Source organism: Polypterus senegalus, chromosome 12, assembly GCF_016835505.1.
Source record: "Polypterus senegalus isolate Bchr_013 chromosome 12, ASM1683550v1, whole genome shotgun sequence".
NCBI classification, from domain to species: domain Eukaryota; kingdom Metazoa; phylum Chordata; class Cladistia; order Polypteriformes; family Polypteridae; genus Polypterus; species Polypterus senegalus.
This window is the reverse complement of record NC_053165.1, coordinates 51,111,952-51,256,130: the sequence shown is the minus strand read 5'-3', so window position 1 is coordinate 51,256,130 and position 144,179 is coordinate 51,111,952. Positions and strand designations below refer to the sequence as shown.

General features: G+C 39.4%; 1 protein-coding gene and 1 long non-coding RNA gene across 2 annotated transcripts; one reads left to right on the top strand and one right to left on the bottom strand.

Annotated features, from left to right (window-relative positions):
* Window positions 1-25,942: 25,942 nt before the first annotated feature.
* rft1 (RFT1 homolog) lies at window positions 25,943-76,976 on the bottom strand. Its single transcript, XM_039771839.1, has 13 exons — window positions 76,884-76,976; window positions 59,948-60,033; window positions 47,384-47,500; window positions 46,837-47,026; window positions 46,394-46,495; window positions 44,282-44,416; window positions 37,260-37,338; window positions 36,856-36,906; window positions 36,190-36,320; window positions 33,676-33,820; window positions 33,383-33,488; window positions 27,566-27,815; window positions 25,943-26,756 (listed from the first exon to the last, which is right to left on the bottom strand). Exons 1-13 carry the CDS (start codon window positions 76,944-76,946, stop codon window positions 26,592-26,594), a joined length of 1,620 nt encoding a protein of 539 aa, XP_039627773.1. The 5' UTR covers window positions 76,947-76,976; the 3' UTR covers window positions 25,943-26,591.
* Window positions 76,977-77,251: 275 nt separating this feature from the next.
* On the top strand, window positions 77,252-78,029 carry LOC120540781. The gene is made up of 2 exons (XR_005635862.1): window positions 77,252-77,684; window positions 77,772-78,029. It is a non-coding gene; the product is annotated as an uncharacterized LOC120540781 (long non-coding RNA).
* The last annotated feature ends 66,150 nt before the right edge of the window (window positions 78,030-144,179 follow it).

Here is a 144,179-nt window from a genome sequence, read left to right as displayed (position 1 = left end):
TACTCCTCAAATATCCATCCCCATTTCTGAGTATACGACAAAGTCTAAGGAAGACCACTCCTGATTTTTTATTTTAATATTTAATGATTTGCTTTCTTTACTCTGTACACTGTTTTTGGATTTTAAATTTTGAAATCTTTGTGCTTGATTTTTTTCTCGCTAGTTTTGTAATTTTTTTTTTATTTTGTTTCTTTTTGGAATTCATAAATTATTGAGCATAAGTACTTTAATTAGAATAAGAATGTGTTTGTTTGGGTAGAGTTTTGGTACAATGCTGTTGTCATGTTTCAGCCAGGGTTCCTAACCAGTCCGGGGGTCAAAGTCTTGTTTTAGGTCTTTCTTATTAATGTTTGGACCATTTATGTATTTTAATGTTGCATTTGGTGATTATGTGCATTGTCCTTTGTTTTTGAGCTTGTCTTTAAGCTACCTGTGTTATGTCCCATGTGTTTTGTGGATGGTTCCCCAAGAGCTGAGGCCACCTGACAATCACCGCCAGGAACTACCCTATGCCCTATAAATTTAGAGGCTCTTCCTGGTGGTACATTTCCAATGCACTATGCCATTTTTTCATGAGTTTTTGCTACACCTCGTACTTTTTGTAAATTATTGCATTTTGACATTTTGCTGTTTTTGAAGATTCTTTGATTTGCTGTATTGGGACTTGTTTGCTTTGGATTGCCTGGGTCTCAGGCAATTCTATTTTCCTTTGTGCTCCATGGAGCTTCATTGCTTTTCAAATGCTGTTTTGTGAAGATTAAATCTTTAATTTTATAAAGATCCTGTATTTGCCCAATCAGGTGGTTGATTTTTCTATTGACATAATCTAAAAAAATGAAAGTATCAATACCTTCCAACATAACCAATGTATTAGTTTAACAGGATTTTGTCTCCAGTTTCAATTCAGTGCTAAAAATGTAATCCAAATATGATAATAACTCCGGAGGTAATGAATCAAAAAAAATGTTAACTCAAAGTGTGGATTATTGCCATTGGCAGACAGCACACAACTCAACGCACGTCAGCTAACTGACACATGTAGTCATGTGAGAAGGCTAAACAAACTAAGAATTTAGGAGATTCATCACTTTTATAAGGCCATCAAAACTTAGGATGTTTCTTTATGGCCTCAATCAAGCCAAAAATAATAATGATGTGATTGAGAGAACGCAACAGATGATCAATCAATCAATCAACATTTATTTATATAGCACATATTCATACAAAAAAATGTAGCTCAAAGTGCTTAATGAATGATGATGATGATGAACCTATGGTGGCCTGGATGATGGACTATGTGTTTGTGAGGCTCAAGGACTGTGTTTCTGATACGGATGTGAGAACCACTGGAGCACGACAAAGAACAATCCTGTCTGCTTTTCTCTTCACTCTGTACACCTTAGACTATAAATATAAAAGGTCATGTCATTTTCAGAAATTGTCAGATGATTCTGTTCTTATGGAGTATATTGATAATGGGTTTGAGACAGGGGAGAGGAGTCAGGTGGAGAACTTTAATTCTTGGTGCAGAAAGAATTGTCTGCAGCTTAACATCAGCAATATCATGGAACTGGTGATTGACTTTTGCAGCACCAACCAGCCTCTATTTCTAGTAATTTTTCACTCTGGATCCCCTGGGGGTCGTAGCAAAACAAAACGGAGTGCCATTAAGAACAATGCTGCACATCCTCTCTCTGAGGGCCATCTTAACAGCATCAGAGGCTGCCGGGTAAAGTGGTGCACTGGGGCCCCTGTTTTGAGCACAAAACAGAAACATACATAGGCATCAGAAATATCATTGGCCCCTGTGCTCCTGGAGCCCCTGACTAGTGCCCATTGAGCCCATATGTTAAGACGGCTCTGACCCTGAGGACATTCAGCCAATTAATTATTCAGCAACATGAGTTAAGAAACAGCAGGGGGGCTTCTTTATACCAACAGCAATACCTCTGCCAAACTGTGACTGTGTCAGCCAAGTAAAAAGTTTTCTTTCTTTTTAAATTTTCTTTATTTTTAGTCATTCTGGTGTTCAGTATATACTAGCTGTGTGTGATATTCAGGACAAAAAACAACCCAAAGACTCCCTAGCAGTTTTACTATATCGGTGACCTTGCAGAGGTGTCAGCTAAGTGGGACGGGACAGTTTATATCTTGTCCGAAATGGACGTGTATTCGAGTGCAGCTGTGGCACAAATTGAGTGAGAAAGGCTGGAACCTGTCTCAGACAAACATATGGTAGCTCGCTGTGTGAACCTACAACTTGCATGTACAGTAATCCCTCCTCGATCGCGGGGGTTGCGTTCCAGAACCCCCAGCGATAGATGAAAATCCGTGAAGTAGAAACCATATGTTTGTGTAGTTATTTTTATATATTTTAAGCCCTTATGAACTCTCCCACACTGTTAACATTATTAGAGCCCTCTAGACATGAAATAACATCCTTTAGTCAAACGTTTAAACTGTGCTCCATGACAAGACAGAGATGACAGTTCTTTCTCACAATTAAAAGAATGCAAACATATCTTATCTTCAAAAGAGCGCCGTCAGGAGCAGAAAATGTCAGAGAGAGCGCTCGCTAAGAAAAGCAAACAATCAAAAAATCAATACGTGCTTTTAAGTATACAGAAGCACCGCGATAAAGCGGCATTTTGTAGAGGAGCCTCCGTGTCCTCTGTGCAAACAGCCCCTCTGCTCACACCCCCTCCGTCAGGCAGACAGAGTGAGAGAGATAGAGAGAAGCAAACAAGTACCGCGCGGGAAGCATATCTTATAGCATTGAGGAGTTTTAGTTAATATGTAATACATGCTCTGATTGGGTATCTTCTAAGCCATCCGCCAATAGTGTCCCTTGTATGAAATCAATTGGGCAATCAAACTGAGGAAGCATGTACCATAAATTAAAAGACCCATTGTCCGCAGAAAGCGGCGAACCAGCGAAAAATCCATGATATATATTTAGATGTGCTTACATTTAAAATCCGCAATAGAGTGAATCCGCGAAAGTCGAAGCGCGATATAGCGAGGGATTACTGTACAACAAAGGTGAGTGTGTCTGCTTGGGTTGAAGGAGAAGTGAGGTGCATGCAAGTGGCAAAAAAATCTAAAAGTACATGCATGCGGCATCTCACCAAGTGCAAGTCACACTTGTATATGCTTCTATATCTTCAGTAGAATTCACACCAACTCTTGAGGCTGTGGTTGGGCGTGAGCAGAGCAGACTACTCCATACACACACACACACACACACACATAGAGGTCTTTGTTTATATATGCCCAATTAATATATAACTCTCTATTATGTTAAAAAATTCTGGGACAAGACAAGACTTTTTTCAAGTCACGCGAGATAAGACTTTGGCCATGAGATTTTTTCAAGTCATGCCCTCCTCTCAACCAAATTCAACCACACACACGGTCCTCTCACCTCTCATTCGTGTGAATGCTTTTGTCAGACACAGTTCCTGCACTCTCAGCTCTTATAAACTTTAACGTATTCCACACTTTAAATCCCCAATTAAAGAAGACGCATTATTTCCAAATCTTATTGAAGAATTTTGTCTCGAAGGGTTATCAACAGAAAAAATGAGTACACGGGCAATCCTAGCACCGAGAAAAGATGAAGTCAAACGAATTAACACCAAAAATGTCCATCGGTTACACAGCAAATTAGTTAAATGCATATCAATGGACTAAGCTGAAACAGTTGGTGGTGATCGTGCAGAAGATGAAAACATCAACTTACAATATCCTGTAGAATATCTACAACCGTTAACACCATATGGTCTTCCACTGCCCGAATTACTGTAGAAAGAAGAATGTGTCCAAGAAAGTAATGTAGTACATCTGCTACAGATAACATTAGACACCAAAGGAGATCTTGATATGCCACTCTTATTAAAACGTTTACAGTTTCCCGTTAGAATTGCTTTTGCAAATACAATTAACAAATCTCAGAGCCAAACATTCAAAAAAGTCATTTTATTTACTAGAGAGAAATAAACGAAATTCAATCATGTGCAATTATATGTTGCGTTGTCACGATGAAAGTCCAATCACAGAATCAAAAATCAATGCGATATTGATAAAAATTTTATTCAAAAAATAGTTTTTACTGAAGTTTTACAGTAAAAATGTAAGTTTAAAAAGTATTTGCATGTTAATTTCAAATCCAAACAGAACAAAATCGTATTACGAAACGAATGCCTCTAACGCAACATGAAACATAATTTACTTTCAAATTATTATGTTTTACTATTTTTGTAAATGGTTAATTACTCGCTGTAATGTAAAATAGTTAGTTCTATTATACAAATGTAACAGTTCCCAGGAGAATAAAAATCTGTTTAAATTGTACATCCGCGTCCCCTTACGTGAGCAGCAGAACCACAAATTGGCTAACGTGTACCACAGGCTCAGAGGTTGGAGAGTGGGGGCAAAGCCCCCTAGTTATCTTTATTTATCTATCTAAATGTATTTAGAGAGCTTCTGTAAAAAGCTAAACCTCCTCATGGGAACAAATAAAATTCTATCAGAAAATTCTATCAACAGAGTGAGGGAATTACAGGCCAACATCATTGAGGTGACACCTTTGGCATCACAGGCTTCAAAGGCCATATCAAGAGGACCCCTAGAAAAACTTTCCAGTTGCTTTTTAATATAATTCAAAATTAGCGTATTGTCAAGTTGCAGCATACATTGTATCCTTCCTAATAAGTCACATTATTGTGTGCAGTTTCCTTATAAACAGGCAGAGTTCTTTGCCAGGCCATAGCCTTCTGGACTGGAAGACAGTCATGCCACAATAGCACGGCTGCTATTTTATGTTTCTTCAAGGGAATTCAAGTCCACCCTTGATATGTCTGAATATAAGGCAGGAATTTCACAATGAATCGTATGTCAAACACAGCAATATTGCTTTTTCTGACTACAATCAAAGATTTTAAAAAAGCAACTGCTAAATATGCCTACAATTAAGAGACATTAATCAGTAAAGAAAACAAAATCTTTGTAATGATGACAAAGATGGACTGGACTGCTGTGAATTTAGACAGGTTTATAATACAGCCATCTATCTGTCAAGCTGCCACAGACTGATATCTTTTGCTGTTCTTTCTCAGGCCCATACAGTTGACATGTTGTCTCCAGCCTCCAGTCAAAACAACCCATTGAAGATTACGTGCTGAAGTCTCATTAGACGCTATTGTCAGACAGAGATAACTCAGGGCCCATGCTGAAAATGTGGGACAGAGGTAATCTGTGGAATCAGCGTCCATATCTACAGCAAAAAGTTTGTTATTAACTCAAGAGCCAGCTGGACTAGCAGGCATCTTCTGCTGCCATGGCCTCATGTGGCTCTCACCCTGGGCTGCTGCGCTTTCTATTTTTGTGTGCTTTGTATTTCTTTTCATTGTTTTATAACTATTAATCATCGAGTTTTGGTTCTCACCATTCATTTTATTTAATGTTTGAAAATTATGTTAATTACAGGTATGTCAATTTGTGACTTGCTAAATTGTGGGGTGAGAATCCAGATTAGGTAACTCCCTTCGGGTGCTTAATAGCAGTACCTGGAAATAATGATAGAGCAATGTTTGCTAATACTTTTGGGCTCACTGACTTAGAGTCTCCATAACTTACAGTATATTCTTGACCTGACTTATATGATTTAAACAGGTATTGTACATTGTCAGACAGGCCAGCCCACTCTCTAAGGGCGATTATTAAGAATACTGTGATCGGTGGCAACAAATGTGTGAAGGCTAGGGGGTGCCACTGAGCCCCAAACACAAATGCACAAACAGCCCTGGGTTCAAATAAAAGAGGTGTACCCGTGTAACAAGTAAATACTGTACAGTGATCCCTTGCTATATCACGCTTCGACTTTCGTGGCTTCACTCCATTGCGGATTTTAAATGTAAGCATATCTAAATATATATCACAAATTTTTCGCTGGTTCGCAGATTTCTGCAGACAACGGGTCTTTTAATTTACGGTACATGCTTCCTCATTTTGTTTGCCCAGTTGATTTCATACAAAGGACGCTATTGGCGGATGGCTGAGAAGCTGCCCAATCAGAGCACGTATTACGTATTAAATAAAACTCCTCAATGATATACGATATGCTTCTCTCGCGGTGCTTCACACACTTCAAGCTCCAACAGCCCGTATTGATTTTTGATTGTTTGCTTTTCTCTGTCTCTCTCACTCTCTCTGACATTCTCTGCGCCTGACGGGGAGGGTGTGAGCAGAGGGGCTGTTTGCTTAGAAGATACAGATGCTCCTCTAAAAAATGCTGAAAGACTACCTTCACATTGATCCCTTCCTTGCGGCCGCTTTATTGCGGTGCTTCCACTTAAAAGCCCAACAGCACTATTAATTTTTGATTGTTTACTTTTCTCTCTCTGTCTCTCTCTGACATTCTCTGCTCCTGACACGTGCACTCCTTTGAAGAGAAGATATGTTTAATTGTGTGAAAGAACTGCCATCTCTGTCTTGTCATGGAGCACAGTTTAAACTTTTGACTAAAGGGTGTTATTTCATGTCTAGAGGGCTCTAATAATGTTAAAAAACGTACTTAGAAGGCCGTAAACAGGTTTTCTATGCTCTAACTGTGAAAATATTAGATTTATAAATAAAGAATCCTACTTCGCGGAAATTCATTTATCGTGGTAGAGTCTAGAACGGATTAACCGTGATAAACAAGGGTTTACTGTATTTCTTCTTCTTTCTCTCTCTCTCTCCACACTGCTCTTCAGTTTCTCCAAGTCGAGTGTTGCCCCATCTCTGCTCCTCATCTGTGTCTTGTGTGAAGAAGGCGGCATGGTCTCTTTTATTGAGGACCTGGGAGTACTTCTGGTGACATGACGTAGCCGGTTCAAAGCACTTCCAGGTTATGAGATCCTCCCCTGGCAGCGCCCGCTACTGTCCACCAGGGACCCCTACAGGACTGCTCCTTTGGACTCGTATTCCGATGCAGCTCTGTAGGTGTTCAAACTGGGACTTTCCATGAGGGACACTGCCACCTGTTGAAATGGGGGATGAACTGCTCCCTGCTGTCCTCTCCTGCTAGTTCGTTTGTTTGTCAGGCATCCCACCCAGGACAAGGATCATTAGGTGTCCCAACTGGGTATTGCCCTCATTTAGTCCATCCTTCTATTATGGCATCCCGGCCAGGAAAGGACTCCACTTCCATCCTGGGCAGGACACCCAACCGTCCTCTGGAGCATCTACAAAAGCTGCACTTGGATTTAACAGGACAAGAACAAAGGTGTTGGTATCTGCATTACGGCGTAGATCATTGATAGTTTCAGTACTAGGATTGTATCTAAAACATGAGTGAAACTTATCAAGGATGATGTGTTTGCTTTAAGTTGTCACTAAACTGGTGAAAAACAACTTGCTGTATAATTTTACTCAAAAAAGGTAGGTTGGAGATTGGTCTCAAATTGAGCATATCAGAGGAGTCTAAGTTGTTCTTTTTAAGCAAACGTTGAACTATTGCAGAAGCTGAAATAACACCAGTGCCTAAGGAGTAGTTACCAATACTCGGTACACTGTCAATTAATACCTCAGAGACTTCTTTAAAGAATCTTATTGAAATTGGATCAGGCACACACGTGGACAACTTAAGCTGCATAATTATATTCTGCAGTTCTGACAAATTTATTAACACAATGGTGTTTAACTGATTGCAATAAAAAGGCAGTGTTTCCAAAAGGTTTATTGTTTCACTGTTTGCATTAAATTACTTAATAGCTGTGCTAGCCGTCTAAGACAGACAGAACTTTATTTGCCCTCTGGGGGATATTTAGCTTCTTACAGAAGCTCTTTAAATAAATAAATACATAGTTAAACTTATATAAACACACACACGCACCAGAATAACTCAAATGGAGGAAAATTTACATTTGTAAAAAGAAAGAAGAGAAAAACTTCTGAAAAACTCTGTGTTAACATTTGCAGTTCACTATGCAATGCACATGTCTTTGCTATATGCCGCTTGGTATGGGGTTCACTAAAGCAGTGTTGATGTTTGACAACTGCAGTGCACTTTATTACCAAAACTGTTTGCAATGTGCCATGTTTGGAATAACAGACACATCGCAACAGGATGGGCACACAGACATTTATCTTTTTATTAAGGCGGATATATATTTTTTTCCTTAAAAACACTGCTTAAGCATAACAATTGGCTTTTGTTTTGTTTAAAGTGGGTTCCATTGCAGGAGCTGGGTTAGTAGAAAATAACACTCTTTCATTGCTTGAATTTTCATTTATGAGTTTAGAGAAATGCTGTGAACCTTATTAGTATCAATTGAAGAATGCTTTCATAAAGAGCGAATTTAAAATAGTACTAAGTAATACAATGCACTGCTGGTTTCTTCAAGCATCTCCTTCCTGTTCTAATCTACAATCTTATATGTGTGTCCTGGGATTATTTAGGATTTGGAATCAGCATGGATTAGTTTCTGTTGTCCGCTTAATAATATAATAAGTACTGAAAATTTTACTTTAATGTAACATCTTGCTTTCTTTAGTCATGTCATCAAGGGGTTGGGGTTGTCACCGGCATGACATATGAATAAGGCTGTGAGTTCAATTTTCTTTCATCCTTCAGTGGATAATCAACAACCAGCTCTCTTTAGAGTAGACAGTTTGAATTCTTAGGATGTCAAAGTGCTAGGATTGTTCTGTGGTTTATGACTTCTCTCTTAACTGAAAAAACGTTTTGTCTTGATTGTACAGTTTTACACATTTGTCTGCCCCTGACCAAGTCTTGCTTTGCATTCATGATCTTCTGGTTATTTTGAGCCACAAAAACAATCCTCAGACATTTCTCAGGGTCCTTAATAACTACACAAGAGACTTTTTCCTGTATTAAGGAGAAATGAAAATGATCATAATGAGTGATTTTAAAAAGTGACCTTTTATATCACCATGTTGATTTTACTTCTGAAGATAACATTGAAATGTTTACATTGTCACGCACGTGCGTATAGAGGACAGCTGAAGAGCTCAAGTGACTGTAATTCTACAGCCGCTCAAGTAGTTGGCGCTGTGTCCTAATGCCTTTATCTCTTCCTCTCTCTGCCAACTGGATGATTGACGACTGTAACGCCAATGATGTCACTTCTGGTGTCTGTCCATCTGGACCCACCTCTTCATAACAGGAGGACTTGAAACTGGAAGCTCAGCCATCTTTGTTAGTTCTGTTGTCAGCACGTGTCTGTAAAGATGTTTCTGCAATTATTGCGTTTTTTCTTAGTTTTTTTTAAAACCGATTATACAGGGTGCCCAAACTCTTATCGTTGTCTTTTCATTCTCTTACAATATATACATGTATACAGTATAACCACCTGTCAGTTTACATGAAATTAGTTTATACGTTTTTGAAATCATGGGATGGAGGAATCAGTTACCAACCCAAACCAGAATGTGGCCCTGGTTTGGATGAAGCAGGTTAGAAAATGACATGACATTTTGAATAAATGTGGAAAAATATCTGAAGTCCTGTTTTCACGTTGTCATTCTGGGTTATTGAGTGCTGCTTAATAAGGGGAAAAAAATAAATATTAAATGATTTCAGCACAAGGCTGCAACCATGGCAAAATGGAAAAAGAGTGAAGGGGTCTCAATACTTTCTCAAGACACTGTAACCCACCCCAAGAGAAGGAGAAAGTGAAAATTAAACACAGACATCCTACGGGTTAAGTCCTCTTCACTCCACTAAACACTATGCCACCATGTCCCCCTCTAATAAGATTTAGTGCTACAATCATGAATATTAACATGTATAGTCTTTGATTTTGTAACATTTTCAAAAACAGATATTTCAAAATCTGCTTAACTAGCTTCCTTTATTAATGACATTTGTAATGAATTATCTATAAGCAGATTATTGTTACACAGTTTTAGTCTTTACAAACTTGCTGATATTACCCATTATTGTAATAAAAATAGTTTTAGATAAGGTAACTTTTAATGAAAGTATTTTAAAATGTACAGATAGGAAGGGCAGTTGATTTATTAATAAGCTAATATTATATGAGTAGGAACGTTACTTCATAAAGTACTTACTTTATTGAAGGCTAATGAAAAATAACAATTTCCTCCACTTGTCTACCTGTTCTATTCATCCTTTTGAAAGAGGAAAGGTCTGGAGCTAGAAGAAAATGAAGCATGAGCATTTTTTGGAAAAATATGCATATATGCTACTCACGGAGTCTGAGCTATAGATATTAGGCTGCAGATTTCCAATTATTTTCAATATGCAATACTTGGAGCTGCTGTACTAAGTGGCATTACAGGAGAATGACTCAAATATATTACATTCACTTGAACTGAGCAAGACTTTCACTGGGGGAGTGGTCTTAAAGGAGCTCATTAGCATATTTCTAGGTTGCACTGCCTGTTGGCTGTTAAGATAGCCAATGAGCAGTCCGGCTGTGTGCACCTGCTTTTGTCAGCCAGCTTCGTCTTAGCTCTGTTTCCCACATGACAGCTGAAACACCCTCGGGAAATCACAGCAAAATATTTGTCCCTCGCAGCTCACTCCACTGTGACAAGTGAATGTGCCTGTCACCAGAGCCCATTCCAGAGCTTAGAGGGAAAGTAACGAATGAGGTACTGAAAACAGCCTAGGTGTCTTTGGATTAAAAGCATCCCACCTGTACTCTCTTCAGGGGGGATTGGGGGTTGAATGTACTCTGCATCTGATTAATGCACAAATAAAGCTAATCATTCCTTCTAATGCCATGCAGATTCACACATTTTTTTATTTGCCGCTTTATCTGCTTTAGAGGATTTGCAATGCTAATAACGATCATTAAACAAACGAGCACAATGTGCAGCAAAAAAAAATTACTGGTTATTCTAGTTTGCTATACTGGGTTTGGCTTTTCTCACACTATTTTATGCCAGCGGCAAAGTGCATCTGGTAAAGTTGAATGAAGCAAGAACATACATTTATGTAGTGTAAATAAAAAACTGATAGAATTGACTTGCTGGCTGTCATTACTGTGCTTCTCTTTGTTGCCCGCGCTGTTTTCATTGAAGAATCCGCAACCATGAACCTTGATCTGCTACACGGTTTAAAATTACAAATCAAACAATTCAGACGTGATTAAAGAGCACATTGCAGACTTTCATTTTGGGGGATCTGCACACATTTTATGACAACAATTTTTCTACATGGCCCAGACAGAGCAGAAGGTTGAAAATGAAGAAATCCAGTAAACCACAGAATAACAATGAACGCAAATAAACTCAACAACTCCCTAACACATTCACAAGGAACCACCAGGAACTTTGGGAGAATCTCAAAAAATGTATAGGGCGGAGAACAGTTCCTGGTGGTGACTGGCAGGTGGACCCACCACTGTAGGGACCACCCACAAAACGCATGGCACATAACACAGCCTTAGATACGGTTATAAAAAAAAAAAACCGTAAAGAATACTGCAAATCATTACACAAAACAAACAGTAACACATACAGATACTACATAAAAAATGTACAACCAAGACACAAAATAAGAATTTAAGACCAGTCAAGGGTGGAGCCCTGGCTGAGATATGACAGTCTGTTCAAGCCAGAGGTTGATGGTAATCCTCTCTCTTGAAAAGTATTTCATATATTTCAGAACTGTTTAAGGTATTTTGAACTTTTATAGTTAGTGTCCCATTTCTGTACCTGATAGATAGATCGAGACATAGATCGATAATGAAAGGCACTCTATTAGATAGATAAGTCCATTTGTGAAATTCCCTCGCTATTAAATATTCCACAGTCAACTGTTAGTGGTATTATAACAAAGTGGAAGCAACTGGGAACAACAGCAACTCAGCCATAAAGTGGTAGGCCACGTGAAATCACAGAGTGGGAGCAGCGCATGCTGAGGTGCACAGCGTGCAGATGTCGCCAGGAGCTAAAGAACAGTGTGTAGAGAGCTTCATGGAATGGGTTTCCATGGCCAAGCAGCTGCATCCAAGCCTTACATCACCAAGTGTAATGCAAAGCGTCAGATGCAGTGGTGTAAAGCCCACCACCACTGGACTCTAGAGCAGTGGAGACGTGTCCTTTATAGTGACGTGATCACGTGATCTGATGGACAAGTCTGGTTTTGGTGGTTGCCAGGAGAATGGTACTTGCCTGACTACATTGTACCAAGTGATAAGTTTGGTGGAAGGGGGGGATTATGATGTGAGGTTGTATTTCAGGGGTTGGGCTTGGCCCATTAGTGCCAGTGAAAGGAACTCAATGCTTCAGCATACAAAGCTATTTTGGACAATTTCATGCTCCCAACTTTGTGGGAACAGTTTGGAGATGGCAACATGACTGTGCCCCAGTGCACAAAGCAATGTCTATAAAGAAATGGATGAGTAAGTTTGGTGTGGAGGAACTTGACTGGCCTGCACAGAACCCTGACCTCAACCTGATTGAACACCTTTGGGATGAATTAGAGTGGAGACTGCGAGCGAGCCAGGCCTTCACATCCAACATCAATGCCTGACCACACAAATGCTCTCCAGGAAGAATGGTCAAAAGGTTCTATAAACACACTTCTACACCTTGTGGAAAGCCTTCCCAGAAGAGCTGAAGCTGTTTTAATTGCAAAGGGTGGGCCAACTCCATATTAAAGTCTATATATTAAGAATGGGATGTTATCAGTTCATGTGTGCGTAAAGGCAGGCGTCCCAATACTTCTGGCTAGACAGATAGATAATGAAAGGCACTATATTGGATAGATAGACAGACAGACAAACAGACAGCCAGACAATTTTATTTGTACCCAGAAGCTGAAAAAAACAAACAAATAAATGTTATTACAGGTCAAATTCTGCTAGAAGTACCTCTCTTTTAACAAAATTCTTAATTTAAGAAATTTCTTTTTGGTATGCCCCATTCTCTATAGAACACATGTTTAAAAAAATCTCATTACAGCGAATTCTATTTTATATGCAAATTTCATTACAATGAAGTGATTTTTCATGAAAAAAGCATCAAAGCACGTGTATTTCTTCTAGCCTTAGACCAAAACTGGAAGAAGGGTCTACCTTCTGCAGCTCCACAATTTAGGAGCTCCCCTGAACAGCCATTTGGATTGCATGTTTATGTCACTTGGTTTATTCCACAGTCTTCATTTTTTGAGTCAGACAACACTCCCACAACCCTAATTCTTACTGTCACGTAACATGAGTAACGTATAATGTAAAGAGACTGTCTCCTCAACAGAGCGGAGCTCTGCCGGTCCACAGCAAGACATTATTGGGCAAAAATCTGAGGTCATTTCCCTGTACTTTATTTCCGGGTTCTTTGAGGTACGGTCTGACCTCCTTCTGCATATCAGCCACATAAATGATTCATTTTTGGCTCACCCTTTAGTAAAAGTGCAGACTGTTGAACTTCCCTTGTGTTTATGCCCCTCAACCAGTTTGTAACACATTGCTATGCAGCAACCCTCAGAAGTACTGACGTCATCGCCAGAATGAGATAAAAGGTTGGCAATGTACACTTCCTAATCATCCGAGTTAAATCAAAACAAACCTCGGTGTATTGTTTGTTCTCATTATTGTTACTGACCCATGTTAAACTTTGCTTTTTGGTTTATTGATTAGGTTTGTCGAAAAACAGGACAGATTCTTGGCGTTTTTGACGTTTCACTGAGTCACCTCTATTATTCAGAACTTTGTCTTTTTTTCCACTGCAAACATAACATCAAGTTCATAGAACAACAACTATTTTTTTTACTCTACTAAAATACAGTTTTCAGCTATTTGCACCTTACTTGAGTACATTTAATTCAAATCAACATTCTGTTTAGGCATCTATCATTAAATGTTCATATGGTAAAAGTTCAGAGATACCAGTTAAAAGAAAACAGCACATTAACATTTTTGGAGATGCAGACCATGATCTTGGAGCTTAGGGTGTTTTAATATATAACCAAATGGTCGTGCAGCTCTCTCCAGCTGCGTGTGGGTGCATCTCAGTATGACGGCCCAGAGCATTTGCCAACAACTGAGTATGCACTGTTAAAGCTCTAGTGAGCAGCGACTGTACGGTATGTTTCTGAGATACCTGTGCCATGGAGGACGCAGCAGAAAGCTCTCGGTACAGTGTCGGCAGCAAAGCTAAAACTGAACATCCCTGGTTCAACTTAGAGCAGCCATTCACGGCTCTAAAACAAAGTTGCTTTATTATGTGGTGTAAACTCTCATTCCCAAAAACAGTGGAGAACAAGTCCTCAAACTTACAAAAACACCTGAAACAGAGCTGATTATTTTTTAAACTAGCAAGGTGTTCAAAATACAACATAAATATTAAAAATCATAATTGGTGGAATTGAAGGATACTACAGTAAAATTTGATGCTGCGACCAAATCAAGCCGGTTGATAAGCATTGATAACAGGCAGCTCATATATTACAGTCAGAGTTTATTTTTTGGTGTTTTTGTTATTTTTTAATTATTTGTGTAGTTTTTTTATGTACGTTCTATTAGGTTTGTCTCTGATTACTCTAATGACTTCCTGTCACTCAAAATGTGAGTCTATTCTTTGCGTTCTGTAGTTTGTACTTGATCTTGAGATCTTCTTCTGGCTATGTAAGACCCTGAGAAGAGGATTTCAGAAGAGGTGCATTGACGTTGCTGGAATCAGTCTAAGTATTGTTCTTCTATATTGGATTTACATGGTTTTGGGTCATTTTTTTTTAGGTTTATTGGATTTTTAGACAACTCCTTCTGCCCATTTTCAGCCTTTTGTTTTATACATGAGGATTCCTTTTCTGGACTGTTTCTCCAGACTATATTTTTTATGATTTCTATTTCCCTTGAAAGGCACTTTCAGATGCTGAAGCTGTTCTTCCCCTGGCTGACATTGTTGTTTAATGCCTTTTTTTGTTCATTTTTGAGTCTTTTGTGTCTGTTAATATTGTTCCAGGTATTTATGTATCGTGTTCCATACCATGTGTTTTGTGGGTGGTTCCCCAAGAAGTGGAGCTACCTGCCCATCACCGTAAGGGACTTTTCTTAGCCTTTTTTAAAAGCTGGGGAAAGCCGCAGTCCCTTGCAGTTCATAAGAATGCACTTGGGAGTTAGTGGGCATTTTTTTGTGATTTTGCTGTGCTTTTGTGATTTCTGGAATGCTCTGATCTTTCGACTTTGCAGTTGAATTACTGTATTGAGGCTTTGTTTCCTACTGGATTCCCTTTATTGCTACAGGCAAATCCTTTTGCCTTTGTGTTCCACTGAATTTTCTTTTGTACCTTTTTGTAAATAAACCTTTTATTGTAAAAAATTTTGTTTTGCAGTTGTTACTAGCTGGATTTTGATGGTTTCTCCCTCTAGGGGTCTATTTGAGCAATTCTCAAGTCCATATTAAGAGGCAAAAATCCTTTCCAGGACTGTGTGGACCAAAACACTCCAGCAGATTTTGGGGTCAAGCTGTCTGGGGTGAGGTAGACCAGAAACTTTCTAGCCTGGGGTTTGAGGCTTATTTTGGAGGCATCATTTTCACCATGTTTTGGACTCAACATCTCAACAGCAACATCATTTGAAAAACAACGCTGCCCTTCATTGTATAATGCATAAGTGAGGTGCATTCAACACATGATTATTTCTTAAATACGAGATGTGATAAAAAATACGGTGAATGTTTAAATAAAAAAATGTATTACATTAAAAGACACCTTGCCATTAATTCCCCTCAATATACTCAAGCTCACTTCGATCTCACTCATCCCATCGTTCTTGCATTGAAAGGTAAACGTTTTGAATCAACTCAGGACATCGACACAATTAAAGACACTAATGACTTCCGGAACGGCTTCAAACAATGGGATGAGTGTGTTCAAAGCAAGGATGGGAGTATTAATGGCATTGTGTCTTTAACTGTAATACATTTTTTTATTTAAACATTCGTCATATTTCTTCATCACACCTTATATTTGTACATTTTTTTTACAGGTACGTTTGGCCTATTTAGCAGATATTTTCCATAAAAGCATATGGGTTATTGGCCTTATGTTTTGAACAATGTATTTGTTCCCCTAACTGCAGCAAAGAAGTCCTCACTGAGAGTTGTGATGGCGAGTGCACACCACCTGTGAGCTCCTAACAACTGGTAACAGAGAGGGCTGCCGGTAACAGCTGCGTACTCTTACAAGTGAACTTACTGTGCATCGACACCCCACACAGCCTGCAGCTGACACCGTGCTCTGTTCATCTAAGCACATGTCTCAAGTGATGGCTGAGAAAGCATACACTGCAAGTGTGGCAATGATTTAAACTCCTGCTCCACCTGCACACATACTGTATTCATTTTTAAACACTTATGTATTTCAGGGAGAGTGGCACAAATAAGTGAATTTGCCTTTAAATTTGTCTCTTTATGTTGTGAATTTGGAGTTCTAAAACATGTTAGTCCCAAGAAGCATTTCCAATAATTCTTGCTAGCGGGGTACAAATATCAACACCTGGGCGGTATTAGGGCAAATGTAGGATCTTTATAAATAAAACATTTACTGTCCAAGAAGGTTTTGCAACAAGAATAAAGCTCTGTGGGGTACAAAGGCGAGGAAGAGTTGTCTACACAATAAGGCAATCCAAAGCAAACGCAGGCCCAAAATGAAATCCGCACAATAGTTAAGAAAAAAAGCAGTAGGTAGAAAAATCCAGAATTAAAAAAAAGTATAAAGCACAGAGACAAAAAAGAACTCACCAACTCCAGAGCACATTCACAGTGAAACATCAGGAACTATGGGAGACCCTCCAGATTTCATAGGGTGATGGGCAGTTCCAGGTAGTGACTGGCAGATAGCGCCGTCTCTTGGGGGACCACTCGTGACAACACAAGACATAGTACATAAAGCACATAATGCATGAAAATAACATTCAAATACGACTTTAAGGTTTAGAATTGTTTCTTTTTTTATCTAGTAAAGCTTCGCAAATAGTTTTAAATTGCATTCTGTTTGATTAATTGTTTTGTATTTAATTGAATGTTTAATGTTTTTTCCTTAAGGCTCTAGTGAGAAGTCAAGCAAAATGGCACCTTTTATTGGCTAACTAAAAAGAATATAATATGCAAGCTTTCGAGGCAACTCAGGCCTCTTATTCAGGCAAGATGTAAACTTCCTTAGGACTCTGGAATTAGTTACTAGTAAAACAACCTAATTTCTTATATTTCTATACTAGCAAAATACCCGCGTTTCACAGCGGAGAAGCAGTGTGTTAAAGAAGTTATGAAAAAGAAAAGGAAACATTTTAAAAGTAATGTAACATGATTGTCAATGTAATTGTTTTGTGACTGTTATGAGTGTTGCTGTCATCAAGGATTTGATTATCATTATTTCTTTCAATCAGGTTTGTATTTGGAGGATGTGTTGTGTTCAAGTTACATTCCGTGTTTGTCTAGTATATCCCTGACCATCTCATCTTCGTTGTCAACCGTTGTAAAGATAACAGGTTTCATTTATCGAAGTGTTCACTACCCAAATCGGTCCTTGTGAATCTAAGATGTTTAACTGGCATTCCCGGATTTGCCTGCAAATATTTAGTGGCAGCGTGTCTATGAATGTAGTTTAAACTTAAAATTTACACCTTGCTTTCCTATTGATATGTCTACAAAGGCTTGTTCAGCGTCAGAGGGTTGTTCCTTTCCTACTGCATCAATAAGCAGCTCGTCTTCTTCTTTATCTGAGACATCACACACTGCATGCATGGGTTTACCTTTCCCAGTCCTTAGCGAAGTGGTTCAATTTACCACATCTTTTACACTGTCTTCGTTTAGCTGGACATTGACTTTTTTCACCGTGCTTTGTTTCCGCAGTAGCTGCACTTATGAATATGCTTGTATGCGTCACTCACTTCATATTCTTTTGCTGCCTTCTTAATTGTCTAATGCGTTTTTTGTTCAGTGCTCTTTGGAGTTCTTGCTTGTTCTCTGCGTACTGCGTTTACAGTCAGTTCACGTGAGCCACTCGGAGTACATGCATCGAAGGTTCTCAGCTGTGCTTGTGCTCTCTCGTGTGATCTTGCGATGTCCACGGCTTTATTTAATGTTACCTAAGACCCGGCATTTAAAAATTTCTCTCGCACTTTTGCTGAGTTTGTGTCAAACACTAGTCTGTCCTTGACCATCTCATCTTCGTTTGCATAAGCGAATATTTAGCGGCAGTGTCTATTGGATTGCTGCTGACGGACGGCCTTATATGGGCAGGCACTCAATTACGTAGGAGGCGTGATGATGAGGGACGCAACTCCGCCTCACACAGCGACCGAGCTGCAGGCTATGGGCATATATATGTACGTAAGTAGGTTCCAGTTATGACGTTACATGCAGAATTTCGAAATGAAACCTGCTTAACTTTTGTAAGTAACTTGTAAGGAATGAACCTGCCAAATTTCAGCCTTCTGCCAACACGGCAAGTTGGAGAATTAGTTAGTTAGTTAGTGAGTGAGGGCTTTGCCTTTTATTAGTATACATTACTAACCGAAGGTTGTACACGGATGCCAGAGGCCAGAAGCAAGCCGTGCCAAAAGCACATGTGCACAGCGCCTTAGCACCCCAGAGTCAAACCCAGCGGCTTCCCACAGTCAGTAGGTGGTGCCCAAACAACACAACATAACCTGTAAACTAAACTAAACTTAAGGTAAAGCATGCACACCAACAAGTTGCCATCGTGACATATTTAACCTTGAAGTAGTGGTGACTACTGACAGTGCCAGCAGACAGCTACTCCACAGTGCCAGCAGTTCAGTGTTCTCCACTCCACAGTGCCAGCAGTCAGTGTGCTCTAATCCACTGTGCCAGCAGTCAGTATGGCAGCTGTCAGTGTGGCTTATTTGAATCACATTAGGGTAATTCAGTGTTAAAAGTAAGTTAAATTATGATTCCTAACATGAATTTCTTACTTCCAATTTACTTCATTTAAACCTTTGCACTTGAATATTTTTTTTTTTTACTTATGAATGCAGCACCTCAAACACATTTTGGACTTAAATGATATAACAATTAAATGTCAATTTTAGTTTTAATAAATTGGTTAATTTTTAGTACAAATATATTTCATTAAATAAAAACTTTCCCAGGATGCTCCCACCCTCCATGATTTTTCATCCCTCCAAAGATCGGAGGGAACAGAAAGTGATTGCCATTCTTGAATTTGTGATTCTTTAGAGAATCGGGGGTTTACTGGTAAATAATAATTTAAGGGAACTCGGGAAGCCCCTGTCAAAGAAGGTATTGAAAGGGTGCCACACTGATATTGTGCCACTAATGTGAAGAACATGGATAGCATGCTAGTGAGGTGTCCGCACACTAAATACATGAGAAACACATCTGGAACGCTATCTGTATCTCTCAACTATTGAACATCAAGAGATAAATATCGCACTTAGGCAATATCATAAAGCAATGTACTCTGCTTTAGAGTAACAAAAGTGAGGATTAAACAAATAATTTAACTAATAACTTACTGAGCAAGATTTTAAACATTTTTTGAAAAATTAGACCCCTGCAAATTGCAGCATCTACAGGGTTAGAACAAGAGAGCAGACAAACACCTCTGTCAGCCATCTACATTAGACTTTCCTAATCTACTGTATCTACTGTAAACAAAATTTTAATCATTTGTCTATTTGTTCAGCAATCACGAAAAAATGGATGATCCCGATTTTCATAACAATTAGCACCTGCATTGCTTTTGCTCCAACCTAAAATATAGGCTATTTGGCGAATCAGAAAGAGGGCTTATAATGGAGGGGGCACCTAAAACAAGTGGCAAACATGGGGACTACAATCCTATGAGACAGCAGGAGTGTGCCGAGGCTGATGGGAGGACACCTTTGTCAGCACAGACCGGCCAAAGCAGAGCCTCAATTAAGACCAGCATTTCTCTTCTCAGCTCATCTGGACAACAACTGCACTGTCTCGCTGGATTACAGTTTTTATCTAAAGGTTTGTCACATTGGCTCATCGTGGATCATGTTTAGCCATGTTGAATTTCTAAAATTACAGCTTTAGCCCATTTATTTCCATCTAAACTAGCGGTCTCCAAACTCTTTAGCCCTGTTTACCCCGTGGCAATTTTTTGCAAGTCAATTTACGCCCACCATGTTTTGTTCTGTAATTTGAGTTTATATTTCAACAAAGGGAAGAAAATTTTAAGATACTGTTTATAACATTTTTAAGTTCAAATAACACAAACAATAATAATATCACATAATAATGCTATTTCACTAATTAAAAGCAGCTAATGATGAGCTACTCACCAGAATATAACACACTGAGTGAATGAGAACTCATCCATCAGTGAGACAGACACTTGTTCTTACTGTATCTTTCACCTACAATTTTGGATTTTCTTGGCACAGTTGTTGAAAGGGCAAGTATTATGTTGTATTTGGGGACTAATCGAGATCTTTGCAACTTCTCATTTTTCTGAATACATTTACCCAAGCTGGGAACTCCTGATCTAAACTCTTTTGTGAGAATTAAATGGATCCAGAAGAACTGCATGATACTGCCAAACCCTTAAGAAGCAATGTTCCTTTCTTTCAACCCCTCAAAAAACTTCTAAAATCCCCAAAACATCCTTGCTAATTTTGCAAAACTGTGGGTGAAATAACACTCTATATTATCTTGTGGTTATATACTAAGTGGTCTGAATGAAAATGAAATGGATGGGTACATGCACATTATACATGACCAAAGGAGTGAGATTTGGTTGGCTGAACAAGGGCAGTGGCTGCCTGCTCTCTGTTGGTCAAATGTGCAGATAGGAATTGAATTTCACTGTGTACAGTACATGTGACAAAAACTCTGAAATAAGCCAATGACACTACATTTTTTATCAAAGTAAAACCTTACACTTTTGAAAAAGCCAATGCTATCATACACCTTCAAATCTGTACTAACTGTGATAGAGATAAGCCACAATGACATACAACAAAATGCAATTTTTAAGGATATACTGCATTGCTGTTCAGAATATGGTAGTGTGACCACCAGGGGGTGCCAGAAAGCCCCAAACCCAAAACACAATACAACACCACACATTATAAAAATACTAGCTGAATACCCAGTGGCTTCGCTCACTGAGTGCAAGGGAAAAAAATAAAATGTAGTATATAAATTATTAAACAGTAAAAAATTAACATGTAAGAAGTAAAGATACATTGAGCAGTACTGGAGTGCTTTTGGGTAAAGTACATTTTAAAGGCACTATAACACAACAGGTAAGTAGCACTAACAGCAGCTTAAATGTTATTTGGATCATCTCTCAGTAGCAGATCCCTTGTAAAAGGCGCAACACGACGCTGTGGTATAGAAATTACATTGTCTATGCGACCCTGCAAATTTCTGCCTGACAACCTTGCACTACGTGCCTGTGATTTAAGAGAAAAATTATTCTGAGAAATGTGGACGCTGCCCTACCATGCTTAATGGGCAGAAGGTCCAAGCAACTCCCAAGTCCAAAACTTAACATGAAGAGGTCAGTGCATCGTCTTAGATGTAAACCCTCCATCTTCTTAAAAGAATTCATCACAAAAGCAACCTTGAATGTTGCAGGGTTTTACTGACCTGAACTCACCTTAAGGGACAGTAAGTAGTCGTGCAGCACAATTTACAAATTAAGTTTTGCTTCGATGGCGCCGATCACACTCATTCGCAAAGATTTCCACTCTCACAGGAGCCGACGGGGCACTCAAAGTGTAACAAACAGTGCGAGAAGAGAGGACGCCGCCCGAAACTGCAAAGCTCTCGATCCGGCAGAGCAGCCCGACATTCTGCACCTCAAAGTGTCCACTTTGTTCTCACGACCCCTCACCGCTGAAGGCAGTGTCGTCTTCACATTATTTACAGCTCGGCGTAGTTAAAAGGTAGAAAGACGCAAAGCTGTTTTCCTCATCTCTTCTACTATCAAGTACTGCCAATTAAAAAAAAGTTATAATGTGGCAGTTTCCGTGACGTGGACGAATAAATAAAACTTCTCTGCCAGAACGCGCCTGGCAGCGAACGGCTCAGCGCAGGAGTCCAGAGAGTAGGGCTGGGAGAGGGTGACACGGGGCACACTTCTATGGGATAGATCGGCGTGTTTGTGTTTACTTCTTTTCAATATCAGTAAAGTAACTCACATACAAATAATAACAATTCATAAAGATGATATAAAAATGGTATCCACAAACAAGTGATTAGTTCTTGTATTATAATATGTTCTGTGGTCATACGTAATTTCCGTTTCGCGTGGTCATACATAACTTTTGTTTCAAATGCGAAAAGAATTTTATATATATAGATTTACTAGCAGAATACCCGCATCTTGCAGCGGAGAAGTAGTGTGTTAAAGAAGTAATGAAAAAGAAAAGGAAACCTTTTAATAATAACGTAACATGATTGACATTGTCATGAGTGTTGCTGTCATATATATTCCTGCCTAAATAAGTCACCCTCGCTTTGCTCTTACTTTTTTACCGTTCATTTAATCATGGCTAGTGGCGGAAAACTTAAAAGATGGAAGGAGGATGGCTTTACCAAAACAATTATTGATGGCGAATCGATTATTCATAAAGCTTGAATTGGTGATCTGTTTTTCTGTGTTAACCTCATATTTTTTCATACTTCTCAAACTAAGGTGGTGCGAGGGTAAAATGAATCGGGATGCGCTGATCAATGTAATCGGTGTACCAGGAAATCATTCATTGACAAAAGCTCCCCTTTGCTTGTAATGCAAAGTGTGATTAAATGCATTATTTTTTAACGCGTTATGGAGCACATGCATCGAAGCTTCTCAGCTGTGCTTGTGCTAAGAAAAGGAAAGATTTTAAAAATAACGTAACACGATTGTCAATGTAACCTTTTGTAAGTAGTGCCTGGAGGATTCAGTGTGGAGAAACTCTAGAGACAGCTTGTGTATTAACTTGTGGATTTTTCTGTGAGTATTTGGTGGCAGTCTGATGAAGTTGCTTCGGAAGACGGCGTTAGCCGCGGAGCTCAGCTCAGAGCGACATGAGATGAATGGGAGGGGAGATGATGACGTGACTCCCCCACCCGCCTTAACTGTCAGTCCCCCACAAACACAGTCTCTCGGAATTTGCATAAGCACACCCCTTCACCTACAATTTTAACTTAGTTACAAAGTGATCAAAACTCTCGTTTATATCCTGCGTCCTCTCATTAAACTTGTATCCCGCATTCCCGTGGGCATGTGAAACGCCAGCGGTAGCCTGTCTATGAACTTAATTTAAAGTTTAGGTTTACACCGTGCTTTCTTTCCGAGGTAGTAGCACTCATGAATATGGTAGTATAGGTCACTCGCTCGCTTCTTATTGTTTCGCTGCCTTCTCAATTATATAATGCATGTTTTCTTAAGCGCTTTTTGGAGGTCTTCCTGGTTTTCTACACACTGCGTTGACAGTCAGTTCACGTGATTACGTGGGAGGCATGATGATGTCACACAAAACTCCGCCCCCCACGTCTTTCCAGCTCATCTCCATTACAGTTAATGGAGAAAAATACCTTCCAGTTATGACCATTAGGCGTAGAATTTTGAAATGAAACCTGCCCAACTTTTGTAAGTAAGTTGTAAGGAATGAGCCTGCCAAATTTCAGCCTTCTACCTACACGGGAAGTTGGAGAATTAGTGATGAGTCAGTGAGTGAGTGAGTGAGTGAGTGAGTGAGTGAGTGAGTGAGTGAGTGAATGAGTGAGTGAGGGCTTTGCCTTTTATTAGTATAGATTCACTCCAGCTCCTTTAAACACAATCACCTCTCCAGTAATAAGCCACAATATACAGAAATCCAACAATACTAACAATTCTTCCTCCTCTCTACCTCCACTATCTGTTGCCTGCTGCCTCTGGACTCTGACTCAACAGAAGTGAGGCAACAGACCCCTTTTACATCGGACTCGAGAATGCAGGTTTTTCAGGAGGTACTCACAGGCCATAGAAAAGGTAGGGAGGTCCTCTCCCGACAGCTCCCTCTAACAGTAAGCAGGGACCCCGACAGGGATGTGCTTTCAGACTCCAAGTCCCAAGCATCCCTGCGGGTGTCTATCACCTGAAGACGACACACTAAATGAAACAAGATGGTTTAACATAACATTCTTTTCTATGATGACAGAATCATGTGCAAAGTAATTGTCCATGGGCAGGGTGGCAATTAATCTCACCCACCTACCCTTAGCAGTTTAAAATCCATGTCCAATAATAAGCTTTTATCCAGGAAAGTCCATCTGTGCTTTTTTTGAGGTCTTGTTTGTTAAGATAATTGCTGAAACCTTTTTATTTATAAAGATTCTTTGTTTGTCCTTTAATAACAAGTCAATGGTTTGTGGTCATCCTTCCACTTGTGGGTTTCTTTTTTTAACCATAAATATTGCTTTTGCTAGCTCTCCTTGATAAAGGCCTACTAGCTCAAAGCCTACTGTGAAGCTTTTGGCCTGCTAACTTCCTCCTTCTGGAGACCTCACCATATTTTGCTGTGGAGGAAACTCCATATCATGAGAAATTGGAGGTACTTTGGTGCTTATGTCTGCCGATTGGGCCCAGACCGCACTCCACATTGACTGTTGTGCAGGAGGTTCCGTCCACCACCAAAATTGAGAATACAACCAAACTGCACCCAAAAAAATTTGGATCAAGAGTGTACAGCAAGACTCGAAGAGCCAACACCTTGACCTCCATCAGGCAAGGACAGTTGCCATGGACGGTAAAGTACAGAAAGGCATCTTGAGCAACATCCGAAACCCTAAGGCACCTACAGTAGCGTATTGGTTGATTAGTCAACCATAACTTTCAGATGCCAGGTAAGGATCAGAAAGAGAGTTTGATGCTCATTAGTTGCCAAGAAAATTCTCACCAACACCCTAGAGTGCCTCCCATGCGATTTCCTCTGGATCCACGAACAGATCTTCATACTGCTTGTCATTCTTTTCTTCATTACATGACAGCCAAACAGAAATGAGACATGAAATGAGCTGACAGATGACCAGCTAAATTGTAGCTTCAAACTCCAACCAGTTTCTTAATAAGAAGCCGATTCTTGCTGTTAATTAAAGCCGTTATTGAATTCCACAGCTTACTGTTGCTCTCATTCTGCTATAGCAGACATTTCCAAAACTGTTGATTTTCTGTTTTTTCAAAGAGCACCGTCAAAATGTTTTGGCGACCTTGGAGATCACTCTTACTGAGACCTTCACCTTTCTTTATTTTCAGATATTGTGCGACGGACACAGATAAGTTGGTCATGTGTCGGCTCGTTTTGTGTCTCATTATTGTTTGGCTGCTCATTAAGGAAAAAGAAGCAATTAAGGGATCTGATGCACGTTAATTAAAACTAAGGCAAAACAAGTTAATCAGCAGAAAAACGGCTCACTAATTAAGAAGATAGTTAGAATGAAAACCTACAACCACTGTGGCCTCCAGGACTGGAGTTCGACACCCCTGCGAGTCTAATGTATAAAAAAGCTTTATAGTTCAATATTAGGAAAGGAAATACAGGGGGTCCTCGGGTTACGACACAGTTCTATTCCTACAAAAGTGATGTAACCCGAATTTTGGTGTAAGTCGAAACACACCCTAGTCACTTACCTATCCTAACAAATTGGCAAAATCAATAATCTAGAACATAAAAACACAACTAAGCCACAGAAAAAGGAAAAAGACATAAATATACTGTACTGTACACTGTACTGTAGTAACAGAAAAAATGAGTGTAACAAAAAATCCTTACCTTTATTCCTTCTCATGTCTCAATTTTGAGCATTGTAAACTCAAAACCTCGTATGTCGAGACGTTGTAACCTGAGGATCCCCTGTATTGGAAATGTGTCTCAACAATATCTGGTACATTATTTCATAAAAATAGCATACCTATACGCTATATACTGTAAGTTATAAAATATCTGATATTTATTATAAAATGATAGATTCTGAGACAAAATAACACTATCTAACCTTCTAATTAAAAGCCTTTAATTATAATATTTTCTTATATAATTGCAGCTCTTGCGGATGTATTTTCTTTGCTGATGTTGGTGTTCAGTAGTTAGTCTGGTAAAAAGTAGAAAATGATGTAATTTAAATAAAAGATAAACATAAGAAAATGAATCGCACGAGATGAGTGAGGTTTAAACACCATTGTAGACTGAGGCGAGGTAGCAGGTGTTACTTTAATCAGCAATTTGCTCTTAACTTTGGAAGAATTGCGTGTGTCCAGAGATTAAGGAGGGCTGCTAATTATTCTGCTTATGAAAAAAGACAGAAGCTAACCAGCTTGTTGTACGCTGTAAAGACCCTTTCCAAAATGGCAAGGAACAGCTAAAATGATGCATCTCCTGAGACTTGAGGAAGTCCCCACCACCGCTTTTCCGCCATTTTATCCTACTTCCATGACTCTGCAGTTTACCTCTTTGACATATCAGTCGCGGTTTAGTAGATGCATTGGTTTGCAAAGGATGAACCTGCTAAAATCATGCCTCAGCTGTCTGATGCTCACAATGAAGAAGTCTATACCGGTCTTCATCTCCTTGTTGTCTTGATAAACATTATTATCTCAAGTCACTGTTCAAATAAATACATCGACTCATTTAGGTTTCTTTCTTGGAGTACATGGATAAAAGCTGAGTCCTGATGAAATGAACAAGTTTGGTCTCTGTGAAAAATGTGCAAATGAGAACTGCCAGTAAACACACTGCTCCAACTGCAATGTGGACCAACCTGGGAAGCCAACCAGCATCACAGCAAAAGACCACCTGTGAAAGAAAAATGGAGCCTGTTATAAAGGAAGTAAAGTTAGAACCCTATCTAGAAGCATGCAGGGCAGCTCAAAATACAGCCAAGGAAGATGGCTGTGTTCCTTAAACAAAGTCCAAGTCAAGGAGGATATCTACGATTCTTCAATGTAGGCAGCAGACTACTTCTGCTCAGGCTGCAGTCAAGCAAGACAGTAAAGCAGCAAGCAGGAAGAATGGATAACAGTGCTTCTTAAGATTAGATTACAACTCCTTCATACTATATAGAAGGTGAGTAGAAGAGTGTGCATCAGAAGAAGACAAACATACATTTTTCATCTCAACTGGTTGCCAGGAAGATCAACAAGGCTCTAGTATTTCAGACTGTTGTCGAAAATGATGGCAGGTCTCTTTAATTTCCAATTATTTTTAAAGAGGACAACATGTCTCCATCATCTCAGAGAACAAACAAAGATATCAGCTCTTCTTTTACTGTCCAAGAAAGCTTGCTCATTTCAAATTATATTTAAGAAGAGTGACATCCCCTTCAGGTTACACTGTGGGTGACAAGAATGTCAACTCTAATTCATTGCAGTCCCTGGTCAAAGGAGATGGCATGGCACCTTTACATTATACTGTTGTTGAGAAGTCAAGCATGTCCGTTTTACTTCCTAATCCAACACCTCTACTAATAAGAAAAGAGCAAGTACATTGCACTAAGCAGCCCATTTTATTACCATAAACTGTATGTGGTACCATGCAAAACATGCAATTGTAAACTAACTTGAAATATTTTTTCTAGAGTGTTCATTTTTTTTAAAAGAGATTACCTCAGAAAAAGCAGTCAGTAAACCACCGGCAAGGAAAACCAAAACCAATATCGGTGAAAGACGTAAACCACTTAGAGGCCGCTGACTGCTGGGCGCAAAATAACGCTGAATAAAGTGAATGCTGTGTGCAATCCGAAGTGCCATGTTCAGGCAGTTGGCAAGGATAAAGCCGACGCTGCCATGCCACCAGGTCAGGAAATAAGAGAAGCAAAGGAAACAGATGGACAGGGCCAGCATCACAAAATTGTACCTGTCGAAAGAAAAGCATGTTAGAATGAGACTTACTCTGCCAACAGGCTTCCAAGAAGCAAATCTGCAAAAATAATTATTAGTAAACTTGGTGAAAGAAAAAAAAAAAAAATCAAGTGTACGATTCTATGCATTTTAAAAAGTTCCTGCACGCACATGTCAACTTCTTTTCATTCATAGCTTTTATCATTTTGGGATTTCTGGAGCACTGCATTATAATTTTATTTTCATTTTTTATTTTAACATGATTTTCAGTTATTAATAAAATAATTCTGCCATTTCTGTCTGTTTTATTTTTTAATGGGTGCTGCTGTGCGGAGTTGGTGCCGTTATAATGCACTGTTGGTTGCTAGTTTTATCTCCAGAAATACTTAATTAACATAATTGAAGCGACGATATAAAAAGTAGTGCATCAGACTGGGATGCCCAAGTTGCCCCCAACTGGCATATTCTCTCTTGAACTCGGGATATTTGTAACCTGAGATGAACTGGGCAATGATGAGACACAACAGCAAGAGTAGGTTCATCAAAAGTGCTCTGAGCTTTTATTAAAACAATTCAAAGCACAGTAATCAAAAATGCAGCACATATTTCTTCTTAAGTAATTAAATAAATAATCCCTAATAAAAAAGTGTCCATGTGGAGGTTAAAATCAACAAAGTAATCCAATAAATAAGATAAAAACTGAGGTTAAAAAGCCTTTCCTGAGTTCCGATGCTCCCTTCCACAATCTGATGTCTCGTCTTTAAACCCTTACTAAACAAGAAGAGCTGTCCACTGACAAGTGCAATCATCCTTTAAACTGGTCTGTGCCCTTGCTGCCATTCCTTGGCGTCTGAAAGGACCCTGCGAGCCCTGCTCCTTACAACTGTTGCCACAGGGTTGAGTTACTCTACCCTGTGAGTACCGTCTACTTGTTCAACCCAGGGCCACCCCTGACCACTTACCTCCAGGCTGCAACACCAGCTCTCTCACTACCCTACTCTTCTTTTTCTTTGGAATTAATCTCCCACTTTTCTTCACCTTTTCTCCCAATGTCTCCCCTTCTCTGTCCTGCTCAGGCTCCTTTTATGCTTCAGTGGGTGGAGGTGTTTAATAATGCACACCTGATCAATAATGAAGAACATGCTGGGTATCTCTGGCACTGCCCTCCAGTGGTTCAAGTCCTATCTGACTGATAGGCAAGAGTTTATTAGTCTTGGCAACAGCAGATCCAGCTCAGCGCCAGTCACACAAGGAGTTCCTCAGGGCTCTGTCCTCGGCCCTCTTCTCTTCTGTATTTATATGCTTCCCCTTGGCCATATTATTCGTAGCAATAGACTGGGCTATCATTTTTATACAGCTGATGCTCAACTGTACTTCAATGTCAAAAGTGGAACTTCATCAGAGCTTTCTCAGCTCACAACCTGCCTTAGTGAAATTAAAACCTGGATGGAGCAGAACTCTTTAAAATTAAATTGCAACAAAACTGAACTCCTGCAAATTGGGACTAAAATGTAACTTAATAAAATGAGCTCCTTCCCAGTCCATCTAGGCGGTGATCTCATCAGACCTGCGTCTACTGCAAAGAATCTTGGTGTCATTTTTGATTCCTCCCTTTCTTATTCCGCCCACATAAACCACATTAAGAAACTTTCACCTCCGTAACATATCCCATGTTTATTCCTTTCTCTCCTTTTCCAATGCTGAGAAACTTGTCCATGCCGTTATCACATCCCGCATGGATTATGTAACTCGCTGCTGGCAGGTGCCCCTTCTAATTTTATATCACAGCTCCAGCTTATTCAAAACTCTGCTGCAAGAGTCCTCACTCGAATCAGCAGCAGCGAGCACATCACAGCCATCCTGCTTCACCTTCACTGGCTCCCCGTGTCTTATAGAATCGAATATAAAATCCTACTAATAACCTACAAAGCCTTAAATAATGTCACACCAAACTACATCAGTGACCTTCTCCATCACTATGTGCCTGCCCGCCCACTAAGGTCCTCCGATTCTGGCAATGTTGTTGTGCCCCACACTAATCTACACTCCATGGGTGACAGCAGGGCCTCCAGCGGTATAGCGCCCAGACTCTGGAATGACCTACCGAAATTAATCCGGTCAGCTGACTCCATGAATTCTTTTAGAAAACAACTCAACACTCATCTGTTCAGGAAGGCTTTTAGCTCTACTTGACTTTATTACCCTTCTCTCAGTTTACCTCTCTGTCAAGATGCTCATGTAACCTGTGTGTGTGTGTGCGAGACCATCAATTATGTTGTCTGTTAGACTTTCTCTGAATTTACTGTCTTAATCTTCTTTATTTATTTATTTGATTTGTACAACTCTATATAGTGTATACCCTGCCGTTCTTTCTTAAACTCTGTAAGTGCCTTGAGCATGAGAAAGGCGCTATATAAATAAAATGTATTATTATTATTATTAATGACAAAATTGTCTGAACTGGGCACGTGTGCACGTGAATGCGGGCTGCTTTAATTCCACCTTCAACACCCCAGAGTTGCTTGTCCATGCTATACCCGTTCAGTGCACAGTGCGCTGTTTTTACTGAAAACCTGCACAATGCCATGGACCCCTAACTGGCATCACCACATTTCCACCCCCACATGATGCCAGTTGTGCGGGAGGGATACATCAACCCATGCCACTGCTGGCCAGGGTCCATGGTGTGGCCCCCATAGACATGCACTAAAAACACAAGCACATTAAAACCCCTTACTAAAACACACCCAAGACCCTCTTTTAAAACAAGACATTAAACTTTTAAAAACACTCCAGTAAAACACAAACACTAGTTAGATGTTGGTTATGGAGCATCTATGGCTAACTGTAGTTCATATTTCTTAAACATAATATTTTTTAAAAACAAGTGCCTAATGGAAAGTTAAAATCTACTGTATGCTGAAGTCCGTCACGTGCACAGAAGTAGCTCATGACGCCACGGTGTGGACCACACATGCGAGTCTGCTGGCATTTAATAACTTGTAATCAGACTCTGCTTTGCTATCAGAAGTAGCCATCGGACATGTAAAAGAGGGAAATATGCAGGATGAAACGACGGATCTCAAGGGAATTTTAAAAGAGCAAATTAAGCAGTAATGCACAGAATGTTTCACTGTTTTACAAGAGATGCTTTTTCAAAATTCACCAAAGCTTATCCCAACAAAAATTAAGCATATTTCCTTAAAAAACAAGTGTATTCAATCTCAAAGAAATTGTTACCCTGGGATCTGAGATGTTGTATACAGACATGACAATGGCAACAGATGCTTTCATATTTTATGGGAACACTCCTAAAAAGCGGGAGAAGAAATCAAATGTAAAATATGCCACTGTATAAAGATATGAGGACTCAGTGCCGCCTTTCAGAGCTCCTGTGTTAATAGTCTGTCTATGAAGAATTACTTTAAACGGGCATTTGGGTCGCTACAGTCACATGAAAAAAGTAAGTACACCCCATAAAATGTTTTTTTTCCCCTTTTTTAACATAAGCAGACATTTCAAGATTTCATCTTTATTTATACAGTATCTGCATATAAAGATGACATTGTATAACAAGCATCATGCCAAATTTACATTTTGTAGTCCATTGTAAAATTTAAACAAAATGTGGAAAAATTAAGTACACCACCTACATTTATAACTACCTCAAATACCTCGAAATAGAATCAGCCATACCACATCAGAGGCAAATGATTAGAAACTCATTAGGAGGATTCTGTCTGAACCCGTCTCTCATAGTTGGCTTGGTTCTTGCTCTTGTGTTATCACCAAGCCCAAACTGAAGGAGCTCACTGAGGCCTTCAAAAAGGTTACAGGTGCCTAGGAGTCTAAGTAGGAATTAAAAAAATAAATCCTCATGCTAATCGGAAAGTAACCATTTTGCAAGATTATCTACAAATAGAGATTTCAAAAAACTGCCAACTTCTCCAGAAAATGTGAATTCAGCAAGTTCAGTCTGAGAGCAGAACTCAGGAGACTTCTGAAAGAATTTCATTATGAGACCTCCAAGGAGCTCTTGCTCCTACCACTGTTAATGTCCAAGTGCACAAGTCTACCAATAGATAACAGGCTGCACAAATTAGATTGACGTGGGAGGTGTGTCAGCAGGAAAAATTTACTATCCAAAGAGAACATCAAGGCAAGACTAAAGTTTACCCATGAGCACTGTCACACACGTGCGCATGGGAGGCAGCTAGAGGGCTTCAATAATAGTAATACCATGCCAGACCAGGGAGTGGTGAGCTGCACTAATTCTCTCTCTCTCCGTCATCTGTAGACTATCCTCAGGAAATCCCACTAGGTGCTGGCACTTTTGATGACATCACTTCCAGCACTGGTGCTATTGATGATGTCATTTCTGGTACCGGCGCCATTGTTGTTGTCACTTCAGGTTCAGGTGCTCCAGATGACGTCACTTCCGGTTCCAGCAACATCACTTCTGATTCCAGTCCAGAGGATGTCACTTCCTGTCACAGCCTTTAAAGCCACCATTTTATCAAACCTGAGACAGTTCTGTTTTGGACTCATAAAAATTTACTTTTCGCAGTCATGGCTCAATATATGGGTGGTTGCCCTAAACCTTTTTGATGTAACTGTATCATTCTTATCACAGCACCTGGGCAAAGACCAGGGCTTCTGGAACAATGTGCTCTGGACAAATAAGGGAAAAATACAGTACTTTGGTCACAGTATAAGAAGGCATATCTGTCAAAAACCAAAGAGGGCATTTGACGAAAACCACGTGATACCAACTGTAAAGCATGTGAATGTAAAGGTTTGGCCTGGCATACAGTATCTGTTCATTTTTCTTTGATTAGATTATTGCAGAGTCAATTTTTGATTGTTTTTTCTAGTTGGATTCAGCTTAGTCTAAATGAAGACCAAATCTTAACATGTCCATGTACAGTATACATAATTAAAAAAAAAACATTTAATTTGGTATAATTTCTTTCTCACATGGCTGTAGATACTGTAGATGTTTTATACAATAAAAAAACATATTTTTGTTTCTTTTCCCTAAACAATAAAAATGCTACCTTCACAAATTACAAAATAAAATTTTTCAGTACAATTTACTAAATCTCAAAGATGTGTGATCATCTCCTCTATTGCCTAAAACAATTTATGGGCCTACAGTTTTTCACTATATCTTATATGTAAACGTCTATGTGTGGAAGTCTGTGTGTCTGTCTGTCCCAGAAGTGCAAGGCTACAGCATGAAGCTCAAAGAGCTGGCAAGACGGCCCCAAGTTAACGAATCAGAAGAAGAAAGAAGTAAGAGGCTACGGCATGAAGCTGAAAGAAAGCAACTCTGTCGCCAAAGTGAAATCACTGACGAAAGACAAATGAGAGAGAAACTCGCTTAGCTGCTGATAGACGGGGGCTTGAGGACGTCCACAAAACGAAACTGCTGACTCTGCATTTCAATTTCTTTTCTGATGATTTCAATGGTTTCTAGGAGCCCAAGCTTTTTTATATATATGGATTCATACAGTTTTACTTAATTCTGTAACCAGCAAACTAAAATTAAATTAAAGTTTCACATTTTACATAGGAACTCACCTATCAACTTCCTCTTTACTCATCGCTGCAAAGGTAAAACATTCAGTGACACCATTGACTGCCAGAAGAAGAACATACAAGCAATAGACTCGCAGAAGTCCAGGGCCTGGAGAGACAAATCAGCACAGAGCTATCGATTTTTACGAGTTTTGCACTTTCAAGTTTGCAACATCAGAAGACAGGCAAAACCTGAAATCTATGCTTTACATCCATTTATAGTTTTTACCATACAGCTTATAAAAATTGACAAATATTATCGTAAGACAGCAAATTAAAACAGGAACAGGTCAAACCTGATCCACTGCTTAGTAGAGATCCTCCATAAATATCCAACAGAAGGTGGGAGTAGGCATAGCCAAACACCATGATGGTCAAGCCTATGAGAAGAACCAGTTTGAGAAGGGATTCCAGGACAGATGATGCCATGGCCACTTCCTCCTACACAGTGGACACAAAGATGAGATGTTTAAACAGGAGGATACATCAGTTATCAAAAACAACAATGCATGAAGCTAAATTTTTCGCACAGCTGCTAATGATCCTGTAAAATAAATAGCGTATAGAAGCAAAGCAGAGCAGCTAATCAAAACAGGGCCAGGCTCTTACAGACATTATATTTGCCAATCTTATAAAAGGTTACTGTATAAATTAAAAAAAAATTAGAGACAGCAGGAAACAAATGTGCCAGAATGGTTCATAAGGAACTTCTCACCACACACAGTGCATACTAAGAACACTGTCAAAGCAGAATATGGAAATCATACATCATGAGCAGTGGAAAAAACATTAAGTGTAACATGGCTCAAGAATTATATGAACATGAATGTGTTTTGTCAATCAAAGTGTGGTAGCTTAGGTTCTTTTGCTACTCTTTCACTTCCTTCTTCTTCTTCTTCTTCAAAAAAACAAAACAAATTCCAGCTGCCTCCCATGGGTTGATCTGTAAATAGTTTTTTCACAAAAAGGAGCAAAACTTCATTTATGGTTTTATATAGGCTAAAAGAAGGCAATGAAGTGCACACATAATGCATCTTTTTGGAAGCTTTTATACATGACACTTGCTTGCATATGACAAAAGTTAAAAGTGTATTTTAATCTAGTCTTGTGTTTCACAATACTATGACCGTTTCACAAGTGCCATCTTTGTACCTTTGGTATTTGATTGTAGTGCTTGTTAGAAATAAACATGTTTGTTTAAACCAAACATGTTTTAAAGAGAATATATTCATATGTCCTTCGATTTTCTAACTTGCTTATATAAATCCGCATATATCTGTTCTCCAGTAAACTTGATGAATGTAATCTTCAGTGTAAAAGACACTGAAAGTATGAACCAGTCTAGCCAACAGAGTGCCCTGAAAGGAAACATCCTTTTAATACATTGTCTTTTATAAAAAAAAAAAACAACAAACTGTGAAACTTTAAATTACTTATGTTGAAATAAAATCGTAAGCACCAATCTAACCTATTTAGTGAAAAAAATGTAAAACATTAAAAAACATCAATACCGCTAAGAACTTAGCAGTCCTTTATTATTCTGCCACACTAGACACATTTTGAACACTGATAAGATTTGCCAGTTTAGTGTTGGAAGTGGCGAAACACTCACCTGGACCCTGTCATATTTCAGCCAGTGTGTGTTCTCTGGCTTATGTTTATTTTCCATTTCTGCGTTTTCATTGTTTATTTTAAAGTATTATTTTTGTGTTTATTATATTTATGTATTTTTGCAGCAATTGCTCTATTCGGTCATTATTCACTATCTATATACAGTATTAATTATTATTTTGCCTCTCTTGTGTTTTATGGGTGGTACCCCAAGAGGTATGGCCACCCTGACATCACAGCCTGTATATTGTGAGACTGTGGATCCTTCAGTGATCCATTTACCTGTTCTCTATTCTGCCTGAGGGCTTGGGTGCTTGCGAGTGTTCTTTAAGTGTTGAGAAGGAAAGATCATTTTGGAAGCATTGTTTGGATTTCTCATCTATAGGATTACAGACTGGCTCAATTTACTTTGAGTTGCCATTTTTTAGGCATAACATTTTTTTATTATTTTTGCTCTTTTTTGCCATTCCTTTTTTGATTATTTCAGTTAATTATATATATAGTCACATGTGTGTGCGTGGGGAACAACTTACAGTCTTGGAAAATGACAATATTACCCTGGGCCACCCAATGGCACTAGTAATACAATAATAGTGTCTCTACTTCTTCCCCTCTGGAGAAATAAAGATTGACGTACCAGCATCAATTATGTCACTTCCGGAGACAACTCACCTGTAACTGCCTCTTCCTCCCAGAAACCATTGTACCGGAACCACCGCCATCTTGGGGCAGACTCAACTGATTCACCAGGACTAGTCTTGAAGCGTTAACACGCACGTTCTTTGCACCTTTTGCACTGTTCACAATATATGAGGTTTGCCTACGGGTGCCCCAGAACCTTTATGAGTGTCTTTGTGTGTTATTATTCATTTTGAATTCATGAACTTATATTTTGTCCCTTTATATTCATCCCATGGTACGAGACATAGGAGTTGAGTAACTAAGCATTTTACTGTATATTGTATAAGGTATGTATAATTTGTATGTAGCAAATAAAATTTGATTTGCTCGATATAAAGATTAGGAACAAAAGATATCACTTGTCTGTTCTATGTATGGGACTCCCATTACATCTTTGATCTACCTTTACTACTGTGTAAACACTGCTCTGAAATCTTGATCTGTCTGGACCTCGAGAACTCTTGACATCCAGAAGTTGGTTGATCACAGATTTAGATGTTTTAAGATAATAAACCTGCCTGCTTTTGGTGGCCAATAGACTTTCCACGTTCCAAAACCTTAGCGAAGAAGATGTAAAAGCTTTCTTCAATAGGCAAGAAGACAAACCTTGCTACCAGGGAGCCCAGGTTGTTCACAATGTCATACACTCCTGTGAGAGAGACAGAGAGAGTCTTTACAAATTTGAACACAAATCACTCTTTTTAATAAACCATATTAATGAGTCACATCTTAGTACTGAAGAATTATATCAGTATTGTACTGTGTTATATTTTTCTTTAGCACTTGCCTTGGGACAAGACTAGTAAGCATTTCATTGAAAATTAAAAGGCCTCCAGTTTTTAATTTGTGTACTCTCTAGGGTCTTAGAGGTTATCACAGCTACCAATGTGTGACCTAACTTTATTTACTGTCTCAGAACCCAATTTGGAGAAACAAATCAATTAAAAAGGCTTAAAGGAACGATATAAGTGGAGTTTGTGGATCAAGAGTGCAGAAGCCTTGTTCCACTTGAGGAAAAAAAGGTGAATGCTAATACAAAAATACCTTAATCGTTTCAATAAACAGTTTCACAAAATTGAAGGGTGGACCTGAGTAAAGCCACATGGTCTACAAGGGTGGTAGCTGAATTAGCACACTGCCCTCACAAACTAGAAAAGGACAACAGACCAGTTGTTTCAACTTACCTTGGTCTCCAAAATTTAGGACGTTAAAGAAGGTCATAACATACCGCTCACCTAAAGAAAACAAATTTTTGCTGTAAGACACAGAGCTAAAATTTCTATACTATGTGCAACCTATATCTCAAGTGGTGGGTTTTGGAGAGTTTTATCCATTTCTGGGATAAGGTACAATGTGGCCACCACCATATTTATATCATCACATCCTGTGACGTAACCCATTTGATTGTTGTGGTCACATGATGTATTGTGTCGTGTAAACAAATAACCCTCTGTTAAATAGAAAAATATAACTTTTTCAAAACAAATCAAAATGATAAGAAAAGCTTCAAAACTGAATCTACACATTATAAAAACTATAGGATAACTTAAAATATATATGTAAAAATTGCAATAATTACTACACCTACCTTCTGTTAAGACCTGCTTCAAAAAGGACTGTTTGAAGAAGCTCCATGTAAGCCTGGCCAGCCTCCAGTTTACCAGCGCCTAAAGACACAAGCAGGCAGACAACAAATCAGAGTGGAAGAAGACATTCTCCTTTTTATCCCTTTAATCTATAATAAAATAATGATAACTGGAAATATCTTAACACAAGGGGGCTGGCATTCAATTGTCAAAGGAAGGGGTATAAATGGAAATACCGAATGGGGTTGGTAGATGTGGTTTGGGGCGGTCGCTAAACATACCCTGCTCGGTTTTAAACCATGCTGTAATCATCTCGTATCATAAAGATAATAATTCTGAAATTAGGAATGTAACTCCTCAGCATGAATTAACAGCAATGGAGTGAGAAACGGTTAACTCTTTGAGGCCTGAATATTTTTTCCAAAAAAATGATAATTTCACACAGCTATCAACATAAAGCATCTGTTGCTGCATGCTGTGGCTGCCAGTTTGTCAAGAATGAGCGGCAGGCTTTCTGCCAGGCTGTCTTTGTTCACCTGGGGCAGCAGCAGAGGCAGTGCATTACATTCTGATGGTTAAGTGGCAGTCCTCCCTGGTGAACACTGTCAGTACCACAACTATCTGGGGACCGATCAGCTGACGCTGGAACGTCACATTTGTTTTCGATCACTTGTATCAAAATCTGAGTCTGACAAATCATAGTCCAGTTCAGAGATAATAGGCAAGACGTCATCCATGGAGTATTTTGCTTTTCACGTTTGCTTTGATCTCTCGCCAGTCAGTGCCATTTTTGCCACTGTGTGTGCCTTGCTACTCACGTGAGCGCAGGGAATCTCGGTCAAACCAATGAAGCTAACTTTCCTTCTAGCAACAAGAGTCCAATGTAACGGTTGGTTTTGTCACGGTTTACAGTCGATTACCATCGTCAACTCCTCCTTTTGACAAAAGTCGACATCAGCCCTGAAACAGTTAAAGGTAGGCTCTATTACCTCATGAAATGTTATGCAATTCCAAAGCTCTCCACACAACTTGGTTGGTAATGTCTTCTCTTTTTATACTGCAGTCATCAAGCAATATTTTTGGCTTCTTTCAAATATTGTTTACTGGCAACTAAGATATTGGCAACTCTTTGGTTGTTTTCAATAAGCAGCACATTATCTTCATGTTCAAGCTGTGTGGTGTCTTGAAACAGGAGATCGGGGGAGTGGTTTAGAAAAATCCCGCTCAAGTAAAATAGTTTTGGAGTTTCTTCCCTCGTTTGTTACAATGCTATCAGACTACTCTTTATGTACTCTTTCCGGTGCCTGATCTCCAAACAATATGTGGCTTGTACATTATTCACAGTTATGGAGCGAGAGTTTTATTATAAATGACATTGTGTGTTTTATTTGTGATAGACACACTGAACTGCTGCTTGGGAAACAAATGTTGATATCTATAATAACATTCCACAACAATTGACACTGTCATTTTCCTCACATATTCTAAAATTACTGGAAGAAGAATTGGATGGGGATTTTTTTTAACTCTGTGGGGGTGAAAAGAGATAAAGAGCCCACCCCTAGGAAGGAAACAAAATACTTGTGACAATAGATTTATTTATTAGAAGAACCAACATGCAAATCTCTGTCAAAAACAGGGAGTGTCACATGCAGTGTTGTCTGTGTAGCACACAAGTAGGGGACCTCCCAGGGTGTGTGCCTCACCAGGGATGGGGTGGATGTCATAGTCCATATCTTACTTGCTGTGCTCTTTATCTCACTTACTTTTTTTTTCAGAGAAATACACTTATCAGTTCCATTGCAGAACTTACTGATAGATAATGTTATTTTGTTTTCTGGTTTCCATACAACAGATGGAATAAAGTGAATCTTCTTTATATCAGCTTTTTATTGAAACCAGCGCATACTAAAACTAACAGATAAGCTTATTTCCCCTAAAAACACTCTGATATGCCGTGTGAAAGAAATAGCTCTCCTAAACATTTTTTCTACCAACACTATCTACAAATACAGTGTGCTCATAATTAATTAAGTCACAATTAACAAAGTCAAGAAAAAAGAAACAGTAGTTAAGATACTTAAGTGTATGTTATGTGTAAAACAATGGGACAACTAAACATCTTTATTCCAATACAAGCATTTTAAAGCAGTCAGTCAGTCCTTTTCCAACCCACTATATCCTAACACAGGGTCACGGGGGTCTGCTGGAGCCAATCCCAGCCAGCACAGGGTGCAAGGCAGGAACAAATGTTTTCAAATTAATATTGCTATTTTCTCAAAATATAGGTGTCAAAATCATTGGACGCCCCAAAGAAAAATCAAACAAAATTATAATGGAAGGTCCACTTATTTCATTCAGAATACGAATAAATGTTTTAGACAACTTGTGCCACTAGAAAAGGAAACAGAATGAGAAAAGAGAGAACGTCTCCACATCTATGCCAAATGAATAACTACTGTGCTGCAAGATGGTTACTGAGCAGACTTGATCATTTCAACTGACCAGAAGATGAATTGCAAGTCTTAAAAGCCAGAAAAGAATCAAAATCAAGCAATCAAAATACTATCTAAAGGGAAATACTAAAAAGTTTTCAGGACTAAAAATGCCATTAACTAACTAACAAACAGTCTTTAGAAAATCCAGTCTCAGATGATGCTCATCAATGATGCTTATACTGTTGTGATCAGGATGCAATCACTGCACAACTTCTGAAGCCAAACCCCTAGCAACAAACCATTGTGCCTTGATGACACTCCGACAAAATGGTGCCGCTTACCAGAATCAAAATTATTATTATTTATTTAGCAGATTTATTTAAAATTATTTAGTAAAATGATAGTGCAGTAAATATTTAATCAAATGAAAATATAAACTTTGATAAATAAACATCCAAAAAAAAAAATAACAGAGACTTCCATCTCCTTAATCAAAAATCCCACAACCAGCTTCATAATTTCTTCATAGAACTTCATAAGTTGTGAGTAATGTTTGTCCACTCAGAAAAAACATTTCTACATGCCATAGATCATAAGATTTGGATGAAAGCCCTCTCTGTTGTGAAGTATCAGAAGTAAGCTCTTATATTCTTCTTTATATTGTTTTCAAGTTTTTTTGTGTTCTTTTACTGTTTGTATTTTTTCTTATGAGAAGTGACATTTTGTGGTTTAGGATGTGCCTGTTGATACACAATGTGTTGTGCATAAGCAGAGTACATGATGTTGGCATGGCTCCACCATGAAGAACAGCGGGGTGTGTAACAGACAGTTCAGAATTCAGAACTGAAAAGTTTAAAGCAATAACTTAAAAAAAGACTCCTCTTTACAACTAAAATTAATTAGGAAGGATTTTGGTTTGATGTTTGTTTCATTAGAACTTCAATATTACCCTAAGTCATGTATGTTTGGTGCACTATTTATTTTGAGGCCCCAAGTCTCACGAAGAGAAATGGCAAATGTTTGATAGCAACTAGAGAAGCACCATCTAATCATGACTGACAAACATCTTATTAAGTTTTTGATGAGCAACAAATTACTAAGCTTCTATTACAATAGTTTCTTTTCATGTTTTTATATGCTTTTCTGTATCAACTCTTGCAATCTCATTTTGAGATACATTTGAGTCAACGAGTTTGATTCTGACATCCACGTGTGGGCGATTCGCCTTCGCTTTGATTGTTAAATCATTTTTTCGGACCATTTTGTCAATCATGTTGGTTTTCAAGGTTGCCACTATTTTGGAGCTTCTGTCATTTGGGCAAATGTGCCCGTCATTAAGTGTGTGCCCTCTAAGGCTGTGAAACATAAGGGGTTAAAATGTCCTCCTGGATTTCACTTCTTCATAAGAGTTGCAGATTCAAAGCCCTTTCCTAATCGCTCCTTCAAACTCTTTTGCTAGTGAAATTTTGGCTAACAAATTTTTTAATCATGATTTTTGTCTCTCATTTTGGCTTTGACGTTCACACTTTTTGATCTCCCGGTACTAGCTCTTTTTTTTTCTTTTCGTCCATTTCTCCTGGCTCACTGTCAAACTTAGTTCTCTTGAAGACAGAATAGCGTCTTTCAGTCTGGGTTGAGTTCAGAGCAAAATGCAAGTTGTTGCTCTCCAGGCATCTGTCAGTAACAAAACATTAATTTGTTTATTATGTTCATTTTGTATCCACGTGTTATTAATTTTCATTTTACTTATTTTTTGCATTATGTGGGAAATAACACAAAATCTCTATTTGGTGTATTTATTTTTCAAGGATGCTGCCATTTTGCAGGCTCATCATTTGTACCGTCTGTACAAGGGGGGACCCAAAAATTCCTGGAATCGGTCATTAACCCAGGAATAAAGTGTAGTTATTGAATATATCACTAGGTATCATATGCCTACACTCGGGTAAATCAGGCCACTGGCAGGCCTTGTGCCGAGTCGATCGAGTACATATTTCTGGCATTTATTCTACAATTGTGCACACGACTTGGGTGATTTTTTTATTTCTCCAAGCCACCATGGCAGACTTTGAAGAGACAACGATGAGCATGGTTTTCAACACTAACATACATCATTAACAGGAAATACAAGTATCATGTGATTGACTTTTTGACGTGAAAATAAGACTGTTCACCAAAGGATGAAGGAGGAGAGGCGGAATATCATTCAAAAAGTTAATCCTGTGTTTCCTTTAATGATGTGCACTGGAAATATCTATTTAACAATTTTCTAGTAAAAATGCATCTGTGCATACAACTGGATAACTGTCACGTGGAGATGCAACACAAGCAACATGAGATCCCCCCCAAAGGACGGTTTTCAAATTGTTTACTGTTCCACAGTATTGGTCACCATTTACTTATATTCTGTTCTGTATGAAAACACAACAGTAATAGCAGGCAAACTATTGCCAAGATTGAAGAATCACGTAAAAGAGATGATGATGAGTATAATTAAGAAACAAAAAAAAGTTGAGATCAACAAAGGAGTAGGTTGGTCATATACTGTACATTAGAGAATTTAAAAACGATCCCCTTTAAAAATAAAAATAACCACCATCTTAGGAAGGCTATTGACATTACAATAAAAGGCTGGAAAGACAGAGACATTAATATGTGAAATGCTTTTAAATATCTAGTTGAAAAATGGAAGTCTAATTAAAAGCTTAAGAATATCAAGAGCAAATTAAGCTGTGGATGTAGCATAATGAAAGATTAAATTACAGACATATTAAATATACTAGCAATGTACAATGAATAGCATAACACATAAAAATACCTTTATAGGCATTATTGAGGATTTTCAACCCAGTATTTTAAAATACTAAGAAAAGAGGCTGTCTGATTTAGTATTAAGCAAGGTGAAGAAAGAATTGCTGATACTGTTGAATAGTTAAGGTCATAATATAGTACAAGGTGAGCCAAAATGAAGTACCACGTTTCCCAACGTCATTGCATGAGACAGAGGCAGCCAAGTGGGTTGGGGTTTGGGTCCTTTGAAAGGCAATCCCTTGTAGTTTTTCAGTCGACAACATGCTTTGGTCCGATTCACACCGTGCTTTCGCTGTCAAAGCATTCTTCAAAAATAACGAATCCATTATCACTATACAACGCAACCTTCCGAACGCAATTCAGCATTCCTCCTAACGGTGACGTCCCAAATCAGAAAACAATTCTTCAGTAGGTGGTCAAATTTAGACGGGTACAACATTGAACAGAAAATCTCCAGGCCATTCTTGGACTGTATGAATTTCTGAAAACATCCAAACTGTAAGGGCAACAATTTTGCTGTCTCCTAGACATTCAGCGCGCGAACCTGCTTCTGCCTTAGGCATTTCCAACACGTCTTTGAGGAGGATTTTGCATGAGGACCTTAATTTACATCCAAACAAAATAATGGTAGTCCAGGAACTGACTGAGAGAGCCGTACAGAGTTGTGCGCAGACATTCTGCAAACTGTTCATCAAGATGTCATCGTCATGTACAGCAACAAGGTACATTTCCATTTGAATGGTTGCGTAAATAAGCAAAACTTTTGCTACTGGGCTGAAACCAACCCTCGTGAACTTTATCAGAGACCCCTGCACAGTGAGCGTGTTAAAGCTTGGTGTGCTGTTGCAGAATTTGGCATTGTAGGCCCTTATGTTTTTGAGGAGGGGGGAGCAATGGTAACCATCACTTCAGAATGTTACATTGAAATGCTAAGAAAACTTTTTGTGGCCCCAACTGGAAGAAATGGATGTAGTGGATGCCTGGTTTCAACAGGATAGAGCAACAGCTCATACAGCATGAAGATCCATGCAAGTTTTTCCTGGAGATGTTTCCGGGGAAGCTGATCTCCCTGCGCGGAGATGTTGGGTGGCCTTCACGTTTGCTTGATCTCGATCCGTGCGATTTCATCTTGTGGGCTAGCTCAAGTCGAAGGTATACACACACCGGCCTCAAAACCTTTAAGTCCTCAAGGACGCTATTCACCACAAAATCACTGCTATTCCCCTTGAAATGGCCGAACAAGTCATACAAGCCTTCAGAAATCTTCATGAAGAGTGTATCACTAATGATGGCCACCACCTTGAAGACATCATTTTTAAAACACAGTGAAAAAAATCTATTTTGTAGACCCTTTCTTGTGTCATAATGAAATGTATTTTATCTTGTAGCGTTTTTGTAGAATAAATGTTTGAAATGTGGTACTTCTTTTTGGCTCACCCTGTACATTTTATAGGTTTTTGACAGTGGTTATTCCCCAGAAATTACAACAGTTAATGTGGGGATAATATACAAGCCATTTTTAGGCCGCCACCAACAACTACTATTGCTTTGTGTCAGGGCTTCACTGCCTATTGTGCGCTCCACTTTCCTCTTGCTCAAATTGTTATTATGTTCCTTTATCATTCAACTTGTAATAAACTGAAATTTTATTTATTTAAGTCTGAGTCAGTGAATGTTGGAGGATGTGAAACTGCAGCTAAATTGGTGTCATATATTATTCAAGTTGCAGGAAGTGTGTGAAGGGGCCCCAATGGTCAGTGTTAATGAAAAGTTACCTGGTGTGCAATTCTCTTAGGGAACAAATCTCGTACACACAACACTGGGAAAGATTTCTTCTCAGCCTCCTGGGTACCCAGGAACTTGATAAAGTACAGGAAATAGCAGATTAGCAAGACACTGGTGTAGAGGAGCTGTGGAGTTTAAAGAGAATATCAGAGTGATGAAATAGGCATATCACGACAGGCAAAGCTGTAGAAAACCACAAGGGAACTCACTTCACAAACTCTTGATATAAAAGTATTGTGTCCAGAAGTTACATTTTATTCAGAAAGTCATATACTCACTATCCTAATGAATGTTATATTTTTGCCATGATTAAAGTTGTCTGCAGCAAAATAGTGTTATCTGATAACTTTAAAAATGAAAGTGACCCCATGTTCTGCATTCTGCATGTGGACCAGGAATGGCACCAACTTCAAGGCTGATTCCTGGCTTCTAGCTGATGTCCCCAGAGGTGGGTAGAGTAGCCAAAAATTGTACTCAAGTAAGAGTAGCGTTACTTCAAAATAATATTACTCAAGCAGAAGTAAAAAGTAGTCATCCAAAAAATTACTCAAGTAAGAGTAAAAAGTATTTGGTGCAAAGACTACTCAAGTACTGAGTAACTGTTTGATCATAATAAATGATTTATTTTTTTAGAAATGTTGTAATAAGACAGACAAAAATATAAAATAATGTGCAAATCCTGCTAAATAATAAAAAAAATGAGTAAAAACTAAATTACATCTTTACAAAATGAACAAATAACACAAAGTTCCAAATCTGTTTTCAACAACAAAGCTTTTGAAGCCAAAACCTACAGTAGGTAACACGTATGTTTGAACAGCGCAAACTACTTACAGTGACGAGATATACTGACTGTACACTGACAGTATAATACTGCATATCCACTTGCCCTCCAAATAGCACAGCTGATAGAAAATAACATTAGAACAAGACAGCTTGTGCACATACAAGAAGTTTCACTATAACTTGACTGTCTGTGAATGTGCATGTTTGGTTAAAACATACTTGTTCTTCATTCAGTGAAGTGATGGTTAAGCTTCAGTAGGAGTTGGCTCTCATTTTTCATGTACAGTGGAACCTTGGATAGCGAGTAACTTGGTTTGTGAGCGTTTTGCAAGATGAGCTAAAATGTTTAATAAATTTGCAAGTCCTTTAAGTCTTGCAATACGAGTAGTCCGTGTACGCTTTGTCTACCGAGCGTCACGTGATCACAACTGAGCTGATGGTTCTTCTCTCTCTCACTGCGGGATTGTGGGTAATTGTCTCCCATTCTCGGGCTCAGTCGGCGTGCCTTGCTCATATAGTCAACATCCATACAAGTGTATACTGTTTACTACAGTATTGTGACCATGTGTGTGTGCTGTAACATGCGAGTCTCCATCTTGAACCCCAAAACACGAAGCTGGGTCTCAGTATTTTAGCAACACCATCTTTATTCAGCTTGAAACAGGAACAGTGCGGTTATTTATTGTAGCGGGATCTGCCACTCTCCTATACACAGACACAGCAGTCAGGAAGGGTCTATGCTGCGACAGTTTGTTTATGGTCATGTGACTGCATGGCTACGTCTGATTTGTGAAATGGAATCTTGTGATTATTATTGCATTGTCTGATTGTGAAAGAGTCATGCAGTAGATCCACTGGCGGCTTCTCTCTGGCAAAAATATAGCATATCTAATGGGAAAAATGTAACATTCAAGTGTTGTCCAATGTAGCGGAGTAACAGTAGCATTTCTTCTTCACAAATGTACTCAAGTAAAAGTAAAAGTATGGTGCAGTAAAACTACTCTTAGGAGTACAATTTTTTTAAAAAGTTACTCAAGTAAATATAACGGAGTAAATGTAACTCGTTACTACCCACCTCTGGATGTCCCTGGTGTAGGCTTTGATGTAAAATGCCCTTGAATTGGGGCATTCGTTATTCAATGTTGTTTAAATTTAGAATTTTTAACATTACTCTTCAATTTAACGTAGATGTACAATTCAAACAGTTAACACTCCGACTGATATGTAGCATATTGTAGCAGGTCATCTTTCCTACTATAAATCTCAACTGGGTGTAGGAGTCAAACAACAACCACTCTTTTTCAGAACACACTTACCTGAGCAAGAGAGAAAAGGTAGATACCCCAGTGAGGCGCAAATATGACCATAGTAACAGTGAAAAGGCATTTCATAATAATTGAGAAACTTTCCACAACCACCTGTAAAGAAAATAAGATACCCGATTTGTAACATCATCTTTGGCCTAAACTGAGAATTTCAACAGTCCAATGGTCTTAAACATTTTGCTAAGACACCCCAGAATCACAAAATGGCTTCTCTTAGATGCCTGATAAAGTATAAACTTAACCAGATTTGCATGAGTTGTCTGCAGCTCATAGTATTCCTTGTTCATTCTATTGTCTACATGCCCAAATGGTCTGCATCTCTACCATGTGCAGCTCTGTATGAATGAGAATGTTTAAGCTAACTAACCAAATATATAAATGTGGTAGTACTTGGAGTGCAGTGTGTATGATGAAGAACACACTCCAACTCTCACCTTAAGTTTAACAAACATGTGTGCTTGAGCCAGGATCCACAATGGTTCAGACAGGAGCTCCACCACTGCCGACAGTCCGAACACCAAAACTCCAAATTCATAGTGAGGAATGCTCAAAGGATCAGGGGTCTCAAGAAGCCTCAACCACACCCATCCAAGTAGCAAAGCCCATACAGTACCAAGGGGTACACTGCAGATAGAATTGTTTGGTTAATGTACATGGGAAACATCATACTCAAGTAAGTCCTTTAAGTTCTAAATTTACTTGTTCTAAGACAATACTGTGACATACCAGTACACTGTAATATGAAAAGAAGGCCAAGGCGAACAATGATTTACAGAAAAAAAAATGACAAGTACCAGACATAGACTTAATACACCTGAACATAAGGTGTCTCAATCTGTAGAAGCATCTACTTATTGGTTATATTTTAAAACTGAATGTCACATAATGTTAAAATAATTGAAATAGAAGCCAAATACATTCTGTATTAAATTCAAATTCAGCTACTTTAAAATTTTTTGTTTCACCAAATATAGAACTTACGTCATCCACAAAAGATTAATGATCTGCGTCCAGTTCTGCTCTGCACCTCCACTGAGACATGCTCTTCGGAAGGCTTCCCTGGCCAGAAACAATACTGTGGAATACAGTAGTGTCAATCTGGAATATAGACAATGAATATTAACAGAGATAAAGTCCAAAGCAAAAAGCACAACACTGAAAATACGCTGCAAAAACCTTTTCACACTCTAACTAAACTGAGAACATAAGAAAACAGTAAGCCTTAGTGCAGTCATTTCAACAAACACTCATTCAGCTTTGTGATGGCTGCTATCTGGACGTCTTTGCCAACATCTGGCAATGAACATCAATCATTGTTGAAATACTCATCTAACTTCATTTTACAATTAGAGTTCAGTGAAACAAGTTTACTTCCTTTTAGATTTGGTGGCATCTTTTATTACTGATGTGTGTTTACATAATGCTGGGCATCTTAGTGATGAATGCTGGATCTATTGTTAAGTGTGCTAAGCGATAAAAACCGTAGATAGATAGATAGATAGATAGATAGATAGATAGATAGATAGATAGATAGATTAGATAGATTAGATAGATTAGATAGATTAGATAGATAGGAGCACAACTGCCAAACAGGATTTTGTGTTCCCCAGCACAATAGGCAGCAGCATCCCTCCAGTGGATTTCCCTTCTACACACCTTAAGGGCTACATTGAAATTGTAGCCCGGGTGGGTAGCCCTGCTGGATTGTTTGGTAGGCGCTGGGGACAACTACAGGAGGGAGGATTCCTCATTTTAATAAGGTTCTGCTTGACCCAGAAGTGCTTCCTGGGTGCTGTGTGTTAGCACTGAAATTATAACTGTGTCCAGTATTAAGGGGAGTTGCTCCATTTTTCCCAGGTAGTTGTAGTTGTGTGTGAAGGAAAGACAAAGCTCAACAGGGAGGAGTGATGGAAAAAAAAAGATAAAAGGAAAAGAATTGTACTGTATTAAAGAATATTGTATAGACAGATAAATCAAATTCTGAAAGTCATGGCTCCTGCTATATCTGGTAAAAACAACATATGACGGCACTCCATTCATGGTAAATATGGTGGGGAGAGTAAAATGGTTTGAGGACACTGACTGATTTTGGCTCTGAATAACTTGCCATCATTAAGACAAACAAAGATCCACAAAGAGGTGGGTGCATTTGGTGTCAGGTTGTGAGGAGGCAAGAACATATTTATACTGATAAACTGTATGCTTTTTTTGAAATAAGCAAAATAAATAACAAACAGTGGTTTAATTAATCTATTGTTAGGATTGTTATGAAGGTTTGACAATACTTCAGCTGTGTGCATGACACATGTCAACTAACTAACTAGCCAATAATCAATGTCAACGATATGCAGAGGATCCAAAAATAAAGAAGGGGGAATTTCTTATTGCAGACACTGGACTAAGGGTCTTTATTTCTTTCAAATCGTTACATCTAATTTTTATTTATACTTCCAATGTCTGTAAATAAAATTTAGTCAATGTAAAGCAAACTTTGGTGATAATTGTTTAAAAGGAAATAAGTTCAAATAGCTCAGAGCTGTGAGATCAGTTCTTTCGGGTCTCTTTTCGAACTGCCTTTCCCAAGGTTTCTTCCATTTTTCCCTACAAGGTTTTTTTTGGGAGTTTTTACTTGTCTTCTTAGAGAGTCAAGGTTGGGGGGCTGTCAAGAGGCATGGCCTGTTAAAGCCGATTGCGGCACTTCCTGTGTGATTTTGGGCTATACAAAAATAAAATGTATTGTATTGTATTGTAGTCTATCGTTACAAAGGGATGTATTGTACCACTTGCCTTTGAGTTCAATGCATGCAAACTGTTTTCACAAATTCTGTTTTCAGAATTTCTTAAACTTTAAGCTTGATTGTATGAAAATCTATGTGCTGTCAACTTTAAAAGTGCTTCATCTGCATCATCCACGTGGGTGTCTCAGCACTACCAATAAAAAAATCTGAATAATTTTTATTTATTACGGATCCATAACTGTCTAAAATTAGGCAAAATAAAAAATTAAAATTGTTGAACGTATTGGAGTTTTCTTTATAAATATTGCAGCAAATACACTGACTAGGTGAAGATGACATTCACATCCTACTTCAACATAAAAGTTCCACGTGAATATCTATATCAGGTCAGGTCAGGTCAGATTGGGGAGAATGCACTGGTACAGCTTCTTGCTGCCCTCAACGCATGACAAAACACCCTCTAGAAATGACCAACCATCTGCTGCAGTCAGGTGTTACATGTGCGTTCCCTTGGCCTGCTCCAGCCACTCCTGGATCACCCTTGGAGAATCACATCACATGGCAGTAGTGCCATAACTGACACTCCCTCACAATGCAGGTAATGTGCCTCATTTGGGACTCCATAAACAACCACTCATTTGACACAAAGTCAAAGCTGCGGTACCCAAGGATTCTCCAAAGAGACACAGTATTGAAGGAGTCCAGTCTTTGTCTCAGGTCACTGGAAAGCATCCGTTTTTCGCAACTATATAACAAAACAGGAAGCACCAGGATTCTAAAGTCTTGGGCCTCCTCTATCCTCTTGCAAAGATATCGAGAGTGCCACACACCCCTTTCTAGTGATCTCATGATCCCCCATGCTCTCCTAATCCATCTACTGACTAAACAGGAAAAGTCACCAGAGACATGAAGGTTGTTGCCGAGGTACGAAAACCTTTTGACAAGGTTGACACTCTCTCCTCATACAGACACACTGCTGATGGCTGTGCCTAAGAGGTCATTAAAGGCCTGGATTTTGGATTTTCACCAGGACACTCACAAGCACAGATACTCACAAAGTATCGCTCAGTCTCTCGAGAGCACCAATCAGAGCTTCCATTGACAAGGCAAAGATCACAGCATTGTCGGCAAAGTTAAGATCAGTGAATCTTTCTTCACCAACAGATGCCCCACAGTCACTGGACCCCACGACCCTGCCCAACAGCCAGACTATGCAAGCATTCAACAGAGTAGAAGCAAGAACACACCCCTGATGAACCACAGAATCAACTGTGAAAGATGCAGAAGTTCTGCCTCCACTCTGCACAACACTCACAGTACCAGCATAATGGCCGGCCATGATATCCAGCAACTTCAGGGGGGATCCTGCAAAGTGTCAGGATGTCCCACAGGGCACATTGACCAACGCTTTATGAAAATCGACAAAGGCTGCAAAGAAACTGCTGATATTTGCATTTGCGCTTGATAAGAACCCTCACTGCCAGTTTTTTTATGTCTGGTTTTACACCTATGAAGTCTACCATCGACAGCAATATCTACTATATAGCTCATTGTTTTAATCAAAATATTTAGCATTGTAACATTATCTATCTGAATCAGTGTTTCTAAAACTAGGGGTCCCTATATCATTGTGTAATAAAATTAGTCTAGTTCACCTAAGAGCAAATTCCAGAGCAAGCGATATATCATCCTCTATTAATGCACTATTTATTGCTGATAGTAGCTGATCTTTTAAACAATGCTCACAGTGAAGTTTAGTTTGTGTGGTGAAAGAATTTAATAAACATTCTCCACAGCACCACCACCCTCTCACATAACCTGATGTATCAATCAAATTCTGATGTCTGACAAGCAGAGACGTGTAAGAAAGGGGGAGACAGAGAAGATTGTGATGTGATGGGTGAGGGTATATATAGTGGTATGGCAGTGTTAATCACGTATACATATGTATACGTATGTATGTGTATATATATATATATATATATATATATATATATATATATATATATATATATACACATATATACATACAGTGGGATGCAAAAGTTTGGGCAATCTTGTTAATAGTCATTATTTTCCTGTATAAATCGTTGGTTGTTACGATAAAAATGTCAGTTTAAATATATCATATAGGAACACACACAGTGATATTTGAGAAGTGAAATGAAGTTTATTGGATTTACAGAAAGTGTGCAATAATTGTTCAAACAAAATCAGGCAGGTGCATAAATTTGGGCACCACAAAAAAGAAATGAAATCAATATTTAGTAGATCCGCCTTTTGCAGAAATTACAGCCTCTAAACGCTTCCTGTAGGTTCCAATGAGAGTCTGGATTGTGGTTGAAGGTATTTTGGACCATTCCTCTTTACAAAACATCTCTAGTTCATTCAGGTTTGATGGCTTCCGAGCATGGACAGCTCTCTTTAACTCACACCACAGATTTTCAATTATATTCAGGTCTGAAGACTGAGATGGCCATTCCAGAACGTTGTACTTGTTCCTCTGCATGAATGCCTTAGTGGATTTTGAGCAGTGTTTGGTCGTTGTCTTGTTGAAAGATCCAGCCCGGCGCAGCTTCAGCTTTGTCACTGATTCCTGGACATTGGTCTCCAGAATCTGCTGATACTGAGTGGAATCCATGCGTCCCTCAACTTTGACAAGATTCCCAGTCCCTGCACTGGCCACACAGCCCCACAGCATGATGGAACCACCAAAATATTTTACTGTAGGTAGCAGGTGTTTTTCTTGGAATGCTGTGTTCTTTTTCCTCCATGCATAACGCCCTTGTTATGCCCAAATAACTCAATTTTAGTTTCATCAGTCCACAGCACCTTATTCCAAAATGAAGCTGGCTTGTCCAAATGTGCTTGAGCATACCTCAAGCGGCTCTGTTTGTGCTTCCTCTGCATCACTCTCGCATACAGCATCTCCTTGTGTAAAGTGCGCCGAATGGTTGAACGATGCACAGTAACTCCATCTGCTGCAAGATGATGTTGTAGGTCTTTGGTGCTGGTCTGTGGGTTGACTCTGACTGTTCTCACCATTCATCGCTTCTGTCTATCTGAAATCTTTCTTGGTCTGCCACTTCGAGCCTTAACTTGAACTGAGCCTGTGGTCTTCTATTTCTTCAATATGTTCCTAACTGTGGAAACAGACAGCTTAAATCTCTGGGACAGCTTTCTGTATCCTTCCCCTAAACCATGATGGTGAACAATCTTTGTCTTCAGGTCATTTGAGAGTTGTTTTGTGACCCCCATGTTGCTACTCTTCAGAGAAAATTAAAGGAGGAGGGAAACTTACAATTGACCCCTTTAAATACTCTTTCTCATTATAGGATTCACCTGTGTATGTAGGTCAGGGGTCACTGAGCTTACCAAGCCAATTTGAGTTCCAATAATTAGTTCTAAAAGTTTTGGAATCAATAAAATGACAACGGTGCCCAAATTTATGCACCTGCCTGATTTTGTTTGAACAATTATTGCACACTTTCTGTAAATCCAATAAACTTCATTTCACTTCTCAAATATCACTGTGTGTGTCTCCTATATGATATATTTAACTGACATTTTTTATCGTAACAATCAACAATTTATACAGGAAAATAATGGCTATTAACAAGGTTGCCCAAACTTTTGCATCCCACTGTATATGGAAGTGAGCGAAGGTCTGTGAAACGGTTTACATATTTGTAGCTAGCAATCCACAAAGGGAGAAAATGAATCACATATCTTAAAATAGTTTATTCCTGAGCTATCAACAACCTACTAGGTGTTGTCATCAGAGGTAAACAATTAAGTATCTATCTATCTATCTATTAGACATACATGAACCAAAGGGCAATATATAGCAAATATATAGGGTGGGGGGTGCAAGGGGGAGTGTGAATCAATAAGGTGGGGTTCGGAAGATATTGGTCATAAAGTCTTTTATGACCAATGGCATTTTGCTGCCATGTGCATCTGTTGTGCATTTGGTTTTATGGATATGGCCATTTTGTGCCAGCCTCTAATTTTCATTGACAGAATCACAAGCATTTGTCACTAAAGAAAACTAGTGTTGAGTCATCGATTAACAAAGCGTTTTGATATTTTCACAAGCACTTTCAAAGTTTTCAAGTTTTTTTAAGGTGATGAAGCACAGCAGCTAGTAAACTAATCCCATTCTTTTCTACAATACCAAAAAACTGCATTTCCTTCAAAATGAAAGATACAGTTCAAGCTTCATGGAGATACTGTAGAATCTCTGTGGGTATCAGTAAAGAAAGTGTATAGGACGAAGGTGAATATTATTCTTAGCCATCATGTTATTCAGTCCTCTCTTTTGACTACACATACTAAGGTAGTGGTAATTTTTAAAATATAATATTAAATTGCTTCTCATAATATAAAAGGCAAATTCACTTTGGCACAATTTGCACGTGACCTTGGATTTTGTTTTCATTTTTCTATTCAAAGCCCAGAAGCCAAAATGCTTCCACACAGTACTTTGGAAGTGATGTGATGTGATAATTACTCTTTCAGACCCACATTATTCTGTCCACTCAACAATGTGTCAAATTAGTCATTGCTGTTAAGCAGAATAGGCAATCTGTCTTGTGCTATTGGCAGCTATTATGCTGCATAAATTATTTAGCCTTTCATGCTCAAGCAAGCTCAAAACACAAACATGTTTTCTCTGTTCCTTCTGAATACCTCTGTAATTGTTTTTAACATTTTACTTCAATTTTGAATATTCCAGCTAAAATGTATATTTGAATATACTTGGCATAATGATATAAATGTGACAATGCTGGTTTCTAGGATATATAATATACAGACTATATTTACAACTGATGCTGTTTCATCTTCTAAGTAGTATGGTGACACACAATGCACTAGTCAGACCACACCTGGAGTATTGTTTGCAGTTCTGGTCACCACGCTACAAGAAAGACATAGCATCACTTGAAGTTGTGCAGAAGGACAAATTAATTAATAATCCCAATGTGTTAAATGATGCAAATATAAATTTAAATTTCACCAGTTATGCAAATCTATTTTCTCAATTTGGAAGAAAGCAGTCAAAGGAAAAAATCTGGATGTGCGAGTTCGGCACTGCATATGTATCAGTGGGTACCTCTACTTCCACAAACACACCAAAATCTACACTTTTCTTTTGAAGACTCATAAAAAGAATGAACTTTTCTATGAGGTTAGCATTTCTACTCCTTGGATTTTTGTACTCCAATGTTCTGGCTTAGAACTTTACTTCTAGTCATAACCCATACAGAGTCTGCACATTCTCTATACTGTACTCTGTCTTTCCTGCCACATGTCCAAATACATGCAGGGTTGGTTTATTGGTGACTGTAAAGTGGCCCCTGTGTGGGTGTGGGTGTGTGTGTAATTGGGCTATGAGATGCAATGGTGTCCTGTCCAGCTGTTTCATGCCTTGCACCCAGTACTGCCAGCACCGGTTTTTGCGGCAGGAACCCTTATGTTAATCAATACTACTATACAGTAAATGATACCCAGGAAAAAAGATAACTTTTTTAATTCAGTCTCTAAAATATTATATAGGTGCAAGGCAGAAACCTATCCTGGATAAAGTGCCAGTCATTGAGAGGACAACTTCATCTCACCAGCTAAAAGGGAAGTTTGACATTTTTCAAGTCAAAATTATTTCTTCACAATGTATCTTGACACTTGAATCCCTGAAGCCTACGAAAAAAAACTCGTAATCCCAGCCCACTTACCCAGATCATTGTAGACATGGAACACACATGAAATGCATACATTCCAAATAACTATACAGGTTTTCCCCAAGTTACGGACAACCAACCAATAACTTACGAATGGGGCTGCAGCTGCGATGCATGCGCCTCAGTAACTGCCGCTCCGTCATCTTCGGCCTGGGGACACTGCAAGCAGTGTGGCTGGACGAAGGCTTAGGGGGTATGGGTGATTTCGCTGCTCGCGCAGTGTAGTGTCCCTTGATGGGGCGGTTCGCTGCCGCCGCAGCTACTGCTCCTGACTGGACGAAGGCTGGATGGAGTGGAGGGGGGCATTTCACTGCCCACTGACCACACACGGCTTCCCAGTTCGTTCTTTGTGGGCGGCTGGTAATGCAGCAAGCGTTGACCAGGTTGTGGTGGTAGGGAGGCCATTGAGGGTGAACGGGGCGGGGGAGGGGTAGCATTGTAGTGTGCCTTGGTTGGCTGCCTGTTGTATGGGGGCGGTGGTGGGCAATTCACTACCTGCCTTTGGCCGCACTGTGTTCTTTCTCAGTGGGCGGATGCTGCAGGCAGCATACTGTAGTGGAGGTGACTGTGTGGTGGGCGGGTGGTGAACCGCCCCTCGCCACCCCCATTCATATTCAATATCAAGCCTGCTTGTACTGTTACGCACATAGCATGAAGTCGTCTCTTGTCAGTACATCAGACGTGTTAACGACGAGTGCCTTCCTGCTGTGATAGCGTGTACAGTGCTGTGCAGAAGACCTCATCTTAACCTTTTGTCTTCACCCTTCAAGAATGTCTCTGAAACACAAATCTGATGCAAGTGCTGGTGATACAGTAAAGAAGAGAAAAACCATCACCATTGAAAATAAAGTAGAAATAATAAAAAGGTCAGAGAGAGGTAAACCTCCATCATTCATTGGCAAAGCACTTGGTTACAGTTGGCCAACAATAGCATTTATTAAAATAATGTACCTCTTCCGACTTACATACAAATTAAACTTAAGTACAAACCTACAGTCCCTATCTCGTACGTAACCTGGGGGACGCCTGTATACTGTATTATTTACCCTATACAACTCCAGGAACCTCACATGCAGATAAGGAGCCTTGACTTGAGCTGGGAGAACTTTTTGCCCGAGATGAGCTCTGTCACGGCAGGAGAATGGGACAGCAGGCTGCTTGCTGCTTGACACGTTTACAAAACAAAAGACGCTGATGGAGAGGTGCGAAGGGAGTTAAGGTGGGCCGGGATTACGAGTTTTTTCGTAGGCTTCAGGCATTCTACAGTAGTGTTAATAAAAGGGTGTTTGTGTATTTATGGGTCAATCCAGTTGTTATGTTCCTGTCACTTCAATAGATGGCACATCACAAATATTTGTGATTTTATTACTACAAATGTTTGTGATGTGCCATCTACCGGAATGATAAAGGGAATGCATTTTATTACTGCATGCATTACAAAATACATTCCAATAGATGATGCACTGCAAACATCTTAGACGCACAGCTAGTCATTGTAAATATAAATATGCCACAATAAATCACATCCTAAAGAGAAACACATTTTAGAAATGTTAAAACATAACTAGCTTGCTCTTGTGGTTTATAAAAGAACTAGGTTTCCAGAGTGAAAAAATACCTTTAAACTTACCAAATATGTTAACTTAGAAGTAGCAGAGTTTTTGATTTAAGAAAACATGCCTTCCACATTTATGAGGCATAGTTGTGACCACAAAAGTAAACTGGAAATAATACATTTTAGCACAGATTCTTCATTTTATTTTCTCAAAGTAAAGACCAGTTTCTTGCTTACTTGTCATCTACGGAGTTATGACAAACTCCCCCGACTCTCAAGTCTCCTACATTTTCCAAGCTATATTCTGCTTATTATCCTGCTTTTGCTTCTGCAGTTATATATCTTCAGGGTTTATGCTCTGCCATGGCTTGTAACAACAGACAGGAATGCAGTTAAATCATATATTCTATTGCTTCTTTAAGAGTCATAATATTAAACTGAAATTATTACCATTTTCCCATTGTAATTTTTTTTTACTTATATTTGTCATTGTATATGTTTATTCCACATCATCATTTTTTGCTGTAATTGGTGTTGTTAGCTTTTGTTAGTGTGACTAAGTATTTAAAATTTATAATTGTGAAATTAAAGCTTGATTATAAGTTTAATAAAATTTTAATTTCTTCTCCATTTTGCAGTGTATATTCACAAAGAAGTAATTTTACAAATTGAAATTTTAACATAGATATTAATGCTTTAAATTCTGAAATGAAACTACATGAGCTCAACTGAGAGCTGACTTAGAAGTTTCTAGTACTTTATAAATAAGACATTAACTGAAACATTAAATAATATACTAATATATATATAAAGAATACTTTTTAAAAACCACACTTATATTAAGTTAAAAAGTGAACTAAAAAGTAAAAAATAAGTCTCTCATACACAATACACACTAAAATAAAAGCATGGGTGCTTTTGAAAAGATTTTAATAAGTGTTTTTTGAATGTTGATTGCCCATGCTTTTATTTTACGAGTGATGTATGAGATACTTAATTTTTTAGTACACTTTTTAACTTAATATAAGTGTAGCTTTAAAAGTGTGTGTATATATATATATATATATATATATATATAGGGTTTGTTTTAGTATAAATTTGTAATCATTATTTTAACACTTCCTTTAATATTTCTATCTGTTACTAGAGCCATCTATTGGTGAAATCCTGAACTATTCTTCATATAAAAATGTAATTTCTTAATTAATATGGATTAATTAGTGAAACTGATTATTGATTCATGTATTGTCATCAGAAGTGAGTAAGTGTGCAATATTTCAAGTCATTTGGACAATAAGAAGTGGGTTAAATATCGATTACAAGATTTGTACCAGAGAACAAAGGTGAAGTTAAAATAAGTGTGGTAATAATAATAATAATAATAATAATAAAAAATATTAAATACAATTACACTTATGATCGCTCACAATCTTCTTTCTCGTACTGTAGTAAACGTGTAGGCTACTATTCACATGCAGTGTTTGAAAGTTTTAATACAGTATGGCATGAGAAAGATTGGTCATTTTCAGCTGCAGTTCATGACCCAGAATCACAGCTAATGAATGAATGGTTGCTCTGGGTTATACTTCATTCCATGGCGCCAGAAAGCGGTGACATGCAAGGAACACTTACTATCCTGTGTACAAGTAACAATACTACTACATATCCTACATAATTTGTAATGTTATACTTTGTCTAGTTTGTCCTTTACTTTTTTATCAATAAGTGCTAGATATACTGTATATTTAACTACAAAATCAAACTCAACAGCCATGCTACAGTGGTGTGAAAAACTATTTGCCCCCTTCCTGATTTCTTATTCTTTTGCATGTTTGTCACACAAAATGTTTCTGATCATCAAACACATTTAACCATTAGTCAAATATAACACAAGTAAACACAAAATGCAGTTTTTAAATGATGGTTTTTATTATTTAGGGAGAAAAAAAAATCCAAACCTACATGGCCCTGTGTGAAAAAGTAATTGCCCCCTGAACCTAATAACTGGTTGGGCCACCCTTAGCAGCAATAACAGCAATCAAGCGTTTGCGATAACTTGCAATGAGTCTTTTACAGCGCTCTGGAGGAATTTTGGCCCACTCATCTTTGCAGAATTGTTGTAATTCAGCTTTATTTGAGGGTTTTCTAGCATGAACCGCCTTTTTATGGTCATGCCATAGCATCTCAATTGGATTCAGGTCAGGACTTTGACTAGGCCACTCCAAAGTCTTCATTTTGTTTTTCTTCATCCATTCAGAGGTGGATTTGCTGGTGTGTTTTGGGTCATTGTCCTGTTGCAGCACCCAAGATCGCTTCAGCTTGAGTTGACGAACAGATGGCCGGACATTCTCCTTCAGGATTTTTTGGTAGACAGTAGAATTCATGGTTCCATCTATCACAGCAAGTCTTCCAGGTCCTGAAGCAGCAAAACAACCCCAGACCATCACACTACCACCACCATATTTTACTGTTGGTATGATGTTCTTTTTCTGAAATGCTGTGTTCCTTTTACGCCAGATGCAACGGGACATTTGCCTTCCAAAAAGTTCAACTTTTGTCTCATCAGTCCACAAGGTATTTTCCCAAAAGTCTTGGCAATCATTGAGATGTTCCCGAGCCCTAATGTTCTTTTTGCTTAACAGTAGTTTGCGTCTTGGAAATCTGCCATGCAGGCCGTTTTTGCCCAGTCTCTTTCTTATGGTGGAGTCATGAACACTGACCTTAATTGAGGCAAGTGAGGCCTGCAGTTCTTTAGACGTTGTCCTGGGGTCTTTGTGACCTCTCGGATGAGTCGTCTCTGTGCTCTTGGGGTAATTTTGGTCGGCCGGCCACTCCTGGGAAGGTTCACCACTGTTCCATGTTTTTGCCATTTGTGGATAATAGCTCTCACTGTGGTTCGCTGGAGTCCCAAAGCTTTAGAAATGGCTTTATAACCTTTACCAGACTGATAGATCTCAATTACTTCTGTTCTCATTTGTTCCTGAATTTCTTTGGATCTTGGCATGATGTCTAGCTTTTGAGGTGCTTTTGGTCTACTTCTCTGTGTCAGGCAGCTCCTATTTAAGTGATTTCTTGATTGAAACAGGTGTGGCAGTAATCGGGCCTGGGGTGGCTACGGAAATTGAACTCAGGTGTGATACACCACAGTTAGGTTATTTTTAACAAGGGGGCAATTACTTTTCACACAGGGCCATGTAGGTTTGGATTTTTTTTCTCCCTAAATAATAAAAAACACCATTTAAAAACTGCATTTTGTGTTTACTTGTGTTATATTTGACTAATAGTTAAATGTGTTTGATGATCAGAAACATTTTGTGTGACAAACATGCAAAAGAATAAGAAATCAGGAAGGGGGCAAATAGTTTTTCACACCACTGTATTCACAGCAAGCCTTAAACAACTGGAAAAGGAGAAAATAAATAAAGAATGGCAAGAAAATACTACTACAATATAAAGGGTTAAAAATGAAAACCAACAGAATAGTTCCAACACACAACAAGGCACATTTTACCTGACATTTACCACTCCAATGATTTCCTTGGATACAAAGCGGAGAGTAAAGGCATTGAGGACAAATGTGAGCACTCTGAACAATACCTAGTTGGAGACAAAAAAAAAACAAAATCATAATGACATATGTCTTATAACAATACTACCAGGAGAAGCATTTTAAAATAACTTCAGAGTTGTCTGGTTTTCATTTTAATGTTGAACTACACTACATGAAGAATTATTTTGTATCAATAAAATAAATAAGTACATTTTTCTCTATTGAAAATTGCTTCTATCAAAACCAATATTAATATTTTGAAATAATGAGCGACTAATTTGTGATAATGCTCACATATTCAAACTGCTATATAAAAGCAAAATGAATTGGGGACAAAAAGTATAATCTAATTTAATCTAATCTAAAGAAAATCAAGCAAAACGTTATGCGACTCAGAATAGCACTGACAATAAAATGTCACAGAAAGGCAGAAAAAAATATCAGTTATTGAGTGCAAGTGATGGGTCTTCAGGTTTGTCTTGTTACATATGCCCTTTTGTTCTCCACATTTACACAGAAACTACCAGACCAACTCCCACAAATGTGAAACTTTTTTACTGGTATGACTCAGAAGTCTGCTTTCACAGATTACACTGTCACTTAAAGAGCTTGACTTCGGAGAACTGTAGGTTCATGGCAGGAAGTTAAAAACATTCTCAAACAGAAAAAGAAACCACTTCAGTCAAGCTAGCAGGACATTTGGCCTTTAAGCCTAGCATTAATATGTGTCTTGTGTCTGAATTGTGATTTAATTTAGTCTTCAGTGTCCGTATTATATCTAGAACATGATCTGTTGTCACAGATGTGCAAAAAATATGAAACAGATTTGCATGTTATACTTCCATTACTTTTCTGGCCTCCTCTGAATGCAGTTTGAATAATCCAATTACAATCCAACCACAAGTGCATTTCTACCTGATATCTTGGTATGTTTTGTTTTTACTTTTGATTGGTCTCGTGGCAGCATTTTGTAACCATTTCTAGTTTAAAAACTGCTAACCAACAGACAGACAGCATACAACATAATGGCTTCAAAATATTTTATTGCAGATAGAAAGGAATTTTAGAAAAGTCCCCACAGTGAAGCATGGCGGTGGCAGCATCATGCTGTGGGGGTGTTTTTCAGCTGCAGGGACAGGATGACTGGTTGCAATCGAGGGAAAGATGAATGCGGCCAAGTACAGGGATATCCTGGACAAAAACCTTCTCCAGAGTGCCAAGGACCTCAGACTGAGCCGAAGGTTTACCTTCCAACAAGACAATGACCCAAAGCACACAGCTAAAATAACGAAGGAGTGGCTTCACAACAACTCTGTGACTGTTCTTGAATGGCCCAGCCAGAGCCCTGACTTAAACCCAATTGAGCATCTCTGGAGAGACCTAAAAATGGCTGTCCACCAACGTTTACCATCCAACCTGACAGAACTGGAGAGGATCTGCAAGGAGGAATGGCAGAGGATCCCCAAATCCAGGTGTGAAAAACTTGTTGCATCTTTCCCAAGAAGACTCATGGCTGTATTAGCTCAAAAGGGTGCTTCTACTAAATACTGAGCAAAGGGTCTGAATACTTAGGACCACGTGATATTTCAGTTTTTCTTTATTAATAAATCTGCAACAATTTCAAAAATTCTTTTTTTTGTCTGTCAATATGGGGTGCTGTGTGTACATTAATGAGGGAAAAATTAATTTAAAAGATTTTAGCAAACGGCTGCAATATAACAAAGAGTGAAAAATTGAAGGGGGTCTGAATACTTTCCGTACCCACTGTATATATATGGTTTATTATATATGTACATACATTGTGTAATTAACAGAAGTGTTAGCACTGACACAGCAAGATTATTTGTTTATTTAAAGGAAAAATGTATAAAATCAAAATACAACCCAATCAAATGAAAATGATACAGTATAAAAAGCATAATAATATGTTGTGAAGATAATCCGTGACACTCAGCACTCCAGCTCCATAGTAGTGAGACAGTTACACAACAAGAGAGCCGCAGCATGCGTCACACATGGGCATCTGATGATCACCATCCTGACTCTATCAAGGTCTGTAATACCACTCCAGGACAAGAGAAGGCACAGTCACTAACCATATCATCTCTTTTTGTCCTTTCAGGACAGATAAATTGCCTCTTAAAGGCAACTGGACTCCGCACTCAGCATCCCAGAGGTCCCACCTATGTGGAATGGGACAGTGTAAAGCTGAGATGCTCCCAGAAATGGGTGTCTCACCTCAGGTAGAAGCCTCTGCATGTCCAATTCCCGTGACTGACCCACTCAGATGAGCCACTTTTTCCACTGAGCCTAACTGGCTAAGACATCAAGCCTGATTTCTGTTGCAGAACAGAGCAATTACTTATGTTCAGTTTTTTGGACAACTGCATTAAACTGGGTGGCATAGTTGGCACCCCAACTTTTGTTTGAGACTCCAGTCGTCCTTCTGTTTGTCATACATGCTAACCAGAACTACCATAATGAATTCTTGACAAGTTCTGAAAAAAACTTTCTCAAAATAGCCCCATAAAGAGATTTTATGAAAAACGACTGAGTTATGTAAAATAGATTAGAATACTTCCAACCAAGTAAAATAAGTCTTAATGCAAGCAGTATGGCATAGAACATTATTAATGCTTTTTCTAACACAAGTGTATCCCACCAGGCATTACTCCAAATACTGCTGTTAAGGTATTAAGTGTGGTTTTAAAATAAAAAATATACAGACATTTTTGCCCCACATGGTTTAAGTGTAGGGTATTCACAAAATATGTGAAACAGCAATATGGACATTTGATAACACTTCACACAGGCTGAATCCTGTATATTTTAGACAGTTTTACGTGAGATATATGTGAATGATTAACCCTTTTTATTTTAATTATAGTTTTGCACACCTACAGTCATATGAAAAGGTTTGGGAACCCCTCTTAATTCTTTGGATTTTTGTTTATCACTGGCTGACCTTTCAAAGCAGCAACTTCCTTTAAATATATGACATGCCTTATGGAAACACTAGTATTTCAGCAGTGACTTTAAGTTTATTGGATTAACAGAAAATATGCAATATGCATCATAACAAAACTAGACAGGTGCATACATTTGGACACCCCAACAGAGACATTACATCAATACTTAGTTGAGCCTCCTTTTGCAAATATAGCAGCCTCTAGACGCTGTCCTCCTATAGCCTTTGAGGAGTGTCTGGATTCTGGATGGAGGCATTTCTGACCATTCTTCCATACAAAATCTCTCCAGTTCAGTTCAATTTGATGGCTGCCGAGCATGGACAGCCTGCTTCAAATCATCCCATAGATTTTTGATGATATTCAAGTCAGGTGACTGTGACGGTCATTCCAGAACATTGTCCTTCTCCCTCTGTATTAATACCTTTGTAGATTTCCAACTGTATTTTGAGTCATTGTCTTGCTGGAATATCCAACCCCTGCGTAACTTCAACTTTGTGACTGATGCTTGAACATTATCCTGAAGATTTTGTTGATACTGAGTTGAATTCATCCGACCCTTGACTTTAACAAGGGCCCCAGTCCCTGAACTGGCCACACAGCCCCACAGAATGATGGAACCTCCATCAAATTTGACAGTAGGTAGCAGGTGTTTTTCTTGGAATGCGGTGTTCTTCTTCTGCCATGCAAAGCACTTTTTGTTATGACCAAATAACTCAATTTTTGTCTCATCAGTCCAAAGCACTTTGTTCCAAAATGAATCTGGCTTGTCTAAATGAGCATTTCAATACAACAAGCGACTCTGTTTGCGGTGTGAGTGCAGAAAGGGGCTTCTTTCTCATCACCCTGCCATACAGATGTTCTTTGTGCAAATTGCACTGAATTGTAGAATGATGTACAGATCCACCATCTGCAGCAAGTGTTCTTGTAGGTCTTTGGAGGTGATCTGTGGGTTGTCTGTAAACATTCTCACAATCCTGCACATATGCCGCTCATTGTATTTTTCTTGGCCTGCCAGACCTGCTGGGATTAACATCAACTGTGCCTGTGGCCTTCCATTTCCTGATTCCATTACTTACAGTTGAAACTGACAGTTTAAACCTCTGAGAGAGCTTTTTGTAGCCTTCCCCTAAACCAGGAGACTGAACAATCTTTGTTTTCAGATCTTTTGAGAGTTGCTTTGAGGATCCCATGCTGTCTGTCACTCTTCAGAGGAGAGTCAAAGGGAAGCACAACTTGCAATTGACCACCTTAAATACCTTTTCTCATGATTGGACACACCTGTCTACGAAGTTCAAGGCTTAATGAGCTAATCCAATCAATTTGGTGAGCAAGTAATCAGTACTGAGCAGTTACATGCATTCAAATCAGCAAAATTACAAGGGGACCCACATTTTGCACAGCCAGTTTTTCACATTTGATTTAATTTCATACAACTAAATACGGCTTCACTAAAATCCTTTGTTCGGAAAACACCCCAGTACTCAGATGTTCCTAGGAAATGAAAGACATACCATTGTTATCTATTATGCAGGCTGAGAGGGGTTCCCAAACTTTTTCATATGACTGCATAACTAGAATTTCATTCCTTTTCTGAAATTTTAATTGAAAGATCTCTTCCCCATTGCTTCATGACTTTTTTTTATATACTCTGAAGATGCTGTGTCTTCATCCAAGCTAGCTAATATCATTTAAGGTATAGATATACTGGAGGTGAAAGAGGAGGGACGTTTGTGGTTGCTTTGTACAAACTTTGTAAAAGTTACATAGAAGAAGTGGAACATTCCATTTTTGATTACATTCGTTCTAAAGGTGCAAATGCATTACTAGTATAGAGATCTATAAGTGCCACAATCCCCAATGACTTCCATAGGTTGAATATTGCATTACTTATAGAAGGCCAAAATATTGTGATTGCAATATACAGGTGCAAAAGACAGGGGCTTCGCTGCTAACAATAACGCCGCTGAGGTAAAAACGTTTTATAAAATTTTATAGGACAGCAATCTGTGCCTGCAGCTTTCTCACTTTGCAATGAGATTTTATGCAAATTTGAATTTCGTAGGTCCTTGGGGGGTTTATGAAGCTTTTCCACATAGAGGGTACTAATCTGTAGTATTGGTATTATATTGGCTTTAACCTCACTTTCTTCACACTCTGAAGGATACCAGGAAATTTAGTACTCCTTAAATGTGTCAATTATTTCTTTGAGCTCTCTACTTTACTCCATTTCCCATTGTATTGTTGATTTCTATAATTAGACTGTTTATTTATTTATGGTAAAATCTTATTAACCTTTTCTTCTTAGTCATAGTATTGATGACATTGTTTAAAGCTGAATATTTATTTTTTCTTTTGTAGTCAAAATATTACATTTCAATTGTAGCACCCACCTTTTCCTATAGAATTCCTCATTTGGCAATCTGTCATTTTCCTGATTTGTTACAGAAAACAATGTAATCAATTCTGATGCTTTTCAAATCTGTAGTTTATTGTAAATGTCATTTATGATACAATCTGTTCTCTTAAATCTGCCTTCACTCTTTCCCAGAGTTTTCCTGCCGAAATCCCTTTTAAACCTTGGTGTCTAAGAAAATATCAATTTGTATGAAGATGTATTTTTTAAGTACCGATCAGTTAGCATTAATGGATTAAGTTACCAGTTGTGAGGTGGGTTTGTGGGGTATAATGATTTGAGCCCCAAAAGAATAGGAGCATAGGCAGAGATTACAACAGTTCTGTGCTTGCCAGATTTAACAAATGTAGTAAGTTAAGGTTATGAGTGCTGTCACACATGTGCGCTATGGAACTGTGTTGAAGGTTCTCTGCAAGTATCAAACCAGGGGACAGGTTAGGGTGAGACACATGTATTAACCTCTCATCCTCTTCCAGTCCTAGAATGGAGAAGAAATCTGAAGAACAGTGACATCACTGACATAAGAGATGAAATGCCCGTAAGTCGCTGTTCAATTTTGGATCCACCTCTAGCAAAACCACATCGGCCTACAGGAGCAACAGATCCTTAAGTCAGTAGAAAATGGAATTTATTGTTTTCCTTTTGATTTCTTTTTATATAGCCTATCTGATATTAAATGTGGTGATCCCAGACACCACAACCCTTCCTGTTTGTATTGTTCCAGTATTTTACGGTGCCAATACTGGGAGCCAAAGCAAGTAACTTAAGCATAAAATCTCCATCATCTATATCTGATAAGTATAAATTAGCAAAAAACTAATTTAGATTTACACCAGTTCCTTACTACCATGATGTATCACCCTTTGGTATCAGACATTACACCTGTCACCAAAAAATGGAATTGTTTTGTGAATGAAAATTGTCGTGACTCTGGTTTTCTTATCATGGTTAGAATCTAAAATCTGACCAACTCTGTTTCTTTTCAGCAAAAATTAATCCCAACTTTTAAAGTGGGTCTCTTGTAAAAATGTTGTTTCTGTTCTTAAGGATATAAAGTTGTGAGAGTACTTGTACGGTCTTAAGATTCTTCCTTTAAATTCTACCAGTTCTGCCTTCTACGAAACATTTTCTGATATTACATGAAATACAGTGAAATTATAAATTAATGTGTCATTGCCGACCCTTGAAATCCATAAAATAACCAACGCATTGTGGAATAAAAAACAAAAAAAAATATTAATAACTTGCTCTCTTTCCTAAATTGCCTGCAGCAAGTTCTATAGCATGCTGCATATGAATACCTGGGAATTTCCCCATCCACTACCTAAAAACACTACGTCTTTCTACCAATAGATGGGGAAAGAAGTCCTGCTTTGAATTTGAAACAAATGTCTGAGCTGAACATTTGTTTAATTCTATGTAAAAAACAAGCAAGAAACTGACACTATTTGAGTATGAGGAAAAGTCACTGAATCCAGAAATACCCTGTAATAATCCAGCTACAATTTTATTAAGTATGCTGTGTCATTGAAATATATTGCAAGGGGCAAGGTTCAATATTATATCATATACTGAAGCTTAATGGTTTCTTCATTAATAAATAAGAAAAGATGACTGCTTATACTTCAAACTTATAGTTTTCCTTGAATTTGACAGTGAAGAAGACAGATAACAGCTGTGGGTTTAGAGAAGCAGTGGATGTATAGATAATTGGGAATATATATACATTATTGCATTTTTTTAATTAACTACACAATATAATTAACGTGTTTTCCTTAATTTTATACTCCATGAGCTGACTGCTAACTAGTAGAGTTAATTATTGTGTTCTCAATAGTGATGAGCCTATCCCACTGAATTCAGTTTGTCTCAAATATGTTGATGTCACATATCAGGTTGTGATTTTGCTCTCTAGAGACAGCTCAGTTACAAAGGAAACATGCTTTCACACAATCAAATCAGAGAAATGCTGGATCAACTGCGATTACTCACAAGTCTCATATTTCACAGTAATGATAACCTTTATAGATGACCGATTACAAAATGCAACTGGCTTAACCCGTCTGAGATGCTTGTCTCATGTAACACCACCCCTCTGCATTATGACAGCTCTGTACACCAGTGGTTCTTAAACTGTGCACTATGGTGTCCCTTTATCAAGAGATAACACAATGAAACACTGGAAGCAACACAGTCAATACCAATTGATGTTGTGTTTTTAAATCTTTAAATATTTCATCAGTGTGCATGTCATGCTGATGTCTTTCTTTGATTTTTTCCTAAATTGCTTCAATTCAAATGCCCATCATGTTGCAACTGTGAAATTTTATTTAAAAAATTATTTTTTTTTTAAATATGAAACAACCCCTACTACCAGCACAACATCATTGATTATGCAAATGTAGTCAAGTGCAAACCAAAGTAGAGAGCCAGCTGTGAATTGCTGCCTCTCTCCTTTGGTTCACACTTGACTGCATTTGCATATTATTTAACCTTGATAAATCCTATCCTGCTGCTTTTATTGTCATTATTGAACATTGCTGTTATTGTACATTTGTTGCCAGATTTTAATTTCAGTCTGTCTTTATCAAACAACTATGAAAAAAATGAAATGAAAATATCAATGAAAATATTTCACACTTACAATCACTCACATTGTTTCACTGCATACATACTAATCTGTAAACTGTTGGCACTCCAGTTATTTCGGTGAGGTAAAAAACTGCTATAAACTCATTTGTTGTTCACAAGCCTTGGAATACAAAGTACACAGCCAGCATGAATTTGATGTGGGGAAGGGAGAACATGCAAACTGGCACACAGTGGTTAGAGTGATCAAGCCACGAGTGAAGAGCATTGCACCGGTAGGTGGCACACTCACAATGTTTTCACAGACACGGCAGACCTGACAATGAATGCAAATGACAGGATAAATGCTGGACTTTGTTTGTGAAAAAGGAACAACTCATTCAATGTGGCACTTGAATGTAAATGATGCACCTTTTAGGAGAAGAGAATATGATTGGAGTATAGCTATATTGAAATGGAGGTGCATGCTCTGAATTACATACACAATCACGCACGTATGATTTAAAGGCAGATACATACAAACAAAGAAAACTGACGGTTTATTCTTTTATTTGCATACACTGTTACATCTGACATATCCGTGAAAACATTACAAGTGAGCTGCATTCACTCACAGATTATTCCGACCACAATGTCACATCTCGTGTGTTCTCCCCATGTAGAAATGATGACATCATGTGTTTCAAGTAAGAGCAGACATACCGGTTTAGCAGGGGATCAGCATTGTATAATCAGGGGCTGTCTGACCCAACATTGGCTGTTACAGTTGTGTAATGTTACACTGGCCTTGTAAAGCATCATGGGTTGCGGAGGAAAAAAAAAAAAGTTCACCCAAGATGACTACATGGTGAATTTTTTGGGAAAAAACAAGGTAACTAGCAAACCCAGCAAATTTGCTGTGAAAGATACTTTTGCAAATTTCACTGATCAACACCAATTCTCAATAAGTGCTTCTTGGTGCTTACAAAAGACTCCATCTCATGTCACTTTCAATAAAATAAAGTAGGTACTCAGTACAACCAGGAGTCACCAACGTAACACCCGACTGCGGCAGATAAAGTGTTATTTCCGGAGTGGTGGGACTGGACCATGTGTCTGCCTGGTGTGTTGCCAACCGGGATCCTGAGCTGTTTCGTCGTATGGTGGGTGCAGCAACGCACAGTACCAGTGCATGTTCCCCAACTTGACTTGACTTGACAGTTTTTGAGACTGTGTCCACAAAAGTAAAGAAACTAGGTACTTGTATATGATGGTGGTAAACAGTAACAGTATTTTGTGTTTTTTTTTTTGGGGTTTAGCTATACAATGTTTAGAACTTCTGATCTGTACTTTGCTCTCTGACAACCATTTCTCCTATAGCCTTCCCAAAATGGATACATTAACATAAGCAAACACTTGGCTTCATAGGGTATTTTTCTTCTGCTTTTACTTGATTTATTTTTAATTGTTGCCCTATGGCAACTGTGAATCTCCCTCTTTTGGCATTTCTAAAGTTCAAAATGTTTTTTCTGACCTCCCACTCTGTAAGGGGTATGGCATATTTATACATAAGTATGTTGTCTTTTTGTGCTAAATATCTTACCATTTCTTTAAACATTTCATCCATCCATCATCCAACCCACTACATCCTAACTATAGGGTCACGGGGGTCTGCTGGAGCCAATGCCAGCCAACACAGGGCACAAGGCAGAAAACAAACCCCGGGCAGGGTGCACACACCCACACACCAAGCATACACTAGGGACAATTTAGAATCCCCAATGCACCTAACCTGCATGTCTTTGTCTGTGAGAGGAAACCAGAGTACCTGGGGGAAACCGACGCAGACACGGGGACAACATGCAAACTCCACGCAGGGAGGACCCGGGAAGCGAACCCGGGTCTCCTAACTGCAAGGCAGCAGCGGTACTTACTGCGTCACCGTGCCACCCTAAACATTCCATATACATATGAATAAAGTAGATTTGGAAAGTATTCACACCCCTTCTCCTTCTACACCCTTTATTGTGTTGTATATTTAATTATAAATGTAAAAATTCACACTGCATATCAGGGCAAAAAACAAGTCATGAAGCCCAAGGAACTTTTTGTAGACCTCTGCAATAAAATTGGGGTGAGGCATCAGGGCAAAGTGATAAAACTATTTCTATAACTTTAAGTGTTCCCAGGAACACAGTGTCCTCAATAGTTGTTAAAGAAGAAGTCTGGAACCACCAGGAGTGTTCCTAGAGTTGACTGTCCAGCGAAACTGAGCAACTGGGCAGGAAGGTGACCAAGAACACAATGATCTCTCCAACAGAGTTTCAAATGTCCTCTGCTGAGATGGGAGAACCTGCCAAAATGATCATCTCAGCAGCACTGCATCAATTACGCACATATGACAGCCCGCTTGGAGTTTGCCAAACAGCATTTGAAGGACTCTGAGAACATGAGGAAAATTATTCTGTAGGCTGATGAGACAAAAACTGAACTCTTTGGGCAGAACTTCAAACACTATGTCTGGTAAAGACAAAGCACAGCACTGCCCATCACCTGCCTAATACCATCCAAAAAGTGATGTATGGTGCTGGCAGCATCAAGCTACGGGTGTGCTTCTCAGTGTCTGGGTCAGTGGTCAGAATAAAGGGAAGGATTCATGCAGAAAAATACAGTGCCATACAGCACAGGCCAAAAGTTTGGATACACCTCCTCATTCAATGTGTTTTCATGACCATTTACATTGTGTGGCCCCCGGCCAGGGCTGGAGCCCGGCCGGGACGCCCAGGAGGACGTGAGGAGGGCTTGTGCCTCCTCCAGACCGCGAGGGGGCGTCCGTCCTGGTTTTGTTGGGAGCCACGGGTTGAGGGCATGGAAGCCCTACCCTGTAGGGGCCCGTGGTTACCGCCAGGCGGCGCCGATGCCGGTTGATCCCATGCAGTCGCCGGCGGAGCTGGAGCCCGGGGGGCGCTTGGAGGACGAGAGGAGGGCTTGTGCCTCCTCCAGACCGCGAGGGGGCGTCCGTCCTGGTTCTGTTGGGGACCACGGGTACAGGGCATGGAAGCCCAGCCCTGTAGGGGCCGTGGTCACCGCCAGGCGGCGCTCCGATGCCGGTTTATCCCGTACGGTCCGCGGCTGGGGCTGGAGCCCGGCCGGGACGCCTTGGAGGACCGGAGGAGGGCGAGTGCCTCCTCCAGACAGAGTGGGGGCGTCCGTCCTGGTTAGGCAGGGGACCTCGGGTACAGGGCATGGAAGCCCAGCCCTGCAGGGACCCGTGGCCACCGCCAGGCGGCGCCCCAGTGCCTAATTATCCCGGGAGCCCGACACTTCCGCCACACCAGGAAGTGCCGGGGGGAAGACTTTGTGTGGCACCCGGAGAGCTGCCAGGAAGACAGCCGACACTTCCGCCACGCTTGGGCGTGGCTAAGGGCGGAACACCTGGGGCTCATCCGGGAGCCTTATTTAAGGGGCCGCCTCCCTCCAGTCGGTGGTGGAAGTCGGGAGGAAGGAGACGGAACTGGAGAGTGAGGACGGGAGGCGGCCAGGAAGGCACAAGAGACTGTGGGCCTGGACTTGGGGAAATCGGTGCAAGAAGGCACTGGGGTTGTGAGTGCACGTGTTGGTAACTTTGTAAATAAACAGTGTGTGGTTTAAAATATGCTGTCCGTCTGTCTGTGCCGGGGCCAGCGTTCACAATTGGTAGATTCTCACTGAAGGCATCAAAACTATGAATGAACACATAATGTGGAGTTATGTACTTAACAAAAAAAGGTGAAATAACTGAAAACATGTTTTATATTCTAGTTTCTTCAAAATAGCCACCCTTTGCTCTGATTACTGCTTTGCACACTCTTGGCATTCTCTCGATGAGATTCAACAGGTAGTCACCTGAAATGGTTTTCACTTCACAGATGTGCCTTATAGGGGCCATTTAGTGGAAATTTCTTGCTTTATCAATGGGGTTGGGACCAGCAGTTGTGTTGTGCAGAAGTCAGGTTAGTTGGACGATCATTTATTTTTCAACAGGACAATGACCCCAAACACACCTACAGGCTGTGTAAGGGCTATTTGACCAAGAAGGAGAGTGATGGAGTTCTGTAAATGGTCATGAAAATAAAGAAACCACATTGAATGAGGAGGTGTGTCCAAACTTTTGGCCTGTACTGTACATGTGCTCATGGGAGGCAGCCAACAGGCTCAAATGGATGTAATTACATGCCGGACCAGGGGATAGCAGTATTCACTGACCCTTTCTCCGTTTCTTCTGCAGACTGGCCAAAGGAAATCCCATGAGTCTAAGGATGTCACTTCCTCCAGCCCTCCTATGTAAACGCTATTTTTACTCAGTTCACTTCTATTGGGGACTCCAGTCGGTAAAGATCTGTTTTGTTTTTTTGATCATTTATTGCTATTTCAAGTATATGGGGAGGCTACCCTAAACCTTTTTCTGTTTCTTTTTGTCTTCGCTCCACAAAACACAGGACCTTTTAAAAATCTGCTTCAGAGTGCAAGTGAACTCAGACTGCAGCGATGGTTCACCTTGCAGCATGACAATAACCTGAAGTATACAACCAAGATTGTGCCGAGGTGACTTTGGGACAAGTCTGTGATTATCCTTGAGTGGCCCAGAGAAACCCCATATTTAAACACCATAGAATATCTAAGGAGAGACTTGAAGATGGCAGTTTACAAGATGCTTCCAAACACATTTCAACAACAACATTTATTTATATAGCACATTTTCATACATACAGTAGCTCAAAGTGCTTTACATATTAAAGAATAGAAAAATGAAAGACACAATTATAAAACAAAATACATCAACATTAATTAACATCGAATAAGAGTAAGGTTCAATGGCCAGGGGGGACAGAAAAAACAAAAAAACTCCAGACGGCTGGAGAAAAAATAAAATCTGTAGGGATTCCAGACCATGAGACCGCCCAGTCCCCTCTGGGCATTCTACCTAACATAAATGAAACAGTCCTCTTTGGATTTAGGGTTCTCATGGAAGGGCTTGATGATGATGATGATTAACAGAGCTTGAAAAAAACTGCCAGCAAGAATGGGATAAACTGCCCAAAGTGTGCAAAGCATGAAGAGACTCACCCAAGAAGACTCAAAGCCAGAACTGCTGCCAAAGACTATTAAGGGTCTGAATACTTACAAGAATGACAGATTTCAGTTTTTGATATTTAATAAATTTACAAACCTTTCTGAAAACATGTTTTCACATTATTATTATGGGTTATTGATTGTAGACTGATAAGCAAAAATGGCCCACTAATCTATTTAAAATTAAATCTACAACAGAATAGAGTGTGCTGAAAGTGAGGTGGTCTGAATACTTCCTGAAATCCACTGTACATACTGCAATACGGGTGCTAAGTTGAGGGCTGGTTCCAGCCTTATGTTCAGTGCTGCCAAGATAGGCTTCCTGCCCCTCAGAGATGCTGGATTGGAATATGCAGAATGGAAAATTGACAGTTGAATGCATATAAAAATTTGTTTAGGCTGTGATACGTTCCAGCACACCTTAACCTGTTATTTCTCATTTTATATTTGAGTATGCCAATTACAGTAAGGTTTCAATATAAAATATATTTTCTGTGTGTTAAATTGATATTCTTTTTTATTTACAATCACATTGCTTTTTGGCAACTTCAAGGCTCAACAGAGGAGAAAAGAATGGGAAGTTAAACTAAGGCTAAATTTGACACATTATAACAGGATTTGAATACAGACATGAGTTTTATGACCAGATATATGGACTATTTACTGTTTGAGTACAGATCCACATTCTAAGGAAAACTCATTAAAAACTTTAAAAGACTTTGTTGGACAATTATCATATCAGAAGATCTTGATCATACATTGCTGTCCTCTCTTGTTAAATGAATGTTTGGTTGGAGAGATCTGTTAATATTTGAAACTAAAGATGTCTGACATAAAGGCTTTAGAATCTGTGTTTCCTTCCTAGTGTGTATATAAACAGAGGTAACTCGAGTTTCTGTATTATACCTTACCTGAACAAGGGCCTGTATTTTGGTAAACGGAGCGACAGTAGAGCTACCCTTTGTGGACTCTCAGTTAATAAAACTTGTATAAAGATACTGGGAGTTAACATTTACAGAACAGGAAGTGCTGAAGGAAACTGGGAAGAAAAATAAAAATGACAGAATGTAGATTGAATTTGTGGAAAGGAATGAAATTGACTTGCATAGGTAAGACACTGGTGGTAAAATTAGACATACATGCACAGATCTGGGGACAGTGTTTCCTCTGCCTCATTATTTAGGGGATAAGGTATAATCAATGGGGTTTTGATTCGTATGGGGATGTAAGTATGAGAGGATAAGGAGATTTCACATGGAAAGAAGTGTGGAAAATGGATGTAGGGAGGGATATAATAGATATTCAATTAAAGATGGAAAGTGTATTTTGCGCATCTCTGTGTAAGGTCTTGCATTCAGAATTGACACATAAATTTCAATATTTTGTACAATTATGGTTCACATTAGTAATGAGGATGCCGACAATGTGGACAAATGTGACACGAAAAGCCAAAAAAAGACAATGAGGTTTACGAAAATAAAATACAAGGACTTTACAAATGTGACTTTGTGCTGCTAACACAAAAAAATGATATAAGGCTGTCAGGAAAACAATGGGGGGCCAGGTCTGACAAGGAAGTGTGAAGTGGGGCTTTGGAGAGTGGTACAGACAAAAGGTCTGGAAAATAATTGAAAAGATCCAAACTGGATGATGATATGAGGTAGATTATGTGTTAGGGAGTGGATGTACTGACAGAGTTTGACACACACAAGCACATGTCCAAGAATAAACTGTGACCAGATGGAGACTGGTAGACTTGTGTTTTGGGAGTGCTGGTGGACACAACAAGTATGGGAAAATGTAAAACAAATAATAATACTTGTAACCAAGTCAATTTATATATCATATGAGTGAATTCTGAAAGGGATTAAATAGAAATGGAAGAAGCGCAAGGGAGGCCTTCTTGATATGGCTTATAATTAGCAAACCAAAGTATATATGGGATGCCAGATGTATTATGATAAGAAGCTGTGTAAACAGAGATGAGTAATAGGTGAAAAAGAACATGGAAAACGAGCTGGAAAAGAAAATAAGATATTGAAAGATGGGGTTTGCAGCTGCTCAGGACAGATGGAAGGGCTTGTTTTCGAATGATTTAATACAAATACGATTTAAAGCTAATAAAAGATTTAATAGGAATTAAAATTAAGTCAAAAAGGAATTCTTGTTTTAATATATTAGGGTGATGACAGTTTCAGGGAAGAGAGGGCAAAGAAAAGTGACTGGTTTTGTTAAATTTGCTACATAGTAAATTGACATTGATGTTTATTGTAGTTTCTACTGTGTAAATAAATATATTTTACAAAAGAAAACGCCTGAAGAAGGGCCTAAGCTGCCACGAAAGCTGGCATATTGTAATCTACTCAGTTAGCCTAAAAAAAGTGTTATTTTGCTTCACTTCTCATTGCATCCCTAAATGTGTTAACACAAGTGCCGTGCAGAATGTGTTCACAATTAAACTTCAGATTATATTAAGTTCTCATTTTAGTACATTTGTATTGGTTAACCTGAAGAAAACAGAAGAGCATTGTTCTCCATGCTTATACTTGAGAAGTCCCAATGAAGTTATAGTGTTTATCATTAATTACACCAGTCGGCATCAAAACTGTCACGTCAAAAAACTTGGTGTACTTTATAGCTTTAAGTGTGCTGAATCCATTTCTGAAACTGGAGTTTCTCAACACAAACTGTTTCTGCAAGATACTGCACAACTGCCATTTTTAAAAATAAGTTGCATTTGTTTTATGGCATAAGTATTTTTCAAGCTCAGTATATTATTTGAAGTATATTTTGAGCTGAAAATTGAAATATTCCTCATTGTTAATGTTAGCTGATGTGGAAACAACGCAGAATCTAGACATTTGTTGCTCTCTTATTCCTTCTAAACAGCCAAGAACTTACATTTAGAAGGTTAGAAAAATATTTTTTTAATGTCAAGAAAAGAAAAAGTTACCGTAGTTAAATGGTTTTTACATAATTATGTAAGGTTGGGCTGATTCATCCATTGTCTTGACTAGGGTACTGGTAAGCAAACGGTAAAAGAATACAAAAGTTTCTATTATTGTGACAACAAAAGTTACCGGTTTTACAAATTTTTCAAGTTTAGTGAGTCTATGTTAGAATGTTGGTCATTCCACCGTGAAACACCTACAGAGGATTGAAAGAGGAAAAAAAACTACTAAGTCTCTACTTTTAGTAAGCAGTAATTTTATTTAAAAAATATATATATATGTACAAGACAAGTTATATATTTTTAAGTCTAAATACTTAATCTTAAAAATACATCTTTTTATCTAAAAGATTTTATTTTCTCCATTTTAAAATTTCCCATCTCTCAAAAACTACATATGATTGAACAATTCTGTTGCCAGATTTGGATTCAGCACCTTCAACCCTATAATGAATACCTCATTTTTTTGACAGGATTAAAAAAAACAACACAGGTCTGCAATTATTACGTTCCTCTAATTACTAAGCTCGTTATTGCATAACACAATCGATCCTATTGTTGCAAAATGGCAATAATAAAATGTCGCTTCAATTGTACGCTTTTTTTTTTACAATTCATTAACTTGGTAAATGTAACTAATATTACAGTTAACAACCCATTATATAATGAACAAATAGAAACCAGAAAAAAATCTCATTCACAAGCAAAAGAGATAAAAAAAAAAGTAAGTGACGCAAATTAAAAGTATTGACTACATAATCGTAAGAGGTAATCGCACACACGGGCAGTCTGCGGGCGACTCGGGCAGCGCAAACCGAACAAGTGACGTCATCAGAAGGCGCCCGCGTGTAGTCCTTGTCTCGCATTCCCGTCGGGTACACTCACCTGTAGCAGTACGTTATAAGACGCTAGCCTAGCGGTGTTGTTCAGAACATCCTTGGAGGTCATAGTGAAAGAAAATGCACGCCGGCAAGTAAAATTTCGATAGCAAAAAATTCAGCTGCCGTTGTTCATCGTAGAGCTTTTGCCATCTCTTCCGCGTCCAGCCTCATTTTCCGGTTACTGTTTACGTCACTAGTCAAAGGTCAATTTAACACTTTCCTTTCTTCTTAAAATAGAATTCGTAATCAGTATTGCTACATTCACTGAATATTTTACTGACTGTTCAGCAGGTCGAGTGATGTAAGGATGGCCATGGTTTCTGTATCGAGGCGGAACAAATAAATTAACAAATCTTAGTCCCTGTGCAGTAAAGAGTTACGTGGAAATCGTAGTGAGTTTAACAAATGCTCGGCGACTATTCTCATTAGATGTTTATAGTCTGGAATGGCCACTTGGCGTGTCGATGTGGTTTAAACGGACATAGGATTGGTGGATAGTGGGGAAAAAAAAATCACAGGATTACTTTGCCACATCCAAGCGTTGTACAGAAGGGTCTCTTCTGTCACTCACCAGTATTGAAACATTAGGTTTGTTTACTCCCGTAAAGAACGAAGTGGTGTAAAAATCAGATCCACGTTGGCAATATTAACAGCAGGCGATACACTTTGATTTGATCGAAACAGAAAAGGGATCATTAGCACAAATGCCACGTTTATAAAGCGTATTGAGTAAAAATGTGTTATTCTGTTTTATGGCTGGATGCACAATGGTGTCTCAGAGGCTATCTTTCATAATGGCAGAAGGGTAAGTAGGGTACATGATAGATGTGTGGACAAACATGTTTTAAACAATTTGAAAACTGTTTTAACTGCATAGCATTTACTATTGTAGGTATAGAGCTGAACAATTTAACATCCGTGGCAGAGCGACGGGCACTGAGCAGTCTCCTGTCAATAATGGAGAATGGAGAATCCACTGAACAAGATCATCACCAGACAGAGAATCAGCTTTAGCGACAGACCGTCCTGCTCCACTGACAGACTGAGGAGATCGTTCCTCCCTCACACTATGCGACTCTTCAATTCCAACCTGGGGGAGGTTGGGGGCTCAGGGGGTTGGGAAATAAAACGCTAACATTATTTAAAGTTATTGGCTGTCTGTTATGCCTTCATTGTTATAACTCTTTTATTTAATATTGTTCTTTATCAGTATGCTGCTGCTGGAGTATGTGAATTTCCCCTTGGGATTTATAAAGTATATCTATCTATCTATCTATCTACTGGTATACATTCTATAAACGATGGCTGGGAAGTCCTGCTCCTAGAGACTTCACTGAGGGTCAGTTTAATATCAAGCTTGTTGTTAACTAAACTTCTCAGAATCAGTTTGCTCACTCTAGATCTGTAAAATTATAAGAGGATGCAGTAACCTTTTGTGCCTGAATCGTTTGAAGTTCTACTTCAAGAACTGTGATTTTTTTTTTCTTTTCATTATGACAATTAAATTAACCATAAATCAAAAATCAGCTCAGTTAGTGCATCTTGAATATGAGAGAAAACAGGACAAATCACAGAAAGAAAATGCAAGTGAGAATATGTAAATGGCACAAAGAGGAATGTTGATACCAGATTGACCTCTACCAGCTCTGGATGGGATGATTTCAATTCTATCGATCCAGATCACAATATGTTAAAATATAAGGTAAGCTCAAACTGATCAACTTGCAGATAATGACAACATGCAGTACACACCGTTACTGCCTCTGGGTAAAGTTGGACCAAGGAGTAAAAACAAGGCTTCCCTCCTAAGTGAATTTTTAATAACTGGGTCAGCAACTAACAATTGCAGATTGTCGTGGTGAAAATAACTGAGTACACAGCCACAGACAGGCTTTCCTGTGCTAGTCTGATAACCAGTCTGGATTGGTTTCCATTTTGCATCAGGTGTAGTTGCTTGATATAAGCTCCAGCTTACTAACATATCCACACATATATAAACAGTAAATTTCAAATTTCCTATCAAGATTAAAGACATGTCTTAGTAAGCCCAGAGAAAGCTAGGATTGCACCATTAAGCCCTCCTTTGAGTTCCACCACGTTTGCTAAGCAGAGCCTTTGTAAATGATTAAAGATACAGCACAAATACCTTGACTTAACCCATGGTGAAGGATAGGGCCTATGTCAGTTTAAAGGCACAAATTCTTCTTTGAAATGTGGTTAATTTTTAAATATTATGCCTTTTCGTTCAGCAGATTATACCATGAATATAAGCAAGATTACTGTTTTAGGAGCTGTCACTGTTTAAGAGGAATTGGGCTTTTGGCATGTCCTAAGAATTGGACTGAACACCTCCACTGTACAGCTTATGTAAGTATTTTTGATGGTTACCTGAATTCACTCACTTGCAGTTCTGAGACAGGGTCATCCAAAAAGATGACAGGCAAGGAAATTGCCATATACGTAAATGTCTAATACATAGCATGCAGCAACACTCTCACAGATTTGAGTAATCACTGTGTATCAAAAGATATATCTGTTAACATCTGCATTTCTGAATTCAAATGTGTTTTGTCCCTCTGATACCTAAGCATGAACATTAAAGACTTGTCTGGTGTTGAGGAAAACTGCACAGAGTAGTAAAGTGACACCACTTAATCTTTAGTGATGTGTCTTGCTTCTGTTTTGGACAGAGTGATAATAGTAGAGACCATCATAGTTTGCTACCACATGGCCTTTGGATGAATCTATCTGTTTCAGGAAACATTTGAATCCAATGTTACGTATACCTGCTTCTTCTTTCTGAGACTCTATGAAGCGCCTTGAGCATGGGAAAGGTGCTATATAAATAAAATGTTTTATTATTATTATTAAAGCTTCAAAATGCATAATAAGATTGGAAATGGCCTGACATGACAGTAAGCTGGCAAGAAGATTTACAACAAACGCATTCATAACACCAGATATGACGAGAAAAAAAATCAATAAGCCAGAAAAATTAAAATAGTCACAAGACAAAATGCACTCTACAGCAATTAATGAACCTCTCCTTGGACCGTAGCCTCAGCCTCCATGTGAACCCTGAAGGCAGTCATTGTGGCCCTGCCTCTTGAGTTTAAACCTGCAGAATTCAAGGAACATAAGAAAGGACTGTAAATCCACAATATATTAATACTAAATTGTAAATAAACATGACAATGCTATCAAAAATTACAAAATAATCAATATCAGAAAGAATAATTTAAAAATAACAATACTACACAAAATAAATATAAGCCATCAAACAAACTCTGGCTGTAATATGACAACAAATTCCAGAATCCCACATGACCATTTGGCATAAAGAAGAGCTTGGTCAAGAGACGACAGAGACATTAGAGACAGAAAGAAACTCCACTCCATTCGAGAAACTCTTATGCATCTCAATGCCAAAGACGCGATATACGCATCTTCCTAATTGCTGAATCTAAAAGCTGTACAATGAAACAACTCCTCTAACACTGATGCTACTTCTTTCTTTACGTAAGTTATCACTTAAACCTTTTTGACTTTGAAACATGGTGTTTTTTATTATGGCTTTACATTCAGACTTTGCTGTTATTTACTATTCTTTAATATTGTCTATCTTTTATTTCATTTTTTTTGTTACTCTGTTCTTAATAAATACTGCTTTGCTGATTTCTATACTTTCTTTGCTCATCTTGAGTGATTGCAGTAATTAAATAGACACAGGGTATCTGGTTTTATTTTAACAACAGTCATGTCTGTATTAAAAAGTTGTCTGGATATTTCTTTGGAAGAGCAGGAGAAGATGATTTAGGGCTCTGTAGCTTTGGGGTCTAGTCACAAGCGGTGCTGTTTAAAAGTGAATGGCCGCGTTTACTCTAAAGTGATTAAACTCGGAGCTAAATGCCCATTTCCTGGAGTTGAACAACATGTCTAAAAATAAAATCAAACTTGTCATCCCTGGAGTTTGGTAGGAACTTCTAATATCCGTAAAATACCAATTGAGATGCACATTACAAGTCTCACAACACCTATCTCGTAAGATGTCTTGCAATGCTCTGATTCTGTAATCATCTTCACAGTTACAATTAAGCATTTAACTGGGAGCAAACACATTGAGCAACGCCAGGAAAGGGTTAATTTAACTCTGGATTTAATCCCTTCAGAGTAAAGATGATGATTTATTGTTAAACAGGACAGCATGTGATGAGACACCAAAGCCACGGAGTCCTAAATTATCTTCTCCTGCTGTTGCAATAAAACAGCAAGACAATTTTCTTTAGGTTCCCATTAATATAAGCATGTCTGGCTTCGAAAAAAAATCAAACTTGTCATCACTGGAGCTTCATAGGCACTTCTCATATCCATTAAAACAATTGAGATGCTCGTTTCAAGTCTCACAACACCTAACTCTCAAAACATCTTTCAATGCTCTGCTTCTGTAATAACATTCACAGTTTAAAATTTAGCATTTAATTGAGGGCAGACACATTGGACAACACCAGGAAAGTTTTCATGTATCTCTAGGTTTAATCCCTTTTGAGGAAATGCAACCATTAACTGGTTATGAAGTAATTTCAGGTTTGCATCATGACTAAAATTATGAGATGATCCACAACATGGATTATGGGTAACAGCTGCAGGATAGTAACAAGTGGGATAAACAACAGCCTGTGATTTAAGATCACATCCATATTTTGAGGTAATACAAAAGATCCCCTCCAGTTAGGATGAAGACTGTCTCTCCTGACAAATTCAGGCCTTTCCCAGAGATGAACCAAATTGTTCACAAAGGCTGTTCTTTTATTTGCATGCCAGGTTTATAGCCAGTGGTGAAGGGGATATAATCTGCTATAAATCACGTCCCCTCTATATAATCTTGGTAAGGCACCAGATATAATTCAATTCTGACATTTTGTCTTTTTTTGGTGCATAGAGAGATGAAGTTCCCCTTTAATACCTCAAATTATTGTAAATAAAAATCATTAGTGCCAACATGCAGCAATAAGGTAGATACTTCGTCATGGGCCAGAGGATCCAATTTAGCTTGAATGTCGGATACCTTCACCCCTAGAAGGCATTTAATATTAACTGCTGGTTTTACATAGTTTGGAATTTTAACATTCTGCAGTATGGAATCACCAATTAAGAGCATTTTATTCTTGGGTCTGAATTGGTGACATGGGTACCAAGGAACTAAATTTTGGCTTCTTAGACCCCCATCTCACAATTACCCACTCTCCCTGCAGCTGAATTGGTGCTGCTGGTTTTGGCCTCATACTGACTACAGTCGACCTGGAAAGAGACTGAAGCCAAATCAGAAGTAGCCGAATTATTTAAACACATCGAGAAATATAAAAATAAAATTAGGCAATACTAATTAACATAGAATAAAAGTAAGATCCGATGGCCAGGGAGGACAGAAAAAAAAAACTCCAGATGGCTGGAAAAAAAAAATCTGCAGGGGTTCCAAGGCCACGAGACCACCCAGCCCCCTCTAGGCATTCTACCTAACATAAATGACCTCAATCAGTCCTCATGGTATTCAGGGTTCACATGGAAGAATCTGATGATGATGGTCATGTGGACCTCTGGCCTTCAATCCATCAATGTAGGGACAGCACGGTGCATTGATCGGGTGGTGGTGGCTCAGATTGCCACCACAGGAAACCAGAAAAAGAACAGCAGAGAAAGTAGGGGTTAGTATGGATTGCGGAGCCACCAAGAATAATAATGATAATTAAATGTATATACAGAATATCAGGATTGAACTAAAATGAAGCTAGGAGAAAGCCATGTTAGAATAATGAGTTTTTACCAGTTTTTTTTAAGATGCTCCACTGTATTAGCCTGCTGCCTTTCTTTTGGTAAACTATTCCAGATTTTAGGTGCATAACAGCAGAAGGCCGCCTCACCACTTCTTTTAAGTTCAGCTCTTGGAATTATAAGATAACACTCATTTGAAGATCTAAGGTTACGATTTGGAATTTAAGGTGAAAGGCATAATGAAATATATGATGGAGCGAGATTATTTAAAGCTTTGTAAACCATAAGCAGTATTTTAAAGTCAATTCTAAATGACACAGGTAACCAATGTAGTGACCTCAGAATTGGTGTGATGTGCTCAGATTTTCTTTTCCTAGTTACGATTCTAGCAGCTTCATTCTGCACAAGTTGCAATCGATTGATGTCTTTTTGGATAGTCCTGAGAGGAGTGCCTTACAGTAATCTAGCTGACTGAAAATAAAAGCGTGAATTAATTTCTCAGCATCTTGCAAAGTTATAAGATCTAACTTTGCTATATTTATTAAGTGAAAAAAAATGGTGTCCTAGTAATCTGATTAATATGTGATTTAAAATTTAGGACAGAGTCAATAATCACCCCTAAATTCTTTACCTCCATCTTGACTTTTACTCCTAATGGATCAAGTTTATTTCTAATACCCTCATTATATCCATTTTAGCCAAGCACTAAAATTTCTTGTGATGGATTGCCATATTTGGTTTGTATTTTCCTGCTCTAAGCCCATTGCTGCTAGAAAACACTGCAATATCTTGAAAATCTGAAATGGAAAAAGAAGGTCCAAAAAATGGATGGATGGGTGAGAAGCAAATTAAAATAAATAAAAACGTATAAACAGTTAGGAAAATAAAATAAATAAAAACGTATAAACACTCCAAGGCCACCAGAGGGCGCCAGGTCTGCTCGTGGTTGATTGCTGAAGTTCTCAGATTAGCTGATCTCCATTCACTCTCCTGAGTGTTAAACGGTCTTCGCAACGTTTCAGTCGGATGTGTAATCAGAAAAGGAGTATCTCGTCCAGAACGGAGAATTTAAACAGTTTGTCATACAAATCAGAGGAGTGAATACGAAGAAACTGGGAGGATTTGATTCCGTGTCATTTGTCGATCAAGTAGTGATGTCTGATTTATTTAGTGAGATAAGATTTATGAACTGATTATATTAAAAAGAGCAAAATTTTCAACAAAATACTGCAGAGTTAATGGAGATTAATAATACCATTAATAATACAATTTTACCATTAAAGTGAAAGATGTTCTGTATTATAGAGTGCCTTTTTGTGCTGACAATGCAACCTACAGTTACTAATGGAAAATCACGCCGTACTTTCTCAGGCAGGTGTGATTCTCTCAGGGTCAAACAGTAAGGCCGACATTGAAGCTGAACCCGCGTTCTAGCGGCAGAGCAATAAAGTGATAGCAAGTGGAGTTTGAGTGAAGAAGGAACATAATGTTGGCTTATAAACCTCTGTAAAGAAAACCAAAGTGAACATTCAGATAATCCCATCTGAGTGTCACTGTATATCTGAGCAGGAGTCACTTCACTTCACTCAGGGCTTCAGCTCAGGACTCCACTTTCTACTCCATCACACTGGACATCGAGTCAGAACCTGCAGTCAGTGATTATACAGCACGTGGTGGTCATCCACATCTGCACTGACATCTAAAATAATATTTATATCTAAATCTAAACATATTTATACAAATAGTTTAAGAAAACAGAAACTCAATATGCAAATAAAAACGTCCAACACGGGATATGTGTAAATGCTGCCCTCTTGTGGTCACATATGGAATTAAAATAAAAAACCTTTCTTACATTTTTTAATTCTTCTTCCAGTCTTTTTAAACTTTAAAGCTGAATTGAACCCTTGGCACATCTAATTTCAGACCAGTGGTGGCCTCTGCTGTTTGCATTTCCATGTGTTGATTTTCTCTTAGAGAGATTTACTAGGTTTTATCTTGAAGAGGTTTGACTGCCTTGTGAGGAGGGCACCATAGTGGTACGGGACATGAGAAGGGACTGTCATGAGGCGTGCAGAGATCGGTGGTGACACACATGGCAATGAGAGGTTATTGTCATACACCAGTCTGAACAGACAGTGACCACTAGTCGGCGGTAGATCTATTTTGTTCTCTACAGCACCACCGACGAGTCCATGTTCTTTTAGTTATTTTTAGGTAAGCAAGAACATAGCACGAAGATATAGGTATTATTAAGGGATTTCGTTATAATGTACTGATTTTTTATTAACTTGGGGTTCCATTTAGTATGTAATTCCAGCAGGTTATAATAGAGGACTTGCTGCATATTCATTTAATTTCTAAGTATATCACAATTGCCTCCAAGTATCTGCCCATTATGAGCATTTTCTACAATTCAAAACAGTGTAGTTTATTTATGCTGCTAATGTTTTAGTCAATGAATTTCTTTATTATTTTGATCGCTCTGCCAGACCACAGTTACTCATCCACGGAAGCCAGTCCACCATTCAAGTTTGCTTCTTAAAGTTTGTTGCACAGGTTTAGCCTCCAAATGAACTTCGTGCCTTGACTGAGCGGCATTGGGATAAAACCCTTCATCCAATTTCTTAAACCCGGTTTATACTCACCACGTGACACCTCCGCGCAGGTCGCACCAAAGCGCGAGAGCCAAGCGACCACAATGCGTTTCTACTTCTTGCTGCCCGTTGGATCGGCGCATTGATATTCTTCTAGCCAGTATGTGAAAAGTGGTCAGTGCCGTAGAGCTACAAGTGTCACAGCAGAGAACGTGAGACTGAAGTACTGTCTCCCGCGGAGGAGTATACGCATCTCAAGGTCTTGTTCACGAGTGAGGGAAGAAGGGAGTCGACTGGCGGATCGGTGGTGACTGCGGACGTTGTACGAGTAGTGGTGAAGAGGGTGCTGAGCCGATAGGCAAAGCTATCGTTCTACCGATCGATCTAAGTTCCTACAGTCACCTATGGCCATGAACTTTGCGTATTGACCGAAGCACTATAGTGCAGATACGAGCGGCGGAAATTAGTTTCAGGGTGTCTGGACTCGGCCTTCGAGAAGGGGTGAAGAGCGCAGGCGAGGTGGTTCAGCGTGATATCTGATAGGATGCCTTTTGGACGCCAGCCTGGGGAGACCAAGGCTGGTGGGAATGAGTCGGTGTGCCCCTGGGGGATTTTTAGCAGGTGGAAGGGAAAAGGGAAGTCTGGGCGTCTTTGCTTAGATTTCTGCCCCAATGACCCGAATCGGATTCGCTGCAGAAAATCAAAGAATTGATGGATAATTTTCTAACGGAAAAAGTGAAGCAAATTATCACATTCAGTAGTAATCAGGTCAGATGCAGGCTGACTTAGTTCATTTAACCACAGACATACGACACAGATTGCTGTGCCAAATGGCAAACACACGTCATACACACACTGGGGCTAAGGTAGTGTCGCCAGTTCACCCAACCTACATGTCTTTGGATATTGGGAGGAAACCGGAGCAAACCCATGCTAGCATGGGAAGAACAGGCAAACCCCATTTTATGAGACAGCAGCGCAACTGCGACACTGTGCTGATATCAGAATTAAGAAACTTAATATAACCTTTTAAAACGCCGATATCTTGCCGTTATCAAATTTCAAAATCATATCAACAATTTGAATTTTGATGTCAAGAAAAACGATTACATTCTGAAAAGGCTTCCCATATGCGTATTGCAGACAATACCAGCGCCAGATGACGCCTCCTCTAAATCCTATTGGATAGTCTTAGCAGCCTATCAGGTTCTACTGCTGGGCGGTACAGTCCCGCACCCTCTTCGCCCATTGGGTTTAGTCGGACTCGGTTGAAAATTAGTGGAAAACGGGCATTCGGCCCTTCACACTGACCGGTCAGAGTAAACGCTAGGAGTTTTTTTCGTGATTTGAAATTAATGTTGCTGGTTTTATAATTACTTGAAGTGTAGTTGAGGAGAGGCGGCCGGGAACTGTTTACTTTCCTAATTTTTACACCTAAGCCAAAAGCAACAAGAATTCGGGTCACGTCAGCAACGCGAAACAGGTAATTCACATTATTATTAGTATTATTACAGTAAGTAGGTCAAAGTGAATTCTGCATCATCCCCTGCGCTGCTGTGGTTGCTGAAGCTAAAAGAAGCGACTCATCCGTATGAAACGTCAGCACTGAAGATAAGGTGACAGCTCCAACAATATCCACTTGCAGAGCTGCAACTGAGCATACAAATGCAAAAGTGGAACAAACTGACAAATGTCGAGTCTTCTGACTGGCACGCATTGTTTCAGTTACTTGGGCGTATGTGATGTGCATGACAGGCATGTCATTTAGTTTTTAAGTGAGGATTCTGCGTATTCATTGTGTTACTAAGGAAGGCTTATTTTTTTTTCCTTTTTCTTACACTTTGAGCTATAATAATTGATGGCGCTGTCCAGAAGACAGGGGTGCGTCAGTGGACAGGTCGAGCTGTTAGATTTCGAGTTGTGTTTTTGAAGTGATCTTTACAGATTCAAGTAAACCCTGTCCTGCTGTACGAGACAGTTAAGGTTCGTTCCTACCCACACTTCCCAATTTGGTATACGTGGGCAGATACCAAAGTCACCTACTGACTTGAAAACTGTAGTTCATTTATTACTACAAGGTAGTAATCCAATCGACATGCGACATTTCCCGTGTTGAGGCTCCACGCCAAAGGGGAGGCCAGTCACCAGAACTGGGACTCCTCAATTGAGCACACCGCTCTTCTTTAGAATTGTGAAGGACACCACCAAGTTACGGGAGAACATGCTGACTGCATTCGGATCACACGGTGTGTTCGAGTCAAGACCCCATTAGCTCTGCCTTCTTCAAGATGCCCTGGACTTGTGTCTGTTCAAGTTGATACGCCGCGTTATGAGCCTTAAATAACGGGACTGTTTAGAATGTTAATATGTTTAAGTGACTGTTCTGTTTGAATGGGAAACAATGTTTATAATGCCGCACGTTAATGATCAACCGCTATTGACATAAATAACAATTTTATAGCCCACTTTCATGATCTAGTGCTTTTGTTGTCCTGTACCAGAGCCTATTAAATGTGATTTACCTGATTTTGCAGCAGAAGTTAGAGCATTAATTGTGCTGTACTGTTAGGTTTTACCGGCCAGTGTCTCGTGACAGTAGCGCGCATGCTCACACGTCGGTGTGTCGGTTCTGCTTGCCAATGCCTCGCCTTGCATTACAGGTCACCGAGGTGCCTTCTCGCACTCCGGGCTGAGGTGCAGTAGAGACCCCCTAATGGCACAGACCGCTCATTACAATACCCAGGGTGTATTAATACGCCAGTGCAGTTGCCGTTGTTAACAGGTAACCTTTTTTCTTGTTCTTCTTCTGAACCACAATACGCAAGGTTTGCAATTAAACCGGACACAAGACAGAAGCAAACAAATAAATAATACAACAGCCCTCCGTACTGTTTCCTCTCCCAGACCAATGCTCATCTAAAACGTTTTTGCTGTTATTTATTTTTTTACGCCTGTATCATGAAAAGTTAATTGGGTTCAAATTGTGCAGCATGTTGGGGGCGCGGAAGGGCGAATGCAGTAAGAGACTTCAGGACAGCAAGAAAATAACCATTTAGCTAAGGACTAATAAGAAGAGGCATGTTTTGTTATTGAGGAGGAATTAGGGTGTACAATTAATAGATTTTAAAATATCTTTTGTTACTTGATTTTATTTCAAAAAGTAACAGTGTACAATAAAACTGGTACAATTTATACATCAAATAATTCCAAAATTAATCCAGATGAACAAACAGAAAATTTTAATTATAAAAGAGGACAGAAATGAAACAAAACCTAACAAAACCTGAACAAAAAATCATCTGCCACCCAAGAGAAGGAGAGGAAAGCCCACCTACTTTCCCATACACAATATGTATGCTTATTCTAAGATTTTTTAAATCAAGTACTGCAATGTTTTAAAGACGTTTTGGACAGATCGTCTAGGCAAGAATTAGATTTTTTTCCCCAGTTTCCATTAATATACGACATCAGTTTCTCAGTTATGCAAGGTTAAGCCAGTTAAGCAAGATAATTGTACATACTAGTAGTGTGGTATAGGCTGGTATAATCCATTGGTCCCCACCTTTGAGTCCTTTAAATACAGCTGATGATGGGTTAGGAAGGACTGAACCCCCAGCTCTGTCCGGTAAACATTCACAGAGTTTTGGTCCACAATGATGTTAATTTGACGCATTCCCAAAATGTTTATTGTTTAGACTTTTTTAGACGGCCTCAAATTCCACACACTTTAGCACTTTTATCAGGGATTGTACTTTAGCGCGTCTCGCTTCACTTGTACGTCTATAACCTCAGGCAATTCGACACAATAAAAGAACAAGCAGGAGTCAGATTACACATTTAATAATTTATTATTGACAACGTAAACACACTTGACTTGAGCATTCCTGGTTTTCATCCTCTTTCTCTGTACGTTTAGCATTCGTTTGCTCAGAGGTTGATGCGCTTTCTGCTTCCTGAGCAGCTCTTCTCTTCTCCACTATAGCTCCTCCCTTCTTCTCTTCTTCCATCTGCATCTTTTCGCGTTAAAACTGATTAAGTCAGTAGCCAAGTTTCCATCCAGTTTTTTGCGACGTTTTGTTATCGACAAACAAAATATACGTAAAAAAATGTGCGATATTTGCTGTCTCCATCCAACTGGCTTTTTATCGATAAAATGGTGTGCGTGATGACGTCATCCCCCCAAAACGAACTGTCGCATAAGTTTTGTTGTATCGCGAAAAAAAATCTGCCCGTGAGCCGTTTCCATACATACTTTTGTGTATGTCGCAAGTTATCTACCTTTTTTTTCCACGTTACACCCCCTCCACTAAACAAAGAAACAGAAATGGAGAGATTATTTAGACAGTTTTTTTGAAATTTGCCAGCTTACTGTTATTTCAGCTTCACAAATAATTGAAATTGTACATAATATCCAAGACGACAGCAGAATGAAGCAGTTGCTTGTCCGATAGCCCTAGAGCTCGAAGAAAGTACCCCAGTGCGACGAAACCCACGGGTATGGGAGAGACGACGGAATAAGACCTTCTGGGAGGAGGTGGTGGAGAGACACTTCACAGAAAATCTCTGGCTGCAACATTTTAGAATGACACGGCCAACGTTTGAGATGTTGTGTGGATTCATCAGTCCTGATGTTGCGCCATCACAGGTTGCCATCGACCACCGGTTCCAACCCAAAGCGGATTGCCATCGCCCTTTACAAGCTGGCAACCTGCGCCGAGTATAGAGTAGTTGGAGAAACTTTCGGGGTTAGTAAAACTACCGTCCATCGATGTGTATATGCTGTGTGCACCGCTATTAAAGAAAAATTAATGCGGCGTTATATCAGACTTCCGACTGTAGCGGAGGCCAATGAAATTGCATACAGTAATTCCTTGGTGCATCTTGTGCCACAGATTTACGGTGCGCTGGATGGCACGCATGTGCCTATTCTTCCCCCGACGGAAGGCTACCGCGATTACATTAATCGCAAAGGGTGGCCATCTATTGTTCTCCAGGCCCTTGTTGATGACAGGTGCATGATACGAGACATTTGCGTTGGCACTCCTGGAAGTGCCCATGATGCAGCTGTGTTTGCAGCATCGGATCTGTACAGGTGAGCCTACCTTTCAACATCCCTTCTCAGTGCGATAACAACTGAATTAGTACTGTAACCTGCTTCCCTTAAGGTTTTAATTAAAACTGAAATTTGAATTAATACAAAATAACGACGTTTAATAAAAAAACTAAAGTTAATATTAATGAGAGAATTTCTCATATATGCTAAAACATCTGCCATTTAATAATAAGAAAAAAATGTTTAGATAATGAAACACACGGTTTATTAAATATTTTGACTGGCACAGTAAATTACCTTTGCGGTTTTTGTATTATTTAGACATCCTGAGAGACACCCCCAGGCTACAGTTGATGTGGAGGGAGTTCAGGTACCCCTTTTAGTAGCAGGAGACCCAGCCTATCCGCTACTGCATTGGCTCATCACGAGAAATAACGAGTCTCTTCATCAGACCATGCGAACCGCTCCGCTATTCTCGTTTTGATTGCACGTGATGAAAATGTATCATGTGACACATTTATTTGCGTTAAAGCCCTTTTTTCCGACAAAAAATGTTTCCAATGTAGTTTTTGCGACATCCGAAGTATCGATATGGAATTTATGCGCTAAAGTTAAACGGAAAAATATGTCGACATGTACATTTTATCGATAATTAGCATTTCCATCAGCTAAAATTTGAAGCGCTAAATATTTTTTCGCAAAAACTCCTTGGATGGAAACCTGGCTAGTGTTTGTGTTGCAATTACTTAGTATGTTTTCTTTAATTGTTCACTTAATCTGGCACTTAAGTCTTCAATCTGCCTCAAGAATGATTTAAGATATGAAGAGGTACAGGAGCTGATGGCGATGGTGGTACGGATGAGAACGGTGCCTGTACGTGTGCACTGCATGGTCGCCCTGCTGGCCGCTGCCGAGAGGTGATTCTACAATAAAATAAAAATAAAAAGAGGAATAACCTTGGAGGTCAATCATCACCCTGAAAGTGAATAGTAGACAACACAAAATATGAGTTCATTTCAGTTGGAATGTCTTTCATGTCTTCTGAAGTTTATAGAAGAAGCAAATGAGGAATGACTGGAATTGCAAATTAACTGCGCTTCTGATGGGGTTTTAATTGAAGTGTCCTCATTATTACCTTGCATCTTCGTTTGGTCATGTAAAAGCATTGTTTGACCTATTAAAAAGACTTGACACCAGAATATTAAGAACTCCTCAAACTGCGATATGCCCCGTGAAAGTCAAATGTAATAGTACAGTACTGCACGCTCAGTGCTCAAAAACAGTTTTAAAGAGGGAGAAATGATTGCAAAAATGCACCCTTAGGGGCAAAAAAGAAAGATTTATGGTAAAAATCACAATTGAATTACCTGCCATACAGAGCTAACACGCAGCACTCGGCATTGCTTATTACTCAAACATTGCAAACAAACACATATTGTGGTGTGATGCTGTTTAAATTCAGAAGAAACAAAATTTAAACAATGGCATCTGTACCTTCGTGATGGCTCCTATCTGTTGTAATGAGTGTTCTCTGCCATTAGGGGTAAATACTGGACCTCAGCCCGGCGTGCTACGGAGTGCCAACAGAGTGAAGTACCTCAGTAACCTGCAAGACGAGGCATTGGCCCGTAGGTTGGTTTGTGAGCGCGCTACTGTCCCGTGATACTGTCTCGTTCGTGCGTGCGTGCCACTGGCCCGGAAAACGTAACATTACGGTACACTGATCCGCTAAGTTCGTCTATGACTTCGGCTTCTCTAAGTGTTAGTTCAGCAGGGGGCGTTTCTATGTCAAAGTTTAATTGAATGTTGACGCAGAAAAGGGCAGTTCTGTACGTCCATCTGCGAAGCCTATTGGAGATTCGAGTAACAGGCGGTTCTTTCCGTCTGCTTCTAAATTCTATTGGATATTGGACTAATGGGCGTTTCTGCTCCGCCTCTTGGCTGTCAGTAAAACGCTGACTGCGCCACCTCCCACATGCTCTTAAGCGAGGGAATAAAAAGGCGAACACAAGAGTGAAACGCTAGGATTTGAACAAATGTTCGAATCGGGCTGCTGTTGATTTTCGTTTTACAAACTCTAGAGCATATCTCCACCTCTCCAGGGTCTCCTCAACCTGCTCCCTACTATTGCTACAGATCAAAATATCAGAAAACATCATAGTCCACGGGGACTCCTGTCTAATCTCATCTGTCAACCTGTCCATCACTATTGCAAATAGGATAGAGGCTCAGAGCCGATCTCTGATGTAATCCCACCTCCACCTTGAATGCATCCATCACTCCTACTTCAGACCTCACCACTGTCACACTTCCCTCGTACATATCCTGTACAACTCTTATGCATTTCTCTGCCACTCCCGACTTCCTCATACAATACCACAACTCCTCTCGAGGCACCCTGTCATATGCTTTCTCCAGGTCCACAAAGACGCAATGCAACTCCTTCTGGCCTTCTCTAAATTTCTCCATTAACATCCTCAGAGCAAACATTGCATCTGTGGTGCTCTTTCTTGGCATGAAACCACACTGCTGCTCAGTAATCATCACCTCAGTCCTTGACCTAGCTTCCACTACTCTTTCCCATAACTTCATGCTGTGGCTCATCTGTTTTATTCCCCTGTAGTTACTGCAATCCTGCACATCCCCCTTATTCTTAAATATCGGCACTATTACACTTCTCCACTCCTCAGGCATCCTCTCACTTTCCAAGACTCCATTAAACAATCTGGTTAGAAATTCCATTGCCATCTCTCCTAGACACCTCCATGCTTCCATAGGTATGACAGCTGGACCAACGGCCTTTCCATTTTTCATCCTCTTCATAGCTGTCCTTACTTCCTCCTTGCTAATTCATTTGCACTTTCTGATTCACTATCTCCACATCATCCAACCTTTTCTCTCTCTCGTTCTCTTCAATCCTCAGCCTCTCAAAGTACTCCTTCCATCTCAACACACTGTCCTCGCTTCTGAGTACATTTCCATCTTTATCCTTTATCACCCTAACCTACTGCACATCTTTCCCAGCTCGGTCCCTCTCTGTAGCCCACCGGTCCTTTTCTCCCTACTTAGTGTCTAACCTCTCATACAACTCATCATACGCCTTTTCTTTAGCCTTCGCCACCTCTCTCTTCACCTTGTGCCTTATCTCCTTGTACTCTTGTCTACATTCTGGATCTCTCTGACTATCCCACTTTTTCTTTGCCATCCTTTTCCTCTGTATACTCTCCTGTATTTCCTCATTCCACCACCAGGTTTCCTTTTCCTCCCTCCTCTTTCCAGATGTCACACCAAGCACCCTTCTTGCTGTCACCCTTACTACATCTGCTGTAGTTTCCCAGCTGTCTGGTAACTCTTCACTGCCACCCAGTGCCTGTCTCACCTCCTCCCTAAACTCACCCTTTTTCAACTTCCACCATTTGATCCTTGGCTCTGCCCTCACTCTCTTCCTCTTCTTGATCTCCAACGTAATCCTACAGACCACCATCCTATACTTCTTAACTACACTTTCCCATGCTACCACTTTACAGTCTTCAATCTCATTCAGTTCAACTCTTCTGCATAGGATGTAATCTACTTGTGTGGATCTTCCTCCACTCTTGTACGTAGCCCTATGTTCCTCCCTCTTCTTAAAGTATGTATTCACCACAGCCATGTCCGTCCTTTTGGCAAAATCCACTATCCTCTGACCTTCTTCATTCCTCTCCTTGACACCATACCTACCCATCACCTCCTCGTCCCTTCACCAACATACCCATTGAAATCCGCTCCAATCACCACTTTCTGTCCCTTGGGTACACTGTTCATCACTTCATCCAACTCACTCCAAAAATCTTCTTCTCTCACCCATTGCACACCCAACTTGCGGTGCATATGCACTAACAATATTCATCATCACCCCTCCAATTTCCAGCTTCATAATCATTACTCTGCCTGACACTCTTTTCACCTCCAAAATACTCTTGACATAATAACTCCTACCCCATTTCTCCTCCTATCCACACCATGATAGAACAATTTGAATCCTCCTCTGATCTACCTGGCCTAACTCCCATTCCATTTAAGCCGCTTTTCCACTGCATAGTACGGCACGACACGGTTCAGTACAGCTCACTTTTGCGGGGCTTTCAACTGGGAACAGTACCTGGTACCTGGTCCTTTTTTTAGTACCACCTCAGCCGAGGTTCCAAGCGTGCCGAACCATTACCAAAATGTGACGTGTAAACTCTGCTGGTCACTGATTGGCCGGAGAAAATCGTCATTACTGCGTCACTGGCTATTCTTTTCTTTAAAGGTACAGACACGCGGAAGTTTCGAAAGTTCTCCAGCCACTGAGTGTTTGTAAAACCGGGAACAATCACATCCCACCATTCTGAAGCATGGTTAAATGTCCAAACAGATGGTCTGTTGCTGCAACTTTTTTGCAAAATGTGGAAGATCTGTAATATACAGAATCAGCATTTTAATGTTACACTGGCAGTTAAGTTCATTTTATGCTTTGCAACAGTGATAAAAGTTAGCTAGTGATGTGCTTTTTTTAGATGCTTAACCTTGCGCGTCATCGAGCTAAAGTGTTGTCGTTGTCTGCGTGTTGTTGTAAAAGTTCCACGGTGTCACTGCAGTAGAGGCGCAACTATAACGACACGTGAATAATCCCGCCCACTCTAAAGTGGTACTAAACTGCAGTCGAAACGCAAACCGAGCTGAACTGAGCCGAACCAAGGTGAGCTGTACTGAACCGTGTCGTGCCGTACTATGCAGTGGAAAAGCGGCTTTAGTCTCTTGCACGCACAATATATCAACCTTCCTTCTCTCCTTCATATCTGCTAACTCTCTCCCCTTACCAGTAATACTGCCAACATTCAAAGTTCCTACCCTCAGTTCCACTCTCTTTACTTTCCTCCTCTCCTCCTGCCTCCGCACATATCTACCCTTCTCTTCTTCTCCTTCTTCTTCTTCGGCCAACAGTAGCCCAATTTCCGCCAGCACCCTGTTGGTTAACAGTACTGGTGGCGGCCGTTGTTAACCCGGGGCTCAACCGATCCAGTATGGGAATTTGTATTGTTGTCCGCATATTGATTTGGCAAAATATTACACTGGATGCCCTTCCTAACGTAATCCTCCCCATTTATCCGGACTTGGGACCACCAAAAAGAAACACACTGGTTTGTGCATCTCCTGTGGCTGGGTTCAATAAATATGTAATATAATAAATAAATAATAGATATAGATAATACAGAAATTATCAGTGTATGATAATACAGTGGAGCCTCGGTTCACGAATGTCTCGGAACATGTACAAATTGGTTTACAACCAAAAAGTTCACCAAACTGCTGTATCTGTTCACGACCATAGACTCGGTATACAATCAAGCCAGTTTCCCTTTCAGTTTGTGCACACCGATGATTTCCGCACGTGTTCAGTCTCTCCCTGTACATTCACTGTGCAGTGAGAGAGAGAGAGAGAGACACACACACACAGACATGCGAGAGAGAGACACACACGTGCACGCGAGAGAGAGAGAGACGGCTGGGCGCACAAGGCTTGTTTTTAAAGAGACAGATCCGAGCATTATTTTAACCTTGTTGTATTTAATGAAGACTTTTTTCTATGGGATTTTAGCCTCCACTTCACTTCTGTTTACAGCGATCGGTTCGTAGCATGCATTGTTGCAATGTTACTTTTCTTGGTTGTTTATTAAATTACGAATTTTTCAAATGTTCATTTTTTCCCTGTGTTTAAAGCTCATTAAAAAAAAGTGTTTTTAGTGAGCGGTTTGTAGCGCTATAGTGCAAACTCTTTCAGTGTTAGTTTTCTCTGTTGTTCAAGGTTTTCTCAGTGTTACTCAGTGTTTTGACATTAAGTTTACTATTAAACTGTGCATTTTATGGTATAATTAACTATATTTGTGCTTAAAAATCTTATATTTTTTAACGGTTTAGATGTGGAGACTGTTAAGAGTACCAAGTTCCTTGGTGTGCACATATCTGAGGAACCTACGTGGACGATTAACACCTCATCAATAATCAAGAAAGTCCAGCAGAGACTACACTTCCTGAGGCAGCTGAAGCGAGCAAGTCTTCCCCCTTCCATCCTCACCATGTTTTACAGAGGCACCATTGAGAGTGTTCTGACCAGCTGCATCACCGTCTGGTATGGCAATTGCAACATATCTGACCGCAAGTGCCTGCAAAGGATAGTGAAGACAGCAGAGAACATTATTGGGGTGCCTCTCCCTTCACTACAGGACATATTTTACAAACGCAGTGTTCACAAGGCCTGCAGCATTGTGCAGGACCCCTTACACCCTTCACATAGACTTTTCACTCTTCTGCCATCCAAGAGAAGATACTGCAGCATCACAGCCAGATCTGCCAGGCTGCAGGAGAGTTTTTACCCCCAAGCTGTCAGACTCCTTAACACCATGCTGCCCCCTGGGGTCTTCCACACGGCCTCAACCACCTCTCAAAACAGAACTTTTATACATACAAGCCACTTTCCTGCAAAGACGAGTGTGCATGTAGAAAAGAGCTGAAAATCTCCTACTGACCTTTAAGTATTTTGCACACTGCACTTTGACATTCTTTGATTCCTTCTGTTGTGAAACATTCTGACCCGTCATTGTTTACACGTCTTAAACAACTATCACACACTGATAATTTCTGTATTATCTATGTCTATTATTTATTTATTATATTACATATTTATTGACTATATTTATGTATCTAGATTGCATAATACCATACAGTACATTGCATTAATGTTCATATTGCTTACTACACATCAATATTGCTGCTACTTCTTTCTCTTGTCTTTGCACAATGTCTTGTCTTGTTTGTGTGTTAATTTTAAATTTAAATTTTAAAATTTAATTGTAATTCTACAAAGTAATTCTAATTTTAATTTAATTTAAATTTTTTATTTGCACTTCATGTTGTTACACTGTGGACCCTGAGCTTCGAAATATGTATACTTGAAATCTGTATACTTGTATATGGTTGAGATGACAATAAAGTTTGCTTTGACTTTGACATTTAGTTTTAATTGTACGGCGCTCCCTTTTTCACCATTGCTCATTCACATACATCACCAATTGCCTTCTGTGTTTCCACTCTTGTCTGATTAAAGTCTTTCGGCATTAAAATGGCATCTGAAATCAGAGGTGTAAGGCTGATCTTCGCAGTACCCAAAATGACAGGACCTCCCGAACTCGCTGTGACTCGGTATGAAATGTAGCAGTTCATTCAATTTATATAACAGCAATCAGACATTGCTTATTATGTGCATGGAGTCAGGCCAGATCTGAATCCTTTCTGCTTTACCTTTATCCTCACTCTGGAGCTTCTTCCTTTCCAACTTTGGACAAGCTGCTCCTCCGAGAGAATGTAACAGGGCTCCTTAGATGGTGATCGCTGTGTTACTAGGTGAACGTTGGAATATTTAATTACATTTTTATAATTAAATATTTATTTTAATAATTATATTTAAAACAAGTATATGTCTAATTTATCATTTTTTCAAGTCTAAATATAGTATGTTTTTTTCTTTTTAAATATTCATCTCTAAAAAATCACGATAGAAAAATTCACTTGCAAATTCTGGATTCAGTGCCCTGAAATCTATAAAGAACACTTAACAGTTTTGACAGGAGTGAAAAACGTTTTCTTTTTGTTGCAAGTGTCACATTTGCAGTTTGCGTGTTCTCTCCACGAACAAACTTCAAAATCCTGGTTCTTTAATGACATTTTATGTTTTTTTCTATTAGGCTGTGTGGTTCCTGCTAGAACTACTGCTTGACAAAGCACCATTCTATTCTGAAAAGGGTTCCTCGCATATGAAGTGCATATGAGCACTTAAAAACTTTTTTATATATATTAAAAAAAATCTTTAATGTATGGTAGGCTACCTAGCAGAAGACTAACCGCTTAAGAAAACTATTACATGCACCAAGAGAACTTTAAAAATGAGGAACCATTGATATATTACCTGTTGCCATCTATTTCTGATTATTTACTGTATGGAGACTCTTACAGATCTGAAAAAGTAAAACTTCTTGCTGGAACCTTCATGATGATGGGTCTTTTGAGAAGCAAGAATGGCTCCCCATTGGCATCACTCTGAAGAACCTCTCTGGCACCTTCATTTCTGAGAGCATAGGCCGGTTTCCTCTCACATGCCGAAGACACACAGGATTCATTTATTGGTGACTTTATCCTGACTCTGTGTGGAATAAAGTGGCTGTCTAAAGGAAAGTGTCCAGTGATGGAGGGCACACTACTCTAGTTTGGTCTTAGCCTTTCACCTGATTATATTGGGATGGATTCCAGCACCTGCTTCTCCAAACATAAATGCACTTTAACAAATAAAGGTGCCAAAGTTTGTTATTCTAAGCACTGAGATAGAGGAATTGTTTTTGCTTCTGAAAACATCTATATGAAGGTTCCAGAAAATACCTTTCTTTATTTAAATCTATAACAGGCTCCATAAATAGCCATGAACAGATGATAACAGATTTGTGAAATACCAAATGATTTTTAAAAGCCTGTGTTCTGGTTTTCTTGATTTCTTAGTATCCTGCTATTTATCCTACTGTTTCCATGTTGTCCATATATTAGGAAGACCAATGGACCCTTCCCAGAATGGAATAATTCTTTGTCAAGCATTTGTTCTACAAGGAACCAAACATCCCAATAAAGAACTATTTTAGAACCATTGAGTGTAAGTATGTTCAGGAAACAAATTGCTTGTAGTTACATTTTGAACATCTATCATAGTTTTAACTGTAGTCCTACATGTGTATGTTGTACACTCACTCCTAATCCTTTTAATTTTGTTAGATTGCTAGTCCTTTAAGTTGGACGATCGTCACTTGAATCGCACTCGATGGACAGTTACACGTGCTGACTGTTAACTTTAAACAACTGTAATGTGTAGGCTGGATTTGATCCGGAGCTGGATATTTTAATGTCAAGCAGCTTAATTGATATTTTCCAATCTGAAGAAAATCTCTAGAGCTGACAGACCTAAGCACTGAATGTTAGAAGGTTATGAGCTGAACATGCAGTAGTACTGTTGACCACAGCGTTTGAGCAGCCAATTGCAATGGCCTGCCAAAGTCCCAAATTAGCTGTTGGGTTATAGTGTAAACTTAATAGTATAATGAATTACCTGTGATGAGCAGCAAAGAACAGGGTGGCGCCTAAAGATCTCCCACATTTTCAAAGGGTATGAAAAATGAACAAAGCTATCTAAAAAAAAACTGTATATATTTCTGAAATGTACATAAACATTTTGTTTCAATGGCTTTTAAAAATCATATCAGACAAGTGGCAGATATCATTAATACATTGCTGAAGACGTTCCCAGCAGATCTCCATCACTCTCTGGGTCATCTCAGATGGAAAGGCATCAATTTCCTGTCTAAACCTTTGCTTCAAATCCTCAAGAGATCGAGGACGATATTTGAAAACCTTTTCCATTAGGTATCCCCAAAGGAAAAGTCACACGGGCTTAAATCTGGTGACTGTGCCAGCCACCCCATGTCTCCCCTTAAAGAGATCAAATGCCCAGGCAACACTTCCCTCAACACTCTGGGCAAACACTGTGCTGTATGATCTGTGGCCCTGTCCTGTTGAAACCACACATGTTTTCTCCTAGGTCTGCCAGGTGATTTTCTTTTCAGTGTGGACCCAGTTGCCTGAAGGTTAGAAATTCATAGCAAAATCGATTTCCAAACTGGTACAGATGCATTTCGACTGAGAGTGAAGTGTGTACGGAATGCTCTCTGCGTCGCTATCACAGAACGATTGTTCTCATAATACACTTGAACAACAAAGCCCCGATGTTCACCGGTCCAACTCAAGATGGGCACTGAAGATGGTAGAGCCTAACCTACCAAATGAGACCTACCCCACCTCTCTACCCCACCACAGCCCGCACAGTTCTCCTTCAAAATGTGGGAGGTCTTTATTCCCCACCCTGTACATCAGTTCTTAAATGAAGATGGAGACATAAACCTCGGCTAAGGTGTCTGATTTTAGCTTATGAATTCCAGAATGCTGTGCAGAAAAATCAACCAGAACTCTACTGGAGAGACGGACAAGCGATGCGATATCCACGTCACTTCACACTAGGGTTTCTAAAGATGACCCAAGTGCAGTGGATTCAGAAAGAACGTGGACCCCTTCACTTGCTGCACACTTTGTGTTGTAGATTTATTTTTAAATGGATAACATTGCCATTTTTTCCCCATTAATCTACATTCAATATCCTATAATGACAAAGTGGAAACGTGTTTTCAGAAGGGTTTGCAAATCTTTTACAATTTGGATGAAATCCAATGATAGATGAATGGTCTTCTCTCAATGGTCAAATATCGTATGTACCCAAACTCGGTCCTGGGGACCCCCTTGGGCTGTAGGTTTTTGTTCCAACCAACTTCTCTTTTTAATCGGCCTGCTGTCCTAACTAAGTGAGCTGTTATCTCCCAAATTCTGTGTGTTGGGGTCAATGAAGAACTTACAAAGTTAGTGAGTGTGTTAATATATTTTAATAAAAATTAAGCAGCTATAAATGGATAATGTATTTTTTTTTTACTTATTATTTATTTTATTGACTACAATGAATGTAATTTAATTAACTAATTTAATTTTACTATTGACTAATTAGTGGGTCTGATAGTGAAGCAGTCATTCATCATTTAGTGTTGTTCTCCCTACGTGTCTGCTATGCTTGTTTTTGTCACTATTAGGATACAACGAAGGGAGCAGACAACGCAGAATTAAGAGAACATAACAGGAAAGCAACAAAAGAGTTAAGCATTTAAAGCTATAGTAAAAAATAGAAATATTTCCACGTCTTATAATGTAAAAAAATCATACTGCTATGCTTTAAAAATGCAGAATAAGAGAAAAGAACAAAAAATCAGCTAACAAAATGAGATCAGTTATTATCATTTGTTGTGAATCTGGTTGGAATAAAAACCTGCAGCTACAAGGAGTCCCTGGGATGGAGTTTGGGAATCAATCTAAAAGAAATAAATAAAAAAAAAAGAAATAACCTGCAGTGTTTATAATAACCACAAGATGGTGCTGCTACTCCACTAAAGTGTTGGATATGCGGTCACATGACCAGCTGTTTTACTGGATTGTCTTTTAGAGATTCTTACCATTTTTCTATTGCTGTGTTTCTCTTATTAAATTCACAGAAGTAAAACATGTCTCTATTTTTCAGTTTCTAAAAGAATTTTAATTGCTACATTTTTTAATATCGGAAAAGCTTGTTTATTACCCGTCTTTGTAAATTTGCATCTGATACTTGCTTTCATGTCTGTAGTCGGTGGTTTGGTGTGTTCGATCCACACATAGATAAAAGGATGAGTATTTCGCAGATATAACCAACAGTTCTTTCTGTAGATTTCCAAAATCCTTTTTCTCACAAAAATCCCCCCACTTTGCATGTTTATCTTGGCACAAATCACTAAACCATTCATGGTCAGACTCTTCATCCGGTTTGAAATGATTCTAGCGTGCACACTACGGCTGAGGTGGGAAGGGATCTGAAATGGTTATTCCGTAAGAGTACGGACTGATCATAAATAAATAAATAAATAAATAAATAAATAAAAGGCCCTTCAGTGCAACTGAAAGTCCACAGATAGTTGTTTCTTGATAAATAGATACAACTTCATATTTATAATGAATGTATAAATTATCACATGCAATTTTAGTTTTATATGATCTTTAATTCACCTGCTGCATAGAAGCTACCATAAGATCTATCACAGGATGTCCAACTCTGGTCCTGGTGGGCTACAGTGGCTGCAGGTTTTCATTCTAACCATACTGAGACGTTTTTGCTGCTGATGAACTTGTTTTCGCCTTAGTTTTAATTGACGTGACTCATATCCCTTAGTTGTTTCTTTTTCCTTAATGAGCAGCCAAAGAACGAGATACAAAACAAGCCACCCACCACATGACCAGCTAACCTGAAAATAAAGAAAGGTGAAGGTCTCCAAAATATCTTGACGGTGGTCTTAGAAAAAACAGAAAATCAACAGTCTGCTGTGGCAGAATGAGAGCAGCAACAAGTCATGATATTCAATGGCGACTTTAATTAACAGCAAGAATTGGCTTCTCATTAAGAAACTGGCTGGACTGAAGTTGGCTGTTGTTCAACGTTCCAATTTAGCTGGTCATCTGTTGGCTTATTTCACATCTCATTTCTGTTTGGCTGCCATTTAATGAAGAAACAAATCAATTCAGAGGATTGAATCCTTAAAACAGGGCTATTAACATGAAGGGAAAAGGAGTTAATTAGCAGTGAAAACTGGTCACTGATTAGGAAAAGGGTGAGAATGAAAATCTGCAGCCACTGCGGCCCTCCAGGACCAGAGTTGGATACTCTGCTAAAGTGTACCTACTATAGTGTACATGGTCAGACTAGGGTGGCGGGGGGCTGGAGCCCATCACAGCTAGCACAGGGCGCAAGGCAGGAACAATCCCTGTATTTGGTATTTTGGGTTAATGTTTTCTCCTGTGGCTTTATTTGTTATTTTGGGTTTTTAGTTATTGAGAGGATTACCTTAGAAATTAAAAACTTTCAGTGTTTCTCCATGTTATGAGATTAATAGTGAAGATCTACAGTAAATTCAGAACGCATTCAGAGCCCTTCAGTTTCTGCATGCTTTATTGTGTTGTGTTTAAATGGATAAAGCTGCCTTTTGTGCCCATCAATCTACACTCAATAACCCACAATGACAAAGCAAAAACATGTTCTCAGAAAGGCCTGCAGATTTATTTAAATTCAAAATCTGAAGTCTCTCATTCACTTATGCATTCGGATCCTTTGCTTTTGCACCCCAAATTGTGCTTGGGTGCTCCCTGTTTGCTTTCATCCCATTTGAATTCTGTGTCCAGAATTTGCTCGGGGTCCACCAGTGGCAAAACTGAATTGACTGGACATCATTTACAAAAGGTCCACACCTCTGCATTGAAGGTCCACGATTCATATTGCACGTCAGGACAAAAACCAGGCCATAAAGTCCAAGGAACTCCGTAGACCTCCGTGATCAAACTGAGAGGCTTGGTGATGGTGTGGGTCGGCTCCACACTCCTGGTTGCTCTAGGGATGCTTCTTGAACCCGCTACCGCTGATAACGTACCCGAGAATGAACTAGCGGAGGAGGACACAACACACAAACAAATCAAAGGGTCGGTGCAGAGTGATTAGTACTTTATTAAAATCAATCCAAACAATAAGTCCAAAACAGTGGAGAGCTCCATCAGTCTATAAAATAAATAAATAATCCTTAAAATGGCTCAAAAGGAGTTACAATAAATATCCATTAAAATCAGAGGTGAAAAGCCAGAAACAATCCACAAAACTTTGAGCCTCAAACTGCTCTTTCAAACCCGACGCCTCCTCCCCTTATCCTGTTTTGACTTTACAGAAGGAGGAGAAGCCCACCGATAGGTGTAGTCACCTTCATATCCTGGCTCAGGTCCCCAGTGTGCAGCGTTTGGCAATCCTGGGGATTCACGCTGAGTTTCATATGTCCCCTCAACGTCTGTGGGAGACATCTCATGTCGGGCCACTCCTACTCCCTGGCAGTCGTTCGGTAGGAGGGCCCTTTCCTCACTTTCAGGCTCCCTCATCCCTGAAGCTCACTCCCAACCACCTGCGTCTCGCTCTCACGTACTCACTCTCTCTCTCTCTCTCTTTCTCTCGCTCTTCTATTTAACCTTCGTCTCTCCTTCATCTGTCTTTTACTCACTAGCCAGTCTGTTTAATTCTTCCTCGTTTCACCTTTTCCCCCTATTTCTCAAGCTGCCTCTCCCTTTTATGCCTCCGTGGGTACAACATCTCAATTGTAACTGAGATAGACCCCTTCCTCACGTGCAGGTATGTCTCATCTCAATTACCTGGCCTAACTCCCGCAGCTGTGCGAGCACACACATCCACGGAGATCGAGCCGGCCATTCAATTATTTATTTAAAAACAGGCCGGCTGTTCAGCCAAAAACTCCACTATACCACAGGCACAGATCAGGATAAGGGGATAAAACCGAATCTGAAACTTTGAGTGTTCTCATCCAATGTTCCTCTTCAAGGAACCTGTGAATACCAGACAGAACAAATTATGCAAATTTTATAGACACTTTCTTAGAAAATATTCAAGCAGCATGCCATTTTCCCAGTCAGCTAAATGAAGCAGATAGATGGTGTGATTGATGGCCAGCAGCTCAACCTGGTTGAGATGCTTTAAGGATGTGGGAAGACAGCTACTTTGGGATACTGCCTTCCCCAGAACTCTAGATGGCGATTTCCCTACAGCATAACGGTGCCCCGCATTCCTGCAGGGCACCATGGGATCTGGAGTTCGGCTTCACAGCCCTGCTGGGTACCTTGGGTACTGCCAGGAGACACTGTAGAGAGTGCGGGTGATTTTTACTTTCCATATAACCTGGAAGTACTTCGGAGTAGTTCTGGGCTGAATAAAACTGAAACGCTCTATTTGACCTGGAAGTGCTGGCAAGTCACGTGAGAGGAAGAACGTAAGCACTTCCGGGTCAAAGACTTTATAAAGGACTGTTGGGAACTCGGCAAGAGAGCCAGAGTTGGGAGGTAGATGACAGAGCTTGCTGGGAGGTGTGGAGGAGAAAATTGTGTTTGTATTATAATTATATTTATTGTGTGGTTATAATTGCCTGTTTATTGTGGCTCTGGCGCTTGACAACACGGTTGCAAGAAGGAAAGGAATTAAAACACCTTGTTGTACTTTTACATGGTATCCGGGATGTTTGTCTATCGGGTTAGAGGAGTGACAGCGCCATCTAGTGCCACAACAGTTACAGTGAGTGTTTAATGATAGGCGATTTTTTATGGAAAGCAGTCCATGATAATGAGTTACAAAGAAAGCCTTGAGCAAGACTTTTAGTTTTATTTTATTTTTATCCTTTGCTCTGTCACACTATACAGTTGAAGTCAGAGTTTGATGCCAGACGTGACCATCACAATGCCCTGACCTTTTTCTGATTGAAAATTTGCGAGCTAAAGTGTAAAAGCAAGGAGGCCTACAGACTTATCAAAATTACACCAGTACTGTCTGGAGGAATGAGCCAAAATTGAGGCAACCTATTGTAAGAAGCTTGTGGAAGGCGACCAAGGTGTCACTTTGCTTGACTTCTCATTACATTCATAATTGGCTAACAGGGTAAAACAGCCTAGCACTAAAGGCAATGCTACCAAAATGTAGCAAAGTGCATGTAAACTTGTGATCCACTGGAATTGTGATATAGTCAATAAAAAGTGAAATACTCTGAGGTCTGTGAACATTACTTCTGCCATGCCCACAGTACTGTAGATGTCTTAAATGCTATGCCAAATTTAGAGTTTGTTAGTATAAAATCTGTGGAGGGGTTATAGAGTTTTAAAGAATTCACCCTAAGTGTATGTAAACTTGTGAATTCAACTATATATGTGTATATATATAGCGGTTGCCGAGTGTGGAAGGGTCAACAATTGTTGGAATATATAAAGTCATTCCCAAATGTGTAAAGTCAAAAGCTGAATATATAAAGTCAGCATCGGAATATATAAAGTCATATATAAGGATAAACTTCGACACAAACCACTCAGAGTCAATCGGGCTTGTGAGGTTTATCCAAAAATGCGCCCATGCAAAAAGAATAAATAAATATAGTGTTCAAAATGCCAGGCACATACATCATTTTAAATACATTAACTGAACAGCGGGTTTTTTTTTTTTTAAATATTTTTCTGAATAAGTTTTTGTTAACGTATTTCATTCCGTTGTACTAGGAACTCACTGAGTTTACTATAAATGTGCCTGAGTCGTTTCAATCAATATATTTTGACTTTGACTTTATATATTCAGTAATAACTTTATATATAATCTGACTTTAAATTTATATATTCAGGAATGACTTTATGTATTCTGACACTGACTTTATATATTCAGAAAATCATTGTTTTTGCCTATTTGGCACCCTATACCACCAGGGGGCAGTCCAGTGCCCCAAACACCAGACACACACACAGGCTTGGACGCTGCAAGCAAAGGCTTTTATTCAGTGTGAACCTCTTCTCAGGAAGAGTACAATAAGCAGAGAGCAACTCTTTGTCTTTTCTTTTTTCTTTCTCTCTCTGTCTCCCCCACTCCTCCTGGCAAGCTTCGCCCTCCTCCTCCCGACTCGGGCTCCCAGAGTTGTGGCAGGCAGCTCCTTCAATGTTATCCCCTGAAGTACTGATGGGTGTCTCAAGGGCTTGGCCTGGGAGCATTTCCGGGTAAGGCGAGAGCCCCATGAAGTAGGGCTTGCCAGTCCCCACAGCACCCCCTGGCAGCACCCATGGAACTCAAAAGAGCTTAGCCAAAGTCCTCCAATTCCCAGGATGTCCTGTTAGAATCTGGGATGCAGCTACAACCCAGTGTGGCTGCCATGCAGTATTCTGGGTGAGATAGTGCCCTGTGCATTTTGTCTCCCCCTGTCCTTCCACACTGAGGACGTCCTGGCTGTGTAAGGTTCTCAGCCTTCCCTCACTAAATCTATATAGTAGGTATTTATACTGTATACACAGGTACACTGGATATATAGTCACATGTGTGCACTTGGGAGGCAGCTTAAGGGTGCAGGTGATAGTAATTGCCTGCTGAACCAGGGGTTGGCACTGTTGCTAACGCCTTCACTCTTCCTCTCTCTGCAAAATGGAAGACTGACAGCCATTCCATCTCTGACATCACTTCCATTGTCCACCCTCCTGGACCCGTCCCTTCCTGCCTGGAAGCTGTATGACCAGCAGTTCAGCTAAATTTGAGTTAGTTCTGTTTTGAACTTTCATCTGAAATGACATTTCTGCCACTTGTTGCACACTTCTTGTTTTGCTATGTCTCCTTTTACTATACACATTGTCAGGCATGGGTGTCGGAGAACTCCTCTGAGGGCTTGGTAAAGCCCTTCGGTCTATCACTGACTTCATCCTGTTTCTCTTCTTTCCTCACAGCTCCAAGAAACCATCCAATAAGGGCACCTAGCACCACTCCTTCCAGTGGTTTCACCATAAAGGACAGGCAGCCTAAAGACAGGTGTCTTTTGGAAGACCAGAGCAAGCCACAGAATGGAGGAGGAACCCCAGACAGGGGAACAGTGCATTTGCTCATTTTTCATTTCCTTTTTTTTATGTTTAGTTTACTTTGTCTGGCCACAAATAAAAGAGATGGCCCAGTTGGTGTCTGTACATTTTGACTCATTCCAGTCGTCCTTCCAGCAACAGACCACAAAATACATATATATGTAATGTACCTGTATATGAACCCATATCTGTCCTGAAGTATGTTTCTGAAGAAGCGTATTAGAACATTAGAACACTCTAGACGAGAACAGGCCATTCATCCCAACAACACTCATATATCCTGTATCTACAAATTGGTATTATTTCCCTGAATGACATCCCATAATATGTTTTTTTTTTTTTTTGCAACCAAAACAAAATCCCAAAAGTAAAAAATATAAAACATTTTGTTCAGGGAAGAATTACTGCTCGGCAGTGAATTATAATGCCATCTTAGGTTACATAATGCTTTGCCTGTAACGGGAGACTGTGAAAATATAAATGAAATTAAAACATCTGTCCCCAGAGGAATGCAAAATGAAGGAAGTTCATAATCTGTAATTTTTTTTCTTGCCATTTCTTTCCAGCTTGGAATTTTACAAATAAACTTTAGCTGAACTGTGTCAAGAAGATCTTCTACTCCTTCTTTAGAAATGCGATGTTTTGAATGGCCTGGTCAGCATTCAGCAGCCTTTACTAAAGGTAACAGAATAAAATGAAACTGTTTAATCTATGTGTAAATATTAGGGGCAGATGTTCTGCTGAGGCCATTTTATTAACCTGCCTTAAACATCAATAAACTGCAGACGTCAGTCTACAAAAGTGAATGGGAGAGGCTTTCACCAGCTAAAATGTCACTTTCAAAAGAAAACTGGTCATACATTGTTAGATGTATGCTGAGTGGGACCATTAGGGGACGTTTCTGTACCCCATACCCCAAACACAATCAGACCTACTCAAGTCCTGGGTTCAAACAAGTCATTTATTGTGCACAAATTCCTTCCACAGGCTCCTTCAGACGATGCACAAGCACAATCATAAGCAAAAGTCTTCATCTCTGTCTCTTCCATCTCCTTTACTCCTCCTCAGTGAGCTTCATCCTCATCCCCCCGACCCAAACTCGCCTGGATGAGGTCAAGTGGCTTCTTTTATCTTCCGCTGCTAGGGCAAATCCTATTTGAAGTACTTCTGGGTGTCAAACATAAGCCCCACAAAGTACAGATCATTAACCTCGTCAGCTCCCACTGGTGGGTTCCACAAAACCAAGCAGGGCTTCCCCATGGGACTACAGGTCCCAGCATGCCCTGTGGGCATCCGTGTGGGAATCCTGACCCATGAATGCTGCCATCTAGCGTATCGGGGGAGCTTGTAGTCCTGTCAGATTACCTCCCATTGTCCTTCCATCACATTGGCATCCTAGCTGGGTACTGCACTTTGGTTAAACACTGCAGAGATGCCAGCATGTCTACTCCTTTTCTGGCATCTTCTGCCACTCTTCTGGCTAAGGGAGGGCACACCCTGCCACTTTTATTTTGTATTTTGCCACCTGAGCTATCCAGCAAGGTAAGGGAAGGGGTTCCATCCTGGCAGGGATGGCAGTCCCTCTATGCCATTCATTACAAGGGATAATTAATAAAACAAGAGTTGGAATTATTTTTTTTTTCTTTTTACTGGAGTATTCTGAAATAAATGAAGGTTTGAAACACACAGTTTGTGAGTTTGGTGTGCCCCAGAGAGTGCCACCAGCCTGAACAGAAAATAACTGTGACCTGGGCATAAATGAGCAAACTAAAGAACAGATCACCCAGTGTATAATGATAGAAGGGCGCCATATGAAGATAAGGTTAATAAATAATAAGATAATAAATAATATGATTAGGTTGAAACTTGCAATACTGAACTGAGAACTTTGCAATTCAAAACTGAATGTGTGGCTTAGACGGAGTATCATGAAACTTGTACTGGTTAAACAGTCAGCACACAGGACTTGGCCTATCACCTTCTTCAAACAGAGCCATTTAAAATTAGTCTCAAACAAATCATAAACTCAAGACTGCCAGGAATTCATTCTTATCTCAAAAAAAGAACTCTTGTTTAGAAATATGTGCATCTTTTAATTGACTGTTTCAGTATGTATCTTTACTGATTTGAGCCTTGTATCTTTTAGATCATTCTTATAAAATCCTACAAAATAGATTTGTAAACACATTTTCAGAATCTATTAGTCCGGGGTAAATTAGATTAGAATGGACATCAGCTTGGAAAAGAAAACACTGATGTAATGGAAACATGACAGATGTACTAAGATTTCTGATTATCTGTATTATTATTATTAAATCGTTGTGAAGAAAGGTCTTTTTAAGTGGTGTGCATGCTGCATATAGACTGGAGAACAAAATAAGGAAGAAGAACAGCAGAGAGAAGACTGTCATCCAGACCAGAAAGAAGCTGGCAAGGCCTCTGTGGGCTGAACAACGATCTGAAGCAGCTCTGCAGCCAGACTTGTCAAGTCAAGTTGGGGAACATGCACTGATACAGTACGTTGCCACACGCACCACACAATGAAATGACTCAGGATCATGGTTGGCAACCCCCTAGGCAGACACGCAGTCCAGTCCTGCCCTCCGGAAATGACCCTCTATCTGCCACAGCCAGGTGTTATGTGGGTGACCCCTTGGCTGGATCACCTTCGGGGAAACTCGCCACATGGCTGTAGTATCTTAACTGACATTCCCTCACAATGCAGGTAATGTGCATCATTCGGGGCTCCATGAGCAACCGCTCATTCGACACAAAGTCAAACCAACGGTACCCAAGGATATTACGGAGAGACACAGTACCGAAGGAGTCCAGTCTTCGTCTCAGGTCACTGGATAGCACCCATGTCTCGCAACCATATAGCAAGACAGAAAGCACCAGGATTCTAAAGACTTGGACCGTCATCCTTTTGCATAGATATCGGGAGCGCCACACACCCCTTTCCAGCGACCTCATGAACCCCCACGATCTCCCAATCTGTCTATTGACTTCATAGGAAGAGTCACCAGAGACATGAATGTCACTGCCAAGGTAAGTAAACCTCTCGATGAGGTTGACACTTTCTCCACAGACAGACACATTGCTGATGGCCGTGCCCAAGAGGTCATTAAAGGCCTGGATCTTGGTTTTTATCAGGACACTCAGACTCCTCACTCAGTCTCTCGAGAGCCCCGATCAGAGCCTCCATTGACTCCGCGAAGATCATATCGCATCGTCAGCAAAGTTAAGATCAGTGAATCTTTCTTCACCAACAGATGCCCCACAGCCGCTGGACCCCACGACCTTGCCCAAAACCCAGTCCATACAAGTACTGAACACAGCAGGAGTAAAAACACACTCCTGACAAACCCCAGAATCAACTTGGAAAAACACAAAGAACAGGCCATCCATGATATTCATGAGCAGCCAGACTAGAAAAGACTCATTTTCACCATCGTCTGTATTTTTACATAAGTGTTTTTTTCAATAGGACTCTGTTCAAGTACATTGTCTAACTTTTTAAGACTTGTTTCAAATACATTTGCTACTTTTGCTAGCGCCAGTTTTACTGTGTTTTATTGACTTTACATTATAATGTGTCGTACACGTGCACATGGGAAGCAGCTAAAGGTCCTGAATTAGGGTAAATCCAAGCCAGACCGGGGGTGGCGGAGTTTACTGATACCTTCTCTCTTTCCACTGTAGACCGATTATGGGAAATTCCACATGCTCTCAATGACCTCACTTCTGGGTCCGGCCTTAATGCCTCACTTCCGGGTCTGGCCCTGATAACCTCACTTTTGGGTCTGGCCTTGATGACCTCACGTCCGGTTTACGCCCCTGATGACCCTGCTTCCTCTACTCTCCCTTAAAACCATCCCTTGCCTCATCAAGTCAGTTCTGTTTTGGACTCGAATCTGTACACATATGTACTCTTTATTTAACACTTTTGCAGCCAGGAAAAATTATATTGGTGGCTGCCCCAAACATTTTTGCGACTCTTTTGTCTCATCTTTGACAAATGATATTCATTTTGTATTGTTTGATTGGGTCAAAGTGTATTCTTTAAAGAGCACCTCATGTGGTGGTTTCCTTATTCCCACAGGGGTTAGCTGCTCCAACAGAAGGCAACTGAAGTGAGTGGGCACCTACTTTAGTGATTGGCAAAGGTGTAGCTCAGGTCTGAAGACAATTGTTTGGTCTGCTTGTGCTGTCGTAGGTTTCTTTGCTTGAAGCAGCTGTCAATGTGCAGGTAAGGCTACAGAAATACCTAACACTTACATAAGTAGATATACAACACTTATACACTTATGCACACTGCCCCCTTGGTGAAACGAACGTGATTGGGGGTCCCCCTTGGTTAAACAAACTCTCTTACAAATGGGGAAACATATCACATAGTGCTGTTGATCACTTAGGTGACCCATTGTGATCCACTCACGAACCAGCAACTTCAACCCATGACCCACTTACAAACCAATTGTAGAAACACAGCCCACTCGTGATCCAATGACAGAAACCCACAACCCTACAGTGGGCCATGACCCAGTGGGTTGAAAAACACAGCTTTACACAGACCCGGTGTGAGTACGGCAAGACTCGAAAATTAGTCTGTGCCACTCCATACTAGCAGTTAAAGTATATGTACCAGTGATCCCCACCAGACCCACAGAGCCTCAATTGCAGGTACCTGTATGCTTTGTGATCGACATACAGCCAATTTGTGCTGTGACATGAGATTTTCTGTTCACATACTGCCAACTGCAAAAAAAGTCTATGTGGGACTTACAGAACTTTTGCGTAAGATATGGCTTATTCATATTTACGAGTTTCAGCAAGATTTATACACGAGGCCCCCGATTTGGATTGCACATTAAGATGGTCAGTCAGTCCATCATTATCAAACCTACTTAATCCAGTGTAGATGCCAAGGAAAATGGACTGTCATCCCGACAGGGATGGAGAGTGAATTATTACCCGGGTGGGAGGCCAAAATATAAGGACACATGGAAGCATCTGCAACCCAGCTGGTTGGTGATCCTTATCCAAGTGAGGGTAAAATACTAATGGATAAACTGGGCAAACATGGATGGCAGAAGCAGTTCAGTCCCCTAGAGTGGCGTTTAGGGGTGGCAAGTGTGGCGACCCCCCAGGCCTTGTGCCTAAGGGTGCCCCACTTTTGAGGTCCACGTGTCATGTTCAAGCTGTATTCTCCAGTATATATATATATATATATATATTTGAGATGCTTCTAAGAGGAGCCCTTTTAAAATACCTCTTCAAAGTCAAATTCCGTACATGAATGTCTTTGAAAACATTTCATAGTCTGAAAATTAAAGCATAAAAACGTATCGCTAATGATAACCGGCTGACATGACATCAACATGAGTTATGACTATGACATCCTACATATCGAGACTCAGAGTATACTTGCAATATGGCTACTTTTGTAGAAGAGGCCCTGTTAATTTCTACATAACACCACATCGCATTTCGCACTGTCATGGTATTGTCATGAATTGCACTTTTTTAATAGATTATATCGTTATATTTTGATAAAGTCCGTGTGTTATGTTGCAAAAATTTAGTTGAATACTGTAATAAGAAAATTCGGTGTATGTTAACATTATTTTTATTAAATTCATGCACAAGTTTATACAGTCCACACATACCTGTAACAGTATTTGATGTAACCAGGCCCCACATGGGGTTGGTGAGCCCGAGGCCCCACACACCCCTAAGGCCGCCTCTGGGTGGAAAAGTCTCTCCAGGCTGGTCCCATTTAGGACTTTTGCAAGGTTGCATGGGAATTGGAGCTTAGAGGAGTGGCTCTATTGGGGTCCTTTGGGTGCCGCAAGAGGGCACTGTTTGGGGAGGATCACACTGCAGTGCTCCTGATGACCAATGGAGCAACATTGTAAGCATGCCTGGGTCCAGTTTACAAGAAGTCCACCACATCTCTTGGGGGAGTCAGAGTCGGGAGGCAGCAAGCAACACTCACTTGGAGAAAGAAAGGAGTGTTTTGTAATTGTGTATTTGGGCTGTGATCACTAGGAAACATGCAGGTGACAAATAAAGTCCTTTACTTGAACCCAGGACTGTGCTGGTGATACTGTGTTTATGGTTTAGGGCTTAGTTGTGCCCCCTTGTTCAGAATCATAGTGGGCTTGAGTTTATCCCAACAGTACTGGGTCAGTGCCAGTTACCATAACATTCATGTCTTTAAAGATGTGGAATTAAAACTGAGTATCAGGAAAACCATGCAGACTACTGTGCTACTGTGCCATCTGCATTAAGATGGTGTTTAAAGGAATTGTATTCATTAATGAGAGGCATGTGTGGTCTTGCGTGTTAGGGGTCCATGGTGTTGCAGTATTGTAGATATAAAAATCACTGCAGATCAGACCAGGGGGTGCAGGTGTGAGCTGAATGGTTGTTAACCTGTAGACTCGATCAGCTCAGATATACCCCATTGATACTCGGTGGGTCATTAGGCTGAAAACCCACACCCACGAGATGCAAAGGGCCTGAAAAGGAAAGAGAAAAGGGGAACAAATGGAAGCAGTGAAGGAAATTGAAGAAGTATGGCAAAGAAAATGAGTGGGTGGAGCTGGTACTGAAAATCAGTCTGGGGAAACCCCACAGAGGAGCTTGGTAAGAGGAGATCTAGAGGTGGACCAGATGGCAAAGCAGGAACATTTGAGGGATCCTTGGGGTCCCATGAATGGCAATGAAGATGGGCTGGGCATGTCCTGAGATGGGAGTCGGGAGTGGACTGCAGCCCCACAAAGTCTACCTGGAAGATGGGTGAGTAGGGCAACAAGGGAAAGTGAGATAGAGAGAACACTGGGAACGAGATAAAGCTAATTCTGCCTTTGGTTTTATCCTTTGTTTTATGGAATACATATTGTGATTTAGGGCAGCACGGTGGTGCAGTAAGGAGACCTGGGTTCGCTTCCCCGTTCCTCCCTGTGTGGAGTTTACAAGTTCTCCTCGTGTCTGCGTGGGTTTCCTCCGGGTGCTCCGGTTTCCTCCCACAGTCCAAAGACGTGCAGGTTAGGCGTTTTTCTGTGTATGTGTATGCTGCGGTGGGCTGGCACCCTGTCTGGGGATTTGTTCCTGCCTTGTGCCCTGTATTGGCTGGGATTGGCTACAGCAGACCCCCGTGACCTTGTGTTAATATATAGCAGGTTGGAGAATGACCGACTGACTTACTGTGATTTATTTGACTTTTTAACTTCCTCACGAGCATTGAATATTATGAGACAACATATTTATTTGGATTATTTATTAACGAAGAACTGCACTGCACTTTGATTTGGACATTCTGTTGTTGCATAAGTATGTCCTCATTGCCCTCATGAATATCGATGACCCGGGTTCAAGATAATGCCAAGACCTGCGGATAACCCGGGAATCAAAGGAAGGTAGTATGTTGGTTAGCACTGCCACCTCACACCTATATGAGATTTGCTCTAAGCTCTAAATCCAGGCATGGTCAATGTGTCGGTCTCTGCCGGTTTTCTTCATGTTAATGTCTGCATTATTAATTGTTTAAAGCAGGGGCTTTTAAGAAATGATTCTGTAAATAATATTGTTATCTTACATATAAACGTCTATGCGTGGAAGTGTGTGTGTCTGTCCGACCCAGAAATGAGAGGTAGAGTCGTGGTAAGGTCTCCACCTCTGAAGAAACAGAAAACTCGCTCAGCCGCTAATAACACAAGTGAGGCCATCACGTCAGCAAAACGAAACCTCAGAAGAAAGTCAAAGTCTCTTAGTCGCCAACATCGGCAAAATGGTATCCCTTTAACTTTTCCTTGCACTGCTAATAACACAAGTGATGCGAGCACGTCGGCAAAACGAAACCTCCTAGGAAAGAGATGGCTAGAGTAGTTTCTTTCAATTACCTGACATCTCTAAATTTCTTTTTTTTCTGACTGTAGTACTAGGTTGTTGTACCGTGTTAGCCATTATGAATGTAGAGTAAAGCCAAGCAAAATGACACCTTTTATTGGCTAACTAAAAAGATTACAATATGCAAGCTTTCGAGGCAACGTGGCCCCTTCTTCAGGCAAGATGTAAATTACTTTTTTTCCTGACGATTTCAATAGTTTCCAGGACCCCAGGCTTTTTACAGCACGGGCTTACACAGCTAGTATTGTATAATTATTATTTAAAAAAATCACATGCATAATCATAACAACCAGTAGAATATGCCCTGGAAATATAATAATTATAGAAAATTATAATGGCATGAAGTATCAATATGTTTTTTTTTTTATTTTCTTGCCTGTATTGTGTGGATTTTGGCAATAAAATTAACATGAAGAAGAAAACCCATAAGCCACAAAATAAAATAAAATAATAAAAAAAAAACCAGAGCAATAAACTGTTGCAGAAAAAAGCTCAGAGGCTGGCCACAGCTTAACCAAATTAGACATGATGCCCATAATCAAATAGTGCCAAGCCAGTATTAGTAACATAGCATTGAGTTTGCAGTTTGTAGAATAAAAAGACGTGCACTGCTACTGTAGAAGAAGTGTGATTATAAAATCTTTAACATGTTTACACTTCCTGGGGCCCAGGAAATGTCTTCTGTCATGTTACTGAAAAGAAAAACGAAAAACGCAATGTATGTTAAGAAATTTAAAGAAGGATGGTAGTGAGGCTTTACGCTGATTGCTTCTCTTAACAACCTGAGGTCAGGGTTAGCATGGTGATGCCATGGTCACCAGAGTAAAAGAATGGATGAATACATCATTTGATCACAGTTATTAAAAGGAGTTATTTTTGGTTTTCTTCTAATATTCCACTGTATGCCCTTCTTCAGTTCTCCTTATCACAAACTCAGATATCACCAGTTAAAACTGAACATCAACAAAACAAAAGAGCTGATGGACGACTTGTGCCATACCAAGGACCCTCTGAGACCTGTCATCATCCAAGAGAAGGACGTGGCAAGTGGCGCAGAGCTACGAGTACCTAGGGGCATCAAATAAATGACAAACTGCCCTGGTGTGACAACACAGTGGCACTGGACAAGAAGTGCCAGAGCAGACTGGTCTTCCACAGGAGACTCATGTCTTTTGATGTGTGTAGCAAACTACTGGAAATGTTCTACTAGTCCATGGTAGTCAGTGTGGAGTTCTATGCTGTGGTCTCTTGGGGAAGCAACTTGAGCTCAAAAGATGCAAAATGCCTTAATAAACTTATCAGGAAAGTCTGCTCCTTCACAGGGGAGTTCCCTGGACACACTGGAAGCTGTTGTAGAAAAGAGGATGGCGGCAAAATTAAACGCTATCATTAAAAATCCTCTCTACCTCCTCCAGGAGGCACTCTCTCGGTGCACTTTCATTCTACCACGATGTGCTAAGAAGTGCCTCTGGGGGTCTTTTCTGCCAACTGCTGCCAGGCAATTCAGTATTTCCTCCAGATGTACTTGTTAAGTTAATTTTGAAATTTCAGCTCAACTCTTCAATGCGGTGCTGAGGTGTCACCAGCTGCACTCGGATCTCAATCCAGGTGGTTCATCGTGTGGTGGGTGCGGCAATGTGCTGTAATCAGTGCATACTCCCAAAAAATATATATTTATTTAGTTTTTGATGGATTGATTATTTGTCCTGTGAGTCTGTATCCTTGTTTTTTTACATTTCTGCTACTCCATGCATATGTACAGTATTTCTCCATTGGATGAATAAAGTTAATCTAATCTAAATGAAACCTGTAAAGTCAACACGGTGAAGTTTTATGCCTACTGAAGTTCTAATCAAAACAGTACATAAAGGTTACACTGATATATCTTAAATGGTTTTACTGTATGTGTAGTTATAAATAAATTGTATGTACTACTGTATATACAGTGGATTCAGAAAGTATTCAGACCCCTTCGCTTTCTGCACACTTTATTGTGTTGTTGATTTAATTGTTGATTGAATTTATAATGGATAAATTTGCTGTTTCTGCCCATCAGTCTACACTCAATAACCCACACTGAGTAAGTGAAAGCATGTTTTCAGAATGGTTTGCAAATGTATTAAAAATCAAAAATGGAACACTATCATTCAGATAGGTACTTACTATAGTGTTCTGTGTGGTTTAAGTCCAGGCTTTGAGTGGACCAATCAAGGACAGTCAGAGATTTTGTAGATAAGCCACTCTGGCATTGACTTGGCTGTATGCTTCAGGCCATCGATGTGCTGAAAGGTGAACCGTCACCCCAACCTGAGGTCAAATGTACTCTGGAGCAGGTTTTCTACAAGGACCCCTCCACATTTGGCTACATCCATCTATCCTCATATCTGACCAGTCTCCCTATCCCAGCACCCCCAGAGCATGATGTTTCCACAGCCATGCTTCACTGTAGGGATGTTACTGGGGAGGTGATGAAGAGTGCCTGGTCTTCACCAGACATACTTCTTGGAGTTCTGCCCAAAACAACCCTAACGCTAATCCTAATTTTTGTCTCATCAGACCAGAGAATCTGTAAATGCCATTTGGCAATTTCCAAGTGGTCTGTCACATGCCTTTTACTCAAGAGTGGGTTCTATCTAGCACTCCCGATTGATGGATTGCTGCTGAGATGGTTGTTCTTTTGTCGGGGGCATAAGGTGGGCATCAATCGATCTACTGAGGAGTACTTACTGAGAGTAGAGCCAGCTAGCGAACACCTTATGAGAAGAATTTAGGAGTCTTAGTAGACTTGACATTATTAATTGCTAGATAGTTTGTACCTTTTGTGAAAGTGCTTACTTGATACTTGGACTTCAGTCTTCACACATTATTCATTTCATGTCAAAATTTTGTTGTTAGTACTAAAACATGAAAAAAAATTTGTCTTTTTGGTATGTGTTCAACATGTTTCCATTTCCTATCATCCAACACTTACACAAATCTTTGTGGACAGGCAACACACGTGAAATGCATGTGTTCCAAATAACAATATATTATTAAGTCTATACAACTCTAGGTACAACCTCACTCCCTTAAAAACAAGGCTTGAACTGGGAGAAGTGTTTGCCCTCATGTGGTGATTATGGAATAGAAGGCTGCTTGCTGCTTGGGGCTTATCGACACATTTACAACACAAAAGATGCTGAATGGAGAGATGCGAATGGATTTAAGTGGGCCGGGTTAACGAGTTTGTTCGTAGGCTTTGGTAATTCTAGTGTGTTAAGAAGGCAAACAGAATGTCAGGTTATATAGCGTCCTGATGTGTAGCATTCAAGTCTAAGGAGGTTCTGCTCAAGCTTTATAATGCACTGGTGAAGCCTCATCTAATTTTGGTCTCCAGGCTACAAAAGCGACACAGCAACACTGGACAAGTGTCCAGAGAACAGCGACTAGGCCGATTCCAGGACTACAGAGGATGAGTTATGAGGAAAGATTAAAAGAGTTGAGTGTTTTCAGTTTAAGCAAAGGAAGATCAAGAGGAGACCTGATTGAAAGGTAATTAACCCAGTGGATCAAGACAATTGGAAACTTGTTAATTTACACAAACATTAGGATGTTTTCCATTACACAGAGAAACATAAACACATGGGATAAGTGACAGAGTAGTGTGGTAGACAGTAGGACTTTAGGAACTTTCATTTAAAAGTGATAATCGTGGACTTCAGAAAATCACATCCTGACCACATCCCACTCATCATCAATGGTTTAGATGTGGAGACTGTTAGGAGTACCGAGTTCCTCGGTGTGCACATAACTGAGGAACTTACATGGACGCATAACACCTCATCACTAATCAAGAAAGTCCAGCAGAGACTACACTTCCTGAGGTGGCTGAAGCAAGCAAGTCTTCCCCCTTCCATCCTGACCATGTTCTACAGAGGCACCATTGAGAGTGTTCTGACCAGCTGCATCACTGTCTGCTATGACAGCTGCAACATATCCAACCGCAAGCGCCAACAAAGGATAGTGAAGACAGCAGAGAACATTAATGGGGTGCCTCTCCCTTCACTACAGGACATATTTTACAAATGCAGTGTCTGCAAGGCCAGCAGCATTGTGCAGGACCCCTTACACCCCTCACATGGACTTTTCACACTTTTGCCATCCAAGAGAAGATACTGCAACATCAAAGCCAGATCTACCAGGCTGCAGGAGAGTTTTTACCCCCAAGCTGTCAGACTCCTTAACAACATGCTGTTCCCTGGGATCTTCCACACGGCCTCAACCACCTCTAAAAACAAAACTTTTATACATGCAAGCCACTTTCCTGCAAAGACGAGTGTGCATGTAGAGAAGAACTGACAATCTCCTACTGACCTTTAAGTATTTTGACATTTTTGATATCCTTCTGCTGTGAAACATTCTGACCTGTCATTGTTTACATATGGCTTAACCAACTATTATCATACACTGATAATTTCTGTATTATCTATATCTATTATTTATTTATTTATTATATTACATATCTATTGACTATATTTATGTATCTAGATTGCAAATACCATACATTGCATTAATGTTCATATTGCTTACTACACGTCAATATTGCTGCTACTTCTTTGTCTTGTCTTTGCATAAGGTCTTGTCTTGTTTGTGTTTTAATTTTAAATGTAAATGTAAATTTAAATTTTATTTTTAACTCATTTTTAATTTATTATTTGCACTTCATGTTGTTACACTGTGGACCCTGAGCTTCGCAATTTCGTCTATCTGTATACTTGTATATGGTTGAGATGGCGGTAAAGTTCACTTTGACGCTTTAACTTTCAAAACTCGACTTGGTGTTACAGCATTTTAGAAGAATGAAGTGGACTGGACTGGTAAGCTTTGTTGACCTGAATTGCCTGTTCTCGCCTAGATTGTTTCCAATGTTTTTAATGTTCTAGAAGTTTAGCAAAGTCGCAGCTCAGGGATTGGCTGCAACATAGGAGGGGTAAAGATAACTTCTATGAGCCACATTGCTAGGTAGGAGATTTACTAATTTAAATGTGGGGCTGACATAAGTCATTTGTTTCTTCCTTTATCGAAGGGCTACAATTTTTACCTTACTTTTTGGTGGTGTGACTGGGACGTGTCCTGATGCAGAGGAAAGCTTTTTTTAGTTCGGCTTTTTGGTGTTTCTTTTAAAAGTGAAACAGTGTGGGTTAACTGACTGTGTGTTTTTGATCTTTGTGATACCTACTTGTGTGGGGACTCAAGTGTATTGTTGAATCCAATCATTTTTCTCTTCATTGAATATATCTCTCTATTATATAAAAACATCCTTCGATGCAAAAAGACTTTTTTGGAGACAAGACTATTTGGAAGAGAGATTTTTTTCAAGTCCTGCAAGGCAAGACTTTTGCTTTGAGATTTTTTTCAAGTCATGTCCTCCTTTCAAACATTTTCAAACAAGACCACGGTCCGCACAACTTTCATTTGTGTGAATGCTTTTGTCAGACACACTACCTGCGCTCTCAGCTCTTATACATTATAACATTTTCCTTACTTTAAGTTCCCAATTAAAGAAGTCATATTATGTCCAAATCTTATTGAAGAATTTCATCACAAAGGGTTATCAGTGTAAAAAATGAGTACACAAGCAATCCCAGCACCGAGAAACGAGGAAGTCAAATGCCAAAAATGTCGATCAGTTACACATCAAATTGGTTACATGCATCCAAAAATGCTGAATGGTTACATGGCAAATTGGTTAAATGAGTATCAATAGACTAAGCTGAAACAGTTGGTGGTGATCGTGCAGAAGATGAAAACAACAATTTTACAATATCACAAAGAATATCTACAACTGTTAACACTGTATGGTCTTACAATGCACAAATTACTGTAGATAGAAGGATGTATCCATGAAAAGTAATGTAGTACATCTTCCACGGATACCATTAGACACCAAAGGAGATCTTGATATGCCATTCATATTAAAACGTTAAAAGCTTCCCATTAGAATTGCTTTTGCAAAGACAACAAATCTCAGAGCCAAACATTCGAAAAAGTCATTTTATTTAGTAGAGAGAAAGAAATGAAATTCAATCACGGGCAGTTACACATTGAGTTGATGCATATGTAACAATTCTGAAAAAAAATCTGTTTAAACTGTACAACAGCATCCCCATACATTTGCAGCAGAACTTCAAAGTGGCCAGTGTGTAGCACAGGGTTGGCGAGCGAAGCGAGCAGGGGCAAAGCCCCTTAGTTCTTCACTTAAATAAGTATCCTTGTGAAATGAAGTTGTGGTGGAATTAAAGCAACTTTATTTTTTAATATCAGTTGCTTTTATTGTGCCATTGTTGATTTGTTTTTTTTTTCTGCCTTTTACTATACCCTTGGTCCCGGTCGGCTCCAAATTCCCTGTAAGCTGATGGTCCCCATCGTTGGATTTTGACACATTCTGCAGAACCAGAGTTTGATTCCAGTGTCCCCAGAATACCACTGAGTATTTTGCACACTGCTTTTACATTCTGTGATTTTAAGGTGTAATTTGTCCATTTGAAAAGCATCTGGTACTATTTTGTGTTAATCTAATTTGCAGCTCCTGTGGTAAACAAGCTACATTTGGCTACAGCATAATGAGTTACATCTCAGTTTTACTGAAAGTGGTTATTCTCAGCTCAAACACAGGAAGGAAGGAACACCATTAAAATAAATGTCAATTAGTACCCCAGAGATATTTCAACAAATGTCAATCTTTCTGAATTGAATCAGGGAAAGTCATTTTATGTCATATATATGGTTGTCAAAGAAGGGAAAAATTGGTTTTTAATTACATAGTTGCAGGATTACTTAAATTGCTAAATGATAAATTGCAAAGACTTTGGAGACTGGGTGGCATATTGACCTAACGTTTAGTGGTATTTCCTCTCATCCAGTGACTGTTGGTTTAAATTCCATGTCTAGTTTCTGACTTGGTGCCATCTGCACTTCTACATGTATCACTAACTATTTCAGACTTCTTCACTTATTGCACACTTTATTGTGTTGCAGGTGGCACAGTGTTAACGCTGCTGCTTTCCAGTAAGGATATTGTGGGTTCGCTTCCTGGGTCCTCCCTGTGTGGAAAGTGCTTTGAGTAGTGAGAAAAGTGCTATATAAATGTAAAGAAGCATTATTATTGATAAATATGCTATTTTTTACCCTTCAATCTATGCTGAATAACCCATAATGACAAAGTGAAAGCATGTCTTCAGGAAGTTTTGCAAATGTAGTAATCAAAAGCTGAAATCTCTCATTCATAGAAGTGTTCTGATCCTTTGCATTCACACTCCAGATTGTGGTCAGATGGATCATATTTCCTTTTTTTTCTTTGGGATGTGTCTAGAACATAACTGAAGTCCACCTATGGCAAATTAAACTGATTAGAAATTGTTTAGAAAGGCACTCACCTGTGTATAGGAGGTCCCAAAATTCACACTGCATGTCAGGACAAAAACTAATCCATGAAGCCCAAGGAACTCTCTGTAGACCTCCGTGACCAAATTATGGTGAGGCACAGAACAGAGTAAGGGGATAATGCCATTTCTGAAGCTTAGAGTATTCCCAAGAGTACAGGAGCCTCAATAATTGTGAAATGGAAGAAGTTTGGAACCACCAGAGATCTTTTATAGAATTGGTTGTCTGGTCAAAATGAGTAATCAGGCAAGAAGGGCTTTGGTCAGCGAGGTGACCAAAAACCCAATGGTCACTCTAACAAAGCTTTAGAAGTCATCTGGTGAGATGGGAGAACCTGTATGAAGGATGATCATCTGATCAGCACTCCATCAAACAGGCGTTTATATTAGAGTGGCTAGATGGGAGTGGCTCTTGAGTAAAAGGTATACAGTATAACAGTTTAAAGTGAATCTAAGAGAACGAGGAAAAAGATTTTCTGGCCAGATAAGACAAAATTTAAATGTTTTAGGCAGAACCCAAAGCACTATGTCTGGCGAAGACAAGGTGTTCCTCATCACCTGCCTAATACCATCGGTATGGTTAAGCATGGTGGTGTCATCATCATTCTTTTAAGGTGCTTCTCAGTGTCAGGGTCAGGGAGACTAGTCAAAATTGAGGTAAGGATTAATACAGCCAAATACAGAGAGATCCTTAAAGAAACCTTTCTAGAGAGTGCATTTGACCTCAGACTGGGGTGACGGTTCATCTATCAGTGGGACATTGACCCAAAGCATACAGCAAAGACAATGGTCTCGGACTGTTCCTGAGTGGTCCATCCAAAGGTCTAGACTTAAATCACATAGAACACTAAATACCTATATGAATGACAGAGTTCCTCCACAGTCAAATTGTGCTGAGGTATAACTCAGTGCAAGGGGATACAATCCTGTCTAAATCTAAAAAGAAGTTTGGAACCATCAGGACAAACTGAGCAAGAAGGGCTTTAGACAGGGAGGTGACCAATAAGCCAATGGTCACTCTAACAGAGCTTACAGAAATCCTCTGCTGAGATGGAAGAACTTGTCAACAAGGCGACCATCTCAGCAGCACTCCATCAATCGGGTGTGCTAGACAGAATCCACTGTTGTGTAAAAGGTGTATGACAGCCTGCTTGGAAACTACCAAATAGCATTTAAAGATTCTCTGGTCTGATGAGACAAAAATTGAACTATTGAGGCAAACATTATGACTGGATAAGGCCATATTTGAGGGAAGGATGAATGCAGGCTAATACAGAGAGGTCCTTGAAGAAAACCTGCTCCAGAGTTCATATGACCTTAGACAGTGGTAACGGTTAATTTTTCAGTATGTCAATCACCTGAAGCATCATAATAACGTGGCTTTCAGTGGGAATTACCAAGTTCATTACTAGGGTGGTCTACTCTCGCACTTTAAGATTAACACACAGTTTGACGGACAGCTGGGTCTCTTAGAGAGAGTTTCCACGGGGTACTATCCCCTCTGGAATGGTAGAGGACAGGCCTGTTGGGGTCTGTGGTCACCACAAGTGGTGCAAGGAGAACTGCTGAGCCCATTATTGCAGGACTTCTGCCATACCCGGCAGTGTTGCCAGAAACAGACTACAGGACACCTGGAGCACTTTCAGGTGTTCTATAGAAGGAGCCATCTTACTCCATTTGGTGAGCCAGAGTCAGGAGGGAGATGGATGAAACATCCCAGGAGGAGTGGAGGTGGAAGGATGGAGAGAGAGGATGAGAAAGAAAGCAAAGACAAAGTGCTGTGTGCTGTATTTTGCTTATTTTGTGCTTGTGTACTATGCTGGATGGTGGGAAACAGTTTGGGAAAAGTTTCCCACAGTTCGATAAAAGCCTGTGTTGTGCAGGACTTGTGCCTGTGTCTGTTGTGTCATGGGTTTGAGGAGCTGGAGAACCCCCTGGTGGCCACAACAGATACACATACACACAAAGGGGTCGAATGGACACAGTCCCAGGTGAAACCCTAAATGTCAGTCGCCGTGCAACATTCTATTTTCTAATTCCCTTCATTTTCATACATAGATATCCTTAAACAGACAATGAAGACTTAATATTTCTCACAGTATTCTATAGGAGTCTCTACTTATTAAATTCTTTTAAAATGCTGTCAATTACTTTCTGAGGAATTTTTCATTCAGACCTAAGCTACTTTGCAAAATAATCTTTACTTCTTGTGCAGGTCCCTGCATTTTTGTCATCATTTTTTGCCCATCCTGCAGTATGCATGGACTTTATGAGCTCATTTAATACTTGAGTCAGCTCCTTTTCACTGTCTCCTGTTATCAGAATGTCATCTACATAATGAAAATATGTAGTGCCCCTTAGTACTTTGAAATTAGCCAAATCCCTAGCCACTAAACCATGGCACAGAGCTGGGCTATAGAAACTATACTGTTTTTCTTGCCAGCTAAAAGCAAACTGGTCTTGTGACTCAGCTCCTATGGGAATGGAGAATAAGAAGCATTTGCCAACCCTATAATAGCATGTCAGTCCCCTGCTTTTTCCATAATTTCTAAAATGGCTGCAATAGCTCTGTGATGTCACACTGTCTTTGTAAAGCATAATGGGGCACTGGGAAAAAAAAAAGTTTGCCTAAACTTGTACTACTCATCATGAGTTAAATTGCAGGTTGGTTGATGACATGAATTCAAAAAATCATCCAAGATAAACCAAGATCCCGGAACATAAAGTATACAAAGGTCTTCTCTGCACGTTGCAGGAACACTCTGAACAGTTTAACCATCTGAGATTAAATGAGCAGCTAACCTTGTCAGATTAAAGAAATACCAGAGAACATTTGTAGAAGTTTCTTTACATACACATTATTACTTGAGATTTTGGCAACTGCCTCTTTAAACACCAAACCATGCTTTTTTCCTTCACTGTTGAAATTTTACCATGTAAAGAGAGAATAAAGTAAATGGATGAAATGGAAAAAAATTACATCTTGAGGCAGCAATATAAGATGTGTTGCCTTGGGTGGGCACTTCTTTACTCTACCATTCCCTATGAAGTCAATAAATTGCATCTTTTATCTTTGTCTGCTTTTCCTGCACTACAGAGCTTGCCAATTCAACCTTGATAAGAGACCTTTCAGTTACTCATAAACCTGTGAGGACAGAGGCTCCCTTTATGTCATAGATAGGTTCACATGATCTCGCCACCCGCTATTCAAGTCTAAAGCGGGACTAATTCTCTGAATTGTTTCCGGCTGCCTTGCCAGTTCTGTTGGAATGTGTTTAGTTGGTTGATAGTGTATTGTGTCAAGATAGTCTTTCAAGGGCATTGATATAAATTAATTATACTGCATGACAGGCTTCTACAATAATGGTAGCCATTTGTGCCATGAACAAAGGCACAAATACCATCATAAGTCACTTATTGAACCAAAGCATGTAGGCCAATTCTCCCCTTATTGAGTGATCATTGTCTGTGCTTAATATTTCTAACCCTGTTAAAACAAAGCTTATCTCCATTCAAATTCTTTACATTTTAACAGACTGTCTCTCTTTCCTCATAGGAAGTGATACAATCAATAATACACTTTATTGCACTAACAATCCTGCTAAGTCATGATTCTATTAGGAGATGTCAAATTAGGAGTGATAATGGCAATGACATCATCAAAAAACAAGCATTTAAAACCTAGGATAACCAGGTGGTCTCTGGGCCTTCAGCCTTCCCACCATAAAATGACTCACAAGGAAGGGACTAATCATAGTAATGCGCACATAGCCTCACATGCCAAACCCTCTGTCCTGTACAGCAGAACTTGGTCTATGCATTCTATCAGGATTGTGATAATTCAGCTTATAGGTAATAAAGTGACCCTCTAAGGTCTGTCCCATTTGTACTGTTTTGAACTCTTGTGTGTTTGTTGCATGAAATTGGACTTCACCCGAAGCATTACCTATAATTATTTCAGCAGAGGTTGTATTCTTCAAAAATGATTATTACCTGAGGGAAGAGAGCAAGTTACTATTTATCTATTCTTTTTACCCGCACAATTGTAAGTGCCAACATAATGACAAGATACTTAGTCATAATAGTTGGTAATAACACTTTGAACTTGTTGTTAAAGTTGAAATAACACACTACTTTTACATCATATTACAAAATGTCCCTGAATGTTCAGAAGCATTTTCTCTCTGACCAAACATTGAAATTTGTAAGCTGGAATGTCTTAGGCCTTAATCATGATCTAAAGAGAAAAATGTATTCTCCCACCTCACAGGCCCAAATGCTAAGGTAGCATTTTTCAGGAAACTCACTTAATAGGTAAAGTCCAATTTCAATTGCAGAGAGATTAGATTGGCTAAATGTTTCACTCCAGCAATATAAAGAAAACCATAGGTATGGGAATTTTAATACATAAAGCAATTCCCTTTCTAGCATCAAATGTAAGATCTGATCCTGAAGGGTACTATGTCATGGTGACTGGTACTTTATTTAATTTTGAAAAATAGTTATGAAAATAATGTGAATGACAGAGATTTTATCCATAACCTATTCATGTTAGATCCCAATTTGAACACTCTTAACAATATAATGGCTGGAGATTTTAATTGTATTTTAAATTCCTGGATAAATCTTCAATTACAGTGACATTTACAGTACATCTAATACCACAAAGGCAATCACACAGTTTGTAATTGGTCATAATTTATCAAACCCATGGAGATTCTTAAATCCAAATTCAAGAGAATATTCCTTCTTCTCACAGGTTCATCACAGCTATTTAAGAATTTAGTGATAATAATATATTGTCTAGTATCAAAACTTATCTGAAAGAAGTAAGGCTTACAACACAACGGCAGGAAGTGGATTTTAAATAATTACAATTTTTAGAAGCCTTTACTTAATCAGTCCCAATTAATAAATGAATTATAGAGTGATAAAATCATAGGTTAATGAAGTCAGTATTAATCCATGTACTGGGTATTGTGAATGTCTTTCTTGAATGTGCTACTTTACCTCAAATTATACGTCTTCCTCGTCTGGAAAATCTCAAAAGAATATGATTAACATAAAACATGAGTTTTATTATGATCTCTGATGTTTACACATTTTTTGTGCTTGATCTAGTGATTGTTCAGGACTATTAGATACATATTGTGGGGTATTTAAGTACAGGGAATCTGAATCTGTGGTCTGTCTGAAAAGGTTGAGTGTTTGTTTTTATTGTACCACAACACCATTTTGTTTTTGTCACAGGCACTGCTACTCTAAGAATATTCTGTTGACCATTTCCATAGAAACCCATCTCAGAATTGCCTGAGCTGTGCTCATTAGTGATGTCATACAAGCAAGGTCATTCCCTTCAGCTCTGTGGATAACAAACCTATTCTTTGCTATAATCTCCACTTATCTTTGCAATTCCTGGTTATAAACCCTTGCTTTCATGTTTTGACTCTGAATGTTTCTGTTTACACAGAACAAATCCATTAACATGTATGTAAAGAATCATGGCTACAAATAAATACATCCTCTTACAAGGTTTCTGGTATAAAATTCAGTCCCAGACAAACGTCAACCATGGATCAGTCGACTTACCAACCCATAGAACAAATTCTTTTGGACTCTGTATGTTTACTGTTTCCATAATGGGAATTTTGAACTTCTCATTTTATTCAGTAGCCCAAATTTGCTGAGACATATTAATGCCTTGCCATTTGTTTTTACCAGGTTACGAGCAAATGGCGAAATTCAACCTGCTGAAAGAAAACCAATGTGCATGCCTGGCATTCAGCCATTTTACACTTGTATAAATAAGTGAGGTTTTTGTGGTCAGTAAAAGTTAAAAATGGAAGTTTAAAACCTTCTAGACAGTTTTTCCATTAGTGCTAATTTTATAACCCATAACTTTTAATTTCCCACATCATAATTGTACATGCTAATGATAGTTTTTGGGAAAACAAGGCAGAGTGGTACAATTTTCTGGTATCAGGTTTAAGTTCAAAACAGCAACCAATCTTACACCAATGCATCAAACTTTGACTTTGGATGTTAATGGATTAGCAGGATGGTTTAGAATGGGAACATAAGTAAATAATTTTCTAAGAGGATCGAAAGCCAATTGAACCTAATTTATTTGTGTGTTTTCTTTGTTAAAGGGTTACTGATGAAGCAGTAGGAATTTCTGAGGAAATGTCGATATTAATTTATCAGTCCTATAAAACAAAAAAAATATTAAGATGATTTGGATTATTTAAGATTGTGAAAGGAATTAGTATGGTGGATTCAAGCTCTTATCTTAAAATGAGTTCAACAAGAACACGGGGACACATTTGGAAACATGTTAAGGAAGCATGCCAGTTTCAAACAAACATTAGGAAGTTTTTCTTCATACAGAGATCCATAAAGTAAAGTCCAAGTAGTGTGGTGGAGAGAAGGGCTTTTGGAGACCTACAATACTAGACTTGATATTATTATAGAGGAATTAGGTGAACTGGCTTGGCAAGCTATGCTGAGTTGAAAGGCCTGTTCTCATCAAAAATTTGTTTGCAGTGTCAGCCCTAAATTTAACAACTGTAGAGACTAATTTATTCTTTTATTCCTGTGTGTCCCAAATTATCTTTGAAGCTTCTCAAGTATACATTGTGGTAGTCTTTTAAAGAAAATAATTCATCACAAAGACAAACACAAAGTTTTGGGGACCATCCCCATATATTGTCGTCCAGACAATAAGAAAAAAGAAGCGATTCAAAGTCTTAAAGTACAATGAATGATTTTACTGGGAACAAAATGGTGGTTATATTACAGAAGGAGATCATGTGACAGGAAATGGTTGGCATGGTATGACGCAGCAGCAGGAACCGGAAACAACGTCATCACGATGTTGCGGAAGTAAGGTGATTTGTGGGAGCCGGAAGTGACGTCATCGCAGCCATTTTGGAACCCGGTAGTTGCGTGGATTATTTTTCTTCTTGATTTCTGTCGGTGAAAAGAAGTTTAGGTAAGTACCTCGTGACAACCCCGTATCCCGTGATATTTCACTCACCTTTAGGCTCTTTGACTGCCTCCTAATCGCACATGTGTGACAACATGGACATAGATGGGAAGTTGTTAAGGGTATATTTTGCACAAACATTAAAAAGCTATTCTTCACACAGAGAACCATAGATGCAATTACCAAGTAGTGTGGTGGATAGGTTAGGACTTTGGGGACATTCTGAACCTGATTTGTTGCAATTTTGGAGAACTTACTTGAATACAATTGACAAGCCACTTGAGAATTTCTGTAACTTTGGTAGACTCCTGAAGCCAAGGTCTCGTAGTCTCACATTGTAGAAATGATATAAAGTCTGACTCTTTTGAAGTCTAATACATTAAATGTATTGAGACATTACTGTGTTTCAGCTAGTATGACTGGAGTTCAAATTCATGTTTTAGGTCTGATTTGTTCATTTTTGATTCTTTTATTTATGCTACTGTTACTTTAGTTGATTCTTTGCATTACTCTTTGTTTTTAATTGTTGATGAGTATGTAAGCTGCCTGGTTATGTTCCATGTCTTTTGTGGGTGGTTCCCCCTGAGGAGGGGCCATGTGCCAATCACCTCTAGGAACTGTCCTATAAATCTGAAAGGTCTCCCATAGTTCCTGGCAGTTCATTTCAAATGGACTAGGGATTGGGTGTTTATTTGTATCTTGCTGTGCTTGGCAACTTTTGTAATTGCTGAATTTATGAACTGGTGCTCTGTTTTTGACTTTAATTTGGATTCTGTATTGGGAATGTGTTTGTCTTGGATTGCCTTGCCTTTTTGGGTAATTCCATTTTGTTCTCTAAGGAGCTTCTTGTACCACAAGACATTTTGATTAATAATAAATCTTTTACTTTATAAAGATTTTGTGTTTGCCTATTTATTTTGCTGGGGTTTACAAGTATATGCCCCTCTAGTGAGCATTACTGGAATTGCTTTTTGGGGCTTGTGTGTCTTGGAACTCCTAGTCCTTAACAATTTTATGAGTGCTTAACTCAGAAGAAAAATTAATGTATTGTATCTATAAATTAAAACATACATTCTAGGAATCTTACAAAATCTTTTATAAATGACTAAAATGCTTTTAGTGTGTTAACTGATAAATAGTGACCTGATGATGCATTGAGCTAAATCTTCCATTAATCAGCCTCTTATTCCAATGAGGCTACAAAGACTGCAGATGTCAATTTTGAAACAGATTTGATGTTTAACCCTTCCTAAGAAATAAAACAGAGACATAGAAGCTACATCTTGTCTATATAAGATGGCCACTGTAACATCAAATTCAATTGTGTCTTGAGTCAGAATGCAAGTAACATTGTAAACATAATGTTGTGATTTAGGCCTAGAAACTCAAAATAAGATCTGAATACTTTGGAAGAAAATTAAACATTCAAAAAGGAAGAGGAGAAATTCACAAAACCCCTGGCCAAAAAAAACAAAACCTTGAATAATTAATGTAGATTAAATTAGGTTAAGACAATATTCAAAAGAAAAAATAATCTCAGTCCGAGTTAGTAAAAACAAAATGTTTCAAAATAAGGAACTAAATATAAAACAAAGACACAATGCTAGAGCACTCAGTGGTGGGATGTGCTCCTCCTTTATTTTCACAGTCCCAGGATGAGAAAACTACACCAAAGATATTACCAAGAAAAGCAAGAAGCATTTTTGTGACCTTTGGAAGCTATGCAACAATCAGGGAAGTGTCTTTATAATATTGCATATTGGGCCAGTTTTAAATCCATAAAGCCGTGTCACTCTCCATGGGTGTGACTGTACAACCACGGGGAGTTAATGAGGTAGTTGGGGCGAGTCGCATCTGTAAGTGCGGGTGTGATCGTTCTCAATTGGTTCATTGGCTTCCTGTGGCGTGTGCCCATGGAGACATGAGTGTATATATACGGGTCAGCACAAGGAAAGTGGGAGGAATCAAAGACGAGATGAATCAAAGATGGGAGGAATCAAAGAAAAGTAGAAAAAAGGAAAGAGATTAAAAGACGTGAAAGGCCATCTTGGCAGGAGGATCTGGCCACCTGAAAGGAGTAAGCAGTGCAAGCTGGGGCCCCGTGAAGGAGCGTTAGCTGTGGCACTATAGGGGCTAGTTTGTGGTGCTCTGGTCTGGCCATGATGCCTGGAGGCAGCTAAGATGGAGGTCAGCTGAAAGGAGTTTGTGGCCGCTGAGTCTCCGCTGGCTACGCAAGCAATGGGTGAGCTGGGGAAAAAGATGTTAAATGCAACAAAAGACTTACATATACGTTGTCAAACTTATTCTGGGGAATTCTTTTTTGTGGAAAAAAATGGCCTATTTTATTTTTCATTGGAAGACAAATCAAATGCAGCATCTCCTGGAGAAGAAAATGCATGTCCACCTGCTTATACACTGAGTAGGATATGCATTTCGGTGCTCTGCTTTCCTTTATTTGTATACAGTGGATTCAGTAAGTATTTAGTTGCCTTTTTTTCTGTACACTTTATTGTGTTGTAGGTTTAATTTTAAGTACATTTGCCATTTTTGCCAATCACTCTACACTCAATAAATCATAATGACAAACTGAAAACATGTCCTCAGAATTGATAGTTTGCTAAAAATCCGAGACTGGACTCTGTCATTCACATAAATATTCTGACCCTAGGTTGTGGCACTCCAAATTGTATTTGGATGCATTCTGTTTACTTTAATTCTCTTTAAGATGTATCTAAAATTTGATTGGAGTCCACCTTTGACAAAGTGAATCGATTAAATGTCATTTGGAAAGGCACACACCTGTGTATATCAAGTCCACAATTCACACAACATGTCCTGAAGTTCAAGGGGCTCTCCACTTCGATGATCAGACTGTGGTGAAGCATACAGTAGATGTGGACAAGGGGATAAAACACATTTCTAAAGCTTTAAGTCTTCACAGGAGCAAGGTGTGCTCTCTGATTAGGATATGGAGGTAGTTTGAAACTACCAGGAATTTTCCTAGAGTTGGCCAACTGGCCAAACGGAGTAACATGTTAAGAAGGGTCATGTTTGTTCACTCTAACAGAACCTCAGAAGTCCTCTGCTGAGAAGGGAGAACCTGTTGGAAGGACGATCATCTCAACTGCACTCCCAATAGTGAGGTATTTATGGTAGAGTGGCTAGACGCCAGGACCGACATCCATTTCTCTGGTAATTCTTCCTATGAAGTCAGTAGACGGATTGGGAAGCATGAAAGGGTCATGAGGCTGCTGGAATGGGGTGTGTGGCACTGCCGTTATCTATGCAAGAGGATGAAGGTCCAAGTTTTTAGAGTCCTGGTGCTTCCTGTATTGCTATATATGGTTGTGAGTCATGGACGCTATCCAGTGACCTGAGATGAAGACTGGACTTCAGTACTATGTCTCTATGTCAGTGGGTACCACTGGTCTGACTTTGTGTCGAATGACTGGTTGCTTATGGAGTCTCGAATGAGGCATATTACCTGCATTGTGAGGGAGCGTCCGTTATAGCACTAAGGCATTGTGATGCGATTCCCAGAGGGTGATCTGGCTCTCAGGATTCTCATTGTTAAGGACCCGAGTGACTGGACCAGGCCAAGGGGACGCCCACGTAACACCTGTCTGTGGCAGATAGAAGGTCATTTCCAGAGGGGTGACTGGACAGCATGTCTGCCTGGAGGATTGACAACCTGGATCCTTAGCCGTTTCATCATGCGATGGGTGCAGCAACAAGCTGTATCAATGCCTGCTCCCCAACCTGACCTGACTTGTCTAGGCGGAAACACTCTTTAGTGAAAGGTATATAACAGTTCACAAGGATACTAAGAGTATGAAGTAAAATATTCTCTTTTTCTGCTCAAATAGGACAACCTCTCTGAAGGATAATCATCTCAGCTGCACTCTGTCAATCAGGAGTTAATGATAGAGTGGCTAGATGGTAGCCACTCTTGAGTAAAAGCATATGATAGCCTGCTTAGACTCTGAGAGCATGGGGAAAAAGATTATCTGCTCCGATGAGAGAAAAAAAATTACCTTTTGGGCAGAAGCACTATCTTTGGTGAAGATCAGGCACTGCTTATCCCCTGCCTAAAACCATCCAGGGAGGCTGGTCAGAACTGAGGGAAGGTCTTGAAGAAAACCTGCTTCAGAGTGCATGGCACCACAAGTGGGGATGACAGTTTACCTACAGCCAAGAAAATTCTGGAGTGGCTTTGGGACAAGTCTCTGACTGTACTTGAGTGGCTCTGATAAAGGCCAGACTTAAACCCCATGGGATATCTGTGGAGAGACCTGATGATGGCAGTTTACAGATGCTTTGCATCTAATTTAATGGAGCTTGAGAAGATCTGCTAGGGAAGAATGGGATAAACTGGCCAAATCCTGGAGTGTAAAGCTTGTGGAGACTTACCCAAGAGCAGGCCAAATGATATTCTACTGTACTAAGTACTGAATTAGAGGTCTGAATACTTAAATGAATGGGAAATTTCAGCATCTGATGTTAAATAAATTTGCAAGCCTTTTTAAAAACATGTTTTCATTTTTTTAATAGGAGTTACTGAGTGTAGACTGAGGGGCAAAAATGGAAAATTATTCATTTAAAAGTAAATCTACAACACTAAAATGCGCAGAAAGTGAAGGGGTCAGAATACTTTCTGAATACACCGTGGCTGTCTTCATTGAGTACAAGCTGAGAGCTCTTGTATATGTTTCCATCAGAGCCGCTTTAGACTTATTAGACATAATTTATTGATAGTTGCTGGCTTTTTATGTTTTTAAAATTGTACTAATTATTGGTGTATGGAGACACCTTTATCAAAGTTCATTAAAAATATGTAAGCCTTTTTACTGTACACTACACATCATCTGCCTACTAATCAAGCAACCGTCCCATCATTCACACAACTCCTCAGTCAGTCAGCAAGCTAATGAAGCAATCAATCATTCAGGTAATTTAGCAAATCAACCACATATGGACAAAGCTAATGCCCTGAACTAATTTTTTTAATTGATATTCCGTCCCACGGCCACCTTCTTTCAATGACCAGTCCATCCACACAACACCTACTACATCAATAACTCAATCATTATGGCTGTCTCAGGAACAGAAATGATTCACCTTGTTACTAATATCTTAATGATAAATCATTCTGAATGCATCTGACTTCAAACAAGGAATCGTGTCTATTAGGCATTTCCATTTGTGGGCACTATAAGCTGGTGTCATGCGCGTGTCCATGGGAGACAGTTGTAAGAGCTTTGGTGATGGTAATTCTCTTCTGAACCAGTGGTTGGAGTGGTGATGTGGTAACGGTCTCTCTTTTCCTTCTTTGAAAGGTAGACTGACAGCTCTCCTCCTCTGACGTCAATATCAGGGTGTGTCCACCTGGACTTGCATCTTCCTGCAAATACAAGTCATAACCTTCTTAGTCAGTTACCTGAGAAGACTCCAGTCTGAAGAAAACTCAAATTGCATTTACCACACTTTTAAAAAATATATTATTTCAATTATACAAGGTTGCTGGGACCTGCTCTATCCAAATATTAATGACTTCAAATGTAAAACTGTGGTAGGCCTACAATCTGAGCAGATTTGACTGCCACCTACAAACTTATTAAAGAGCTTCTGTAAAAAGCCAAATTTCCCCCGAGGACAAATATCTATCTATTGTGATGGACAGCCGGGTCCCATGCCCGGTCAGGACGCCCCTGCTGCATATGTTCCGGGGGAGCCACCATGGACAGCTCAATACCTCCCCCGGGACGCTAGGTGGCAGCCTCCCTGGCCAATGTTCATTTCCCACTATCCCACGTGGCTCCATGGGACATGGAGCCCTCTACAGCCTGGTTGAGAGATGGGGTGGCCGCTAGGGGGCGCTGCCAAGACTCAAGAGCCTGGCTAGACGAATCTTCAGCCCCACTCGGAGGTGCAATTAGGACCAGGTGGTCAAGCACCTGGAACACTTCCGAGTGGGGTATAAAACGAGCCAGCCTCCACCACTGGGTAGCCAGAATTGGGAGGAAGAGGACGAAGTTGCCTGGGAGGAGTGGTGGTGCCAGGAAGAGTTGTTGTGTGGGACTAAAGTGCTTTGGGACTGTGTATTGCCTGTGGGTCACGGGGAAGGTGTGCGCCCATGGGTGAAGAAAAAATAAAAAGCCTGTGTCTTTTGTACACGTGCCTCTGCGTAGTCTGTGCCGGGTCGGGCACTATATAGCGCCTTTTACACTATCTATCTATCTAATTTGTACTACATGTAAATCAATGGAAGCAATAATGAGCAGTAACCGGTATGGACGTTTCAGAATTAGATTCATAGCTGGTTGAGCACAGTTTGTCATTGTTATTTATGCAATTTGTCATTTATTTCTTTGCTTATCATGCTGTTCTGCTTGGCTAGCAATCCCCCTTTGCTTCATGTGACATTATGAAGTGGGTCGTAGTTGTCAGTGTGACAATGTGCAGCAGTTTGTGACAAATATTCTCTATTAAAGGATGCCTGATGACACAGTTCATGCTGCTAGCTGTTCTGATTTATTTAGAATTACAGACTCTATTTAATTTAAAAACATTTTGGCAAAACTGTTTGCTCCTTGTTTTTTGTGCCATTTTTTTTAACTTTGTCTGCTCAAGTTTTCCTCTTTTTTTTTTTATTGTGCACGTTTTTATTATACTCTTTAGCACCTACCCTTTGTAGGCAATGTACTCACACAACTTTTATCTGTTTAGTCTTTGCTTTATTTCCTAACTTAGTGTTAGGGTCTGTGTGTGGAATTCAGCAAAATATTATTGTTTCTTTCACTATGACTGGCTTTGTGGCATATTTACAGTATTTTTTCTCACGTTTGCTACTTGTGAAACTAGCCTGCTAACCAGATAGCTGTGAGCAGCTAATGTATACTGAAGAGGCCTTATTAATGTTAATGGAGGACACAGAGTCATCGTGTGAGCAAAGATTAATCTGCATCTTGTTCAGGTGTCTTTCTCCTGCTAGCAAAAATAAACTGCAATGTTTTATTTTGGATGATTATTCATACTAGTCTCCCAAATGAGTCAGTAGAAAAGCATGTTGGTGAACTTGTTTGAATTTTTGATGTCTGATAGCCGTGCTACAAACAAAATTAAAACTATGTCGATAGAAAGTTGAAATATTAAACTATGTTGGGGGTTAGCTGGTTTCAGAGTGTGCCATTCACTCTGCACATTTATAAGGGAACAAGAGGTATAAAATGGAAAGTCTCACACAGGTCTAAATGAAAAAGAATATTTTGTGCATACTTTAATTATCTGAACATATTTCACTTAAGGGGAAAATAATGCTTTATATAACACAAATAACTTTCTATAGCCTGTTTTTATTCTTTTGGGATATGTGGTACATTAGAAGCAGGTGTTTTCATTTTAGCACAACCAAGTTATGGACAGCATCAATTTCCACACAGATCCAGTACTTTCCATGATTTAAGACAATTTTTAGAGAAACTGAAAGTGACCGGTGTTTGAAAACAACACATTCCAGCATTCCCTCAACCGCAGATTTCCTGACCTTAATCCACAAGCATCTGCAATGTCAGTCTGATGCCATTTATAGGATTCATTGGTGAATTTTATTTTGTCACAAATATGAAATTTGGAGAAAACAAAGTTGTTTCCAACATTGGTAAGCAGTAATTAATAAGTACGTATTTACTGTGGTTCACTACCTTTTGGTAACGATCGTAATTCATTTGTGCTCAGTTGTGAGCAGCAGCATTGCCTTTGGATAAGAGTGCACTGTTTATCCTCAGAGAAACAAGGGCATCCAAGATTATGTAGATGATGCAGATCATAAAGGATGATAAAGATATCATTCAGATGGTGTAGAAGAGTCCAGTCTTAAGGTTATAAGAAAAAAAAAAAAAAAGATGTACTCAACATGTTAGCCACCAGGCTATAGAAGATCTAGACAAGCTGCTGTCTATCACATTGTACCATTACAGATACATACGTATTTAAATGTCAGGACCCAAGATTTCCTAGCTGAAATACCCAGAGCACCTCACTCCCGCCATCAGCTTGCCTTCTACTCATATTGCATCCTGCTGCAATCTCTTCCTTAGGTAAATGACCCACATGCACCCAGCTATCTACGTGATCTAAAAGAAAACATGAATAACCTTTTTCCATTGCTTCATGATTCAGTTCTGATGCTCACATCCCCATTGTAGGCACCTTCTGGGGAGTCAGTGTGGGCACTCTGACTGCTCTACTGCTGTACAGCTTTATACACAGCAAGTTGAGATAAATTGTGTGCTCTGAAGCCTTTAAGTATTAAACTTTTTAGCAATTTGTGCTGTAGTAGTACTTCTGTGGGATTAGAACAGATCCTGTAAACTAGTCTTTGCTCCAGACACTCATTAATGAGCCTTGGGCACTCAAGACCCCATCACCAGTTCACTGGCTGTCCTTCCTTGGACTGATTTTGGTAGGTACCTGCCACTGCATACTGGGAGCACCCCAAAAGATATGCTGTTTTAGAGATTCTCTGACCCAGTTGTCTAGCATCACAAATCGTACCTTGTCAAAGTCACTCAGGTCCTTATACTTGCCCATTTATTCTGCTTTCAACACATCATCTTCAAGAATGGACTGTTCACTTCCTGTCTAATATATATCTATTTGACAAGTGCCATTTTAATGAGATAAGCAATGTTATTCACATCACCTCTCAGTGGTGTTAATGTTACGGCTGATCAGTGCATGTTTGAAGGAGAATTTTAATATCAGCTCTGAGCTTAACTGGAAGCTAGTGCAGTAACTTGAGAGTGGTTGTACTTTATAGTTCTTGTAATGAAGTATTTTGAATTAACTGAAAGCTGCATAAAGAACAGTTTGAACAGTTGGTGAAAAACACATTGCAGTAGTCAGCTCTACTAGAAATAAATGTATGAATTCTTAAATTGTATAAGTCATAATATACATTTCTTATCGACAAGAAAACGCTGCTCTAAGGAGCATGTATAGCCCCTAGGGACTCATTTTTAATTATTTACAATATAAATGTGTCTGCAGAAATTGGGCTTGATCTTATCATCTTATGAAGAATGCTGCCCTTCTTTAGCACAAAGATCTTCTTATATAATACGCTACTGTGGCTGTCCATTTTGTCTGTCCAGTAATTTAAATCACATGTAGCTTCCAAACCGTTTGAACTATTGACCTGAAATTTGGTACACATATACTACGTGACCTCTACTATCCGCTTTCGTGGTGATGATTGAAGGTTATTCCTATTTTTATTTTTATTTCATTTTATTGTAGAATCAACTCTCGGCAACGTCCAGCAGGGAGGCCATGCAGCGCATGTGTTCGGGCGCCGTTCTCATCCCTATCACCTTCGCCATCCCTTCCTCTACCTCTTCATATCATAAATCATTCTTGAGACAGATTGAAGACTTAAGTGCCAGCTTAAGTGAAAAATTAAGAAAAATGTACTAACAAACACTGACTTAATCAGTTTTAACGTGAAAAGATTCCAACGAAAGAAGAGAAGAAGTGGGCTGCTAGAGTGGAGAAAAGAAGAGCTGCTCAAGAAGCAGCAAGCGCATCAACCTCTGAGCAAATGAATGCTAAACGTACAGAGAAAGAGTATGAAAACTATGAATACTCAAGTCAAGTGTATTCACTGCATGCTATTGTGCAGTGCACTGTTACTGGTGTTAGTATATTTTGAAAGGTGGTGGTGCATTTGCTGCTTCTTTTCAAACTAGATTTTTGATAGGTAACTAAAATATCTGGACAGTGTTTATCACTATACTGTCTGTGAATTTCAATAACAAATTGATTTCTATGTGCATTGAACTATGTCCTAGAGATTCTGTAGTCTATAATGGACATGACAATAAAAGTGCCATATTCCATGATCCTAGTCTAGCCTTTGCCACAGACTTTCACGAGTGAGACTTGGGCACCCAAGATCCTGTTGCTGGTTCACCGATTGTCACTCCTTGGACCTCTTTTTGTAGGTACAAACCATTGCATACTGCACATCCATTTCCAGATCTTGGACCTGCATCTACGACTGTGTTTTCTATAAACATTGCACCATTTGTAATATTGAGCAGATCACACATGGTGACCCCATACCCTTTTTTATGCATTTAATTTTTTAGAGGTGTAATTTTTTTTTAACTTTGTATGTATACTTGTGCATGTGCTCTGATGGTTTGATAAACATGTGGCAGTTACTCTGTCTGTATTCAGCAGATTGTTTAGTACAACCCACGGCATGTTACTGCTGAGAAACTAAACATGTTCATCTGTTGGAATTAAGTGGTTTGCAGTTTTCAATAACTTTTCCCGTAACTTAGTATGACTCATTCAAAAAGAAGTTTACCTGTCTCTTCAGTTAACTAACATTGGACCACAATGGGTTCATTGATTATCATCTCCTAATATGAAATGAAGTCAACAGGCCTTGCACTTTTAATGTCTAATTAAACAGAGCAAATGGAAGGTGTAGGAAATGGTGTATTTAGTATTCTGGTCACATGAATTATCAGTCAACAGCCAAGGTTGAGGACGGTGCCAGAAAGGAAGTGACTGTGGTTTGAACTAGACTACATGACATGCCATGCTTTTCGCTGCCTTTAACATGCCAGATCTTGGGAAAAAAATATAACATAAGTTTCTGTTATACACTAGTGAATTTTTTTTAAATTTTGTAATTTAAAAGTCAGGGTTTGTAATAGAAGAAAGTGCTACAGAGAAGATGCTTCTGTTTTTCATTTCCACCAGAATGTTAATGTGCCTTTAGCGAATCTTCGCTCTCACTAACACTTCTTGTTTTGTTTGTTCAGGTTTTACCAGGGGCTCTAAATTAATCATGGAAAGAAATGCAATTTAATTTAGACTCCCTGCTGACTGTGTTATGCTTATGCCAGGTTTAAATTCCTTTTTTATATCTTTTTGATAATTTTTGTTACTTTGGTTATTATCATTTATGTTAATGTAGTTATTTATGTTTATTATTTGTATAATGATGCATTGGATTAGTATGTTTTGTTGTTTATTGTTTGCTTTCTATGTACAGATGCTTGTTCTGCCATGTTTCTTTTGTTTTGTGTGTGGTTCCCCAAGAGGCGGGGCCACATGTCAATCTCCATTGTCGAACTGCTCCCAACCCTGTAATGGCTCATGGAAATTGCAGTCCTTGTGCCTGCTACACTGTACAGTATGTGCTTTGGAGGTGGGCGAGTTAGAATTATGATTTCTTTGTCTGGTTTATGATTTAATTGTGCTCATGTCTCTTGGATTACAATTTAAGGATTGTGAATTGGACTTGTTTGCTGTGGAGTGTCTTTTAGGCAAATCCATTTGCCTTCTTTTCAATATATTTTTGTATTAACAAAATATATTGTATTTATAAGTTCTCTGTTTATATAGATTTTATGCTGCCTTACTTTATACTAGCCAGGGGTTGACAGTGATCCCTTCCCTAGTGGGGAATTCTAAATGCGTTTTGGGACATTTCAGTGTATATTTATGAAGTTTAAAAGTTACTTGCATTTTTGCATGGTGTAGGCCAAAGCCAGACACTCAAGTGGAAGCTAGGCTGTTTTTTTTAGGGCACTTCACCTGGACTGGCTGGTGGGAGTCAAGCCTGTGTTCCACGCTATTTTTGAAAGCCTCATAGCACTTTGACCATTTCAGGTGAGTGGACCACTACAAATTAGAGTATACAGTATGTATTCTATTTTATTCAGCTATGTTTTGAAAGTTAAAAATTAGTTAAGATGAATTTCAATATCATTAGCACCACTAGGCAGCACCTTGTAGTTACAAGGTTTGCCTGCAGTCAAAATGACACAAAAATTAAAGAGCTAGTCTTAGACTTCAAGAAGAATTACACTGCACACAGTACTATCCACAATGGGTGAAAGGCTGTGGAGAGGATGAGCAGCTTTAAATGCCATTGAGTCCCCATCAATGACAGCATAAAGTGAACTAAATATATGAAAGCCTTTATTTTATCAGATGTCAGCCGAAATCCCAAATGTTCATCTGTCTACATCAACTTCTACAGGTGAATAATGGAGACCAGACTACAATACCTCTGGTATGGCTCCATATTGGATTGGGACCATCAACCATTATAGAGAATGGTGAAGATGGCTCAGAGTATTAACAACATGCGGCTCCTGTCTGTTCATCACATACTGTATATAATGCACACTAACTTAGAATGCAGTACCATGGAAGCTTTTGGTCATCCTGTGGAGTCACTTTTATCTCTCTTCCATTCAGGTTAACTGAACTGGACCACTAGGACTCACACTGCATGGTTTCAAGGAAGGCTTACTGTGAGACTGTTTTACATTTCATCTGATGTTGCATTTAACATATTTTTTCTTCATTATGTAATGAATTCATTATTGTCAGAAATTTGCTTTCGCCTCACCCTAGATTCAGTCTCTAAGCATTTTTTGTCATTTCATTGTTCCTTTTTCCTTTAATTGTTAATTGTTTTCAATTTACTGTGACACATTACAGGAAGGGTTTCATATTGCTATGTCCTTCAAATACTGCTGTTATGATTTAGCTTTTATTTTTGATCATTTACAGTCAATCCGTTGTCTCTAAAAATATCTGAGATATAATTTTGAGGTGTATATGTCAAGGATTATAGTCATTAAGTGTTTTCACTATGTTAAATATGAATTATTTCTTTGGCTGTGCCATTTTATTTTTTGTTTTGAATGCCACTGCTTTGTGCTCTTTGTTGTCTCTGTTGCTAGGTGGTTACCTGGCAAGGTGAACAGGGGGTGTGCAATACGTGACGTCATGGGGTCATAGGTGTAAAGGTCAGCATCGGTCACTTCCTACTTTGTCCAATTTGGTGAATACAACCTAAAAAGCCTAGTATAATTTTTTTTTTTTAATTTTTGTTTGAATTCCGATTACAATTTTTTTTGTCTCTTTGATCATGATTTTTGACTTGTGTTTTGTCACAATTTAAGCATAAATTCTTGGTTTAGACATGCTGTTTTTTTTTACGTTCTGGAGTCCATTACTCAATTCTTACACTCCTGGTTTTGTCCTTAACCATCTCCTAATTCCATTTCCCTCATGGTACTGTTGCAGCCATTACAACTGTGGTTAATCAAGACGCAGTTACTTGACGGGAATAAAAGATTCTTTGGTGTGGTATTTAATTATTCAAAGTATAAAGGTCAACATCGTACACTTTGTAGTTTGCCTAAGTTAATGGATACTCTCTATAAATAGTGATAGTTTATTAGTATTTTTCTTGATTTTTTGGTTACAATCCCTTGTGTTTTCAACTACAATTTATGTGTTTTGTTTCTGCTTTGGTTGCATGAAATTCTTCCGGCTCCTGACCCTCTGATTGTGTAATATTTACTACGATTTTGGATTTACATCTATGGTTTTGTTGATAAGATTTTTTGACTTTCTGGCTATAACCTCAGCTAATTTTCTGACTTCTTTTCTTCTCCTGGTTTTAATTAAAATGCAATTGTTGATATCATTCAGTGCAGTCAGGACACCATTTATTTTAATATTTATGGAATACTTCACCCAAAAAGTTTTATTTTGTTTAAATGTCACTTGCCTCATGTGCTTTATAGTGACGGTCGAGAAAAATGTTTTACACTCATTTTCTTGCTGAATGAGAGAAAATAATTTATCATATAATGGAAACTAATGGTCACCAAACTTAACAACAGCAAATGACACAAAAAAATGTCCTTGGAAAAAAGAAAAAAAATTCTCACAATTATATTGCATATGGTTGTTATCCAGTTTTTGGATAATGAGGTCATTAGAAATAAAATTGATGCATTAGGATTAAAAGTCAAGACAGAGGTAAAGAATTTAGGGGTAACTGTTGACTGTAACCTGAATTTTAAATCTTTTTTAACTTAAAAAATATAGCAAAAGTCAGACCTCTTATATCATTGAAAGATGCTGATAAATTAGTTTACGCTTTTGTTTTCAGTCAACTAGATTACTGTAACGCACTCCTCTCAGGACCACCCAAAAAAGACATAAATCAATTGCAATGAGTGCAGAATGCAGCTGCTAGAATCCTAACTAGGAAAAGAAAATCTGAGCACATCTCTCCAGTTTTGATGTCACTACATTGGTTACCTGTGTCATTCAGGATTGACTTTAAAATCCTGCTCATGGTTTACAAAGCCTTAAATAATCTCACTCCATCCTATATCTCAGAATGCCTCTCACCTTACACTCCAAATCGTAACCTTAGATCTTCAAATGAGTGTCTAGTTATAATTCCAAGAGCTAAACTTTAAAGAAGTAGTGAGGCGGCCTTCTGCGGTTATGCACCTAAAATCTGGAATAGTTTACTGATAGAAATTCATCAGGCTAATACAGTGGAGCACTTTAAAAAACT

What these genes read in the sequence shown, in the direction of transcription:
- rft1 (XM_039771839.1), bottom strand. Translation starts at nt 76,946, where the DNA reads ATGACCTCCAAGGATGTTCTGAACAACACCGCTAGGCTAGCGTCTTAT. An exon ending in ACATGTTTGTTAAACTTAAG is followed by an intron (nt 46,496 to 46,836) that starts GTGAGAGTTGGA and finishes TTTTCTTTACAG; the next exon opens with GTGGTTGTGGAAAGTTTCTC. An exon ending in GAAGCAGGTCTTAACAGAAG is followed by an intron (nt 36,907 to 37,259) that starts GTAGGTGTAGTA and finishes TGTTTTCTTTAG; the next exon opens with GTGAGCGGTATGTTATGACC.